The following is a 129,264-nucleotide window of genomic DNA, read 5'->3' as shown; positions in this document are numbered from 1 at the left end:
GGGATTTTTTACCAGTTGAGCCACCAGGGAAGCCCAAGAACATTGGAGTGGGTAGCCTATCCCTTCTCCACCGGATCTTCCCAACCCAGGAGTCGAACTGGGGTCTCCTTCATGGCTGAGCTACTAGGGAAGCATGACATTTGCCATTGCTTCCCACCTGTGAAATGTTCTACAATTTGCAGTCCTGGAAGCTGCTAGCTACACGAACTAGCAGCAGTCCTGGACTGCTTCCAGGACTGTAGCTTGCAGTCCTGGAAGCTGCTAGCTACAATCCTTGGGGCTATTCTTCCCCTAAACATCTTACTGGGGATTTTCTACTGAGGATCTTCGCTAGAATTGGTCTGTGCTGTTACAGAAACGTCACTTTTTCGGGGGGTAAAACATGCTGACTGTGAAACGGTAGAGAACAAGGAGGAAGGTGGGGAAAAGGTAGAATTTGGCGCCATCTTCTGTGAGCTTTTGTTTTTACAAGCCATGCATGAATTAAATTGACAAGAAATTTTGTATTCTATTCTCTGATACGCGGTCGATTTTGAAAATCTCTTGTAAGAAGAAATATGGAAAACATAAACCTAATAAAACATTAGTTAAATGCTAAGCTTCTCCCCTACTAAAACACTGATCAAATCTACTACCAGATGGAAGTTTTACTCTGCTTACTTTCCCCTCCAACCCTCCCCTCAAACACTAATGTCCTGTAGAATAGCAACGACTAGAGAAGACAGAAAGGGAAAAAGCAAAGACTGTGTAAAGCCACTGACCTGGAGAAACTGAGAACTGATTCTAGATGCAAAGCTAGCACAACTCACACTCTTAGGGGGAGGAGAGACATGTACTTCCAGCAACTTCTAAAAAACAGGTAACCACAGCAGAACGGAATCAAGGAAAGACAGGCCAGCTGCCTGCAGCAACAATCCTCAGTCGCAGCATCTTGGCTGGAGAGCCTCTCGCGCTGCTGTCCGGGGCCAGAGCTGGGATGTCCGGGGCCAGAGCTGGGATCTCCGGGTCCTTCCTTCGCCGCTGCTCTGAGCAAGTTACCTCCGCGGAGCCGGACCTCGCAGCTTCATTTCACACCGAGGAGCAGCTTCAGACAAGCTCAGGATACTTTTCTCCTTTTCCTCTCTTGAGTTTAACTGCATTCACGTTCATTTTCAACGACTTATTTGTAGGACACTGGTCATCAATGCCCCCCACCTTCCACCCCAGAAGACTAAACCTACTTTCCCAGTGATATTACTCGGTATTTGCACATTTGTTTGATGCTTTTCAAAGGCCGTCAAGGTGTCAGCTCACAGCACCCCGCGAGGTGGGCAGGAAGGTGCTGCTCTGCTCCTAATGCCGCGCAGGAGAAACCGAGGCTCCGAGAGGACGGAGTGCGTGGTCCAGATGCCGCAGAGCCATCGCCCAGGGTGCCTCGTGGGGACCCGGCGGCTTGTGCAGTGTGGAGTGGAGACGGGGCCACCCGTACCAAACCTGGGTGACCTGCTCTTACCGCCACCCTCCACCCTAGGCTGCCGGAGCCGGTGCTCCGTGGAGCGGGAGGCAGGCAGGGAGGGAGGAGACCCGGGAGAACCTGCTGAGAACACCGGAGTTAAGCGCGGGATGGATTCACCGTCACGGACTGATTCTTGAGCACCTTCCAGGAGCTGCTGCTCCCGGGAACCCGAAGCCGGGCTGGGCCCCATGCTATCCTAGGGGCTTTCGGTTACTTGGGGCACAAAATGGTTACAAATAACCATGATACAAAGCAGAAAGCCGTCATTATCGTAAGAGAAGAGGCTCCTTTTCGCTGGGAGCTGGGCCGGGTCTGGGGCGGGGGTTGGGCGGGGGGCGGCAGGGGAAGGTGGGGTCAGGGGCAGAACCAGGGATGGGGTTAACGGGGGCCTGGAAATGTGTGAAGGATGGTGTGAGATCAGACGCACACACTCAACCACACTCACATATACTCACGCGCACTGACAGAGGCACCCTCCGCGCCTGGCCCAACCAGGGGCCCAGCTCCATGTAAAACCCTATGGAGCAAGTCACAGAGGTATTGATGAGGCCGAAATTCATGAAGATTTTCTCCAAAACTGACGATGGCAAAGGCCTTTCTCGCTTCACTTTTTCACACTGTGGATCTGTTTTGGCTTTGCTGGGACCATGTGTGATGGACTGTAGTCCGGTCAGGCTTCTCTGTCCATGCGATTCTCCAGGCCAGAATACTGGAGTGGGTTGCCATTCCCTTCTCCAGGAGATTCTCCCGACCCAGGGATCCAACCCGAGTCTCTTGTGAATCCTGCATTGGCAGGCGGGTTCTTTACCATAAGGCCACCTGGGAAGCTTGCTGAGACCAGGCTGTGCAAACTGTCATTGGCTTGAGCCAATGAGGCAGCTTGGCCTCGGTTCTGGAACCAAGGGGCCTGGTGGTGAATTACAGGCCTGTGAGCTATTTCTGTTTGCTGGGGTCTCCAGAGGTTTCTGGAGATGGGATAGTGATCACTGAAATTGGTCCATGGTGGAGTGTGTGAATCTGGGCAGCAGGAACTCTCCATCAAGGGGACACCCTGCCTGTAACGTGTGTCAGCCTCACCCCTCATTCCCCTTTCCCCCTTCCCCCATGGCATGACTGCTTAAGGAGCTTGGCAGATGGGGCAGGTTCCTGAAAACGCCTGTGGCAATTCCTCCTAGGTGTTTAGAACACAGGAAGCAGGGAGGTGATTTCAGGTGTTTAAAAGTGAACGGCAGTTTCCATTTTGACGCTAAAGGCACCACCAAGATCACAGGTAGGTTCTGTCAGTGGGAGAAAGTAAAACCCTACCTTCCTTGGCCTGTAAAATTTCTACCTAATAGTATCAAGATGGCAGTGAGGTAATTCCCTGGAGGTCTGGCGATGAGGACTCTATGCATTCACCGCCAAGGGCACATGTTCAATTTCTAGTCAGAGAACTAAGTGTGCACAGGAAAAAAATTTTTCCTAATTGAAAAAAAAAAAAAAAAATTTTTATCTGGGCTTCAAGCCAGCAGCCCCTAAATAGATCATGTGGGGACCCATTGCTGCCAGTGAGTGCTGGTCCCCAAAGCGTACTTTGGGGTTTTCTTGGACTCCTCTGTGGATGTTAGTTGGAGCAGGAGGCTGGTCTCTCAATGGAGATTTTATTCTTGTTCCTCACTTCTGTTTTCAATCCATAAATTGGATCAGAGGTAGCATTCAGATTTGTTCATTCATTTGACATTTATTTAACACTTACCTGGACCATGCCTTATCTTAGGCATTAGAAATGCAATATGCATTTAGAACCTGGTCCCAGGCTTATGGGATAAGTTACATCCTAAAAGTGTATTTAACATGAATCAAGGACTCGTCAATGCCTTCTCCCTGTCTCATGTTCCACCCCTTGTGCTTAGTACAGTGTCTGAGGTTTAAGTGAGGGAGCTCAGGTAGGGTTTATTTAATGACTAATTGGCCAATGACTGAGAATCTACTTGTAACCATGGCAAAAAATCTGCTTAAGAAGAGAAATGACAATTTTAGGGTAACTAACACCTAGATAAAGGAGTGATCACTACTGCTTATTAAGAAATAAAGTAATATGAGCACAGGGGTAAAAACATTTAATTCTGCCTGGGAGAATTGGGATGTCACAAGAGAAAAACTCACTGTTTCTCTTCTACTGACCACTCTCCTGTTGATACATCTGGCTACCAAATATGAAAGGGGACGGCGCAGGAACAGCCTAAAGGAGCTACCCTGTGTCCGAGGTCAGGGGCAGCGGCCGGGAGGAGCTACCCCACACCCCTAAGCCTGAGGCCAAGGGCAGCGACGAGAGGAGTTACCCGGAGCCGTAGCTGCGCGGGCGCAGGAGGGCCTAGAAGAGCTATCCCACACTGAAGGTCAGGAAGGGCGGCGGTGAGGAGATACCCGTCGTCCAAGATAGGGAGCAATGGCTGCGCTTTGCTGGAGCAGCCGTGAAGAGATACCCCACGCCCAAGGTAAGAGAAACCCAAGTAAGACGGTAGGTGTTGCAAGAGGGCATCAGAGGGCAAACACACTGAAACCATACTCACAGAAAACTAGTCAATCTAGTCACACTAGGACCACAGCCTTGTCTAACTCAATGGAATTAAACCATGCCCGTGGGGCAACCCAAGATGGGCGGGTCATGGTGGAGAGATTTGACAGAATGTGGTCCACTGGAGAAGGGAATGGCAAACCACTTCAGTATTCTTGCCTTGAGAACCCCATGAACAGTATGAAAAGGCAAAATGATAGGATACTGAAAGAGAAACTCCCCAGGTCAGTAGGTGCCCAATATGCTACTGGAGATCAGTGGAGAAATAATTCCAGAAAGAATGAAGGGATGGAGCCAAAGCAAAAAGAATATCCAGCTGTGGATGTGACTGGTGATAGAAGCAAGGTCCGATGCTGTAAAGAGCAATATTGCATAGGAACCTGGAATGTCAGGTCCATGAATCAAGGCAAATTGGAAGTGGTCAAACAAGAGATGGCAAGAGTGAATGTCGACATTCTAGGAATCAGCGAACTCAAATGGACTGGAATGGGTGAATTTAACTCAGATGACCATTATATCTACTACTGCAGGCAGGAATCCCTCAGAAGAAATGGAGTGGCCATCATGGTCAACAAGAGAGTCTGAAATGCAGTACTTGGATGCAATCTCAAAAATGACAGAATGATCTCTGTTCATTTCCAAGGCAAACCATTCAATATCACAGTAATTCAAGTCTATGCCCCAACCAGTAACTCTGAAGAAGCTGAAGTTGAATGGTTCTATGAAGACCTACAAGACCTTTTAGAACTAACACCCAAAAAAGATGTCCTTTTCATTATAGGGGACTGGAATGCAAAAGTAGGAAGTCAAGAAACACCTGGAGTAACAGGCAAATTTGGCCTTGGAATACGGAATGAAGCAGGGCAAAGACTAATAGAGTTTTGCCAAGAAAATGCACTGGTCATAACAAACACCCTCTTCCAACAACACAAGGCAAGACTCTATACATGGACATCACCAGATGGTCAACACCGAAATCAGACTGATTATATTCTTTGCAGCCAAAGATGGAGAAGCTCTATAGAGTCAGCAAAAACAAGACCAGGAGCTGACTGTGGCTCAGACCATGAACTCCTTATTGCCATATTCAGACTTAAATTGAAGAAAGTAGGGAAAACCACTAGACCATTCAGGTATGGCCTAAATCAAATCCCTTATGGTTATACAGTGGAAGTGAGAAATAGATTTAAGGGCCTAGATCTGATACATAGAGTGCCTGAAGAACTATGGAATGAGGTTCGTGACACTGTACGGGAGACAGGGATCAAGACCATCCCCATGGAAAAGAAATGCAAAAAAGCAAAATGGCTGTCTGGGAAGGCCTTACAAATAGCTGTGAAAAGAAGAGAAGCGAAAAGCAAAGGAGAAAAGGAAGATATAAACATCTGAATGCAGAGTTCCAAAGAATAGCAAGAAGAGATAAGAAAGCCTTCTTCAGTGATCAATGCAAAGAAATAGAGGAAAACAACAGAATGGGAAAGACTAGGGATCTCTTCAAGAAAATTAGAGATACCAAAGGAACATTTCATGCAAAGATGAGCTCAGTAAAGGACAGAAATGGTATGGACCTAACAGAAGCAGAAGATATTAAGAAGAGATGGCAAGAATACACAGAAGAACTGTACAAAAAAGATCTTCACGACCCAGATAATCACGATGGTGTGATCACTGACCTACAGCCAGACATCCTGGAATGTGAAGTCAAATGGGCCTTAGAAAGCATCACTATGAACAAAGCTAGTGGAGGTGATGGAATTCCAGTTGAGCTATTCCAAATCCTGAAAGATGATGCTGTGAAAGTGCTGCACTCAATATGCCAGCAAATTTGGAAAACTCAGCAGTGGCCACAGGACTGGAAAAGGTCAGTTTTCATTCCAATCCCAAAGAAAGGCAATGCCAAAGAACGCTCAAACTACCACACGATTGCACTCATCTCACACGCTAGTAAAGTAATGCTCAAAATTCTCCAAGCCAGGCTTCAGCAATATGTGAACTGTGAACTTCCAGTTGTTCAAGCTGGTTTTAGAAAAGGCAAAGGAACCAGAGATCAAATTGCCAACATCCGCTGGATCATAGAAAAAGCAAGAGAGTTCCAGAAAAACATCTATTTCTGCTTTATTGACTATGCCAAAGCCTTTGACTGTGTGGATCACAATAAACTGTGGAAAATCCTGAAAGAGATGGGAATACCAGACCACCTGATCTGCCTCTTGAGAAAATTGTATGCAGGTCAGGAAGCAACAGTTAGAACTGGACATGGAACAACAGACTGGTTCCAAATAGGAAAAGGAGTTCGTCAAGGCTGTGTATTGTCACCCTGCTTATTTAACTTCTATGCAGAGTACATCATGAGAAACGCTGGACTGGAAGAAACACAAACTGGAATCAAGATTGCCGGAAGAAATATCAGTAACCTCAGATATGCAGATGACACCACTCTTATGGCAGAAAGTGAAGAGGAACTCAAAAGCCTCTTGATGAAAGTGAAAGAGCAGAGTGAAAAAGTTGGCTTAAAGCTCAACATTCAGAAAACAAAGATCATGGCATCTGGTCCCACCACTTCCTGGGAAATAGATGAGGAAACAGTGGAAACAGTGTCAGACTTTATTTTTCTGGGCTCCAAAATCACTACAGATGGTGACTGCAGCCATGAAATTAAAAGACGCTTACTCCTTGGAAGGAAAGTTATGACCAAGCTAGATAGCATATTCAAAAGCAGAGACATTACTTTGCCAATAAAGGTTCGCCTAGTCAAGGCTATTGTTCTTCCTGTGGTCATGTATGGATGTGAGAGTTGGACTGTGAAGAAGGCTGAGCGCTGAAGAATTGATGCTTTTGAACTGTGGTGTTGGAGAAGACTCTTGAGAGTCCCTTGGACTGCAAGGACATCCAACCAGTCCATTCTGAAGGAGATCAGCCCTGGGATTTCTTTGGAGGGAATGATGCAGAAGCTGAAACTCCAGTACTTTGGCCACCTCATGCGAAGAGTTGACTCATGGGAAAAGACTCTGATGCTGGGAGGGATTGGGGACAGGAGGAGATGGGGACAACAGAGGATGAGATGGCTGGATGGTATCACTGACTCGATGGACGTGAGTCTGAGTGGACTCCGGGAGTTGGTGATGGACAGGGAGGCCTGGAGTGCTGCGATTCATGGGGTCGCAAAGAGTTGGACATTACTGAGCAACTGATCTTCTCTACCAAATGATTCTCCAATACCTCCTGGGTGTCCTACAGTTCAACTCAATTCTGACACTATCTCCCAGAGATGGCATCAGCTCCCATGGGTTAAGGGAGTGCTCTGTCCCACGAAACTGACCTCCTGCCCTCACTTCAGACACCAACCTCAAGTCCAGGTTCTTACCCATGCTTCTGACCAACTATAAATTGAGGGTTCCCACGAACCCCTCTTTGGGTTCAATAATTTGCTAGAATGGCTGCAGAACCCAGGGAAACAGTTTGCTTACTGTTAGATTGTAGTTGTTGTTTAGTCACTAAATTGTCTCCAACTCTTTGAGACCCCCATGGACTGTAGCCTGCCCCCCAGGTTCCTCTGTCCATGGAATTTTCCAGGCAAGAATACTGGAGTGGGTTGCCATTTCCTCTGTGAGGGGATATTCTCCACTCAAGGATTGAACCTGCATCTTCTGCATTGGCAGGCAGATTCTTTGCCACTGAACCAGCAGGGAAGCCCCAGTGTTAGATTGCTGTTGTTCCATGGCTAAGTTGAGTCCAACACTTTGCAAACCCATGGGCTGCAGCAAGTCAGGCTTCCCAGTCTTTCACCATCTCCTGGAGTTAGCTCAAACTCATGTCCATTGAGTCCGTGATGCCATCCAGCCATCTTATCCTCTGTTGCCCTCTTCTCCTCCTGCCCTGATTACTGGTTTATAATTTAAAAATGCAACTCGGGAACAGCCAGAAGGAGGAGATGCACAGGGCATCTGTATAGGAGAGGAACACAGAGCTTCCATGCCCTCCCTGGGACTCCTCCCAGCATCTCACTGAATAGCAGAAAGTATCTGAATAGCATCCCTTAGGGATTTTCATAGAAGCTTCATTACATAGGCACGCTTGATAAATCACTGGGCATTTGGTGATTGATTCAACCTCCAGCCCCTCTCCTCTCCCTGGAGGTTTGGGGATTGAAATTCCAACTCTCTCATCCATCATTGGTCCCCTGGGAACAAGCACTTATCCTGAGGGACTTTCCAAAAGTCACCTTATTAACATCAACTCGTGTGTAGTTGAAAGTGTCGTCTGATAAATACAAAAGACACTTCTTTGAATTCTCTTATCAGTTCAGAAATCCTAAGATTTCAGGAGCTCCATGCCAGGAACTAGACTGGACAAAAACCAAATAGATATTTCTTATTATACACTACAGAATCACAGATGTCTTCACAGGGAAATTCCCATCTAAGCTGAGTCTTAAGGGACAAGTAGAATTCATAGAAGGTAGAAAGGCAGGTCCCAGAGAGTAAATAACTTGGGCAAAGTCCATAAAAAGTGAAAGACCATAACCCCCCATGGAGCAGATGGAAATACAGGACATGTGTGGGCAAGCAGGGAGATGATGCTGCGAATCTGGGCAAAGGAATTTATCAATCTTTCTCTTATCAGTTCAGTCTCTTAGTTCTGTCCGACTATTTGCAAACCCATGGACTATAGCACACTAGGCTTCCCTGTCCATCACCAACTCCTGGAGCTTACTCAAACTCATGTGCATCGAGTCAGTGATGCCATCCAACCATCTCATTCTCTGTCATCCCCTTCGCCTCCTACCCTCAATCTTTCCCAGTATCAGGGTCTTTTCAAATGAGTCAGTTCTTCACATCAGGTGGCCAAAATATTGGAATTTCAGCTTCAGCATCAGTACTTCCAATGAGGATTCAGGACTGATTTCCTTTAGGATTGACTGGTTTGATCTTTCTGTCCAAGGGACTCTCAAGAGTCCTCTCCAACACCACAGTTCAAAAGCATCAATTCTTTAGAGCTCAGCTTTCTTTATAGTCAAGCTCTCACATCCACACATGACTACTGGAAAAACCATAGCTTTGACTAGATGGACCTTTGTTGGCAAAGTAACTTCTCTGCTTTTTAATATGCTGTCTAGGTTGGTCATAACTTTTCTTCCAAGGAGCAAGCGTCTTTTAATTTCATGGCTGCAGTCACCATCTGCAGGGATTTTGGAGCCCCCCCGACCCCCGCCCAAAATAAAGTCTGCCACTGTTTCCATTGTTTCCCCATCTATTTCCCATGGAGTGATGGGACCAGATGCCATGATCTTCGTTTTCTGAATGTTGAGTTTTAAGCCAACTGTTTCACTCTCCTCTTTCACTTTTCTCAAGAGGCTCTTTAATTCTTCTTCGCTTTCTGCCATAAGGGTAGTGTCATCTGCATACCTGAGGTTATTGATATTTCTCCTGGCAATCTTGATTCCAGCTTGTACTTCATCCAGCCTGGCATTTCTCATGATGTACTCTGCATATAAGTTAAATAAGCAGGGTGACAATATACATCCTTGACATACTCCTTTCCTGATTTGGAACCAGTCTGTTTTTCCATGTCCAGTTCTAACTGTTGCTTCCTGACCTGCATACAGATTTCTCAGGAGGCAGGTCAGGTGGTCTGGTATTCCCATCTCTTTCAGAATTTTCCACAGTCTGTTGTGATCCACACAGTCAAAGGCTTTGGTATAGTCAATAAAGCAGAAATAGATGTTTTTCTGGAACTCTCTTGCTTTTTTGATGATCCAGCGGATGTTGGCAATTTGATCTCTGGTTCCTCTGCCTTTTCTAAATCCAGCTTGAACATCCGGAAGCTCACAGTTCACATACTATAGAAGCCTGGCTTGGAGAATTTTGAGCATTACTTTACTAGCGTGTGAGATGAGTGCAATTGTGTGGTAGTTTGAGCATTCTTTGGCATTGCCTTTCTTTGGGATTGGAATGAAAACTGACCTTTTCCAGTGCTGTGGCCACTGCTAAGTTTTCCAGATTTGCTGGCATATTGAGTGCAGCACTTTCACAGCATCATCTTTCAGGATTTGAAATAGCTCAACTGGAATTCTATCACCACCACTAGCTTTGTTCATAGCGATGCTTCCTAAGGCCCACTTGACTTTACATTCCAGGATATCTGGCTCTAGGTGAGTAATCACACCATCGTGGTTATCTGGGTCATGATGATCTTTTTTGTATAGTTCTTCTGTGTATTCTTGCCACCTCTTCTTAATATCTTCTGCTTCTGTTAGGTCCCTACAATTTCTGTCCTTTATCGAGCCCATCTTTGCACGAAATGTTCCCTTGGTATCTCTAATTGTCTTGAAGAGATCTCTAGTCTTTCCCATTCTATTGTTTTCCTCTATTTCTTTGCATTGATCACTGAGGAAGGCTTTCTTATCTCTCCTTGCTATTCTTTGGAACTCTGCATTCAAATGGGTATATCTTTCCTTTTCTCCTTTGCCTTTCACATCTTTTCTTTTCTCAGCTATTTGTAAGCCTTCCTCGGACAACCATTTTGCCTTTTTGCTTTTCTTTTTCTTGGGGATGGTCTTGATCATTGCCTCCTGTACAATGTTACATACCTCCATCCATAGTTCATCAGGCACTCTGTCTATCAGATCTAATCCCTTGAATCTTTTTGTCACTTCCACTGTATAATCGTAAGGGATTTGATTTAGGTCATATCTGAATGGTCTAGTGGTTTTTCCCTACTTTCTTCAATTTAAGTCTGAATTTTGCAATAAGGGGTTCATGACCTGAGCCACAATCAGCTCCCAGTCTTGTTTTTGCTGACTGTATAGAGCTTCTCCATCTTTGGCTGCAAAGAATATAATCAAGTAGAGTCTTCTCTTGTGTTGTTTGAAGAGGGTGTTTGCTATGACCAGTGTGTTCTCTTGGCAAAACTGTTAGCTTTTGATCTGCTTTTTTTTACTCCAAGGTCAAATTTGCCTGTTACTCCAGGTATCTCTTGACTTCCTACTTTTGCATTCCAGTCCCTTATAATGGAAAGGACACCTTTTTTGGTTGTTAGTTCTAGAAGATCTTGTAAGTCTTCATAAAACCGTTCAACTTCAGCTTCTTCAGCATTACTGGTCAGGGCATAGACTTGGATTACTGTGATATTGAATGGGTTGCCTTGGAAACGAACAGAGATCATTCTGTCTCATTTGAGATTGAAATGCAAGTACTGCATTTCAGACTCTTTTGTTGACTATGATGGCTACTCCATTTCTTCTAAGGGATTCTTGCCCACAGTAGTAGATATAATGGTCATCTGAGTTAAATTCACCCATTCCAGTTCACTGATTCCTAAAATGTTGATATTCACCCTTGCCATCTCCTGTTTGACCACTTCCAATTTGCCTTGATTCATGGACCTAACATTCCAGGTTCCTATGCAATATTCCTCTTTATAGCACTGGACTTTACTTCCATTACCCGTCACATCCACAACTGGGTGTTGTTTTTGCTTTGGCTCCAACTCTTCATTCTTTCTAGAGTTATTTTTCCACTTTCTCTTATAGGTGGTGCCAAATCATTGAAAGGTTTTAGATCTCATTAGCAATATGGTGGTGGAGGCTCGAAGCTAGAGAATTAATAGAGGGTAGCATTGGTCCATGTGAGAAATGATGCAAGCAAAAAAAAAAAAAGAAACAGCCATTCCAGGAGTTGGAAAAAAAGGATGCAGAGGAGAGACTGTTTAGGACAAGTGATCAAGGCTGGTGCAGGGTGGTGACAAAGAGCTTGAACTTTGGAATTAAACAGATCCAAGTTTCAGCCCAGCTGTCTATTAGCTCTGTGACCTTAATCAAACAATCTCTGTGTTAGTCTCCTCATGTATAAAGCACTGCTAATCAGAGTACCTACCTTGTACAATAGGTGTTTTAGAGGAAAATGTGCGGGATTAGTATAATGTCTGCCACATTATACTAATGTGCCCATTCAGTGTTGGCTGTAATTATTTCTACTGATAGGGCTTCCCTGGTAGCTCAGCAGTAAAGAACCTGCCTGCAATGCAGGAGACTGAGACTTGATCCTTGGGTCCAGAAGATCCCCTGGAGAAGGAAATGGCAACCCACTCCAGTTTTCTTGCCTGTGAAATCTCATGGACAGAGAAGCATGGTGGGCTACGTGGTTCATGGGGTTACAGAGTCAACCACAACTCAGCAACTAAACCACCAATCACCACCATTACTACTAATTAGACATGGGGGTTGAAGGAGATGAGAAGGTAGAGCTTAAAGACTCAGGTTTTGAGACAGAAAGTAGGGGAAAGACAGTGTCCAGACCCAGGTGAGGAATCCAGGTAGAAGAGCACACTTGGGGGAGGGAGTTTTGAGTTCCAGTTTTGGAAATGCTGAAGATGTCTGTGGGACATTAGCAGAAATGTCCAGCAGGCATTTGGTACAGAGATTTGGGCAGGAGTTGGAGAACTGGAGGACACACAGCACAAACGAGGCAGTTTAAGCCAGTAGAGCAGGGGTCCCCAACCTCTGGAATCTAATGTCTGATGATCTGAGGTGGAGCTGATGTGATAATAACAGAAATGAAGTGCACAATAAATGCAATTGCTTGAATCATCCTGAAACCATCTACCCCTCTCTGGGTCGTGGAAAAACTGTCTCCCACAAAACTGGCCCTGATGTCAAAAAGGTTGGGGACTGCTGCTGGACTTCTAAATGGAGTCATTTTGGAAAAGGCCTTCAAGAAGGCAGAGGAGAAAACTTGGAGGACACCAGCATGAAGAGGGGGCAGAAGAAGGGCCCTCAACAAGGATGCTGGGATAGTTGCTGATGGAAGAGGGAGGCCCCCCTAGAGGAGGTGCTGCCATCCAGTGGGTGGGTGCCTGCTTTCTGCAGGGCAGCTCACAAAGACAGACAGGACAAACACTTAGAAGAAGCTTACAAGAAGGCTCTAAGAGCCCCTCAAACGTCCCTTTAATGGTCTGTGATTCTGTTTCCTCTTTGCTTTCTTCTCTCTTCCTTATGAATAAAAAAAAAACAAAACTTCACTTGCAGTTTTTCTGCCTGTCTCTGCTTATAAGGTGGAGGCTGTGAGCCCCCATGTAGAAGGCAGAGCCTCTGAATGCATTACGTGGGTGGACCAGGGAGACCAGATGTCCCACGTCACCTTCCAGCCCCACACAGTCGGTACTTTGAGAAGTGGGTTAAATACTCTAGCCAGGAAGGAAGGAAGTGTTGGAGGTCCGTGGGAATGTAATGCAGTTGCTTTACCATCTTTGGCATTGCAGAGGACACATGCATTTCAAATTAACTTTAAAGCTTGTCTCGTTTTGTGACAATACCATGCATGTCTGGGGCAGGCAAGAGGCTATATTTATGTAATTTGATTAAGTATAACCACGTGTTCAGAGTTTGACTGAGTGGAACTAATAGATGGGAACCCTTAATATTTGTTGCCACTGTCAGCAGATTAGTGTGGAGCTCTACCTGTCCTGGGCTTCCCAGGAGACGCTAGTGGTTAAGAACTGACCTGCCCATGTAGGAGGCCTAACAGACATGGGTTTGATCCCTGAGTTGGAAAGATCCCTTGGAGGAGGTCATGGCAACCTATTCCACTATTCTTGCCTGGAGAATCTTATGCACAGAGGAGCCTTGTGGGCTACAGTGCGTGGGGTCATGAAAGAGTTGGGCACAACTGAAGTGATGGCACGCACTACCTCTGCTGCTCCATTGACTGCCAAATTCTGCCTCCCGCCATGAAAGGGTGTCTTAGTGAAAAACTGCAAAAGATGCTCCTTAAAGCTCCCTCCATGGACTAGACAACTGTGTCTCAGAATCAAAGGCAGGGGTACTTGCCCTAGGATGGCTCATGTCCCCCACTATGCTGAGTGTGCACAGACCCTCAGTATCATCTGGATGGTTATTTTGTGCAAGGAAATCTTAGGATGCCAATGAAATCCAGTTTAGTTGACTTCTAGGTCCATAGTGATGAGGATGATGGGGAAAGAATAGCAAACCCATCCCTGATGCTTAGTGGACCCAGACATTATTTATAGTATTTTACATGTAATAACTTCATCCTTGTGAAACAGGAGGGAAGGAGCAGGGCAATCCATTTCTTACCTATCTCTTTGTCTCTTACTGAATTCTTTCTGTGACCAGACACAAAGAACTCAAGCTTCATTAAGTCCTGAGACCAGGTGTGTGATTTCAGTTAAAAGACAGTGGGTTCAAGTCCCACTGACAGGGCCAACTATAAATTAAGATAATCATGTATGGCTGGGGAGGACCATTGTTGCTCCATATCCTCTCTCCACGGTTTTCAGATGGAGACAGTTGTCACTCCAAAGGGCAGATTTCACCTCTGTAGATACAATGACAGGAAGACTCTCCTATATTGTTCATGCTCATGCTCACTCAGTCATGTCCAACTCTTTGCAACCCCAAGAACTATAACTGTCCAGGATCCTCTGTCCATGGGATTTCCCAGGCAAGACTACTGGAACAGGTTGCCATTTCCTCCTCCAGGGCATCTTCCCAACCCAAGGATTGAACCCACGTCTCTTGCACCTCCTGCATTGGCAGGTGGATTTTTTTTTAAAACCACTGAGCCACCTGGGAAGCCCTGTATTGTCATGAGAGCACAAACTGGTACAATATTTTCAGAAGAGAATTTCACAGTATGCAAAAATTCGAAATGCATATGCTCTTTTCCTTAGCAACCCACTTCTGTAACCCTATGACATGGAAGTGCTAGCAAAAAAATATCTATGTAGAAGGATGCACATTGCCCCTTTGTAAGAGCAAGGGTTGAAAACAACTTCAATGCCCATCACTAAGGCTTGGTTCAATGAATGACATTCATTGAATGAATGACAGACATTGAATGAATGACATTCATTGAATGAATGACATTCATTGAATGACATTCATTATATTCCATTCCCTGGAATATAGTGAGCTAAGAAGCAACATAAAGTAGCTTTGTCTATATTAATACAGGGAAACCTACTCAATATATTGCTAAATGGAAAATCTATGTCTGGAATGATACCATTAATATTACTAATAGTATCATTAAATGATACCATTAAAGAAAGTACAGGGGGCAGAAATAGCTAGTTGTTTGCAGAATCCCTTCTTTATTTCCTTTAGTAATAGAATTCATGTCTCCTCCCACTCTTGTCCATTTTATTAGTAAGTGGGTAGCTAAAGATGATATTGGGTTTCCCTGTGGCTCAGATGGTAAAGAATCTGCCTGCAATACCAGGAGACCTGGGTTCGATCCCTGGGTTGGGAAGATCCCCTGGAGAAGGGAATGGCTACTCACTCCAGTATTCTTGCCTGGAGAATCCCATGGACAGAGGAGCCTGGTAGGCTACAGTCCAAGGGGTCTCCAGGCGTCAGACGTGACTAAGCAACTAATGCACAAAGACCACATTAGCTTAGGTGGGGGTGATGTAGCCCAATCCTACATTTAAGTGGGTGACCAAAGCTCCCTTTTAGCCAGCTTTGGCAGAGAGCCTAAATTCTGGCCAATGGGATGCGAGCAGAAGTAATTTGTGCAACCAAGTGGTCACATCCTTCTAAAGGAAGTTAGTGGTTCACTTCCTCTATCCCCTTCCTGCAGCTGCGCCCAGAGATAAGGCTTTGATGCAGACAAGGACCCCTAGTAGGGGATGAAACCTCATGGAACAGAGGCAACTACCTGCCTTCTACCACTCCTCCAAACACTTCTAGAAAGAGAAAGAAACATCTATCTTGTTTGATTTACTGTAACAGTTAACCTTATATTCTAAGTAACATGGTATGTATTTATAGTACTACCACTGCTAATAACCGTAACGAACATACATCTAGTGCTTATTACGTGCCATGCTCTACTCCAGCCACTTTACATGCAATAGCTTGTTTAATCCTCACAACAGCCCTATGAGGTGAATCCTGTAATTGTCCCCATTTTACAAATGCGAAAACTGAAACATGAGGAGATCAAGGGACTTGCCTAGGGTCTTCCAAGAAGCGTGGCAGAGTTGCACCTAGGCACTGACTCCAGAGGCCATGTTCCTAAGAGAAATCCCTAATAACCTCTAGAGTATGGGCTGCAGGCAGCGGAAAAGAGAAACTTTCTTTTGAACGTTATACAGGCTAGAATGTTTGAAGTTTTTATAATAGGCATGCACCTGTTTTCATAATTTAGAAAAGGGAAGTTTAAGTCTAGATATTTTAGTGGGAAATACACACCATGGAGAGAGGTAAAACATTAGCTTAAAATGCGGCTCAGAAAAGAAGACAGGGATTTCCCTGGTGGTCCAGTGGCTAAGACTCCATGTTCCCAATGCAGGGGGTCTGGGGTTCAATCCCTGGTCAGGGAACTAGATCCCTCATGCCACCACAAAGACCTGGCAGAGCCAAAAATATAAATTTTTTTTTTAATAGAAGACAACCCACTTCTGGGTTCTAATGGCTCCCTCAGCCTCAGAGAGAGCAGGGAAGTGGGTGGAAAGCCCTGGTACTGTAACAGGACAGTAGTAAAGGGTGGGTCGAAAGCTAAGATGAGCAGAATGAGACTGAACTGCCCCACAGGTGGGCCAGACTAGCCAGCTGGTGAGATATTGTCCAAACAACCAGTTCAACACGCTTCTCATTTTTCATCATTTGTTTTGCCATAATCTATCATTAGTATAAACCTAGAAAGCAAAAAAAAAACTGTCTCAGCTAAACACTCCTCCCCTGAGAGGATCTCAGGCGTGCTGTCTCTCTTTACATTTGTAAATATTTAGCATTCAAGTTCCTGGAAGAAGAAAAGTACTTGACTTTGCTAAACCTCCCTGGGCTGCAGGACAACCCCATGGGGCATATGTTCTGAACCAAAACGTCACACCTTATTTGGGCTGAAATGAGTGGATGGCTGATGGCTTCTGTTTCAGATCTTCTAACTCTTTCTAATGAAAACTATTAGGTCTACAGTTACCAGACATAAATAAACTGTATAAACTGTATGGGTAGTAGGTCTGTACACTCACAAAAATAAATGACCTCAGGGGTTTCTGGCCATTTATTTATCTGCAGGGTTTCAAGGCCAAGAGAAAATTCATGTGCATTACACACAACGCCATGGGAGCCCCAAGCTGGCAGACATATGTAGTTACATACACATTTCTATATTCTTTATGTGGGTCTTTCCTGGTGGCTCAGATGGTAAAGAATTGGCCTGCAATGCTGGAGATCTGGGTTCGATCCCTGGGTTGGGAAAATTCCCTGGAGAAGGGAAAGGCTACCCACTCCAGTATTCTGGCCTAGAGAATTCCATGAACTATACAGTCCATGGGGTCGCAAAGAGTTGGACACGACTAAGTGACTTTCACTTTCACTCCCTGGTGGCTCAGATGGTAAAGGATTTGCCTGCAATATAGGAGACCCAGGTTTGATCCCTGGGTTGGAAGATCCCCTGGAGAAGCAAATGGCAACCCACTCCAGTATTCTTGCCTGGAGAATCCCATGGACAGAGGAGCCTGGCAGGCTACAATCCATAGGGTCACAAAGAGTCAGACATAACTGGGCAACTAACACTTCCACTTTTCATTCTTTATGTAAAGTGTATTTTTCATAATTAACCATATGCAATTAAAAGAACTCTTCTTGATTCTGACCCTGTGTCATTCCTATATTTGAGTGTGAAATTGTCCTGTCATTTATCAAATAATGGTGTTGACAATAGAAAGTTGCTGATTCTCTCTTGAGCCCCTCAAATTTCACTTTAAATTTCATAGGTCTCAGGATTCCACAATTCTGGGAGCTAGTAAAAGAGATATTAAAAATAGGGTCCCAGCTGGCCTGGCTGCACTATGTGATGCCCTAAAACAGAGCGCACCATCTGTGTTCCCCTCCTTTTGGTACACATAGGCTGGGGGTAGGGGTGGGGTGGGTCTTTCCTTTCCCAGGAAGTGGTTCGTTTTTCCCTCCTCCAGTAAAGATCCTGAAAAACAACCACCCAAAATATCCATCCCCCTCCCATTTGTCCTTTCACCTCTAATAGGAAATCCTTTATATTTTCCCTTCATTTCCAATCTGAGAGGTTAACTGATGTTCTAGTGAGTTGTTGACTCCGCCTTAAAACAGAGGCCCTGCTCATTAGCTTGTACTGCTAACTCTGGCTCTTCCCCACAGGCCAGGAGAAGCGGCAGGCCTGGGTCAAGCCATTGCACAGACTGGAGAGAATCAGGGGAGATGACCCTGGGCAAGGACTCATAGCAGACCTTTTGTGGTTTAATTGGGAGGAGCAGAACAGAATCAGGCTCAGAAAATCAGGCAGAATTCAGACACCAGGTGGTGGCCCTTTCAGCAGCTGCTCTTCACACCCCAAACACCACAGAAGCACACATATACACAGCACACACACTCACACACATGCACACTTACATGCGTCTAACACTGACCTCACCTACCACTCCCCTCTCTCACCCTGCTCAGCCACTCTGACTGCCTCACACACCAGGCCGGTTCCTGCCTCAGGACCTTTGCACGGACAGCTCCCTCTGCCTGGAACACTCACAGCTCATTCCTTGGCTTCCTCTTAGTTTTTCCTCAGTTGACACCTTTACAGTGAGACCTTCCTTGACCACCTTATTTAAAACTCACACTCCCCTATGGCAGAAAGTAACCCAGTATTGTACAGAAACTATACTTTGATAAATAAACAAAATCCATACTTTCCTTCTATCACTACATTCCCAATACCCAGCTCATCTCTGTTTTCTTGATAGCACTTATCCTTTTTTACATATTAGATAATTTACTTATTATATTTATTTTCTGACTCTCTCAATTAGAATGTCAGTTCCATGATAGAAGGAAATGCTTTCATTCAATGCTCCATCCCCAGGGCCTAAAACCAGGGGTCAGCAAATAATAGCCACTGGCCAAATCCCACCCACCCTAGTTTTAGTAATAGTCAGTAAGCTCAGAAATATTTTTACATTTTATTATTTTACTATATTTTATTTATTTTGATGGAAAAACAGTGTAATGAAATGATTAAAAAATAAGCTTATATGAAATAATTATTGACTTAGCCAGGGATATAGAATGCCAAGACCAGTGAATTTCTAAATTGAAAGTTGAAATAAGAACTTTAAAATTTCTTTTAAGTTGTAAAAATAGCTTCCTTTTTTTTTTTTGAAGACTGACACCATTCAATATTTAGTCTCAGAATCCACAATTTAGACCATCGTTTAATTTATTAGAGAGGTCACCCACACATCTATATCATTATCTATATTTCATTTGAATATAGATTTAATATAAGTTTAATGCAGAAATTTTTTACATTTTAAAATGTTTTTTTAAAAAAACAAACCAAAACAACAACAAAAACTCACTATTTAGCCTTTTGGAGAGAAAATTATTTTAAGAGCTGAGGTTATTACCTCTTGACCCACAAAGACTAAAGTCTTTATTTACTATTTGGCCCTTTACAGAAAGCATTCACCTATCCCAGCCTAAAACAATACCCAGCACATAGCAGATGCTGAAAGAATGAACAAATGAATAAATGAACACCATTTTCCTTTTAATCAAAGAACTCAATAGAAATCAGACCTGTGGTTGCCAAGGGGAGGTATGGACTGAAACCCACCAGGCTCCTCTGTCTATGGAATTCTCCAGGCAAGAATACTGGTGGTTGCCATTTCCTACTCCAGAGGATCTTCCCGACCCAGGGATGGAACCTGGGTCTCCTGCATTGCAGGCAGATTCTTTACCATTTGAGCTACCAGGGAAGCCCAAGTTTGTTGAGATTAGCAGCTTCAAACTGTATGCATAAGATGGAGAAAAAACAAGGTCCTACTGTATAGAACAGAGAACTATATTCAATATCCTATGATAAACTATAATGGAAAAATATGAAAAGTAATGTGATAAATCAACTATCCTTCAATAAAATAAACTTCAAAAAAAAAAAAAAAAGAGCGAAGAAAGGTTGAAATGCCCCTCCTTGATCTCTTTCCATTGTCTGGGTTTAAAGTTTCTTTGTTCTTACAACTTCTTCGTTTGTGCATAAGGAATGGGTTATTTGTAATCAGAACTAAATGGAATGATGGGAATTATCTGGAATGGAGCCTGAGGACAAAGTCCAGTTCCAACAGTCAGCAGATGGTCAGGTTTGATCAATGATTCTCCATCTATCCAGCCCCTTCCTTCCCACCTTGCTGTCCCACCTACTTCCCAGACCTGGGCACACATCCAAGCTTACTGGAATACAGGGAAGGGAATTCTGACCCCACACCCCTTCTCCTTGCCTCTCACCTCTCAGCCCACCTTGCTGGGAACCACTCTTCTGGAAGACAGTGTTTTTCTGGAACCTAGTGGAGTTTCTGAAAGTTGAAGAGTGCCTAGCCAAGTGTAGAAGTCAGCACTATTTCAAAAAGCCAATGTAGCCAACTCTTGGGCAGCAGCCTCTTTGGACAAAGACCAAATGGTCACTATTGATCTGAGTTGTCCTCTTATAGCTCTTTAAAGGGAAGAGCTCTGCCTTTGAAGACCAAGCACTGCCTTTTGCTAATTGAGTGTCCCTGAGCCAAGTATTTAGTCTGAACCTCAGTTTCCTCATCTGTAAGATGAGGTTTAAAGTATTCCTGCAGAATAGATGAGATTGTAGATATACTTTGTAAACTAAAGAGTTCTCAGCCAAGATGAGATGTTGCTATAATCATTGATCTGGTAGAGTGCGAAGGCTTCCCTGGTGGCTCAGCAGTAAATACACCTGCCAATGCAGGAGACTCAGGTTCGATTCCTGAGTCAGGAAGATCCCCTGGAGGAGGAAATGGCAAACCGCTCCATTATTCTGGCCTGGGAAATCCCACGGACAGAGGAGACTGGCAGGCTACAGTCCATGGGGTTGCAAAGGGTCAGACACGACTGAGAGCCCAGGCACACACACAAAGAGAAAAAGTAAAAGGCACACGTCTCATTTCTCCAGTGTTGGCGGTGATTTTGTCCACATTCTCCCTCTCACCTCTCCCTACCCTCACTCCCAGCAGTGGCAATACATTATCGAGGACCATAAAAACATTCACATTCTTTAACCCAGTAATTCTATTTGGGGAAGAAGATGGGAAGAAATAATGCCCAGAGAGAAAGAGCAATATTCACTGCAGATGTTTTTTAATAATAGTGCCTCAAAAGGAAACACCCTAAATGTTAACAGATGGGAAATGCTCAGATTAATTAAGTGCTAATAGGTGCAATGTTTGCAAAGTAATAATTATGAAAGCTTTGTCACAACATGGACATTATCATGCTATCTAGAAAAAATTGAATATAAAGTGCTGGTGGCTCAGTGGTGAAGAAATCGCCTGCCAATGCAGGAGATGCAGGTTTGAACCCTGGGTCAGAGGGATTCTCTGGAGAGGAAATGCAACCCACTTCAGTATTCTTGCCTGGGAAATCCCATGGACAGAGAAGCCTGGCAGGCTACAGTCCACAGGGTTGCAAAAAGCCAGAGACAACTTAGTGACTAAACAACAATAATGTAACCTCTAATGGCAGCTCTGTATAGAATATTTGCATATATGAGCAGATTAGAATACAAAAAAAATACCTGTATTTCAGGAATGGTCTTCTGTTCACTCTCTCAGTCATGTCCGACTCTTTGCAACTCCATGGACTGCAGCACAGCAGGCTTCCCTGTTCATCACCAACCCCCAAATCTTGCTCAAACTCATGTCCATCGAGTTAGAAATGCCATCCAACCATCTCATCTTCTGTTGTCCCCTTCTCCTCCTGCCTTCAATCCTTCCCAGCATCAGGGTCTTTTCCAATGAGTCAGTTCTTCACATCAGGTGGCCAAAGTATTGGAGTTTCAGCTTCAGCATCAGTCCTTCCAATGAATATTCAGGCCTGATTTCCTTTAGGATGGACTGGTTGGATCTTCTTGCAGTCCAAGGGACTCTCAAGAGTCTTTTCCAACACCACAGTTCAAAAGCATCAATTCTTCGACGCTCAGCTTTCTTTATAGTCCAACTCTCACATCCACACACGACTACTGGAAAAACCATAGCTTTGACTAGGTGGACCTTTGTCAGCAAAGGAGTAGTCTTAGACTGGCTTAAAAAATGTTTACACAAACACTTGAATATCATTACAGGAGTAGAAAGAGTATCCTGCTTGCCGTTAGAAGAAGACCACATTCTTTAACCTCAGCTGTAACATTTATTAGCTATTGAGACCTTGGGCAACCATTTAAACTGGAAATGGCAATCCACTCCAGTGTTCTTGCCTGGAGAATCCCAGGGACGGGAGAGCCTGGTGGGCTGCTGTCTATGGGGTCGCACAGAGTCGGACATGACTGAAGTGACTTAGCAGTAGCAGTTTCCTCACCAGTAAAATGAAGACTATGATATCCTCTTACAAGGCTGCTGTAATAGTTAGTGCATGCTCAGTCACTCAGTTGTGTCCAGCTCTATGGGACCCTCATGGACTGTAGCCTGCCAGGCTCCTCTGTCCATGGAATTTTCCAGGCAAGAATACTGGAGAAGGTTGCCATTTCCTACACCAGGGACTCTTCCCAACCCAGGGCTTGAACCTGAGTCTCCTGTGCCTCCTGCATTGTCAGGCCAATTCTTTACCACTGGGCCACCTGGGAAGCCCTGTGATACATATGAGGTTGGTCAGAAAGTTCATTCAGATTTTCCATAAGATCGTACAGAAAAAGCTGATTGAACTTTTTGGCCAACCTGAGTACTTTGTGAATGGCACAGATGTAACCATCCTCTTTGACCACCAGGCGGTGAGTCAGCTGGTCCCCAACCTGGACCCATTTTCTTGGGCTTGAGGAGGATCAAGGGAGCAGGAGAAGGCAGGGAGGACCATCAGACTCAGTACAGGTCTCACACCTGTGACAGGAGATGGGGGAAGCGAGAGGATGGGTGGGAAGACACTCAGGCTGTGGCATGACTCTTGCCCATGTCACCCGAAGGGAGTAACTGCATCCTGCAGGAGCAGGGCTGTGCATCGAACTCAAGAAAGTGGGGCCATGGCCTGATATGGCAGTGGGTGCAGGAGGCCTGCAACCAGTGCTATCAGTCAACTGTCCTCGCTGATTCAGATCAGAGCAGCACAGCTCCATGGCTACCACAACCCCCTGTTCCTTTCTCCCCTGCTTGAGTTCATCTCCATAATGGATTGATATCTTTCCATTGTCCCAGACACTCTCATTTTCATGACATCTCTTCACTAGTTCCATTTAAAGTTTACTGATAGAGTAATCTTCTCAGAGGACAACTCCGCTTATATCACCACTCAGATACTATCAGTGGCTCCTCATTGCCTGAAAATATACCCCCATCCCTGACCTGTGTGATAAGCTGGGCCAGGCCTGCTCTTCCAGCCTCTTGACGCCCTAGACTGATCTTTCTTATCTATTGACTGATCATCATGATGTAACTGCAATGTAATTGTTCCTAGGGTTGTTATTTAACCCACAGAAAACACAAAAAGTTGGTTCTGGTTATGCAGTGAGAAATTGCACTTGGATTTTATCTTCAGGGAGCGTGGGCTTGCTTTTGCAACCCAGTAGAGTTTCAGGAGGAGTGAATGGGTGTGTAAGAGGTTTGATAAGACCCCACTTGAGGTATTCTACAACCTGGCAGCATTTCACCTGGAGAGCTGGAAAACCACCAGCAAAAATTACCTTCTGACAGCAAAGAACTCACTAGAAAAGAAGGGTACTGAAGTCAGCCAGTGGAAGTAAGTTCGAAGAGGTACATTCGGGTCAAACTCAGCAGAACCCTGAATGTCCAGAGGGACAGCTGGGAGACCTGCCTAAAGTGAGGGTTTTGACGTAGAAGTCTTCTACAAGTCAGAGCTGACTAGCACAAACACATTCCCTTTCTTAGGGAATGGCTGGCTGAGGAATCTTCTGGAATATCATTTCCTAAATCACCCCAACTGCCTCATGGAAAACCACATGGGCTGGTGGTTACTGAATTATTGTCAGGTGATGGCCAACTGTCCAAAGCCCTTACTGGGGCTCACTCAGCTCTGCCTCCTTGGCTCAATCACTATTCTTTGAACAGAGGGAGTCCATTGTTGTTCAGGAACTTGAAATCTGCAGTCCCTGGTGCCCCAGTGCAGCCGTGCCCAGACATTCAATTGGAAATCTCCTTCACCCTGCACCACTACAGCTCACTCCCTCACTTCCTCAGACCTCTACTCCAAAACAGATCCTTGAATATGGCTTCCCTGATCACCCCAAATCAAACTATCTCTCACACCCACCCATGTAAATTCTTTTTTAAAAATTGGAGCATAATTGCTTTACAATGTTGTGTTAGTTCCTGCTGTACAATGAAGTGAGTCCTCTATGTGTATACATATATCCCCTCCCTCATGGACCTCCCTCCCAAACCTCCATCCCACCCATCTAGGACATCACAAAGCACTGAGCTAGGCTTCCTGTGACTGTGGCTCAGACCATGAACTCCTTATTGCAAAATTCAGACTTAACTTGAAGAAAGTAGGGAAAACCACTAGACCGTTCAGGTATGACCTAAATCAAATCCCATACAGGTATACGTGGAAGTGACAAATAGATTCAAGTGATTAGATCTGATAGACAAAATGCCTGAAGAACTATGGACAGAGGTTCACGACATTGTACAGGAGGCAGTGGTCAAGACCATCCCCAAGAAAAAGAAATGCAAAAAGGCAAAATGGTTGTCTGAGAAAGACTTACAAATAGCTAAGAAAAGACAAGATGTGAAAGGCAAAGGAGAAAAGGAAAGATATATCCATTTGAATGTAGAGTTCCAAAGAATAGCAAGGAGAGATAAGAAAGCCTTCCTCAGTGATCAATGCAAAGAAACAGAGGAAAACAACAGAATGAGAAAGACTAGAGATCTCTTCAAGAAAATTGGAGATACCAAGGGAACATTTCATGCAAAGATGGGCACAAGAAAGGACAGACATGGTATGGACCTAACAGAAGCAGGAGATATTAAGAAGAGGTGGCAAGAATACATAGAAGAAGTATACAAAAAAGATCATCATGACCCAGATAACCACGATGGTGTGATCACTCACCTAGAGCCAGACATCCTGGAATGGGAAGTCAAGTGGGCCTTAGGAAGCATCACTGTGACCAAAGCTAGTGGTGGTGATAGAATTCCAGTTGTGCTATTTCAAATCCTGAAAGATGATGCTGTGAAAGTGCTGCACTCAATATGCCAGCAAATCTGGAAAACTCAGCAGTGGCCACAGCACTGGAAAAGGTCAGTTTTCATTCCAATCTCAAAGGCAATGCCAAAGAATGTTCAAACTACCACACAATTGTATTCATCTCATATGCAAGCAAAGTAATGCTCAAAATTCTCTAAGCCAGGCTTCAACAGAATGTGAACTGTGAACTTCCAGATGTTCAAGCTGGATTTAGAAAAGGCAGAGGAACCAGAGATCAAATTGCCAACATAGAGAAAGCAAGAGAGTTCCAGAAAAACATCTACTTCTGCATTATTGACTATGTCAAAGCCTTTGACTGTATGGATCACAACAAACTATGGAAAATTCTTATAATAGAGATGGGAATACCAGACCACCTGACCTGCCTCCTGAGAAATCTGCAGGTCAAGAAGCAACAGATAGAACTGGACATGGAACAACAGACTGGTTCCAACTTGGGAAAGGAGTATATCAATGCTGCATATTGTCACCTTGCTTATTTAACTTATATGCAGAGTACATCATGCAAAATGCCAGGCTGGATGAAACACAAGCTGGAATCAAGATTGCCGGGAGAAATATCAATAACCTCAGATATGCCACTACTGAGCCCATGTACCACAGCTACTGAAGCCCGCACGCCCTGGAGCCCATGCTCCCCAACAAGAGAGGCCACTGCGATGAGAAGCCCACACACTGCAACTAGAGAAAAGTTCACATAGCAACAAAGACACAGCACAGCCCAAAAGTCAATTTTTGTTGTTGTTCAGCTGCTAAGTCATGCCTGACTTTTTGCTACCCCATGGACTGCAGCACGCCAGGCTTCCCTGTCTTTCATTATCTCCTGGAATTTACTCAAATTCATGTCCATTGAGTTGGTGATGCTATCTATCTCATCCTCTGCTGCCCTTTTAAAAGAATATAATATATGCAAGGGTTTACATTTCCAGCTGTAGGAAAAAACTGGTGTAATCATGTAACTGTGAGTGCATATATGAGATGGTTGGATGGCATCACCAACTTGATGGACATGAGTTTGAGCAAGCTCCAGGAGTTGGTGATGGACAAGGAAGTCTGGCGTGCTGCAGAACACAGAGTCAGACACAACTGAGCAACTGAACTGAACTGAATGCTACTGCAGATATCAAATGACTCTTAAAAGTACTAGGGAATTCTGAAACTGTTGACTTTTATTAAAGGTTGCAAACAGTGTTGGGTTAGGTTCCGTGAACTTTGGAAAAGAAAAGAACACATGATCCTCACTCCAAGAAGCTTATATTGGGAAAGAAAAAACACAAAAAACAACTAGAAACATGTAGGTGTTAAAAACATAGATAATGACTACAGCAAAGTATGAAATTAAATATTCTATGATGTAGATTGTGATTACACCCTAGATGTATCTGAAACTATACATTCTAAAGTGGCTGGCACTCAGCCCATATTCTTCTAATGGGAGGCACAGCATAGATGTCACGTTCCCCCAGCCCACGAAACGTGCAGTGAGTGCAAGGCTATAAAGAGGAAATGACAGACAGTTTACAGTATACCCCAGATTTATGAAGCAAGATGATACTAATGACATTAGGGAACAGACACATATGTAAATAGGCTTCCCAGGTGGCGCTACTGGTAAAGAACCTGCCTGCCAATGCAGAAGAAGTAAGGCGTAAGAGGGTTCAGTCCCTGGGTCAGGAAGACCCTCTGGAGGAGGGCATGGCAACCCACTCCAGTATTCTTGCCTAGAGAATCCCATGGACAAAGGAACCTGGCAGGCTACACTACATAAGGTTATATAGAATTGGACACAACTGACACGACTTAGCGCACACTTAGCAAGCATACATAAATAGAGCGTGAACACTGTGTATAATAAACAAGGGATCAAATATATTTTGCAGATGGAAATTGAGGATGAAAGCTCTCCATCTACAGATAAGCAGGAAGGTGTGGTAGAAATATCAGCTTTGGTTTCAGATACACTGGGATTCAAACCCGGCTCTTCCACTAACTGTGTGAAACTGGGCATGAAGGAGTCTTTGGGGCCTAGAAAAGAAAACAACAGTTTCAAAGGCCCTCGTTGAATCATCTAACTTTGGAGAAAACAAAACAGAACTTTAGGTCCCGCCCTGATGCTCTAGGCCGGTTGCATCTATCTGAGACTTATCACCGCCTGTCCGGAAACCTTCCACCCCCTACACCTGTCCAGAAGACTTATCACCCCCTGCCCAACTACAAATGCCATCTCAACTAAAGTATACCCAAAACATCCCGCCTGATTAACGTTTCTCTTATTGATTACGCAAACCTCCCTATAAATATGGAGCCTCCCTGATCCCTCTGCGCACTCAGCCTGGTCCTTTGTGCTCAGCCTGGTCCTCTGGCCGACTGTTGCCCCTCCTTGTCTGAATAAAGGTAACCTACTTCTGTTGAGGTCGTCTTTCCTCTTTCTGCCTCGGCCTGAGCTATACCTTACAGAGCACATTAACTTTTGCAGATCTCATTTCCCCTGCATCTACTATAAAACTACTAGTTTGCACAGTTGTTTTTAGTATTAAATCTGATGCTCCATAAAGCATCTAGCAAAAGCAGGCATTCAACGAGGGGTATCTGCTGTTGCTTTCTATCTGTTAAACATCCCACGGTGTTAAACGTGTGTCTGTCTTTCCCAACAGACTATGAGCTGCTTACAAAAGGGATTATGAGTTAACAGTCTTTGTATTTAGAATTCCTAGTACAGTGTCTGACTCCAAATGGATTCTTAGTAATTGCGGAAATAATAAAAATCATGAAAAATATACATTTAGATAATGATGGCTTAATATTAACTGAGTACTTCCTTTATGCTCCAATTTGGTGCTAGGAGCATTTTGTGGATCATCTTGGGTAATTCCCATAACAATTCTTTGATTGTAGGTATGAACATTCCATGCAAATGAGAAGGATATAGAAACCTGCCCAAGTTAACAGGGATAGTAAATGGCAGAGCCTCAGACAGACTGGACTCCAAGCTACCCTGAACTGGCAGAGAGAATGGTTCTTGCTTCTGTATTAGCGAAGGAGATTTCCATGGACCAATGGGAATTTCAGAAGCTGTCTGAGTACTAAAAAGGCAGAGAATTCAGGAGAAGGGGTGAGATCATTCCAGGGGCAGGCTGAGGCTTCAGAGCCGGCAGTGATGTGAGATAAAAGGTGTGGGGAGGAGGTTTGGAAGGGGAAAATCTGAAGGGCAGGTGGGATGAGGCTGGCCGGGCACACACTGGGAAATTTGAGGCCATTCAGGTGAGCACAGAGGAGGAAGATGAGTCTCCCAGAGACCAAAAGCACCGAAATGGGTGGTGCAGCAGCTGAGGCTACTATGGATAGCATGGGATAGAGTCAGAGGGCTTCGGGGCAGGACAGAGGCTCCAGGGCACTGCATTTCTGGGAAGGAATTGAAGGAAAAGCCACTAAATTTGGGAACAGATTGCAGGCTGTGTAAATCACTCTTTAGCATCAAGGGAAACAATTGTGGCAATAATGGTTCCACTTAACGTTGTGGTTAAGAGGTCCCTGGAATTGGACCACCCTGGGTCCCCATACAGGCTTCCAGATGTGTAACTCTGGCAAAGTGATTTAAACCTCTCTGGCTCTCTCTGTCCATCTTCTGTATGTGGAGGTGCTTTCTGTCTCCTTGGGTTATTGTGATTGCAAAACAAGGGTGTATTTCATTGACTTTCCTTGTAGTTTCTACTGGTTCAGGACTCATGTTCCCTAAATATCTAAATGTGATACAGAATTCGCTGTTTATTGGGAGAATTCTCCCAGACTGGGTCCCAGGTCCTTAATTTTAGCTGGCAACAGGGCTGGTGGGGTGGGGGTGGGCGAGGGAAGGATTGATACCCTGTTGACCTCTCCAGGTTAACAAGTCTGACATCAAACAAATGGAACTCCCAAAGTCCCAGCTCCCATCCCCTGACTTCAAAAGGCAGCAGAGGTTTGCAATGCTCTAGGCAAAGAGTCAAAAACAACTGAGCGACTAAACTGAACTGAACTGAATTGAGACTCAAAACTTTCCACTCAAGTTAAACGTTTCTCCCCTCTCCCTTCCCATATCAAATTTATAATCAGATTTTATTCCTTCTTTCATTGTAATGCCTTTTAAATTCATTTTTTCCTCAACTTCCACTTGTTTTTCTCATCCTTTTTTAATTTTTCCTGTCAATGATCCTTGGATGACCCCTGCGTCTCTTCTTTCAACCCAGGGCCAAATTAATGATCAAGGGATTATTTAGGATACAATTTACACCGTTTTATCTCCCTTTGTCAAAAACTCTAAATAGTTCTTCTGTAGATGTTAGAGAGAGTTCAAATTCCTAGCTTTGGTATTAAAGGTTTTACTAGGCATAGGATTCCTTTCCTGGGGGAACGGCACCAACTCCAGCTTCTAGAACGTACCTTCTCCAGTCCCCTGGGTGAAATTTTATCTTTTCCGGAAGACCTGATTTGATTTCCATAACCCCAGAGACGCTATCCTTGACCAATTATTCCAGTCCTGATGTCCTTTATCACTTGGGGGCCTTAGCCTGCCTGAATGATGTTCTACACTCATGACTTTGACTCTGGAGGTTGGACCGGATTTTTGGCCCAACCTTCCATTACGAAGCACAGGATCCCACACTCACTGTTAAGTTGAAAGAATGGATGTTTGAGTCAATAGCCGTGGTCCTGGCCGGATCCCTTCTTGTTAATCCTCAGCATCTAGTACCCCCTCTTCCTACCAGTCTGACCATGTGAGTCCGACCTCCGGACGCCACCAAACAGCTTTGGGGTGGACTGTGTCCGAACGCGGGGTAGTTCCACGTCCCCGGATCTCTACGACTTAGCCCTGGGCCAAGGACAATGGTGCAAAGCCTGGCACTCTATTCCTACCTCCCGCAGGGGCCGTTCGGTCGGAACTGGGTTGGTTTTGGGAATCGCGGCCTCTAGCGCCCATTACCCGGCGGGGAACGAGGGCGACCGGACCCGAACGGCTGGGGGATTCGGTGTCGCCCCTCGCCCTCCCCCTCGCGGCCATTGGGCAGCCTCCGCGGACGGGGCGGGGCGGGGCAGGGCCCTCCCCATCTCCCCTCGGTTCCCCTCCCCTATTTCCCGGTGTGGGAACCTAGCGAGGCGGGAGGCGCGGAGGGGCTGCAGAGGGGCGTCCGGTTACATCTCCGCCTTCCTCACCCTCCGGCCGCAGAGCTCCTCGGTTTGTGGGACGGCGCTCCGGGAACATGTTGGCCACGGTCCGCCGGAGCGGAGCTGCGTGGACGCGGGCGCTGCTGCTGCAGCTGCTGTTAGCGGGGCCTGGGGGCTGCTTGAGCCGCCAGGAGCTCTTTCCTTTCGGCCCCGAACATGGGGACCTGGAGCTGGAGGCCGGGGACGACCTCGTCTCTCCAGCCCTGGAGCTGAGCACTGCGCTCCACTTCTTCGACAGATCCGATATCGACTCGGTCTACGTGAGTGCGACCCCGGGCGGGAGGTGGGGGCACTTGGGCGAGAGGCCGCGAGGGGCTGAGGCGGCGTCTGAAGGAAGGCCCGGGCGGGCCGGGGGCGCCCGCGGAGCGGGACTGACCGGAGCGTCGTGGGCGGGCACCCGCACCCGGTGGCCGCCGGGGCGCGGGGTGCGGCGCTCCGTCTCCAAACCCAAGTGGGCTCCCGCCTCCGCCCGGCCAGCCGACGCCTCCCCGCCGCCTGGTCACGGTCGCTCGAGGAGGGTCACTGGGTTCTGGGGAGTTCGCCCCGTCTGCGCCGCCCCGCGCGCGCAGTGCCAGGCTCCGGGACTCTGTGACCCGGGACCCCGGGACCCGGGCGGAGTTTCCTCTCCCGCGGCAGTGGGCCGGGAAGTCTGTCCGCATCTAGCCATTGTCCCCTGCTTTTGGGGGACAGGACCCGGTCCGCTTGGGACCAGGCGCCGGACGAAGGCCAGAGCTGGGTAGCGGCCGTCTCGCGGGCCCTGGGATTACTGTAGGTGCCGGGGCAGAAAAAGACCGCCAAGCCCAGCTCTCGGCCCCGGGAATGCAGTCGACAGCCCCTGCATTTGTGTGTGCGGATTCCGGATACATCTTGGCAATGATTCTGCTCTGTGTCCAGAGTTCAGGGCTGGGAAAGCAGAGTGCCTCGGTGATCCAATTTCCTGTAGCCGACCATTGTCACCATGGGGGGTGGGGAGCCAGATGGGGAGAGGGACAGGGAGGGACCTTTGGCTCTCTGGAGCGTTCTCCGGACTGGCTGGGCGCGGGGACGCTGTCAACTTGGTAAAGTCCTTTCGTGCCGCCTCCTGTCGCTGCCGCGCACCATGTGGATTTCATATAAAGCTGTGTGCATTCCAGAAGAGGGGCGGGGGAACAGCTCCAACAGCGGCTGGAGCCTGTCCTGCCCCTGAAATGGCTCTGCTGGTCTGATCCCGGCAGACTGCGCCCGGGACAACACCCACGTGGAGCTTGTCGGCTTTGCAGAAAAAGAATGAGTCCTTGAAGTCTCCACCCACAGAGGGTGTCCCGTTGCTATCCCCACCGCCCTGAACTCCTTGGGCAGTCTCCTGTAGCCTAGAAAACTCCCTCTTAGGTTTTTAAATGTGCGAGATAAAATCCATAGGATTGTCAAGGAAATCAATTCTGTTGAAATACGTGTTAAAATATTTTTTAAAAAATTGTTTGAAGTAATATATGTCATTTAAAAAAAAAGAATTATATTAAATAACAAGGTGAAGCAGTGGCTCCATTGTATGGTCAGCTAATGACTGAACTTTCAAGGTCATGGGACTGTAAACAGTATTCAGAGACACCTACTATACACCTACACCTACTATAATGACTATATAGTGATAGGAGCATATCTGTGACTTCTATTAGTGGCATAGTCATTAAGTGCTAATACAATTGTTACCTACACTTACAATGGAAGGAAATGCTAAATTTGGGTTATGGGCTACTGAAAATTAAGATGAAGTTTATTTTTCTAAGTTAACAGACCCATGAGTTCTATGGGGGGTAGGTGGTCATTGGATCCTGCTCAGAACCTCTATGTTAAATTAGGGCTCTTCTCCTCTCCTTTACTTGTGGCATCAGACTAAACACATTACATTCTGCAGACCTAGAAAATCTATTGTTGAAAAGTGATTCCTGTCAATCCACACCTTCTGAGCCTATTTGTTTGTTTATAAAAATGTTTATATATTTGGCTGCACCGGGTCTTGATTGTGGCATGCAGAGTCTTTAGTTGCAGCCTGAAGTATCTTTTGTTTTTCTTTTTAAGTTGGGGCTTTGGAACCCTTAGTTGTGGCATATGGAATCTAGTTCTCTGACCAGGGATCGAACCCTAGCTCTCTGCATTGGGAGCATGGAGTATTAGCCCCTGGACCACCAGGGAAGTCCCCTGAGACTATTTGGGGTTTTAATCTACATATCAAGGAGAAAGACTCCCAGAGCTCTCTGCACATCTTAACTTCTGTGCTACAGGTTCAGTTCCCAGGAAGGACCCTGAGATAGAGATTGTAAGTGAAAGCGTTAGTCACTTAGTCATGTTGGACTCTTTGCAACCCCATGGACTGTAGCTGGCCAGGCTCCTCTGTCCATGGGACTCTCCAGGAAGAATATTGGAGTGGGTTGCCAGTCCCTTCTCCAGGGGATCTTCCCGACCCCGTCCGTGATCAAACCCAGGTCTGCCAAATTGCATGCAGATTTTTTACTGTCTGAGCCACCAGGGAAGCCCTGAGATAGAGATTAGCAGGCAGGTTATTTCATTAGGGGGAGCTCCTCAGATCCACCCCTGTGGGTGGTGGGCAGTGAAGTAGCTGAGCTGCAATGCAGGTCAGCAAGATGCCTGCCACCCCTCTGGGAGCTCTCAAGGTGGGATAAGACTTTCAGAGCTCTCAAGTCTCCTGAGAAGGTGATCAGTGATTAGATTAGGGCTGCCCTGGAAGGAAATGGCAACCCACTCCAGTGTTCTTGCCTGGAGAATCCCAGGGATGGCGGAGCCTGGTGGGCTGCCATCTGTGGGATCGCACAGAGTTGGACACGACTGAGGCAACAGCCCTGGAAGGAGTTATGACCCTTGGGTGAGGCAGTTTTTTCCATGGAAACAAGAGGCACTATCAAAGAGGAGGACTGTGGGCTGCATTCCTGGGAGCTGAAGGGGGATCTGGTGCCATGTCACAGCGTCCACCACTATCTGTTGTGTAGATGCTCTTTTAGCTGGTGGAAACCCTTATGGGGCTCTGAATGAAAAAGTGAATTGACAGGGAGTGTGAGTATGAACTAGATGGTCTGTACTGTTCTGGGCACTAGATTAGGAAAAAGAAAGGAAAGCCATCGAAATGGAAAACAGTTACTGGGTGAGTATATTTACATGTGTCAGGGTCTAGCTAGTCTTACATTATTTAATCCTCACAGCAACTTGCCCCTCTTTTTTCAGATGAAGAAATAATAATTAGTAATTACTCAAGGCCATCAGATCAGATCAGATCAGTCGCTCAGTTGTGTCTGACTCTTTGCAACCCCATGAATTGCAGCACGCCAGGCCTCCCTGTCCAACACCAACTCCTGGAGTTCACTGAGACTCACGTCCATTGAGTCAGTGATGCCATCCAGCCATCTCATCCTCTGTCATCCCCTTCTCCTCCTGCCCCCAATCCCTCCCAGCATCAGAGTCTTTTCCAGTGAGTCAACTCTTCACATGAGGTGGCCAAAGTACTGGAGTTTCAGCTTTAGCATCATTCCTTCCAAAGAAATCCCAGGGCTGATCTCCTTCAGAATGGACTGGTTGGATCTCCTTGCAGTCCAAGGGACTCTCAAGAGTCTTCTCCAACACCACAATTCAAAAGCATCAGTTATTCGGCGCTCAGCTTTCTTCACAGTCCAACTCTCACATCCATACATGACCACAGGAAAAACCATAGCCTTGACTAGACGGACCTTTGTTGGCAAAGTAATGTCTCTGCTTTTGAATATGCTATCTAGGTTGGTCATAACTTTCCTTCCAAGGAGTAAGCATCTTTTAATTTCATGGCTGCAGTCACCATCTGCAGTGATTTTGGAGCCCAGAAAAATAAAGTCTGACACTGTTTCCACTGTTTCCCCATCTATTTCCCATGAAGTGGTGGGACCGGATGCCATGATCTTCGTTTTCTGAATGTTGAGCTTTAAGCCAACTTTTTCACTCTCCACTTTCATTTTCATCAAGAGGCTTTTGAGTTCCTCTTCACTTTCTGCCATAAGGGTGGTGTCATCTGCATAGCATCAATTAAAAATGCCCAAGCTAGGATATCAGCCCAAGTCTGTGTCTGACTCATAATGCTTTCAACATCAACCCTAAAACATGTGATGGACCAAAGGGATTGCTGTGAATTAGAGTCGTGGGGGAAGATTTTACAGAGGAGATTACATTTAAGATTTGAAAGACGAGTCCAGTTTCAGTAGACGGAGGCAGAAATGGAGAGGCCAGAAATAGAAGATACTGCTGGGGCAAGTGCATGACGGTGGAACAAGCTTGGCAGGTGCTGGGAAAGTGAGGAATATGACCCCACTGGAGCAGAGTGTTTTTGTTGGAATAGGAGGATTCTTCTGGATAGGCAGATGGGAGTCAGAAAATAAACGTATCAGCTAGCTCTTGCTGTGTAATGAACAACCACAAAACCTCAGTGGCATGTAACAATAAGCATCTGTTGCTCATGTGTCTGGAATTAGTAGATGGTGGGTTCATATAGGGTGGCTTCAGCAGGAGCAACTGGGATGATCTGGTTCTACTCTAGGCAGGGATGTGGGAAGTGTCTATCACTTAGCATAGCTGTTTTGCCTAATATGATAGCTGTTTAGCTATGTATAGCTATTTTAAATTAAATTGATTAAAATGAAATAATATTAAAATTTCAGCTTTTGAATCACAATAGCTGACATTGCTGCTGTTGAATGTATGCATTACCACTAAAAATGCTATTAGATGGTGATGTTTCAGAGGGCCAGCATGTCCTTTTTTCATGGGGATGTCAAAAATGTAAGAGAGTAAGTGGAACTGCATAGTGCTTTTTCAAGTCTTCTCTTTTGGGTCACATTTCCTAACATCTCACAGACTAAAGCAAGTCTCATGACTGAGCCATGGTGGGGTGAGGGGCCATCTTGGTTGCCCAACTTGCTCTTGTGGGCCGTTGCATGATAAGATCTTTCTCTCCCTGTGGGATAACCTCTTATTTTTGAAGTGGCAGTCCCAGTGATGAAGCCAGTCATTCTTTGGACCCTATCCTGGATAATGAGTGGGGAGTGGGCCAGTCTGTAAATCTGCTTAGCCAGCTCTGCTGCTTTGGCCAATGCTGTGAACTCCCCCAGGCAAGAGTTCTTCAAAAACACAATGCAGTTGTGCAGAACAATCAAGACATTTGCTTCTTTTGTTTGGAATCTTATTACCTCGATTTACTAAGGCTGGTTATCTCATGCTGATTGAAAGCTCTAATTGCCTGTAGGCCAATAGAAGAAATTCTAGAACGTGATTCAGTTGCATACAATATTCTTTATGTCTTGATTCATACACATGGTGAAATGAATTAGTTATTATTTAATACGTTCAGTTGGTGTGGGAAATAAAATTCTTCCTGTGATGGAAAAACAATAAAAGGATATCCTTGGAAGAAAAAAGATTGTATCCTGACTCTCCTGACTCATCTCCTCATCTTCCTTGTGTACGACTGTCTGTGTCTCTCTCACACACACACCACATCTTCCACAGATTGATTTTCATTATATCACTTACACATAGGAATCTTTCCTTAGGTAGGGTAAATTTAACTCTCCTTTTAAGACCTTCTAATATTCTTCCAACTTTTACCCTAGCTTCTATGCCAATATAGGCTGCTCATTTTCTTCAAAACTTGCTTCATTCCCACCAAGGGATTACCAAGAGATTCTTGTGTGTTGTATGGGACTGTGCAAGGCGCTGGGGCTCTAAACCATGTGAAATGCAGCTTCTGAATATGACCAGATCCGTGCCCTCAAGGAAGTCCCGGTGTCAGGAGGGAGCCACAGAGGAACAGGTGGTCCCAGTGCCCTGCACTGTGAATCATGATGAAGGAACAACACTCAACACTTGAGGAGCTCAGAGTCTCCAGACGAGCTCCACTCAACCGGGTTCAGTCCCTGACCCTAGTAGGTTTGAGCTAAGTCCTTGAAACATTGTACTGTGATCATTGCTGATCTCATCCTCTATTCTGTCTGTCCACAAACAGATGACAAAGCCCCTAAAGTTGTAGAGTGTATTTCCTTTGTTCAGTTTTTCCTTTCTTTGGGGATTGTAACCAAACTCTGTGGCTACATCTGCTTGCTCCATGGCAGCGTCTCTGGGTTGTGTTTAAAGCACTATCCTGAGGCAGTGTGCTCTAAAACTGGGCTTGCTTCTCCACTGAGAGCAGAGATCACATCTTTTTTTTTTTTTTTTAAATCCAAACCTTTCTTCTATACTTCACTCTTGGTATTAGATTTTTTAATATTTATTTTTATTTATTCATTGGACTGAGCCAGCTCTTAGTTTCTGCATGCAGGATCTTTAGTTGTGGCATGCAAATGCTTAGTTGCGGCATGTGGGATCTAGTTCCCTGACCAAGGGTCAAACTTGGGCCCCCTGCATTGGGAGTGAGGAGTCTTAGCCACTGGACCACCAAGGAAGTCTGTGGTGTTCAGTTTTTTTATGTAACTTTTGAGAAACATGTTTCACGCACAACAAACCAATGCTACTCTTTCAAAGACATCAACGAAAAGATGTCCCTTGTACACATAATATACAGAACCACAAAATAAGTCAAAGTGGAAACGCCCTGCAATTTCTTAATGTGTTAGGAAGTATAGCAAAGCAAAATAAAGCATTACAGACAAATAGTGTTTAGACATTCTGGCATATATAGTGTTCTTAGTGTAATTGGAACGAAACTTTTCTGTATATACACACTAAATATTTTAGAAGCGAGTAAAGTAAACAGAAGCACCAGTTCTGTAAATTACTCTTGATCATGCAGGCAAGTAAGTCTCTTGCATAGTTCATGGTGTTTCATCGAGGCAACACTTGTGCCCACAGAACCTACTAACTCCGTGGCCGTTGGATTTGAGATCATGACCAGCTTCATCTGGCATTTCCTTTTTTTCTATTACTTATTAAAAAAATTTTTTATTCGGGTCTAGTTGTTTTACAACATGGTTTTAGTTTCCACTGTACAGCAAAGTGAATTAGCTGTATGTATACATATATCTCTTTTTTGGATTCCCTCGCATTTAGGTCACCACAGAGCACTGAGTAGATTTCCCTGTGCCATACAGTAGGTTCTCATTGCTGCTGCTACTGCTAAGTCGCTTCAGTCGTGTCAGACTCTGTGTGACCCCATAGACGGCAGCCCACCAGGCTCCCCCGTCCCTGGGATTCTCCAGGCAAGAACACTGGAGTGGGTTGCCATTGCCTTCTCCAATGCATGAAAGTGAAAAGGGAAAGTGAAGTCGCTCAGTTGTGTCCGACTCTTCGAGACCCCATGGACTGCAGCCCACCAGGCTCCTCCATCCGTGGGATTTTCCAGGCAAGAGTACTGGAGTGGGGTGCCATCGCCTTCTCCGAGGTACTCATTAGTTATCTGTTTATCAGTAGTGTCATCTGCCATTCCCTGAAGCAACATACCCCCTTGGTTTTGTGGTGGTGTTAGGGTGTGGGACTCCTCATTGTGTCTTCCTTTTGTTGTGTTTGAACCTTCAGCATTTCCAGTTGGTGTTCTCATGTACCTATCATGGCAAAATCTTTTCAAGGTTCATATTCCTTAGTGTAGCATCTACAGACCCAACCAGCAGCTGTGAACTTTGTCACTTTGCTGGTAGTTTGAACTTCCCGCTGCCGCAGCAGAAAGCCCAGTGTTCCTGCTCAAGAAATTAATTGCTTGCTTGTATACCTACGGCTGATTCATGTTGATGTATGGCAGAAACCAACACAGTACTGTAAAGCAATTATCCTTCGATTAAAAATAAATAGCAAAAAAGAAATTAATTGTTTGGCTCTTCTGGTGGATTGCATTTTCAGCGTGTGTTCTTGTAACTTCTGGATTGCTCTTCTGAATTGGTTTTTTAATCTTGGCCTTTCCAACCTTTTATAATTTCTCATATGTCTTGGCACTCTGATTAAGTTCTTTTTTAGCAGACTGCAAGCTGAATAGATGTTTCTCCATATTCAACATGTTCCCATGACTTTTTTGGGGGAGGCTAGAGTCTGGGTTGGATGGGAGGTTGCCTGCAACTGTCCTAGTTGTGAGTGGCTTGCAGGCCAGCCTGGCTCCGTGAGGTTGTTGTATGCCTCTTGCCATCACTCATGGACCTGCCGCACTTACTGGCACAAAGGAAGTTTATGGTTACGTCCAAGACCACCACCCATGGTTATGCAAGTGGTTTGCAGCACAGGGCTCTGGCTGAGAGGACAGACTGGCTAAAGTCCAGCCCACAGGCCACTCACCAAGCCCTGAACCTCAGCATGGGCCTTTCCATTCAGAGAAAAGGGTGCCTGCTTCTGTTTTGCCTAAAGGCCTCCTACGGTCTAACAGTGGCCCTGGCTGGGTCACAGAATACTTAATAGAGTATTAATTTCCATCAGAAGTGAAAAGGAAATTGATGAATCATGTTGATTAACTGATTTATAATTGAGGTCCAGTCACTTCATATATCACCCGTTTACTATTCCAGACCTCTTTTTATTATTAAATGAAGAGATTTGACAAGATTATCTCTAAGGTTCATTTTATCATGGATCTTTGATGTTCTCTGATCAAGTGACCAGATGTTGAATAGGTACCTTCACTCACTCAATAGCATCTGACTCTGAGACCCCCGTGGACTGTAGCCCGCCAGGCTCCTCTGTCCATGAAATTTTCCAGGCAAGAATACTGGAGTGGGTTACCATTTCCTACTCCAGGGGATCTTCTTGACCCAAAGATCAAACCTGTGTCTCTTGAGTCTCCTGCGTTGGCAGGTGGGTTCTTTACCACTGCACCACCTAGGAAGCCCTATTTCAGGACACTGGCTGTTTCTTATAAAATGCAGTGCAGTGTTGAAATACATCGTCTAGTCATTCAACAAATATTTACTCTGTTTCCTAACATGCCAGGACCAGTGCTAAGCTTTGGAGCTAGAGATTGAACCCAGACCAGTGTTGTTTTTGCTCTTCATAGTCTAGTGAGGAAGACAGACATTAAATCAGTAATGATACAGATCATTGACCAATTGCCGCTACGATAAGTGCTATGAAGAAGAAGTTAATGTATTGTGGTGAAACTGAGGTAGGTGGAGGGTCAGGAGGATCTTCTCAACCTGAAACTGAAGCCTGGAAAAAGGGGGTTAGCCATGTGAAAAAGGGAAAGGTCAGGATGGTGGCTCACTACTGAGTGTAAGACCAGGAGCATGTAGAGAGGAAGAGCTTGGCGTGTCTTTGGGATGGGATGAGAGCCGATGTGAGTGAGAGTGGCGGGGCAAGAACTGGAGGAGCTACGTCAGACTTGGACACACCAGCTCAAAGCCCTCCGAGCATTTCCTTTTGCACTTGATATCCAGCTTCTCACCACGTGTCTGCAACTTACATGGTACAGCCGTGCTGGCTATCTGCCCTCATCCTATTACCCCACTCTTCTCTCATGCCAGACTGATGCCTCACCAGCCACTTTTTCTTCCTTGAGTACAGCCAGCTTGTCCCACGCTGGTGTAGGCTCTTCTCTCTCCTCTGATCTCCATGTGTCTGCACCTTCCCGTCACGCAGGTCTCTGCTCACACGCAGAGCCCCGTGTGTGATGTTTTGTTGCATTGTCTTAATTTCATCCCAGCATGTATAGCCACTTAAAACTAGTTTATTTGTTCACTTGTTTGTTACTCGTCTTTTTTCATTAGACTGTGAGCCCTTTGAAGGAGGCGTAGTCTGACCTGCCTTATTCACCGCTCTCTGCCTGATACCAGGAGTAGTGTCTGGGGGACAGCAGGGCCTTTGTTATGGTTTGTTGAATGAATGAAGGAAGGAATGACTTCTAGGTATTTCTTTATTCTATAAAGCAGTGGGATGCCACTAGAGATTCTGAGTTGATGAGTGACTTGATTTAAAAAATTTTTTATTTTATATTGGAGTATGTGTGTGTGTTAATTGCTCAGTCGTGTTAACTCTTTGCGACCCCATGGACTGTGGCCTGCCAGGTTCCTCAGTCCATGGAATTCTCTGGCAAGAGTACTGGAGTGTGTTGCCATTTCCTTCTCCAATATTGGAGTATGCTGCTGCTGCTGTTGCTAAGTCACTTCAGTCGTGTCCGACTCTGTTCGACCCCATAGATGGCAGCCCACCAGGCTCCCCTGTCCCTGGGATTCTCCAGGCAAGAACACTGGAGTGGGTTGCCATTTCCTTCTCCAATGCATGAAAGTGAAAAGTGAAAGTGAAGTCGCTCAGTCGTGTCCGACTCTATCGACCCCATGGACTGCAGCCTACCAGGCTCCTCCGTCCATGGGATTTTAATTGATTTACAATGTTGCATTAATTTCAGGTATTCAAAGTGATTCAGTTATACATAATTACTGCATATATTTATTTTTCAAATTATTTTCCCATTTAGGTTATTATAGAATATTGAATAGACTTCCCTGTGTTATACAGTATCCTTGTTGGTTATCAACAACAATATCCTTGTTGGTTATCTGTTTTAAATATAGCAGTGTGTAATGTCAATCCCACGATCCTAATTTATCCCCATCCCTTCCTGACATGATTTATTTTAAAAGATTTCCATTTCCTCAACAAGAAAATGGTGTTAGAGAAAAAGGAGGGACAACTGCCTAGATTAAAAGGGTTTTAGAAACAAGTTAGTCACATGCAAAGTGAAGACTTTGTTGAATCCTGATGGAGACAAAGTGGCCGGAAAAGACATTTTTGAGACAAACTGCTTTTCTAGAAGAGCTACGTATGGAGTTATTGATGGGTGAAATAATCTGATGCCTTGGATTTCATTTAAAATACTTCAAAAGAGGGAAAAAAAAACAAATAATGCACATATGTGGAAAAAATAGATAAAATGAGAACTAGAGCGTGTGGATACTTTTGGTGATTCTTCATTGTGTGTTTGAAATTTTTCCCTTATAAGTAATCTTATCATAAGAAGCTTTCAAAAAATTAGGCTGCCTCTGGATAGAGGATTTTGGGGGGAAGTGTGGAGGAGGAAGAGTAAAGTCCACAGCTAGAGACCTGTTGCCAGCGTCCAGGGGAGGGTGTGACAGTGTCTGGACAGGGGTTGTGTGTGTAAGGAGGCTTGCTCGAGTGTTATCACATCTGAGACATACAGCCGCCTTGTGAGGTCATTCGGGCAGCTGCTAGGACCAGCCCCATGTTATAGAGAGGAAAACTGACCCCTGCAGCTTGTCAAATACCTTGTCAAAATATACTCAGCTAGTGCTGAGGTGGACCTTGAACTCAGATCTTACCATTCCGAGTTCCGTGGTCTTTGTACTGTGCCACCTTGGACGCTGATTTCTTCCCTTCCTTCACTGGTTTATTCGTTTCACAGTGTCTGATCAGCACTGTGGTGTACAGATTTGGGGGCCAGGTGTGTGTGGCTACATCAGATGATGGGTGACACCTCATCTGGTTCCTGCTGCCGTGGAACTCACTACTGACACACCACTCACACTGCATCCCAACATACACACATCACAACACTCACCATTGCATTGCTTGTGAAAAAAGTTGGTTCTTAGTCCTTAAGGAGCAGGCTTATTGACTGCTTTTCCTCAGGTGAGTTTTTTCTTTTTTTTTTTTTTCTGGCTGTGGCACGGGGCGTATGGGATCTTAGTTTCCCAGCCAGTGGTTGAACCAGTGCCCCATGCAGTGGAAGTGCTGCTTGACTGCTAGGGAAGTCCCTTTAATTTTTACTCAGAAGTGTTTTCACACGCATACAAAGAAGGGGAGAAATTAGTATCACGAACACCCATAGACACATTACATAAATGTAACCATTGTTAGCATTTTCCCTGTTTAATTAATTCTTCTTTACTCATGTATCCAAAATAAATTAAAGTCAGTATGACATTTATATGCTTTCCTAAAACAATAAGAGCATTTCCCTAACTAACCAGCATACTTTTATCACACTAAACAAAATCAACGTGTGTGTGTTAGTCACTCAGTCGTGTCTGACTCCTTGTGATCCCATAGAGTGTAGCCTGCCAGACTTATCTGTCCATGGAATTCTCCAGGCAAGAATATTGGAGTGGGTTGCCATTTTCTCCTCCAGGGTATCTTCCCGACCCAGGGATCAAACCCAGGTCTCCTGCATTGCAGGCAGATTCTTTACTGCCTGAGCCACCAGGGAAGCCCTAACAAAATCAATAATGACAAAAACAAAATCAATAATAATTTCCTATTTTCAATTTATGCCTTGTCCATATCCAATCTCTGATATCCCCAAAGCTGTCTTTACAAGCTAGAATTATTCGGACTGGGGACCGAAGAATGGCAAGCGCTGCATTTGACTCTTAAGTCTCTTTTAATTTTACTGATCCTCTCCCCACTTTTGATTTATCAGGTTATTTAAGGGTCACTGCTTATTGTCCTATATAATGTCCTATTTTCTGCATTTGACTTTTTTTGTAATGTAATCTAGCCTGTAATTGCATCTCTATAATTTCTGAAAACTGGTAATTTGGAAATATTCAGGTTAAACATTGTTTTTGTTAGAAAACGTAGAATTTTATTTTAAAATTAACTTGGGAAATAGTAAGACAGTGCAAATGGGTTAAAAAAAAAACTCGCCAAAACAGTGCTAAGTTTTCTTACTAGCCTGGCCTTCAGCCCCATTGTTCTCTCCCCAGAGAATATTACTATTCATGAATTTTTTATCTCCTTGCAGAGAGATTCTCAAATGTACAAACATGTGTATGTGCACATTCCCTCTTGTTTTGTACACTTCCTTGATTTTCTAAATCACAGCTTTATGAGATATAATTTACGTACTATAAAATTTACCCCTTTACACTGTACAATTCAATGATTTTGTATATCCCAGGGAATTGTGCAACCATCATCATGGTCTGGTGGGCTGCCGTCTGTGGTAGAGGTCGCACAGAGTCGGACACGACTGAAGTGACTTAGCAGCAGCAGCAGCATGGTCTAACTCTGGAATATTTTGCTCACACCTCACCCCACCCCAGCCCACCCCTGCCCAAACAAACCCAGTAACCTTTAGCAATCATTCCCATCTCTCCCCACCTCCCCCAGCCCCTGGAAACCACTTATCTACTGCCCGTCTCTATGGATGTGTCTGTGCTGGACTTTTCACATAAATAGAATCATACAACATGTGATCCCTTGTGACGGGCTCCTTTCACCCAGCATAACATTTTCAAGGCTCGTCCACTTTGCTGTACATATCAGTTCCCGGTTCTATGACTGAATAATATTCTGTTGTTGACTTTGTCCATCCGTAAGCTCATGGATATTCAGCTTGTTTCTCCTTTCTGGCTGTTAGGAATAATGCTGTCGTGTCCAGGTTTTGTGTGGACATCTGCTTTCAGGTCTGTTAGATATACCTAGGAGTGGAATTGCTAGATCTTAGGGTAACTCTATGTTTAACATTTTGACGAACTGTCAAACCAGCTTTCAAAGAAGCTGTACCATTTAACATTCCCATCAGCAACGTATGAGGGGTCCAGTTTCTGCACATCATCCTCAACACTTGTTGTTATCTAACTTTATGATTTTAGCCATCCTAGTGGGTGTAATGTGGTATCTCATTGTGCTTTTGATTTGCATGTCCCTGATGCTAATGATGTTGAGCATATTTTCATGTCCTTATTGGCTGTTGGATATCCCTTGCTCATTTTTAATTGGTTTCATATTTTCATTGATGAGTAGGTTAAACATTTAACAAGAATATTTCATGAATGAAGCTGTGCATGTCACACTGTATAACATCAGGAGGCAAGTGATCTCTGTTAGCTGCTTGTGTTAAGGTGATGACAGCTTAGATCATGTCTGTTGGGTTACATTTTTCCCCTTGTGAGCAGAGGGCAAGCAATGGGGTGATACTTTGACTTTACACAGCTGTCCTCTTGCCCACCAACCTTTCACTTAATGTCTCTGGCAACTATTGATACTCTTTGCCTAAATCAATTACTAAATTAAGGGTTGCAAAATGGTGTTCTACTTTGTCTTGCTGTTGGCTTGTTGCCTTTGCTGGTTGGTTTCTAGCATTCTTTCAGTTAATACATTATTAGCTGGCTTCACATGTGAAGTGAGTGAAGTGAAAGTCCTTCATCAAATGGGGCTTTGGGGCTATACTGACATGGTTCATTCTGGAAAGGCAGATGAGTGCTTAATTCTTTCCTTGTAATATTTGATGTTCAAATTAAGGGGTTGATATAATCCAAATTCAGGGAGTCTTGGTGCCCTAGTCAGCACAGGTAAATTTCTGATTTCTCCATCAGAGGTGTTAGAGAGGCAGGCTTCTCCCCAGAGACTGCCGGTTTGGATTAGGTCCTTCTCTTCCCTTCCCTGATCACCTACTGTTCTGGAATGCAGAAGGACACTTCTACCTCTTCTGTGATAGACACATCAGAAGTTAAAATTTAAAGACTCTCAACCACTTCTCAGTGTCTCAATAGTAATTCCCTGCATAAGAAATGGCTAACTGATCCAGAGCCTCTCATTAGGCATTAGCTGGATTAAGTTTAGAACATTGGCTCATCTTTTAACTATTACCCCTAGGTTGCCCCTTGTTCTTAATCTGCTAATCCTTTTGTTTCTGTTTCTAATTCAAGCCAGAGTCATTTCCCTGGATCAGTGGGGTTAAGAGAAAACATTTGCAATTTAGACTCAAGAGCTTTGTTCTGGCACTTTTGCTGTAGCCACGCGTTCTGGGAAACAAACTCACTCAGAAGGACAATGCAGATAGTGGAGTGCAGTTTATTCCACCGGCGGGCCCAAGGCAGAGTCTCCTCTTAGCCAAGGACCCTAACCAGTTTTTCTGAAAACCTTATATACCCTAAGTGTACAGGCCCAAACCCACCTCCTGAACAAAGGAAAAGAAAAATACAATCAAAGTTAACCTGTGATTCATATACCTTAAGCCTAGGTAGTTAACAGTGGACAATTATCAATAGGCCTGTGGTCATACCCCAATAAGCATAATAGCATTTGTGATTCTATTCGGTTACACAGATAATTAGGGTATTCTTTTAGGCAACAGAGAGTCTGGGTTCGAGCCCTGGGGCTCTTCCATTCAGGGGGCCTGGTTTTCCAGTTGGTATGTTGTTTCCAAAGATACTGGGCATAGGGCTCCAAGTCCATAGTCTCGCCCAAGATGGAGTCCTGCTTTCAAGATGGAGCCTGTTCTGTCTGTTTCCTCCTTCACTCCCCTCTCTTGATGCTCATAACTCATAGTATGCGCATCACTCATAGGGATATATTGCGCCCTGACTCTCTGACCTCCAGTTTGGGAGAACAACAACCTTTGGGTTACAAGTTCATAACACATTGTAAAATAAAGGGTCCACAAAGCAGAACTATCAAGGCAACTATGACAATGCTAAATATAGTTTTCCACTAATCATCCTTCACCCAGATAGGACCGAAGTCCAAAAAGAAAGATTATCATCAGACATAACTTTTACCTGACCTTTCATGTCATCTGCTGCTGCTGCTACTGCTGTCACTTCAGTCGTGTCCGACTCACGTCATCTAGGGTGGTTGATATATAGCCGGATAAATCAGGAATATATACACAACATTCAACTTTAATTAAAGCACAGGTCCCTCTTTCTACTGAAACTATGGTTAGTCTCAAGATGATACCAGCAAGTCCTTGTAGCAGCAGTTGATTGTAGAGCTTCACCTCTTGTTCTTCTTTAAGATGACCTTGGTTTCACAGGGGTCAGTGGGGTCCTGTTGTGTAGTCCGCTCGGCCTCATCCGGGTCTGCGTGGTATGCTCTCTTCACCCTCATGTGGTGGATCCAGGGAGTGACACCTGCAACTTTAACTGCCGTAGGGCTGGTTAGAGCAACAGTGTATGGACCCTTCCAATGTGGGGCCAAGGAGTCGTGTTTCCAGTCCTTGATCACACCTGATCCCCGGGCACAAATTCGTGAATCCGTTCCCCAAGGGGGAATGGCACCCTTTCTTGTACAAACTTAGTTACCTGATTTATTACCTTACCCAGTTGTTGCATCTGCTATGAAATCTCATCTCCCCTTACCTGAGGCAAATTTGTTGACACCTGTTTTATTATGGGAGAGGGCCTCCCATACACAATTTTGTACGGAGAAGAGCCATGGGACTGTGGGGTCATCATGAGTCTGAGCAGAACCATCAGAAACAAGTCCACCCAGGAACCGTCAGTCTCTAAGATCCACTTGGAGACTGTCTCTTTAAGTGTCCAGTTGGTTCCTTCCACCATCCCAGAACTCTGGGACCTATATGCTGTATGTAATTTCCACTTGATATTTAAAGTTTTGCTTACTCGTTATACTAAATCAGCTACGAAAGCCGGGCCATTGTCTGATCCAATGCTGGTAGGAAATCCAAATCTGGGAACTATCTCCCTGAGCAGGCACCAGGCTACTCGTGATGCTCTTTCAGTCCGGGTAGGAAAAGCTTCTACTCATCCCAAGAACGTACATACTATGACCAGCAGGTAATGGTGGTGTCGGTGAGGTTTCATTTCAGTGAAGTCCACTTCCAGGTATTCAAAGGGCAGCGAGTCTCTTACCTGAATTCCTGGAGGTTTCTGTCTGTGCAGAGAGGCAGCATTGACCTGTGAGCAGGCAAGGCAATTTTGAGATTCTGTCCTGCCTAGGGAAGAGAGGCGCGAAACCAAGAAATATTTTCAGATTAGCTCTTCCAGTTTATCATGGCCTAGATGGGTTGCTTGGTGCGTTTGGCTTACAGAGTGGGTGCCAGCTCCTCCGGTACTAATAATTTGCCACTTGGCAGTTTTCACCATCCCTTTTCAGTCTTGATGGCCCCTCTGCCTTGGCTAGTTGGTTTTGGGCTCCAGTGTATTTTGGAGAGTCTAACGTTAGCTCAGGTAGCTCCGCCAATATGAGAGCTTTAACAGGGGCTTCACTTGTCACCCCCAAGCCCTCAGCCGCTTGTTTAGCGGTCTTATCTGCCAGTCTGTTCCCTGAGCCCGGGGGGTATCCTCCTTGTGACATCCTCAGCAGTGTATGACTGCAACCCTTTGTGGTTCCCAAGCAGCATCTGCTGCTGCTGCTGCTAAGTCACTTCAGTTGTGTCCGACTCTGTGACCCCATAGACGGCAGCCCACCAGTCTCCCCCATCCCTGGGATTCTCCAGGCAAGAACACTAATAGAGTCTTAATTTCTTCCTTATTTTTAATATCTTTTTCACTAGCTATCAGAGGCCTCTCTCCTTATACAGAGCCCTGTAATGTGGCAAAAGCATACCTGGAGTCTGCATAAATGTTTGTCTTCTTACCTTTTGACAGCTGGAGGGCCTGGGTTAGAGCATATAGTTCGGCCTGTTGAGCGGACCAGTGTGATGGCAGAGAGCTAGCCCCAACGATGGTTTCTTCCATGACTACTGCATATCCCAACAGTCTACTGTCTAGACTGCTTCCACTATTTGTAAGTTCGTGGTGTTCTCTGGTGGCCATCCTACTCCCGTCGGGGGCCATTCGACCTCACAGAGCATGTGGAAGCAGTTAGGCTTCATCTTCACCCCATAGTCTCCTCCTAATCCCTTCTTTAAATGTTTAATCATGCGCTCCAATACAGTTGCCTTAGATTCACTTCCCCCCCTCTTGCTTACCTTCTCGGACCTTCTTCTACTTTTCCTTTTTGTTCTGTCTACGAAGTTCTCAGTACCCTATGTACTTCTGATATTTCCACTCAATGACACTTAAATTGCCATTCTGCCTCCTTCCTAATTGGGGTGAGAAGAGCCTTACCTGCCAGATCCCAGAGGGAGAAGGGGGATCTGTGTGTCTTCACCTGCCGGTCAGCACAGCCGAACCAGAACACCACGTGGTCCAAGACTGTGTCTCCCTTAACTTTTAAAGTCCATTCTGCCTTGGTGGGCTTGATCAGATGCGGATGAAAATACAGATGGGTTAAATATCCCATGTCCCAAGCCGTCTCTGGAAAAGCCAATTCATACTCACTTATGTATCCCCCTTCTTCTAGCCTGACAATTCCGAGGGGGTCAAGAATTTCATAGCAGATGGGACACCTCCTTGGGGAGAGCAGAATACGAATACACAAAAACCAAATTTCTTCTCCTAAAAATCCCCTGGCAATGGCTTGGTAATAATTTTCCCCTAGACGGCGTGGACACCACCTCCTAAATGACCTTCACAAATTTCCTTCCTAAGCCTTAACACACTCGTCAGCGTGTTGCCACCTGCCAATTCCAGGCTCCTGTGGGTCCCCGCTCCTTCTAGTCCCTCCCAGAGGGGTGATCAGGCCCTCTCTTCCATCCTACCGGGTGGGTTCCTTCTCACCTGAGCGCTCAGTTCCCCTGCTGCCGTCCACTATCTGCTAACATGAAGGGTCTGGGCATTGAGAAGCAGAATCCTTCCAGAAGGGTGAGGCGCCATCCCTCCTCTAGAAGATTCGAGCCGCAAGGCCTCAGAGTAGTCCCAGATGGGACTTGTCTTCTCAAAGTGAGGTGTTTCCCGGCCCATGCACCAAATGTTGTAGCCACGTGTTCTGGGAAACAAACTCACTCAGAAGGACAATGCAGATAGTGGAGTGCAGTTTATTCCACCGGCGGGCCCAAGGCAGAGTCTCCTCTTAGCCAAGGACCCTAACTAGTTTTTCTGAAAACCTTATATACCCTAAGTGCATGTGCCCAAACCCACCTCCCCAAATTCCCTGAAACTGGTCTGAACAAAGGAAAAGAAAGATGCAATCAAAGTTAGCCTGGATCCATATGCCTTAAGCCTAGGTAGTTAACAGTGCACAATTATCAACAGGCCTGTGGTCATACCCCGGTAAGCATAATAGAATTTATGATTCTATTCGGTTACACAGATAATTAGGGTATTCTTTTAGGCAACAGAGAGTCTAGGTACGAGCCCTGGGGCTCTTCCATTCAGGGGGCCTGGTTTTCCAGTTGGTATGTTGTTTCCATAAATACTGGGCATATAGTTCAAAGTCCACAGTCCAGCCCAAGATAGGGTCCTGTTTTCAAGATGGAGCCTGTTCTGTCTGTTTCCTCTTTCACTTTTAGTGTATGATGTTAGGCAAGTCTTATAAACGGAAATTCATTTTTTTCTCAAAGGAAGGATGAATATGATACTGAATCTGCCTGCCAATGCAGTGAGACATGAGAGACGCAGATTTAATCCCTGGGTTGGGAAGATCCCCTGGAGTAGGAAATGACAACGCACTCCAGTATTCTTGCTGGGAAAATTCCATGGACAGAGGAGCCTGGCAGGCTACAGTCCATGCAGCCACAAAGAGTTGGACACGACTGAGCAACTGAGCACTTTGACTGTGATAGCTGGAGTAAAAATGCTTTGTAAACTGTCAAATACAACAAAAGTGGGTCAGGGGTTTCCTGGTGGTCCAGTGGCTAAGACTCCAAGTTCCCAGCACAGGGGGCCTGGGTTCAATCCCTAGTAAGGGAACTAGATCCCACATGCTGCAGCCAAATTACAAAAAAAAGTGGGGCAGGCCCCAGGTCCCGCTTCGGGCTCTAAGCTGGAATCAGTCGATCTCCACCACCTTGACTGTTACTAGTTCAGGCTATTTCAGGGGCTTCTTCCTCAAGTTTTTGTTTTCTTAGGCCCTTTTTGTTTTCCAGATTTTCCTAGCTACCCGACCTCTAAGCATGAAGCCACCCCATGAAGCTTTGCAACTTCCAGGACTTTTGCTCCCAATTTCTCTAAACTACATGGCTGAATATAACAGAAAGAGCGCAGGTCATGGACCCGACCAGGTGTGGGTTCAAATCTTGGTCCCATCTCTTGCGGACTGTGTGACTGGAAGCTGAATTAAGTCTTGTCGTTTCTTTATCTGTTTCATATACCTGAAAAGCAGGTGGTGGTATTAAACTTTTAAAAGTGTGAACAGCTTTAGTAAAAGGCCTCAAACTTAGCAGGAAGCATTTGCTGCCTTTTCCTTCTTGGCCCCAAATTACTTTACCTTAGGTTCCTGCTTCCTCCCACCCTTGGAGTTTGCTTTTGCAACTCCTACCAATTTCATTGTCTTCCCAGTACAGCTATTTGCATTTCTAAAAGGGGCCCATTTGTTTCTTATTTGTGCCTACCTCAAGTATTCTTAACCACATCTGTTCTAAAGAAGGCTTTCCCCTCAGTGTTGCAGGCTGCTTTCTGCCCTGAGGTTCTGCTACTAGGCTCATTGGAGCCAAAAAATGGATGTTATTTCATTGCCTCAGTGTGCACTTAAATGTGAGAAATCTAACACATAATTTTAATGTTTGGAGTATCTGCCTTTGACTTTCTCCTTCACGTGTCTTCACGTGTCTCTGAGTTCACTTTAAAGATGCATGGAGATTGGAAGTGCTTTTTAAAATAGGGACCACTCCTCCATTGTGAGTTTGTGCTCCGTCCCACGTCTTCTTACTGTCAACAGAGTTGAAAGGATTGTAAGTGGATCCAGCTGTTAGCTGTGTGGGGCTTGCATTTTCACCAGAGGCATTTTGTGATGTAATTGATGGTGCAGCTGGATGAAGAGCCTGGTGTTTGGTGTGTTCCTTGGGGTGAATGAATAGGTGTGTTTTGTACAGGGGTGTTAAGTTGTGCTAGTAAAATGTTAGGCTGAACATTACCTTTGCTGAAGGAACTTCTTTTTTCTCAGTGTAAACTGTCAGCAAGATTCAATGTGCTGTATGTGGCTGTTTTTCAATAAAGAAGCAAGGTATTATTTACTCTACCAAAAACCTCAGCTAGGCAGTATTTGGTGAGAGTTACCCTAAGACAATAATATTATTACTACTTTAGCCTTCAATGATCCAGACAGACTTTCTCAGCAATGCATTCAGTTCAGAAGAGTTTTGGAAATTCCCTGGCAGTGCACTGGTTAGGACTCTGAGCTTCCACTGCAAGGGACACAGGTTCAATCTCTGGTCAGGGAACTAAGGTTCCACAAGCCACATGGCACAGCACCCCCCTCCCCTCCACCAAATTCACAAGAGTTTTGCCATGTAACAGCTACCAAGTCCAAGTTCATACTGCTTGCCTCATGACAAGCCAATAAATGAGAGTGGTTGGGGCAAGGAATAGTGGCTTTTTCAGAAAGTCAGCAGACCAAGGAGATGGTGGATTTGTGTCCCAAAAAACCGTCTTTCCTGAGTTACGAGTCAGGTTGTTTTTTATACCAAACAGGAAGGGGTGTTGGTTGCTGCAAACTTTTTGGTGTGAGAATCCTTTGCTCTTACAACAGTCCTCCATGTAGGTTTGGTGACAATGTCCCTATAAACTTCAACAAGACAAATGTTATTCTCTGTTCTGCAACTTTTTATCTCTAGTGAATGGAAAGTGTTATACCTTTAAAGGTCAGAGCCTTGAAAATGCCTGTATATTTCAGGCCCTAGGCAACATTCTTGTAGCAAAAGCAATAGGATACAAAGGATAAAGGAAAAGAAAGATCCAATATGGAGTCAGATTTGCTCTTCCCTATTACATAATCTTGATGAAATATTAATGATGATTATTAATATATATTATATTAAAATTAATTAATTTAATATATAAATAATATATGTGTTAATATAATATAATACATAATCTTGATGAAATATCACATAATCTTGATGAAAGTGAAAGTGGAGAGTGAAAAAGTTGGCTTAAAGCTCAGCATTCAGAAAACGAAGATCATGGCATCCGGTCCCATCACTTCATGGGAAATAGATGGGGAAACAGTGGAAACAGTGTCAGACTATTTTTCTGGGCTCCAAAATCACTACAGATGGTGACTGCAGCCATGAAATTAAAAGATGCTTACTCCTTGGAAGGAAAGTTATGACCAACCTAGATAGCATATTGAAAAGCAGAGACATTACTTTGCCAACAAAGGTTTGTCTAGTCAAGGCTATGGTTTTTCCTATGGTCATGTATGGATGTGAGAGTTGGACTGTGAAGAAGGCTGAGCGCCAAAGAATTGATGCTTTTGAACTGTGGTGTTGGAGAAGACTCTTGAGAGTCCCTTGGACTGCAAGGAGATCCAACCAGTCCATTCTGAAGGAGATCAGCCCTGGGATTTCTTTGGAAGGAATGATGCTAAAGCTGAAACTCCAGTACTTTGGCCACCTCATGTGAAGAGTTGACTCATTGGAAAAGACTCTGATGCTGGGAGGGATTGGGGGCAATAGGAGAAAGGGACGCCAGAGGATGAGGTGGCTGGATGGCATCACTGACTCGATGGATGTGAGTCTCAGTGAACTCCGGGAGTTGGTGATGGACAGGGAGGCCTGGCGTGCTGCAATTCATGGGGTCGCAAGGAGCCAGACACGACTAAGCGACTGATCTGATCTGATCTGATCTGATTACATAATCTACAGCAAGGAATGTGCTGGTGCCATCGCAACTCAGGGAACCTGAATCAGGATTCCAAGGTGCTAATTTGCAAACTGTTAAAAGATAAACTGAGGCATATATTTTAAAAAATTAAGAGTTTATTTGAGCAAAAATTGATTTGAATTGGGCAGCATCCTATCTAGCAAATAAAAAGGAGCTCTGAGGAGCTGTATGAAATGAAAGACTTTATTAGGCAGAAGGGAGTGGAAAGAGGAAAGTTATCTGGCAAAAGAAAAAAGTAGGTTGTATTATTGCAAAGTTATTTTTCTTTAAGGTAGCAGGGGTCTACTCAGCAGATTACTTCACTACTGCTAATCAGATGGTTCCTGCATATAGTGGAAACTATAATTAAGCCTTGATTTGGTGATGTGGGGCTTAGCATAAGTGACTCCATTTTGGGCATGTTGTCTTTTTGTTTGTTTTTTCCTTTTTTGTTATTGTTGTTTGCTCCTTTTTTTTTTTCTGTTGTTTTTTAACTAAAGAGAGAGAGGTGCAGATGTATGGGAGCTGGTGGTAAACCCTACTTGGAGAGGGCAGGAGGGCTTCACAGGAGAAATGGGACTTTGCCAAGGATGAAAGCTAAGCAAGGATCTCTGAGGCCAAGGGAAACATAGATGCAAAACCTTTTATGCAGTTAAGTAGGTGAAACACCATGGTGAGTTTGGAGAAGTGTAAGCAATTAAACAAATTTTCCTAGCACATGTATTTCTACTTTAGCCTTCTCCTTACCACCCATTTCTCCTCACCCCTTTCCACCCCCGCTCTGCCATCCTGCCCCTCTAGGTTGTCACAGAGCACCAGGCTGGGCTCCCTATGTTATGTAGCAGCTTCCCACTAGTTATCTGTTTTACAGATGGTGGTGCATATATGTCAATAGTACTTTCTCAATTTGTCACATCCTCTACATCCCCTGCTGTGTCCACAAGTCCATTCTCCACATCTGTGTCTTCATTCCTTCCCTGCAAATAGGTTCATCCATATCATTTTTCTAGATTCCATATATATGCATTAATATACAATATTTGCTTTTCTTTTTCTGTCTTACTTCACTCTGTATTAATAGGCTCTAGGTTCATACACTTCACTACAACTTACTCAAATTTGTTCTTTTTTATGGCCGAGTAATGTTGCTTTGTATATATGTAAAGTAACTTCTTATCCATTCATCTGTTGAAGGACATTTAGGTTGCTTTCATGTCCTGGCTATTGTAAATAGTGTTGCAATGAATATCGGGGTGCTGCTGCTGCTGCTAAGCTGCTTCAGTCATGTCTGACTCTTTGAAACCCCATGGACTGTGGCCCACCAGACTCCTCTGTCCATGGGATTCTCCAGGCAAGAATACTGTAGTGGGTTACCATTTCCTTCTCCAGAGGATCTTCCCAACCCAGGGACCAAACCTGATTCTCTACATCTCCTGTATTGGCAGGCAGGTTCTTTACCACTAGTGGGAAGCCTGAAGGTACCCAAGGGGTACATGTGTCTTTTAGAATTGTGGTTTTCTCAGGGTATATGGCCGGTAGTGGGATTACTGAGTCATATGGTAGCTTTAGTCCTAGTTTTTTCAAGAATCTCCATAGCAGCTGTATCAGTTTACATTCCCACCAGCAGTGCAAGAAGGTTTCCTTTTCTCCACATCCTCTCCAGCATTTATAGTTTGTAGATTTTTTGATGATAGCCATTCTGACTGGTGTGATGTGGTACCTCATTGTAGTTTTGACTTGCATTTCTCTAATAATGAGCAGTATTGAGCATCTTTTCATATGTTTATTGGCCATCTGTGTGTCTTCTTTGGAGAACTGTCTACTTAGGTCTTCTGCCCATTTTTTTAATTGGATTGCTTGTTTTTCTAATATTGAATTGCATGAGCTGCTTATACATTTTGGAAATTAATCCTTTGTTGATTGTTTCATTTGCAATTATTTTTTCCTGTTCTAAGAGTTGTCTTTTCTTCTTGTTTATAGTTTCCTTTGCTGTGCAAAAGCTTGTAAATTTAATTATATCCCATTTGTTTATTTTTGTTTTTATTTCCATTGAGCTTGGAGGTGGGTCAAAGAGGATCTTTCTTTGATTTACGTCAGAGTGTTCTACCTGTGTTTTCCTCTAAGAGTTTTATGGTTTCTGGCCTTACATTTAAGTTTTTAATCCATTTTGAATTCATATTTGTGTATTGTGTTAGAAAGTGTCTAATTCATTCTTTTATATGTCACCGTCCAGTTGTCCTAACACCACTTATTGAAGAGGCTGTCTTTTCTCCATTGTATATTCTTTCCTCCTTTGTGAAAGATAAGGTACCCATTGGTGCATGGTTTATCTCTAGGCTTTCTATTTTGTTCCGTTGGTCTAGATGTCTGTTTTTTTGTGCCAGTACCATACTCTCCTGATGACTGTGACTTTGTAGTATAGTCTGAAGTCGAGGAGATTGATTCCACCAGTTCCATTTTTCTTTCCCAAGATTGCTTTGGCTACTCAGGGTCTTTTGTGTTTCCATACAAATTGTGAAATTTTTTGGCCTAGTTCTTTTGAAAGATACCTAGGAATAAACCTACCTAAAGGGATTAAAGACCTGTATGCAGAACATTATGAAGATCATGGCATCTGGTCCCATCACTTCATGGGAAATAGATGGGGAAACAGTGGAAACAGTGTCAGACTTTATTTTTGGGGGCTCCAAAATCACTGCAGATGGTGACTGCAGCCATGAAATTAAAAGACGCTTACTTCTTTGAAGGAGAGTTATGACCAACCTAGACAGCATATTGAAAAGCAGAGACATTACTTTGCCAACAAAGGTCCGTCTAGTCAAGGCTCTGGTTTTTCCAGTGGTCATGTATGGATGTGAGAGTTGGACTGTGAAGAAAGCTGAGGGCTGAAGAATTGATGCTTTTGAACTGTGGTGCTGGAGAAGACTCTTGAGAGTCCCTTGGACTGCAAGGAGATCCAACTAGTCCATTCTGAAGGAGATCAGCCCTGGGATTTCTTTGGAAGGAATGATGCTAAAGCTGAAACTCCAGTACTTTGGCCACCTCATGTGAAGAGTTGACTCACTGGAAAAGACTCTGATGCTGGGAGGGATTGGGAGCAGGAGGAGAAGGGGACGACAGAGGATGAGATGGCTGGATGGCATCACCAACTCGATTGACGTGAGTTTGAGTGAACTCTGGAAGATGGTGATGGACAGGGAGGCCTGGCATGCTGCGATTCATGGGGTCGCAAAGAGTTGGACACGACTAAGTGAGTGAACTGAACTGAACTGATGAAAGAAATCAAAGATGACACAAACAGATGGAGAGATATACCATGTTCTTGGAAGAATCAGTATTGTGAAAATGACTATACTACCCAAAGAAATCTCAGAAGGTGTTATTTCAGTGGCGCCCTGGAAGATGTGAGAAATAGCCCATTATGTGGATGCAAGAGGTGGGGAAGAGGGTGCTGGTGGTCTCAGGGATGGAGAAAGTGCTGTATACTTCAGAGACAGGACACACAGAACATGGGATGAGAAAGAGGAAGGAATCAAGGCTGAATGCCAGGTCTCCTGGCTTAAGCAGCTGGGTCAATCAGTGGCTGTTATGGGCACAGCCCTGGGCAGCTGGACAGGGGGACTGCATGACTCTCTGTGGTCTGCAGTCTCGTCCCCTTGGAGAAGCTGTTACGCACCTGGTTCTTGGACTCTTTAATCAATAGAAATTGATAAGAAGCCAGACAAGAAACTCAGGCAAGGCTCTATGGGGACTCATGCTGTAGCACGAGGGAGCAAAAACAAGAAACAGGTGCCCTTGCTCGCTCTCCTAGAGAGAAGTGAACTGGTCCCCTAAACGGGGTGAGGGTGGGGGCAGATTGGCGAGCTGGGCCGAAGAGGAGGCCTATGTGGTCTGCCTGCCCCCTTGGTGGTGCTGTATGCAGGGATCATGTGCAGTTACCTGCTTTTGCTCCAGGCTCCTCAGAAGTGGCCCTTGGTTTGTGGCCCTTTTGTATCTTATTGTTCTCAATGTGTCTCAACTGCCCATGCGTGTGGTTATTTTTAGTACTTTATAGTTTCTTTATATTCTGTTGCTGGGGGAGGCATTTGTCCAGGTCCAAGTGCAGGCGCTCGAAGCCTGTCTCAGTTGTACTCAGTCTCTCCTCCTGGTCCACTAGGGGCCTTTTAGGCCCTTCTTTCTGTGCGCCTGCCCTTCTATTGAATTGCTCAACTTTAAAAAGGTTGAGAAAAGGAACCAGTCCAGTAGGAGCATTACAAGCTGGATGGATTTGTGAGATGAGACTGGCACCCAAATGTAAGAGAACGTTGTTCATCAGCTCTGCCATTAACTGTTACATCTGGAGGAAACAAAAACAAAATCAAAAGTGTTTACAGAGACGTTTAAGAATCAAAACTTCGGGATGTTCTGTATATGACATCTTTTTTTCATTATCACAGAGAAGTGAGTTGAATGTGCCATAAAACTGGCTGAAAAGTAATTTTCCTAATAGTGCTAATATTAATGAGGGTTATCTGGTCTTTGTCCAAAGTATTTGCAGGCAGGGATTCATGATACTTGTCTAAAACCTCAATTCCTAAAGCATTTCTTGTGAAAATAGGAACATTCCTGTGCCCAGATCCTCAATAATAAAAGACACCAGGAGCGTTTTCAAAACTGTTGGCCTGATTTAAATTTCACTGGAAAACAGCTTTTTAAAACCAAGTTGTCTGTATGGGGCCTCCGTGTGATCACTTCCCACTGGCAGCTGGTAACTGCCAACTTTTGGTGGCTTGAGAAAGTGAGCTGTTTCCCACGCTCCCACATGGCAACCCAATCAGGATGTTTGTGCTGGGAGATGTTTGGATGGGGTTGGGGCAAAAAGGGCGGGAGACCAGCTGGACAAGCTCCTTCCCCAACTCCCTTTTCTACAGCCTGTCCATGCATTCCAGACAATCATTGCTGGTGCCAGGTGGTGATGGAAATTATGTCACCTGAACACTTAACAGCCCATGAACTTGGTAAAATGGGAGGGTTTTGCTAAGTCTACAGTAACTCCCAAACCTGTTGCTCTTCTCCCTTCCCAGGGCCCAAATTGGCTCCATCAACGCTGAACCTTTTTATCTGGTTCTTGGCATGTTGTAGGGTTTCTTGTCTGCCCCTGCCCCCTCCTCTAGGAATGAGGTCTGAAGTGACTGAATGATGAGGCCATGGGAAGTGGAGGGAGGGAAGGAAGTCACCTGGAAAACTCACAGGACTTCTAATCAACTGAACAGCTGCAACTCCCTTCCATGCATTCCTGTTCTTCCAGTCTGTAGCTTCTTGAAGTGCAAACTAGGCGACCATATGCAAAGTCACTCCCATTGCAGTCAGGATTTTTTTAAAAATTCATGGACTCCAGAAGTAAAAAGACCACTTGTGTGGTGTTCTTTGCCCCCAGCGGACTATGCATTAAGAAGGATGCTGCCAAGTCGCTTCAGTCGTGTCCGACTCTGTGCGACCCCATAGACGGCGGCCCACCAGGTTCCCCCGTCCCTGGGATTCTCCAGGCAAGAACACTGGAGTGGGTTGCTATTTCCTTCTCCAATGCATGAAAGGGAAAAGTGAAAGTGAAGTCGCTCAGTCGTGTCCGACTCTTCGCAACCCCATGGACTGCAGCCTACCAGGCTCCTCCGTCCATGGGATTTTCCAGGCAAGAGTACTGGAGTGGGGTGCCATTGCCTTCTCCAATTAAGAAGGATATGTGTGTGTTAATCACTCAGTCGTGTCCGACTGTTTGTGATCCCTTGAACTGTAGCCTACCAGGTTCCTCTGTCCTTGGAATTCTCCAGGCCAGAATACTGGAGTGGGTTGCCATTTTCTTCTCCAGGGGATCTTCCTGACCCTGGATCTCCTACATTGCGGGCAGATTCTTTACCACTGAGTCACCAGGGAAGCCCTGGAAGGATATAGGAGGGACTCAAAGCCTCATCCTAAGCCCGGTTTTGCAAGGAGGCCCAAGCATGCCCACCACCAGGGGTCTATGGACACTTCCCCATTTTCCCAGGGAATGTGGATTTTACTTGGGTAAGAACACAGCAATATTTTCATAGGCTTTAGACTGCTTTCAAGAAGTGTTAACTGGACTTCCCTGGTGGTCCAGTGGTTAAGAATCTGCCTGCCAATGCAGGAGACGTGCGTTTGATCCCTGGTCCTGGAGGATCCCACATGCCATGGGGCAACTGATCCCATATGCCACAACTACTGAGCCTGAACTCTAGAGCCCCATGCTCTGCAACAAGAAAAGCCACCACAGTGAGAAACCCAAGCATTGCAACCAGAAAGTAGCCTTGCTTGCCGCAACTAGAGGAAGCCCTCGTACAGCAACAAAGATCCAGTGCAGACAAAAAAGAAAAAACATGATGACTGATTTCAAGAAGTGGTAACTGATAACTGGTTTCAAGAAGGCTGAATTAAGTGATTAAGTGAACACAGTGAACTAAGTGAATTAAGTGAACATAGTGATTAAGAAGGGTCGATGTGGAGTTGGTCTCCCTGGGTTCAAATCCTGGTGCTGCCACTTATTGGTAACTTTGGACAAATTGATTCACTTATTAATACCTTATTTTCCACTTCAGAAAAATGTGGATAATACCAATGGCTTTTCTTGGGTCCTTCCTACATGACAAACAGCAAAAGTTCTATTTGACAACTTCATTGGCAAAAGACAGGTTTAATCTAGGTTTGATTCATTGTCATACTCATTTTTCCTATTTTAGAAGAAATTCAAATGCACACATCTTTGGGATCCCAGATAGCAGGGCTGTTAAAAACACTCTCAGCTGAGAGTAGCACCTTATTGCTTTTCTTGGCACCTTTTGATAACTGGTGAGGTTGAAATGGAACATGTTCTTCTTATTGGTCTTTCTTCTTGAAAACTGTTTGAAATACCCTTTGGCCTGCTTCCCATTGGAATCTTAATGTTCTTTTATTTACATATGAACTTTGTTTTCTGATCATGCACATAATACGTGTATCTTGAAAATTTGGGGGAAAAAGCAAATTTACTGGAATAAAAATGACCCTCAGAATTTTAAAAAATAGTACTAGCTCTTCTTATGGGTTCTTTTGAGGATTCAGTAGTAATAAGAGGTCTGGAACATGGTAAGCATCCAATACAGTTAGCTATTGATGTAGGGCATTAATCTGTTCACAGTAGTGACAGTCTCGTGGCGCAGTCACATCTACTTCTTAACTCTCATTTACTTATTGTCCCGTCGTCTTTTGCGTTAGTCCTCCACATCCTCTGGATGGCGGGCGCCTTGAAAGCAGAGTCTGGGTGGTGCCCATTTGTGGACCCACAGCTCTAGCGCAGCCCTGGTTTGTCACGATTAGTTCATCTGTTGAGTAAATTAAGCCAGGCTTTGGTGATGACTTATGTTTGAATGGTGCTTTTTGTGCCACAAAGCACACACATAGGAAGTCTGAGACTTGAAGTTTAGGACCCTTGCCCAAGTCATATGCCAGAGTCAGGTCTTGTGATTCTTTTATTTATGTATTTATTTAGCTGGGTCAGGTCTTAATTGCAGCTCCTGGGCTCTCTAGTTGCTGTGTTAGGGCTTGGTTGCTCTAAGGCATGTGGGATCTTAGTTCCCCAACTGAATCAAACCTGTGTCACCTGCATTGCAAGGCAGATTCTTAACCACTGGATTACCAGGGAAGGCCCAAGGTCTATGATTCTTGCCCTTGCTCCTTCCAGTAGGCTGTCCTCTCTAGGAAGAGAATGCTGAGTTTTATAATTCCAGATCATGTCTTTTGCCAATTCTGTTGTATCTGAACCTCATATGAGTGAAATTATGTAGCATATACTATGGTTGTGTCTGGATCCTTTTGCTCGGCTTAATACGTATAAGATTCACTCATGTTGTTTTGTGTATTTTTAAAAATCACTGTATAGTATTCCACTGTATGCTAAGACCAGAATTTATTTACCTGTTCTCTTGTTGATGGGTATCTGGGTGGTTCCCAATATTTGGTTGGGCTTCCCAGGTGGCTCAATGATAAAGAATCCCCCTGCCAGTGCAGGAGATGCAGGAGATGTGGGTTCAATCCCTGGGTCAGGAAATGGCAACCTGCTCCAGTATTCTTGCCTGGAGAATCCCATGGACAGAGGAGCCTGGTGGGCTACAGTCCCATAGGGTCATAAAGAGCTGGACATGACTGAGCATGCACAAAATTTGGTTCTAAGTCTCTGCACTCCTTTTAATGATGCTTATTTTTTTACAGGTCACCACCAATGGTATCATTGCCATGAGTGAACCCCCAGCCAAAGAAACCCACCCTGGGCCCTTCCCACCAACCTTTGGAGCAGTCGCCCCTTTCCTGGCGGACTTGGACACAACAGATGGCCTGGGGAAGGTCTACTATCGGGAAGACTTGTCTCCCTCTGTCACTCAGCTGGCAGCAGAGTGTGTCCAGAGAGGGTTCCCAGAAGTCTCTTTCAAGCCCAGCAGTGCGGTGGTTGTCACTTGGGAATCCGTGGCTCCCTACCAAGGGCCTAGCAAGGACCCCACCCTGGAAGGCAAGGTAAGCACCCGTCCAGGCACAGGGGCAAGGAGTCTAATACATTGGCTTTGCGCACTTTGGTCTTCTGGTTTGTGCTACTCTGATGTACACCACGTCCATGTGATTGATAAAGATAGGACATCCAAAGCAAAATCTAATAAGCTATTTATTGCAGATCTGAAATGTCCAAAATCTTATCTGCAGGCTACCTAAATCTGTGTTGTAATGATGATCAGATGTAAAGAAAGCCAAGATCCCTGAGATGACGAGCCACATGGCAAGAACAGAGTCGATAAATTACAGCCCTAGCTGCTCTTACTTTGGGAGGTGGTCTCTAGATAGAGAATTTATTGCAAGTTTATGAATATGCAGTGATAAATTAAAATAATAAAGCAGTCCCAAGGGATGTGAAGAACTAAAGATAAGACCCATGTTCTAGTTGGGGGAACAACCCACCCATCATCTATTTGTACCATGTGAATGGTTCAGGACACGGGTTTCTTCATAAGCAGGGCTGTGGTTTTTTTAGATTCAGCGGTTGGGAAAGATGTTAGGATGTGTAGAGCTTGGACCTGTGCTTAGAAGGGGAATTTTTTTTTTTTTCCCGATTCTTTTTTTTTTTTTTAATTTTTTTTTATTTTTAAACTTTACAAATTGTATTAGTTTTGCCAAATATCAAAATGAATCTGCCACAGGTATACATGTGTTCCCCATCCTGAACCCTCCTCCCTCCTCCCTCCCCATACCATCCCTCTGGGTCGTCCCAGTGCACTAGCCCCAAGCATCCAGTATCGTGCATCGAACCTGGACTGGCAACTCATTTCATACATGATATTATACATGTTTCAATGCCATTCTCCCAAATCTTCCCACCCTCTCCCTCTGCAACAGAGTCCATAAGACTGTTCTATACATCAGTGTCTCTTTTACTGTCTTGTACACAGGGTTATTGTTAGCATCTTTCTAAATTCCATATATATGCGTTAGTATACTGTATTGGCGTTTTTCTTTCTGGCTTACTTCACTCTGTATAATAGGCTCCAGTTTCATCCACCTCATTAGAACTGTGGCTGAGTAATACTCCATTGTGTATATGTACCACAGCTTTCTTATCCATTCATCTGCTGATGGACATCTAGGTTGCTTCCATGTCCTGGCTATTATAAACAGTGCTGCGATGAACACTGGGGTACACGTGTCTCTTTCCCAAGAAGGGGAATTTTTGAGCAGGTCAAGAAGCCCATCTGTAGATCTGAAGTGAGATTTTAGGACATGCTTCAGTTTCTCCTTGGAAAAATAATTTCACTCCACCATTATTTAAGTGTTATAGCATGACAGGGTAGAGTACAACTTGAAAGGTCCAAAAGCATCTTTAAATGGAGGAAATGGTCCAGGCTGGTGGTTCCCAAAGTGTGTACCACAGAATACTAGTCTTACAGAGAGTCCTTGAGGAAAAAGACTCCTTGGGCCAAATGAGTTTGGGAAATGCTAACACTATAGGTTCCTCTTGGTGTCTCACTCTGGAAAGCCCTACAATACAGAAACCTGCTTAACTTAGTTTAGTTTAGTCATCCCTAAACCTCTTGGCTATACCGTTTTCCCTCCCAAATAAGACACATTGCATCCCATAGAGCACACTTTGGAGAAATCTGACACGTTTTGCTTTGCCACCTGTACCCGCCTGAGTGGCATGCTTGAAAACTGTTTAAAACCTTCAATTTCATGGGACTTCCGTGGTGGTCCAGTGGTTAAGACACCAGATTCCTTCCCTGGTGGGGGAACTAAGATCCCACATGCCAGATGGCATGGCAAAAAAATAAATCAATAAAATAAAACCTTAAATTTCTCAAGTGTGCATCCTCTTTACTTGAGTAATAACTGCCCGACCCATTGTACAGAGCTCCTGCCTGCCTCGTGGGCCCAGTCTCCTCTCATCCTGCCTTCACTCCCCACTGTAGCAGCTGGACCAGATTATTTGCAATTCCCTGATGAGGCTTTGTGCTTGTTTGTTTTAGCCACTATCTCATGCACTAGTTGTGCTCTGCTTGCGATGGCCTCTCCCTGACCCTCACTGCTCGTGTTAAGCGCCTGCTTGTTCACTCAGCCTCCTCTGCCCCCGCCCCTTCCAGCCCTGGGCACTTTGCCTGCACGCAGCTTGGTTACAGAATCCATTCTTTAGTTTGGGAATGTTTTGTTCAGATGTCAGTCTTCCCACCTAAACTGAAAATTCTCAGGTGCCAGGATCATGTATTATCCTTCGTCTTCACAGTGTTTGGGGCGATGTCTGGTGCACAGGAAAGGAATACATTCTAACGTGAAGGAATACATTCTCTGCCCGATTCTCATATGCTGGCTCACATAGTCCTCCTAACATTTCTGTGCAGTAGATGATTTTCTTTCCATTTTACAGATTCAAAAATCAAGGTTCAGAGAGGTTAGGTAACATGCCCAAGGTCACTCAGCCAGTGATGAGGGCAAGGAGTTGGATCCAGATCTGTTTTCTTCCAAAGCTCATGTTCTTTCTTACTGAACAGTGCTAGGGCTTAATAAACTAAATAATAAATGTGGTTGAATATGTTTAATGGCTGTGGAAACAAATTCTAGGGATAAGAATTTGCAAATTTGCTTGAGAGATAGAGGTAACATCTCTATAATTTTTGGTTAACCTTAAGGTCACAGTTATGCAGAAGGTATTCATTGACTAATTAGAAAATTTCATGTTGACATAGCCTTAGAGATATTTAAGTGGAATTATCCCGGAATACTGTCCTTGCTACAAAAATATTTCTTTAGAATAAGGTGCAAATAGTGCCATCTCTGTATTTTTTATATGTAGTCTGGTGAATAGCACAGTTTAAGATCCCGAGTAACTGAATCTTAACTCATCTTCACAGAGAAACACATTCCAGTCCATTCTGGCCTCCTCTGATTCCAGCACCTACGCCATATTCCTTTATCCTGAGGATGGTCTGCAGTTCTACACGACGTTCTCAAAGAAGGAGGAGAACCAGGTTCCTGCGGTGGTTGCTTTCAGCCAAGGTTTAGTAGGATTAATATGGAAGAGTGACGGAGCTTATAATATATTTGCTAATGACAAAGAATCAATTGGAAATCTGGCCAAGTATGCTTTTTTATTCTTCAATAGATTCTCCCTTTAATAAGATTCTCATCTGACTGTTTTATAAGAATAATGTAATGGGCTTTATAGAATATTACCTAAAAATGTGGATTTAAATCCTGTAGGGGACTTTCCTGGCAGTACAATAGTTAGGACTCTGCACTCCCACTGCCGACAGCCCAGGTTCAATCCCTGGTTGGGGAATTAAAATCCTTTAAGCTGTGCAGTGTGACCAAAAACAAATAAAAATTTTTAATTTTGTATATAGTTTTTATATTATATAGTACTTTTTTCCTGATGAACTCAGGGAATATACTCTTAGAATGAAAGGCATCCAAGTTTTTAGATATCATTTTCATTTGAAACAGTTTTATCATCTCTTCTATAAAGTTAGAAATACAAATTATTCAAAACTATCTCTTGCTATGAACCCATGGCTGAGAGGGTTTTCCCTACACTGACTGGGGGTGGGGAATGTTGTTATAATAGAAACAGTGCTTTCTTGGTCTATTTTGTAGAATTTGGCAAAAGCGGGAAAAGCTCAGACTTTTTTTTCTAATAATTAAACTTAATTATCCTTTAAAAAATGAAGCACCTCCTCCTCCCAATTTCACTTTGTCAATGGAGTCTAAAACTCCTCGACAGTGTACTGGTAAATATTTAACAACTGACTTTGTGCAGGTTGGGGAAGCCCTCACTCATTTATAGGATTTGCCTATTTCCATGGTATAAACACTTCTACCATGTCCAGTTTTCAGCTGTTACATCATGTCACTCACCCGGAGGTTGAGAAAAGGTGAACCGTTATACAGTATTCTCACCCTAGAGGTGTAGTAGATTCAGATAACTTCAAGAACATAGCCAATAGGAACATAATGCATATGGGATGAGTTTGGAGCATTTATTGACTCTGCTTTTAATATAGTTAAATTGTAAGTTTATATAATTTGATTTTTTATAAGCTGGTTCAGGCAAGCTCCTGTACATCACTGCCTTTACTCAAGTCCCAGGTAGACAGACCGATTAGACGTCCGATTTCTGCAGGACTTTTCTTGATTTCTCATTCCCTGTCCCAGCCCAGTCTTTTGCTCAGTGTTCTCCACTGGATAGTGTATGTCCCTTCTTTCTATCGTATAATCTGGTCACTTTATACAATTTCTGATAGTAAAACAGTATCAGAACAGTAAAAATGGTAGGGCAAGAAGTAGAGATTGGGGTTATTCTGTTGTGTTTTATAACTATAAGGTGCCTTTAGATTCTGAATATCCTTTGCATTTTACTATACCCTCAGCATAAAAAGGTAAACTGAGACCTATCCACGGTTCCACAGCTAACAGTGTTAGGATTTCTAGGAAACCAAGTCTGTCCTGTTTTCACTGATAACGTTTGACACCAAATACATGGGGTTTTTTTTCCCTCTTACCAACTAATTCTTCAACTCTCCAGATACCAACTGGGTATCCTATAATTCAGTTCTGACACTAACTGCTTGGAATCAGCACAGACCTCATAGCGTAAGGGCTCAGTCCTCCAAGGCTGCCCCCCTTCAGACATCCCTCCAAAGTCCTAAGCTGCTGCCTACACTTCCTGTCAACCAGCTATAAATTGCGGGCTCCATGACTCCCTGCTCAGGTTTGATAATTTGCTAGAATGGCTCACAGAATCCAGGAAAGTACTTTACTGACTATTACTAGTTTATTATAAAGGATGCAACTCAGGAATAGCCAAATAGAAGAGATACATAGGGCAGGGGGCCCTGTTTGAGGGGAGGAGGAGGTGAGGGGCTTCCATGCCCTCTCTGGGCACACCACCCTCCTAGCACACCTCAACTGTGTCCACCAGTCCAAAAGCTCTGTCAGCCGGATAACTTAGGAATTTTTATTACATAGGCATGATTGATTAAATCATTGGCCATTGGTGATTAACTAATCTCCAACCCCACTTCCCCACCCCCTTCCTGGAAGTCAGGGTGTGGGGCTGAAAATTCCAACCCTATACTCATGCCTTGGTCTTCCTAGTGACCAACCGCCCTTCTGAAGCTACCCAGGGTCCCCAGCCACTAGCCATCTCATTAGCATACAAAAAGGCATTCTTATCACTGCAGAGATTACAAGGATTTTAGGGGTTATATGCCAGAACCAGAGACAAAGACCAAATACTATCATATCACAGCATGTCTCCAGAAAGAGCATAATGGAAAAAAATGCACACAGATCCAGTCAACATGTTGCTAATACTGACCAGTGATTCGTATAAACACATTTTAAGGTCTGAAAATATCCCTGAGCATGCCTCTGGAATGGCTGAGAAGAAGCCTTTGCTAGGGTTGTGCCCACTGGATACATCTCCACCATATCCTGCTGGGTGGTCTCAGCTCTGTGAGGACCAGACAGGACCACATCTGCTCTCCTATCCTGCACCGAGGCTGTGGGCAGTAGCAGGCCATGGGGTTTTTAAGTGACATGGATCTCCAGGGCTCCTTCTGCTTGGTTGGTGGGGGCTGTTTGTAAGTTGCTGGCCTGTTTCCAAGAAGCCTGTCCTTCCCTCTAGGAGCAGCAACTCTGGGCTACAGGGCATCTGGGTGTTTGAGATCGGGAGTCCGGCCACGGCCAGCGGCGTGGTCCCCGCAGACGTGAACCTGGGACTGGACGACGGAACAGAGTATGACGACGAGGATTATGACTCAGTGACGCGTGTGGGCCTGGAAGACGCGGTTACTACATCCTTCCCCTATGAGGCCCCAGGAAGGGGAGACAGTGGCACATACAACACGCCCAGTGACCTCTCCCCCCGCCGCATGGCTACTGAGAGACCCCTCACACCTCCCACGGAGAAGACCAGATCTTTCCAGCTGCCCGGGGAGAGGTTTCCCCAGCAGCAGCCCCAAGTCATAGATGTGGATGAAGTTGAGGAAACAGAAATTGGTAAGGCCATTTGTGTGGCATGTGGTATGTTGTTGGATACTTGGATTTCCACACAGGGGAGCCTTACTGGGGGCTGCACACAGCTGTGTGCATTATTTGGAGGTTTGTAAGGATGAGAGTGGAGAAGGAGGGGTGGAACTTACAGCGACAGAGCATGGGTGAAGTGAAAAGTGAAAGTGTTAGCTGCTCAGTCGTGCCCGACTCTGAGACCCCATGGGCTGTCGCCTGCCAGGCTCCTCTGCCCATGGAATTCTCCAGGCAAGAGTGCTGAAGTGCGTAGCCATATCCTTCTCTAGGGGATCCTCCTGACCCAGGGACTGAACCCAGGTCTCACACGTTGAAGGCATATTCTTTACCATCGGAGCCACCAGAGCATGGGGTGGACGGACCCAAAGGCTGCAAAGACACCAAGGGGTCCAAGATTAGGGCTGGGGTTAGGGAGACTGTAGAATATGTCCTCTTTCAAGTTTCCTGTTCTTCTTTTTGTGTGTGTTTTAAAGAGAAAAGTGCTTTAGAATTATTTTGAAAGTCAGATGTCCTTATTTCTGATTTCTGAGATCAGCAATATATTCACCCACCTGAAAAAACATTTTCGAAGTTCCTCTGTTGACACGGTTTATCTTTGACATTTATTTCCTCTTGGTTTATGGAAGGAGGATGGTTGATTATTTTTCCTCCAGGCTCCAGTCAGTTTCAGAGTTAGTTTGTGAACATTAGAAATACAAAATAACCAGATCCACTTTTCAAGGATGGTTTTAAAGTATAACATCTGTTTTTTCCATAATATGTTATGGAAAAACCCAAATGAACTTAACTTTTTGGCCAAATCAATATATCAGACCATCACTTCATGGCAAATAGATGGGGAAACAATTGAAACAGTGACACACTTTATTTTCTTTGGCTCCAAAATCACTTCAGATGGTGACTGCAGCCATGAAATTAAAAGAAGCTTGCTCCTTGGAAGAAAAGCTATGACAAACCTAGACAGCATACTAAAAAGCAGAGACATTACTTTACCAACAAAGGTCCGTCTAGTCAAAGCTATGGTTTTTCCAGTAGTCATGTGTGGATGTGAGAGTTGGAATATAAAGAAAGCTGAGCGCTAAAGAATTGATGCTTTTGAACTGTGGTGTTGGAGAAGACTCTTGAGAGTCCTTTGGACAACAAGCAGATCCAACCGGTCCATCCTAAAGGAAATCAGTCCTGAATATTCACTGGAAGGACTGACGCTAAAGCTGAAGCTCCAATACTTTGGCCACCTGATGCAAAGAACTGACTCATTTGAAAAGACCCTGATGCTGAGAAAGATTGAAGGCAGGAGGAGAAGGGGATGACAGAGGATGAGATGGTTGGATGGCATCAGTGACTCAATGGACATGAGTCTGAGCAAGCTCCGGGAGTTGGTGATAGACAGGGAAGCCTGGCATGTTGCAGTCCACGGGGTTGCAAAGAGTGGGACAGGACTGAGATACTGAACTGAACTGAAAGGAATGTATCAGATTTTTGCTAGTTTCAGAGGAAAATGTAGCATTTTCAAGTATACCATTTGAATCCCATCATGCTTTGAATTGTCTTATAAAAGACATTGGAACTAGACTGTGTTCTTTTTTTTTTTTTTTGCCCTTCAGGTTGGCCAGTAATATTCCTGTCAAGGGGATGGCCCAAGCCTTTAAATGATAATTACTATGATTGTTTCTACTATGAAGTTATCATAAGGCCCTCAAAAAATCTACTCCCCCCCCCAAAAAAAAGAGTTTAAGATAAACAAAGTCACATTTCCCACACTTGAAAACCTTGAAGAAATATAGTAGAAGCTAATAATAAACAAATAATCACACTCAAAAAAAGAAAAATCTATCCCATTCCACGTTATTTACCCATTTTTATTTCTCCTTACTTGCTGTGGTTTGTCTCATAGCAATAATCATAAATGTTTGTTCTTATCGAGTATCCCAAAGCATGGACAGGATCTGGTGGCCAGGGAAGTGTTCTTACTTACTTCTGAGGCACAGAGATGGAGAGGTGACATTTAGTGACATCATGCAGACATGGGTTCATGTCTCAGGGCTCCCCTTACACACATGGCACCCTGGATTTCCTGGGGTGATGCTGACATCTAGCATGTGGCACTCTGCTCTTACAGCTGGGTCTCAGAGTGATCTCCCCAAGGTAGGTCATGGGCATGTTTGTTTGCATATGTTGAGTTCTGAGGGCTTCCCACGTGGTGCTAGTGGTAAAGAAAGTGTTAGTCGCTCAGTCGTGTCCTACTCTTTGTGACCCCATGGGCTACAGGCCACCAGGCTCCTCTGTCCATGAAGTTCTCCAGGCAAGAAGACTGGAGTCGGTTGCCATGCCCTCCTCCAGGATATCTTCCCAACCCAGGTTGAACCCAGGTTTCCTGCATTGCAGACAGACTCTTTACTGTCAGATCCACCAGGGAAACCTCTTAGTGGTAAAGAACTCACCTGCCATTGCAGAAGATGTAAAAGAGACAGGTTTGATCCCTGGGTTGAGAAGATACCCTGGAAGAGGGCATGGCAACCCACTCCAGTATTCTTGTCTAGAGAATTCCATGGACAGAGCCTGGCGAGCTATGGTCAGAGTCAGCAAAAAATAAGACACAACTGAAGTGACTTAGCATGCCTCCATGCATGTTGAGTTTTGAGTCTCATCCTGTTTTCACCTCACATAGGTGTCTCTGAAATTCTCATTTGTGAAGCCATCACTTTGAAATGAGAGCATAGCTAGTCCCAACAACTCATGGTAATATATTACTTGGTACTGATAACAACAACAACAAAAAGCCTAGATCTGAACCCCAACTGTGTTTAAAAGAGATCTTTCTCTGCCCTTGATCCGAGTTATTTCACTGTTTTTATTAGAAAGGTCAGTCTTCTGTAGCCAGCAGTGCATTCCTGGTGTTATTTGAATAGTCATCCACAGATACATCAGCTATAACAGACCCACTGGGAGCTGAGCTTAAGCAATCAGTAGCATCACATGCGTTCAGCTCAGGGCCCAAATGTTCTTGGCTTCAAATGCCATTTATACATCCCGGAAATTCCCTTCTGGGTGTGTAGAACTCCTGGAATCTACCTGGGGTCAAACTTTACTTTTATTTTCACTCATACCAATTATAAATTGGGTCATTATCCCCTCCAAAAGTTCATCCCTCCTTGTGCTTTTGAATTCATTCCAAATTAGTGTGCTCTGCATTTTTAAGTTTAATGAGCTGGCTCATCATTCTAATAAAATCAACCTGGGAGGGAGAACCATTTGCACTAGGGAGAAATTCATGTTTCTTGGGCCAAAGGCTGTTAGAGCAGGTATGACTGAGGAATTATTTCTAACCAGCTTTTAACTCTAAGAGCTTCTGATTTATCCCCTGGTGAGAAGAATGGGGCCAAAAAGTTTAAAATACTTTAAGCTCATTAAAATGGCACATTTTATGTTGTATGTATTTTTACCACGATAAAATATAATTTTAAAATATTTTAACATCTGCACCCAAATTTGATGCTGTTTTTTTTTAGAAAGGTTGGTCTGATGCATATCTGATGATGTTTGATGGATGCCATATTAAGACTGACATTGGACAGCTATCACCCAATATTGATTCATTGATACTAAGGACATTGGATTATAGCATTTTTAAAAAATTCACCCTTGCGACTTCCCCGGCAGTCCAGTGGTTAAGACCCCATACTTCCATCGCAAGGGGAGCAGGTTCAGTCCCTGGTCAGGGAACTAAAATCCCACATCCCTCATGGCACAGCCCAAAAGTAAAAATTAAAATAGTAATAATTCACCCATGTGATTTCTCAAACTCCTTTTAGACCTACATGCCTCAGTGATTTGAGTGATGGAACCACTGTACTAGTTAAGTGGCCACAGATAGAGAGGCCTGTGTCTGAACGGCCTGAGCAGACGTCCAGTCTTGCACAGCTGAGGGTGCAGTGTTCTAAAGGCTCCTCGTCCGGAGCCGGTGAAGTGCTTACTGGTGTGCTGTGTTCTCTCCGAGCAGTTTTCAGATACAACACGGATTCCCGGCAGACATGCGCCAACAACAGGCACCAGTGCTCTGTGCACGCAGAGTGCAGGGACTTTGCCACCGGCTTCTGTTGCCGCTGTGTTGCTGGCTACACGGGAAACGGCCGGCAGTGTGTTGCAGAAGGTACTGTGTCTTTGATCCTTTTTAAGGGGGAGAAAAGGGAGGAGTGGTTTTGTTTTGGTGCTTGTTTTGAAATCTTGCCTTTACCCAGATCTCTAAAGGTAGGTGGTGTTTTCAGCTGGGCAGTGATATTTCATCTCTCATTCCTCATTCTTGCCTGTATTTCTCTATGGGGGTGAGGGGGAAGAGGTCCTAGGGAATGCCCTTTTTACTAATAAGGGGAGGCCTCTTTCTTTCCTGTGGTGTTTCTCCATCTCTGAAATGATGGCCATTGAGAACCCATCTTCAGGCTGAAATGTTGAAATTATGCAATTGTCAGGCCCCCTTGTTTTCCTGTTTCTTTCAAACCTCTTCTTTTGGCATCACTCAGACTATGCTGATGGTGGTTCAACTCCAGCAGGGCCATGGTGGGCTGGTGAAGACCAAAATGTTGGGTTGGCCCAAAAGTTTGTTCAATAAGTACTTTGTTCAGTAAAGGTCTTGGTGAAAATGAAAAATGTGTCTTTTATTTGTACTTAAAACCAAACCAACTTTCTGGCCAATGCAATATGTAGGGGGTAAGGACTATTCCAGTCCCCCTACTCTCTGGTATTCCTGTCCTTGTGTTCCCGGAACCCCAGCATGGTGATGGAGGAGCAGAAGGGGCGCATCACAGCTAACTTTGGAGACCAGGCCCATTGTGCTGTCAACTCCAAAACATATTTGGCTGTGGGCTGGCATCAGTCCTGAGCTCTGCACCCCCAAAAAAGGATCAACCAGTCTTGATGTTCTCAGATGTTCTGAAAAATCTCTGCAAAAGTCTAGAGGGTCCGGATAACAGTTTACTTAGAGAGGGAGACTTATGGGAACCCAAGACCATAAATTAGAATGAAAGCAAAAATAAAGCAAACCATACTGAACCTGTCTCTGCAGATGCCAGATCACTCCACTTGTCACCCGTCATTTTCCTCATATGTTTACGGAGGAACCTCAGTTGCTTGGCAAAATATGACTAAATAAAACTCAGTTGGAGGAATGCTTTTCTGTTTTTCAGATTTCCTGCCATAGCTAAAGTTAAATCAGTTCTTTTAATTTGCTTAAAAAAAAGAAAGGTTCAAAAAAAAAAAGTTCCTTCTAGGTTTTGTTAAATATTGTCTTTAGCAAGGTCAGAAAATTCTGTATGCTTTGCATATTGATTTGGGGGGATGTTTTTCACATCTATAAATGTGTTATCTCTTTTCTTGCCCGTTGCCCCAGGAATGACATGCTTTTGCTGCTTTGTTTTAGGCTTGGCTTTTATATTTTGCTTGCCCTGGGAAGAACTTCCACAATTTACAATGAACCCTTCTTCTCAAAGATCGATCTCATGAGCTCTTTCCATGCCAAATGTCAGAGCTGGAAATGCTGACAGGTTGCATTTGGCAACAAGCTTGGATATGAAAGATTGCTCAGCTACATTTTTTGATGTTCTAAACACGCCCTGTCATAGTTTTGTGGTTTAAATATTTGTTGGAATCTTACTACTTTTGAAATATTTTTCTAGCTCCAAGTTTGACGGAAAAAATGTGGTTTTCTTCCCTTGGCTTTCCTGCTTGTTTCTGTAATTGTTTGGGGGAGGCATTTTTTTGATATTAGTCTTCTAACTCCATAGCATTCCCCCAGTGTAATGACACCGTTTATGTGCAGAAATACTCTGTGTGTCGAATCTGCCTTGGCTTGTCAGTGACCTTGTTTTGGGGGGTTTTGTTGCTTTGGGGGCCATACTGTGTGGCATGAGGGCCCAACCAGGGATTGAACCCATGCCCCCTCCAGTTCAAGTGTGGAATCTTAACTGCTGGACTGCCAGGGAAGGCCCTCAGTGACCCTGTTTAGCAGCTGTGCTGTGCTTAGTTGCTCAATCGTGTCTGACTCTTTGTGACCCCATGGACTGTAACTCACCAGGCTCCTCTGTCCTGGGGGTTCAGCAGACAAGAATACTGGAGTGGGTTGCCATGTCCTCCTCCAGGGGATCTCCCCAATGCAGGGATCGAACTCAGGTCTCCCACATTGCAGGCGGATTCTTTACTGTCTGAGCCACCAGGGAAGCCCTAGGATATATTAAACACAGCAGAAAGTCGTCAGAACACAGACGACAGTGCTCAGGTGAGAGCTCATTTGTCTGAGGTTAGTCTATAAGCTTTACTGTAGAACTTACCATGTACAGAAAACTCTGCTACGACGGAACCAGGGAGTTGGGTGTGAAGGTCCTGTCTCTAGTCATTTACAGTCTAGGAAGAGAAACATGATATGTACAATCAATAAGTGGTGGAATTTAATTCTACATCAAACCTGATGTACTTACCTCTTCCTTCAGCTTTTGTTTTTTAAGATGTCAGTAACACAATCAAAGTATACCATTTGGTGGTTTTTAGTATATTCACTAAGTTATTCAACTGTTACCTCTAATTTTAGAGCATTTTCATCATGCCAGAAGCAAACCTGGATCTTTTAGCTGCCACCCTGAATTCATCCTCATTCCCAGGCTCTGTCAACACCTAATCTGCTGTCTGTCCATGTGGGTTTTCCTGTTCTGGACATTCCATATAAATGGAATCATATATCATGGGACCTTCATGTTTGGCTTCTTTTACTTAGCATAATGTTTTCAGGGTGTATCCATGTTTAGGATGTACCAGTACCTTATTCTTTTTTCCTAGCTAAATAATATTCTATTGTGTGGATTTTCCACATCTTATTTATCTGTGCGTCAGTTGATGGACATTTGAGTGCTTTCCCATTTTGGCTGTTAATGAATAATGCTGCTAAGAACATTCATGTACAAGTTTTCAAGTGAACATGTGTTTTCTGTTTTCTTGGGTATATACTCAGGAGTTGGAATTGCTGGTCATATGGCAACCTTCCATTTTCTTATTCAAATACAAGAACAACTTGATTTCTTGAGATTCTTTCTTTTCCTGATTAAGCAATAATAAATACATGTAAGTTATTAATATCCCAACATTATAGAGATATATAGTATAGAAAATGAAAGCTCACCACATCACCCTGAATTAACCTCTATTAGCAATTTTGTGTAGCTCTCTTCAGACATTTTTCCTCTATGAGTATGCTAGCATCTATCATTAATGCAATTTTTTTAAATGGGGTCCTACATATACTATTTGGTAATATGTGAAAAAAGCTTGTAAATATGCCATAGTAAGTTTCACATCTTTCCCAGTTATCTAAAGGAAATGACCAACAACAAACATACCCCAGCCCACAAGCTGGTTATGGGTCAGAGGGCATATTTGTGTGACCTGCAATACCCACTGTGGCTACTTCTGTCTGGCTTGGGTTAGTGAGGGTCTAGGATTCAGACTGGCCAACTTATATTTGAGCCAGAGATGCTCTTTAAGAGAAGTTCCTAAGAGTCTTAGGGACTTCCCTGGTGGCCCAGTAGGTGAGAATCCACCTGCCAGTGTAGGGGACATGGATTTGATCCCTGATCCAAGAAGGTTCCACATGCTGTGGAGCAACTAAACCCATGCACCACAACCACTGAAGCCTGGGCACCTAGAGCCTGTGCCCGGGCACCTAGAGGCTGTGCTCTGAAACAAGAGAAGCCACTGCAATGAGAATCCCGCACATCGCAGTGAAGAGTAGCTCCCCCGGCCCCTGCATACTGTGTCTAAGCAAAGCCCATGCAGAGCAACAAAGACCTAGCTCAGCCAAAAATAGTTATTTTTTTTAAGATAAGTTATAAATCAGACAACCTAATGTCCCATCCAGTTTAGCCCCATTGTCCCAGTGAAATGACTAATTCTGTCCCTGATATTCTCAAAAGTAATCAGTTATATATCACCTAGTTCTGGATCACCCATGATGCTATTCTCCTGAAATTGTGTTATTTGCCTCTGATGTTCCTTCATCATACAGTGGGTCCCACTTTTCTGCTATCCATTATCCATCAATATGGAAGAGAGGAAGAAAGTTGGAATTTCTGCAGCTCATAGCCACAGCTGCAGGGACTGCCTTCGTCTTGGGAAGAATGACTTCCTTCACTTACCCCAAAAGCCCTTTACCCCAGCACTGCTGGGCTCTTTGCTTTATGGGTACAGAGCCCACCAGACACGCTATTCTATTCTGAAGGGCTGGCTTCTTTCTTCGTTTCTCGTTCAGGTTCCCCGCAGCGAGTTAACGGCAAGGTGAAAGGGAGGATCTTTGTGGGGGACAGCCAGGTCCCCATTGTCTTTGAGAACACCGACCTCCATTCGTACGTGGTAATGAACCATGGGCGGTCCTACACAGCCATCAGCACCATTCCTGAGACTGTCGGGTACTCTCTGCTTCCTCTGGCCCCTATTGGAGGCATCATTGGATGGATGTTTGCAGTGGAGCAAGACGGATTCAAGAATGGCTTCAGCATCACAGGTAATTGACCTTAAAATTAATGGGCTGGGTTGAATGGAAAGGGAACTCTATGTGTCTGCAGATAAGTTACAAATAAGTATTTTGTGGCTCTGGAAGTAAGGTGTTAGGGTAAAATCATCAAGTTTTTCATTAGTATACAAGGAGATGAGACCAGTCAATCCTAAAGGAAATCAACCCTGAATTCATTGGGAGGACTGATGCTGAAGCTCCATTACTTTGGCCACTTAAAGCGAAGAACCGACTCATTGGAAAAGAATGTGATGCTGGAAAAGATTGAGGGCAGGAGGAGAAGGGGCGAGAGATGATGAGATGCTAGATGGCATCAGCAGACATAAGTTTGAGCAAACTCTGGGAGACAGTGAAGGACAGAGAAGCCAGGCGTGCTGCAGTTCATGGGGTCACAAAGAGTTGCACACGACTGAGCAACTGAACAGCAACAACACATTAACTAAGACTGTCTAGAATTACATTTTGATCAGGGAGCGGTTTCATATTGGTGATGCTTTGTATATGGGTCGATTTAAATTGAAGTTACGTTGTGACTTACACCAACTTCAGGGAGGCAGAGGTAATCTTTACAAATTCCCTACAACAGCAAATATTTGTTTCTACAGTGGTCCTTCTTAACTGCCCCAGAACATGTGTTATCAGCGGGATATCTGCCTGGACCTGGGGACTGTAAAGCAGGAGTTGTCAGACTTTTTCTGCAAAGAGCCAGAGAATAAATAGTTTAAGCTTTGCCTAAATATTTTGGGCTATTCGTTCTCTGTTGCAGCTATTCAGCTCTGTTTTTATCAGTTGAAACCAGGCATAGATAATACACAAATCAATGAGCATGACTGTGTTCCAATGAAATTATTCATGGGCACTGAAATGTAAATTTCATATAATTTTCACATATCATGAAATAGCTGCCAGCCATGCTATCAGGGGAGACTTCATACGTGGAAAAGGGAGGAAGCTGGAAGAAGGTGGAATGTTTTTTTCCTGCTTGTTTGGGGCTGCTGCCCTGCATAGACCAAGGGGAGTTCCTGAGCCAGCACCCATGGTATGTGCTTCTAGGATGGTATCTGGACTTGGTGATGGTTTTCCCTGAACAACTCACCCATCCTGGCTGGGGCGTAGCTGTGAACAATAGTCATCCCCTTAACTGATGTCTTAGAGCACTTGACATTTGGCAGAGCACTTTTTAACATACTTATCTAATTTCCGCAAGATAGATATTGTACACCAGTTTCATCATCAGGAAATGGAGGCTCAGTGGGTTTAAGTAACTCATTCAAGTTTACCCGACCAGTACTGAGCACAAACCCCAATACCCTGCTTTTTCCAGCACAAATCCTGAGCCCGCCTGTCTCAGATGCTAGTTTTCGGATGGGAAATGGCTTTGTTCCTTGTGCGTGACTGAGTTGGGCTGAGAGGATGGCCCTTTCCTTGACATCACTGGCCCTATTTCTACTCACCAGACTAAAGCATCTGTAGAGGAGGTGTGAACCTGTCCCCACCATGAGTCCGGGCAGGCATGAATGTGACTTCTTTGACAGCAAAGTGACAGACTGACCTTGCTTTGCAGGGGGGGAGTTCACCCGCCAGGCTGAGGTGACCTTTGTGGGGCACCGGGACAAGCTGATCATTAAGCAGCAGTTCAGCGGCATTGATGAGCACGGACACTTGACCATTGACACGGAGCTGGAGGGCCGCGTGCCGCAGATCGCCTTTGGCTCCTCGGTGCACATCGAACCCTACACGGAGCTCTACCACTACTCACGGCAGGGTGAGCCGCGTCCCGCATCCTTCAACCCAGGGCAGCGCTGCACGTGGGCTCCAGCCTGAGCTCATGCTGTCTCCTGGCCTCCAGAAAGGGAAACGCAGGGGTTACCTTACTCAGATCACCTTCCCTTAATTACAGACATTGAGCATGCTCATTGGAGAGACTTTAGCGCAGAAAAGAAAATAAGCATGACTTACAGACCTAAAACCAGGACACAATTATTAAATTAAGTGTATTTCTTTCAGCCTTTTCCTTATATACAAAATATATCCCAACGTATATATACCTCACATATATATATTTATATATCAACATGTATTCTATCCTTATATATGAAAAATCATGTACTTCTCCTTATATATAAAAATATCCCAACATATGTATATTACACATATATTCACATATATATCAACATGTATACTAGCCCAACATAAATAGCTCATCATATGATATAATTTCAGAATAAAATAATTTTATTATATATCTATATGTAGTTTTTAAACTTTTCATTTCAAATTTACAGAAAGTTGAAAATAGCACCATATCCACATATCATTTCCCCAGCTTCACCGATTGTTAACATTTTGCTACATTCTCTTAATTGTTCTCTCCCTTCCTTATATATAAGAGAGAGTAAGTTGTAGATGCTGTGATCCTGCATCTCCTAAATATTTTACAATATTTCACATGTTTTTTCTAATGACAAGAATATTCTCTCATGGTCCCAGTACAATCATCAAAATCAGGAAGTTTAACATTGATGCAATACTATTGTATACTCTACAGTCAAGTATATAGTTTTGATTTAAATTGCAATCATACCGCGTTATTGTATGTTCACTTTTCCGGTTAGGTCAAATCATGACTGCTTGATAGTTCCATTAAATAGGCTTTGCAAACACTTTCAATGAATCTATACCATTTTATTGTATGGCTGTCAATTTAAACCATTCTCTTTTCTAAAGCTTACATTATTTCCAATTTTCCTTGTCTCCATGAGTTGCAATGATCATCTTCATCATAAACCTTGACCAAATTTCTGATTCTTTTCTGACCGAATTCCTAGAAATAGAAGTGATGAGTCAAAGGAAACTCTTTAAAGTCTCTTACTAAATTGCCATCTAGAAAAGTTGTACCAGTTACCATGACTTCGTGGCCTGCTCGGGCTCTCCTGGGGAAAATGAGAGGGTGGGTAGGAGGTGGGAGGAGTATCAGGAGGACCCCACCTGCAAGTCAGGCTGTGACCAGATGGTGTTTCTGGCAGTCCAGCACATGGGAACTGGACAAGAGGCAGCTTACACCAATCTTTTATTTATCCTCTGGCTTTTATTACCAACTACAGCAGAGCACACAAATATAAAGAGCCTTTTGTACTTCTTTTTTTTTAAAATAGGAAGTCAAGATTTTTCACTGCATGGGCCAAAAGTAAACTAGCTCTCTTCTGAGTAGGGAAGACTGTCTCTCTTCTCTATTGAGATTTGCTCACAGCTCTTTAGTAATTTATAGAAATTGGCTACTGAAACCTATTAGTGTCTCATTTTTATACATCAGAGAACCGTTTAATCTAGAGTTATTTATAGCAGCCACTGTTTATTGAATCCTAAGTGAGATGACCCATAGAAAGCAGTCAGCACTCTGCTTGTCACATGGTCAGTGCTCCATAAATGGTAGTTTGTCTTGTAGAGGATTAGCCTGCTTGATTCCAGACATTCTATATATATTATCTCATCCTTACCCCAGTCCATGTTGTAAAGGAAACAGGGTAAAGAAGTTAGTAACTGGTCTGTGATCATGCTCCTTGTGAATGAAGGTCCAAGTTGTGAATTCTCGAGTATCTCTTTCCAAGCTGGTGCTCTTTCCATCAGCCCTTAGTCCCGGGGTTGACTAAGGAACTTACAGAGAAACACTTGATGAGAAAAAGCAATAAATATTCCTAATGCAAATAACAGCAATAATAGGAAATCTAGGTAGCAGAATGAATCTCAACACTGAAATAAATGGTCTTATTTATCCTGTTCCATCTGACCTCTCATCTGATCACATTATGAGCAGAGAATACTGCTGATTATTTCATTTATTTATTTTGGGTTTTGCTGGGTCTGCACTTCTGGTCAGGCTTTTCCTCTAGTTTCTGCCAGTGGGGGCTGCTCTCTAGTTGCGGGGGGCAGGCTTCTCATCGCAGTGGCCTGGTCAGGCTTTTCCTCTAGTTTCTGCCAGTGGGGGCTGCTCTCTAGTTGCGGGGGGCAGGCTTCTCATCGCAGTGGCCTGGTCAGGCTTTTCCTCTAGTTTCTGCCAGTGGGGGCTGCTCTCTAGTTGCGGGGGGCAGGCTTCTCATCGCAGTGGCTTTGCTTGTCACGGAACAACGACTCTGCGGTCCCAGGGCTTCGGCAGTTGCAGCTCCTGGGCTCTAGAGCACCGGCTCAGTAGTTTTGGTGCAGGGGTTTAGTTGCTCCACAGCATGTGGTATCTTCCCGGACCAGGGATCGAACCCATGTCCCCTGCATTGGCAGGCAGATTCTTTACCACTGAGCTACCAGGGAAGCCCTGCTGATGATTTTCATGTCCTAAGCCTCTTGCATCCTCAAGCTCTCTCCTCTGTCTCCTGCTTCCACCCATATCCAGTGATCACATCATTCTCCACCCGGGAGTACACGGTGACGGAGCCCGAGCGACATGGCACTGCCCCTTCGCACGCCCACACTTACCGGTGGCGCCAGACCATCACCTTCCGGGAGTGCCTCCACGACGACTCCCGGCCGGCCCTGCCCAGCACCCAGCAGCTCTCTGTGGACAGCGTGTTTGTCCTGTACAACCAGGAGGAGAGGATCCTGCGCTATGCTCTCAGCAACTCCATTGGTCCTGTGAGGGGTAAGAGGTGGCGGCTCGGACTGGGAGTTGTGTGTGTGTGTGTGTGTGTGTGTGTGTGTCCACCTGCGTGGCCCTCTCTGTGTTTTTGACGTGTTGTTCTTCATCTCTTGTTCTCGGTAAGAAGAAAGTCATGCTAAAATAGCTCCTGACAAAAATAAACATCTTCTCATCTATGATTCTTAGAAAACCTAAGGTAAAGAGTAGACCATTCAAGGGCTGCACCTGCCTGCAGCCGGGCATTTATTTTTATTTCTGTATTTATTTTCTACTCTTTTCCATTATGATTTATTACAGAATATTGAATATAGTTCCCTGTGCTATACAGTAGGGCCTTGTTCTTTATCCATTCTATACCATTCTATATGTAATAGTCTGTATCTGCTAATCCCAAACTCCCCAGTCCTACCCTCCCCTTCTCGCCCACCCCTGCCCCCCACACTTGACAACACGGGTCTGTTGTCTGTGGCTGTGAGCCTGTTTCTGTTTTGTAAATAAGTTCTTTGTGTCATATTTTAGGTCGCACATATAAATGATAACATAGGTATTTGTCTTTCTGACTTCTTCACTTAGTAAGGTAGTCTCTAGGTCCATCCATGTAGCTGCAAAATGACATTATTTCATTCCCTTTTCCCTTTTATGGCTGAGTAATATTCTGCTGTATATATGTACCACACCTTTATCCATTCATCTGTCAATGGGCGTTTAGGTTCTTCCCTGTCTTGGCTGCTGTGAACATAGGGACATGTATCTTTTTGTAGTTTTGTCTGGATATATGCCCAGGAGTGGGATTGCTGGATCATATTGCAACTCTGGTTTTCAGCTTTTTGAGGAACCTCCATACCATTTTCCATAGTAGCTACACAAATTTACATTCCCTCACAGTGCACGAGGGTTCCATTTTCTGCACACCCTTTCCACCATTGTTATGTGTAGACTTTTTAATGATGGCCATTCTGACTGGCGAAAGGTAGTACCCCTTGTAGTTTTTATTTGCATTTACCTGATAGTTAGTGATATTGAGCATCTTTTCATGTGCCTATTTTAAAAAACTCTGACACTCACTGTGAAAGGAATGTGTGCTCAGGGCTTGGGGAAATCCAAATCAAATCTGCTAAAAGTCAGGCCCAGAGCCTACAGCGAGCTCTCTGCCCTGGGACAGCACAGTGTGGAGCTGGGGTCTGGGCTGGGCTGCTTCTGGTTGTGGAAGAACCTGGAGCCAGTGCGATAGCCCAGCCTCAAGGCCTCACGTAGTCCAAGTCTTTAGGCCCTAGAGGTTCTGTATATTTGGTGTCTGGGTGTGGTATTTCTCTATCTCAGTTATTTTTGGTTCTCCCTCCATACTCAGGTCACTTCTCCAGCTGGTCAGATTGGCCCTTGGCTCTCCATACACCAGAAGAGGGCAGGTGTTTCTCTCCCTCCTTTGACTGCTGTAGCTCCAGGCATCAGGGGTTGGCATATTTTTTCTTAGAAGGCCAAACAGCAAATCCTGGAGGCTTTGCTCATCATGCAGTTTCTGTCATGAGTGCAGTTCTACAACTGTAGCACAAAAACAGGCATAGACCACTTTCAAGTAAATGCATGTGGCCGGTTTCCAATAAAACTTTATAAAAATAGACATGAGTCCAAAGGGATGTAGTTTGCTGATCCCACTTCAAGTGAGCAGGAGTCAGCAGGTTTCCTGGTCATCAATCCTGTCCTACTTTCTGGGGGAGGAGGTAACCTGTAAGTGTTTCTGAATCCTCACGTGGTTTCAATGTCTCTGCCTTTGCAGATGGCTCCCCTGATGCCCTTCAGAATCCTTGCTACATTGGCAGTCATGGGTGTGACTCCAATGCGGCCTGTCGCCCTGGCCCAGGGACCCAGTTCACCTGCGAGTGCTCCATCGGCTTCCGAGGAGACGGACGGACCTGCTATGGTACAGCCATTCACTCTGACGTGTGTGGGGAGGCTTGCGGGGGGCAAACAGATACTGTAAAGCAGAGAGCTGGGAGAGGCAAGGAAACACAGGGGAGATAAATACTGATGGGTGTGCCGAGTTGTTTAAGCCCCACACTTGGTGTTTCCCCACGATGGTAAGGGTCCTGGCCCCTTCATCATCTGATCAGATGCCCCGACTCTAAGCAGCAGAGCAGAATTTATAAGGCCATACACCACTTCATCTTGAGAATACACAGGTTTAAAGGAAAGAGAAAGTCAGGGCTGCTTATAACTACACATAATATGACCATATGGAGTAGGAAATGGCAACCCACTCCGTTATGCTTGTCTGGAAAATCCCAGGGACAGAGGAGCCTGGTGGGGCTACGGTCCATGGGGTCACAGAGTCTGATGTGACTCAAGTGACTTAACATGTGTCCATAACTGTTAGTAACATTGTTGTGTTAGGTGTTTCACAAACACCGTCTCATCTAATTCAGCAGCTCTGATAGATGTTTTCATTTCTGTCTTTTAAAAATCATTTTTAATTGTGGTAAAGTGCACATAATATAAAATTGATCATTCTAACCATTTTTAAGTGTACGGTTCAGTGGCATTAAGTACTTTCACGTTGTGTGACCATCACCAGCGTCCATGTCCAGATCTCTTTTCATTTGCAGAATTGAAACCCTATTGCCATTAAATAATGACTTTCCATAGCCCCCGGCCCCAGCCCCTGGCAACCACCATTCTACTTTCTACAAATTCCAGGACTCTAGGTAACTCATGTAAGTGGAATCATGTACTATCTGTCCTTTTGTGACTGGCTTATTTCACATAGCATCATATCCTCAAGGTTCATACATATTGTAGCCTGTGTCACAATTTCCTTACTTAAAAAAAAAAATTTATTGGACTATGGTTGATTTACAATGTGGTATTAGTTTCAGCTGTACAGCAAAGTGAATATGTTTTACATATATCTACTCCTTTTTAGATTCTTTGCCCTTATAGACCATTACAGAGTATTGAGTAGAGTTCCCTGTGCGAAACAGTAGGCCCTTATTAGTTATCTATTTTATATATAGTAGTGTGTTTGTGTTATCCCAATCTTCCAGTTTGTCCCTTCCCCCTTACCCCCTTCCCTCCTTTGTAAAACTGAGAAATAGTCCATGATATGCATATATTCATTTTTTTACAAAAACCATTCATTTGTCTGTGGACAGTTGGGTTGCTTTACTTCTTGGGCTCTTGTGAATATTTCTGCTGTGAACATAGGGGTACAAATATCTGTTTAAGACTCTGCTTTCAACTCTTCTGGGGATATACCCAGAAGTAGAATTGCTGGATCACATCAACTCTGTGTTTGACTTTTTTGAAGAACCGTCACGTTGTTTTCCACAGCAGCTGCATCATTTTATATCCCACCACCAGTACACAAGGGCTGCAATTTCTGCACATCCTTGCCAACACTTGTTTTGTTTTTTTGATAGCAGCCACCCTCATGGGTGGGAAGTTTACTCCTGTTTTTACAGATGGGAAACTGGAACCAAGGATATTAGAATGTTGGACCTTGAGTACCTGACTTAAGTGCCTCTATTCCACTGTCTTCATTGTATAATACTTATTACTTAAAATTTCACTTTGAATACTTTCACAAGTTTAGCTTGATATTTATGTTTGTTACTAAATTTTAATTTGCCCCCAAAAGACAGTTAGTTGACTCCTATCTTGATGAAAAATCCACACAGATGCAACTAGTGTAAGAATAGCAAATGCTAGGAATGCCCTGGTGGTCCAGTGGTTAGGACTTTGAGCTCCTACTGCAAGGGGCACAGGTTTGATCCCTGACCGGGGGACTAAGATCCCACAAGCTGAGCCTTATGGCCAAAAACCCACAATGTCGAATGCTTCCTTAACCTGCCACGGTATGCTCACCAACAAATGTAAGGAATGCTAGAGGTAAGCTTCCCTAGTGAAATGGGTAGTGTGCACATGTCTGTTTGGTTAGAATGATGAGCAGCCCCCTTGAATGACTATAGCCAAAATAATCTGTGTAGCACAGCAGAATTTGGAGTATAGGAATGATGCCTGTGGTCTGGAATCCACTGAATTGAATCCACTGAATGCCTCCAATTAATGGCAGCTTTAGTGTGCTGATTTAGTGTGAAGGTTAGCTGATCATGCTGCATTTGCTTCAGAGTGAAATTTACGAATGGTGTTCACTGGAAGGCCTGAAAGGATGAAGAACAGAAACGAGGCTTACGGGAACAGCTTGTACGATTGTTCAGCCAGCTTGCTGATATCTTTGTCTGTGTGACAGAATTCAGTCTGAGACTTGTTTCCCTTGTAACATACCACTGTGTAGGGGACATAGTTCCTACTCACCTCTGATCTTCAGAGTTTCCCAGTATTTCCCCAGAGAGCCCACCAGTCTTGAATGGCTGAATTGGCTCAGGCCGGTTTAGAGCAGCATGATCCCGTGTGTGTGTGAGCAGAGCCCTGCCAGACAACACATAGAGATGGGGCGACCCCATTTCTCTAGCAGAAGCCTCCAACTCTGTAGTCTTTATGCAGCCCAGCTTCAGCTTCCTAAGCAAATTGAACAGTAATAAAACATGGAGCCATCTTCTCCAACTGCTAAAGCCATACGTGCATGAATGCTTAGTCGCTCTAGACGTGTCCAACTCTTTGAAACCTTATGGACTGTAGCCCACCAGGCTCCTCTGTCCAAGGGAGTCTCCAGGCAGGAATACTGGAGTGGGTTGCCATGCCCGCCTTGCTGAAGCCATAACCTTGGGCTAATCCTGCTTTGGCTGGCTGCTTCATCTCCCAAGGCACAACCAGCCATGCTTTATGGATTGATGTGTTGCTGTCCTGGAAACCCTTCTTATGTCCTCGCCCACGAAGACATGTTCATGTGTACCTGGTTTTGCCCTATGGTTAGCCCTCAGCGTGGCAGATTTGCCCCATGGAATCTACACGTGGGTCTGTTCCCAGTCCTGCTACTTTTTGTTCTGAGTCACGAGAATAAGCCTCGTAGTATTAATGCATTGAGACACCAGGCTGTTGGTATGAAATTGCATTAAGCAGATCACTTCACATATTATTTTGACCTGGAAAGTGCCTCAGAAGAGAAGAATGAGGATGAGCCTTTGTCATTCAGCGTGTGTCGCATTGATATAATGATAGATGACATCCAGAACAAGGATGGGGTTGGTTGGATACTGCAAGGTGACTGTTCAGGGTAATTTGGAGAAGATTTCCAGTTGAATCAGAGCTCTGGTGCCTGGTAGGACGGCTTCCCTGTATTTCTCAGTTGGGAGGCTGTAAGAGAGAGTTTTGGACAATCTCTCATTGAGTAATTTTGAGTGCACTCAAGGCATTTAACAAATCTGTCCTGAGACGAGTCTCCTCCCAGAGCCTGGCATTTATGAGGAGGACACACTGGAGAAACTATTATTTGTTGGAGTTTTTGAAAATATGTGAAAAGTAGCCACTCAGAAAAAAAGTCAAAACGGAAGCAGTGATTACAAGAATAATTCAGGATCTTCCTGTTGGGTTAGGGAATGGTTTATTTGAGAGGAAATCTCTTCCTAGAGAAAATGTTGTCCAGATATTGACCAGTAAGAACAGTAATGAACTTCCAGGTGCTTCAGTGGTAAGGAACCCGCCTGCCAATGCAGGAGACAGAAGAGACGCAGCTTCCATTCCTGAGTCAGGAAGATCCCTGGAGTAGGAAATGGCAACCCACTCCAGTTTTCTTGCCTGGAAAATTCCATGGACAGAGGAGCCTGGAGGGCTACAGTCCACAGGGTCACAAAGAGTTGGACACAACTGAGAGCATATGCACACACACATACACACACACAAACAAGAACAATAATCTTCAAGGAAATATTGTGATATTCTATAAGGAACAGTTATCACTAGTTCATTGTTTCTACTGAAGAATGGATTAGAGTCCTAGCCTCCATTTACAGAAGAGGGTTTCAATCAGACATTCAAAGAATTTCCAAACTATAAGGACCGTGAGATATCAGCAGGGAGATTGCTAGGGTTTTGCTGTAAAAAAAAAAAAAAAAGGCATCACCCAGCTTGGCTCTTACGTGTAGACCTTCGTGGAGGTGGGAATGGTGCTGGGGAACCATTCCCTCCCTCATCCCAGGAGCCCCCAGATCCTATTTGCCAGTGGTTCTCCCAGTAGGGCCTGCCAGAGGACATCCTTCCAATCACCTAAGAAGCTTTCTTGAAACATGCAATCTCCCTTTCCATAAACCTCCCAGTGGCAGACTTCCCTGGTGATCCAGTGGATAAGACTCTGCACTCCCAGTGCAGGGAGCCTGAGTTTCATCCCTGGTCAAGGAACTAAGGTGCTCACATACTGCAACTAAAGATCCCACATGCCGCAACTAAGACCCAGCACAGCCAGATAAATAAATACTTTTTAAAAAACCTTCCGGGGGAAATGAAGCTTGGAAAATATCCCCTGGTGATTGTGTTCTGTCCCTGTGATTGAAAACTGCTGCTCTGTGCTCTGGCAGCTCAGTCTCGGCTGTGGAGCCCTGCAGTCTGCACGGGGTGTCCTCTGAGAGCTGCAGTGCAGAGGCAGTGAAGCCAGAATGACTTTTCCTCCCATGTTGCTGAGGCAGCAGCTGGTGGATAGAGCCAGGAAGCCACACTTGCTGAATATCCCTCTACCCCAGCCCAGCTCCAGCTTCTTAAAAGGGGGCTTCGGTGGGGCTTTGTTCTGCAACCTTCCAGCAGTGCTTGGACTTGTCCCTTGGTCTGACATCTTGCAGCTCTTTTTTTTTGACTGAAGTATAGTTGACTTACAGTGTTGTGCCAGTCTCTGCTCTACAGTAAAGAACTCAGTTATACACATGTATACTTTGCTTTTTAAATATTCTTTTCCATTATGGTTTATCTCAGGATATTGAATATAGTTTCCTGTGCTATACAGTAGGGCCTTGGTTTTTATCCGTTCTAAATGTAATAGTTTGCATGTACCAAACCCAGACTCCCGATCCATTCCGCCCACCCTGCCTCTTGGCAACCACAAGTCTGTTCTTTATGTCTATGCGTCAGTTTGTGTTCAGTTGTTGTTGTTCAGTTGTTAAGTCACGTCCAACTCTTTGTAACCCCATGGACTGCAGCACACCGGGTTTCCCTGTCCTTCACCATCTCCCAGAGTTTGCTCAAACCCATGTCCATTGAGTCAGTGGTGCCATCCAACCATCTCATCCTCTGTCGCCCCCTTTTCCTCCTGCCTTCAATCTGTCCCAGCATCAGGGTCTTTTTCAGTAAGTCGGCTCTTCACACCAGGTGGCCAGAGTATTGGAGCGTCAGCTTCAGCATCAGTCCTTTCAATGAATATTCAGGATTGATTTCCTTTAGGATGGACTGGTTTGATCTGTTTTGTGGGTAGGGTCATTTGTGCCATAGTTTAGATTCTACATGTAAGTGATATGAGATTTTATATCTTAAGCATGTCACAGAAATGTACGCTGCAGTATAGTTTCAAAAAGCTGAATGCCATTTGGTTTGTGTTTTGTCTGAGTGTAGGTCCAACTGTGGGGCTGAAGTGGCAAAAATGCTTGTGTTGTGTGACATTGTCTAATAAGCCAGCAGGACTTTTGCCTCATCAGGAAAGAGACTGGCTAGACAGGCCACTGGAGGTAAACGCACGAGCAAGATTCATGTTATGGAGTTGAGAAGGGGAGGTTGAGAGGGGAGGGGAGTTGTGTGGTCTCAGACATTATGAAATCTTCCTCACATGCATCTCCAAGAGTTCGAAAAATGCCAGAAGTAACTACACCCTGAGAATGAGGTTGGCACAGAGGGATCTTGTGTGACTGTGTTTATTTCAAATCATCAGTGGGCAGGTAACCAAGGAGATGACAGATCAGCTTGATTTTTTTGTCTGGGCCAACCAGCCTTACAGCAGTGGTAACTACAGACTGGCCTCCCAATGCCGTGGCCATCCAAGGTCTGTGTTCCTAGAAATGGAACAGCCTCATGCTGGTGGTATAGGTATTATACTTAATAATAGGCACATTTCTTTTATTTTTAATTTTTTTTCTTTTTTTGGCCATACCACATGACATGAGAAATCTTAGTTTTCCAACCAGGGATCAAACCCATGCCCCTGCACTGGAAGCATGAAGTCTTAACCACTGGACCACTAGGCAAGTCCCAATAGGTACATTTCTTGAGCAGGTCAGGCTTGCATCTATTTTCTGTAATCTTCAGAAGGACTTCCCAAGATAAATAGTAGTGTATGTACTTACTAACAGGGAAACTGAGGCAGAGTAGTTTGGCAGCTTCTCCAGGACCACACAAGCTAGTCACCAAAGGAGGCAGGATTTGAACCTAGCTGTGTTCAGCTCCAGTATTCTTGCCTGGAGAATTCCATGGACAGAGGAGCCTGGCGGGCTACAGTCCATGGGGTCACAGAGTCAGACACGAGTGAGCAACTAACACGTGTATATGTATGTGTGTGTTCAGCTTTGAAATGTGTATTTCTTTGTTCCCGTCATACCACTCGATGACCGCAGAATTATCCTATGAGAGAACATCACTTTTAATCTTATGAGTTAATGATTTGCCTTTTAGTGCCTTAAACTCAAGATGGTGGCACATGCGTGATCAGTCATGTCTGACTCTGGTGGAGCCCACCAGACTCCTCTGTCCATGGGATTCTCCAGGCAAAAATACATGCCTTCTTCCAGGGGATCTTCCCCACCCAAGAATCGAACCTGCGTCTCTTATGTCTCCTCCATTGAAGGCTGGTTCTTTACCACTAGCACCACCAGAGCATATTTAATTACAGTCTGTAGCTTAGGAACCTTATTCAGAGTTGGGAGACTTGTCTGCACATCTTTCTAATACAGATGTGCCCATCTGATGTTAGTGGTCCCTGGGTCAACAACTAACTCCAGGAGATGGAAGGTGGAAAGGGTTGGGGGGAGGTGGGAGAAGCACAGTTTTATTTATGAGGAGGGCCTTGGGATCACTATCTCCAGTTATGCACAGAAGAAAATATTTAGCGATACTTTTGGAATACTAAAAATGTGTTTTAAAATGGATCCATTTGCAGGCCAAAATACTTTATATTTTATTATGTATAGTGATGTTGGGAGAGGTGTTTTTTTTTAAGTCTGCACTTAAAACAAAATTTTGCTTTAGATATCGACGAATGTTCAGAGCAGCCCTCAGTGTGTGGCAATCACGCGATCTGCAATAACCACCCAGGAACCTTCCGCTGTGAGTGTGTGGAGGGCTACCAGTTTTCAGAGGCTGGAACATGTGTGGGTAAGTGCTGTGGGTGACTTTTGTTTATGTTCTTTTACCATATTCTTTTCTATTATAGTTTATCCCAGGATATTGAGTACAGCTCCTTGCATTACCCAGTAGGACCTTGCTGTTTATTCTCTACATAAGAGTTTGGATCTGCTAACCCCAAAGTCCCAATCCTTCCCTTTCCCACCTCCCTTCCCCAGGCAACCACCAGTCTGTTCTTTATGTCTGTGAGTAGATGACTTTTCAAAACGAGTGTTCATAGGATGTATGTCAGTGCCTGTGTGAATGGTATTGCCTCAGTAATTAGCCTGGCTGAGATGGAAGATTCCTGGTTTTGTTGTTGGGGAGGGCCGTTTACAAAGGTGAATCAGTCTCTGCTCCTTTCTTCTGACTACCTGGAGAGTCACAGGTACAAGGCATAAGCAGTATTATTTGTCTGCACTAGTAATACCATTCTCTTCTTATAAAACTCCTTTTAATTCTTTCCATTATTCTTTAAATAGCTACTCAAACAATTAGACATGTTTCTCCTTATAATCAGTGGCCTTGGGATTCATGTGGAGAGAACACCTTTTAGGTATTTGTGTCATTATCTGCCTTTGATTAAATTCTTCTTGGTTTGCATCTAAAACTCATTTGGGGCCTTTCTGTTTGTGGATTTCTGTTTTACAAACCACAAGTACTAGCATAACTTCATAGCCTATCAAAGTTAGAAGTTAAGGGGACTTCCTTGGCGGAAGATTAAGTGGTTAAGATTGCATCTGCCACGGCAGAGGCCCTGGGTTCAATCCCTGACTGGGGAACTAAGATCCCACGTGGTGGTGATGATGGGCCGACTACAAAGAGCCAGATTATTTAAATTTCCCCCCCTTTACCCACTGTTGCACTTTGACCTGTAGTTTCCAAGACTTTCAGGTTCAAAGATTCTTGGATATTTCTAGGTCTGGAGGGCAACATGCTGAAGGGGCATTTGAGCTCAACATTTATTCCCAATTTAAGACATATTTCTCTTTCACTGCATCAAGGAACCATCTCTTTTCCCCTTCCTTGCTGTTTACTAAACCCTAGCAGGCTTTGTGTTTGCTGTGTCTTGAAACTCATATGAGGCCGCCAAGGTCCCAGGGTGAGGTGGTGTCTTGAGGGTGGAGGGAACAGGCCGTTCTCATATTTTGAGTATGACCCAAACATCTGTGTACTGAGATACAGCCAGGTCCCTTTGCACAGAGCTGAGATTTCAGCTCTGCTAAAGTTACCTCTATCTTTTTTTTTCCCATTGAGAACAACAATTTCTTTGAATTTGGCCTTTCTTTCTCTGCTTTTTTCAATGAAGGAGATTCAAAGGTCTATTTTTGTGGCAGTACCATTTACATTACATTTCGGCTCAAACTTGGGTGGCAGATCCTTTAACCCTTGGGTGGTGACATGAACAATGCTGGGACAGACATGTGTGAGGCATGATGTCCTGGGTTTCTGTTTCCAGCTTTTCCTGGCATCCACCCTCATGGAAGGGCTAGAGCAGGGTGTAACACAGGTGGTAAGCAAATGTCTACTCCTAGGCTTTTGATTTTGAGGAGGACACTTAACTTCTCTGTCACCTGTAAAATGAGGTGATTAGACTGGACCATGGGCTTCCTGTGTCCCAAGGAGCCCTTAGAGATGCCCAGGATCTGCCAATAGGGACACAAGTAAGCCAAGGACAGAGTATTTCATTTTCCTGTATATGAAATTTCGAGTAACATTTTGTTTGAGTAATGGATCCCATTGCTTAGAAACAAGTATGAAAACCACTTGAAGATCATCGAGTTCAAGTGCTTCTCCCCCTGTCAGTAGCCTCTACGCAATTCCATTTTACTTGGCCTTTTGTCTCTTTTAATTGGCTCCTTTGAGACTTAACCACACAGAGTGATGGCTCACTGGATAAAACCAAGTCTGCCCGAAAGCAAAAAATATACTCTGGCTCATCATTGGATAATTTAGTGGTCAGTTTCACTCTCCCGGCATTCCTTGTTCAAACTGGATCCTGGGAACTGGTGGTCCAGTGGTTAAAAGACTCCCTGCTTCCACTGCAGGGGCACCGTTTCAACCCCTGGTTGGAGGAGTAAGGTACCTCAAGCCTCGCAGCTTGGCTGCCCCCCACATAATAATAAAATAAACAGAAGCATAGATGAAGGTGATGGCTAAGCAGGACCCATCCATCTAGGCTGTGGCAAGGTCCTTCCCTGTTATGACGGGTGGGGCAAAGTGAGGCAGGAGCAAACACAACCTGTGGAGTGATCACTCGCATTCTTTAAATGACAAATATTTAATGGAGGAGGACTGAGACTCCTTTGCTGGTTATTCTGTCTGAATACATTTTTTCTACCTTTGTTTGACCCCAATTCTCCAAGCGTGTCCTTTTCACATTTTGTGAGCTGAAGGAACTGGTCAAGAGAGGACCCTGGAGGAAAGAAGAACGTTAGAAATGATGGGAAGTGAGACGACGAGAGGGGTTCAAGGAAACAGAGTGTGGCCTTGGGTTGGTTCCGTGTAATCTGGTTTTCTGTTTTCCAGACAGAAATTTGGACCACTTTAGCAATTTAAAATCTAGTAACCCTCTAGCCCATAGGAGTTGCTTCAGTGATCCCTGTTCCAATCCATGGGAGTTAGTTAACATTTCAACTTCAGGAGTTTAAGCTGCTAAGTCCACAGTCTGGGCCTTCATCCACCAATACGGTACTTTGCCAACCTCTCATGGACCCGGCGGAGAAGGCAATGGCACCCCACTCCAGTACTCTTGCCTGGAAAATCCTATGGACGGAGGAGCCTGGTAGGCTGCAGTCCATGGGGTCGCTGAGGGTCAGACACGACTGAGTGACTTGACTTTCACTTTTCCCTTTCATGCATTGGAGAAGGAAATGGCAACCCACTCCAGTGTTCTTGCCTGGAGAATCCCAGGGATGGGGGAGCCTGGTGGGCTGCCGTCTATGGGGTCGCACAGAGTCGGACACGACTGAAGTGACTTAGCAGCAGCAGCAGCATGGACCCAGACCTTTGAAGAGCATCCTCTTCTTTACTTGTCCTCTGGCAGTGTTAAGAACTCTCTCTCCTGAAGCCCTTGAGGCAGGATAAATTGGAATTAATCTTGGAAAGACTCATTGAGGAAAAAGATGAGGAGTTCTCTTGTATCCAGTATAATCTAAACATTGAGGGCCTCCTTGGAGGGAAGGAAAGGTTCTATTATGACATTGTGAGGGCCACGACTCTGACCTGGGCCTTAGAACTATAAAACCAGAAGTTAAAGTACCTTATGAACCCCAGAGTATCTGAACCAGCCATCAGAAATCACCTCCTAGACCTCAGCCCTTGACTTTTTTTTAGGCTTAAATTATTGTTATTATGGATAATTTCAAACATATACAGAAGTAGAGAGAAAAACATAGTGAACCCTGCTGTACCTATTATTCAGTTTCCATTTTATAAAGCATTTTGTTCAGTTCAGTTCAGTCGCTCAGTCGTATCTGACTCTGCGACCCCATGAATCGCAGCACGCCAGGCCTCCCTGTCCATCACCACCTTCCGGAGTTCACTCAAACTCACGTCCATCAAGTCAGTGATGCCATCCAGCCATCTCATCCTCTGTCGTTCCCTTCTCCTCCTGCCCCCAATCCCTCCCAGCATCAGAGTCTTTTCCAGTGAGTCAATACTTTGCATGAGGTGGCCAAAGTACTGGAGTTTCAGCTTTAGCATCAGTCCTTCCAAAGAAATCCCAGAACTGATCTCCTTTAGAATGGACTGGTAGGATCTCCTTGCAGTCCAAGGGACTCTCAAGAGTCTTCTTCAACACCACAGTTCAAAAGCATCAATTCTTCGGCGCTCAGCTTTCTTCACAGGCCAACTCTCACATCCATACATGACCACTGGAAAAACCATAGCCTTGACTAGACGGACCTTTGTTGGCAAAGTCATGTCTCTGCTTTTGAATATGCTATCTAGGTTGGTCATAACTTTCCTTCCAAGGAGTAAGCGTCTTAATTTCATGGCTACAATCACCATCTGCAGTGATTTTGGAGCCTCCCAAAGTAAAGTCTGACACTGTTTCCACTGTTTCCCCATCTATTTCCCATGAAGTGATGGGACCAGATGCCATGATCTTAGTTTTCTGAATGTTGAGTTTTAAGCCAACTTTTTCACTCTCCTCTTTTACTTTCATCAAGAGGCTTTTGAGTTCCTCTTCACTTTCTGCCATAAGGGTGGTGTCATCTGCATTTCTGAGGTTATTGATATTTCTCCCAGCAATCTTGATTCCACCTTGTGCTTCTTCCGGCCCATCGTTTCTCATGATGTACTCTGCATAGAAGTTAAATAAGCAGGGTGACAATATACAGCCTTGACGTACTCCTTTTCCTATTTGGAACCAGTCTGTTGTTCCATGTCCAGTTCTAACTGTTGCTTCCTGACCTGCATACAGGTTTCTCAAGAGGCAGGTCAGGTGGTCTGGTATTCCCATCTCTTTCAGAATTTTCCAGTTTATTGTGATCCACACAGTCAAAGGCTTTGGCATAGTCAATAAAGCAGAAATAGATGTTTTTCTGGAACTCTCTTGCTTTTTTGATGATTCAGCGGATGTTGGCAATTTGATCTCTTGTTCCTCTGCCTTTTCTAAAACCAGCTTGAACATCTGGAAGTTCACGGTTCACATATTGCTGAAGCCTGGCTTGGAGAATTTTGAGCATTACTTTACTAGCGTGTGTGATGAGTGCAATTGTGCGGTAGTTTGAGCATTCTTTGGCATTGCCTTTCTTTGGGACTGGAATGAAAACTGACCTTTTCCAGTCCTGTGGCCACTGCTGAGTTTTCCAAATTTGCTGGCATATTGAGTGCAGCACTTTCACAGCATCATCTTTCAGGATTTGGAATAGCTCAACTGGAATTCCATCACCTCCACTAGCTTTGTTCGTAGTGATGCTTTCTAAGGCCCACTTGACTTCACATTCCAGGATGTCTGGCTCTAGGTGAGTGATCACACCATCGCGATTATCTTGGTCGTGAAGATCTTTTCCATCCCTATTACTACTACTGCTACTGCTGGGGAGGCTGGTAGTATTTTGCTGGTATATTTCAGTCTTTAAAGAAAACCCCCAATATCCTGTCATCTAACTAGAGTTACTAGTTTTTTATGCACATTATATGCATAATATATATCTGACATATAAGGGCAATTTTTTTAATACAAATACAAAGCTGTTACCATACCTAACAAAATGAACAATTTCTTAACATGATTGAATACCCAGTCCATATTCAAGTTTCCTTGATTATTTCAAGCATTTTTTATTGAGTTAGTTCATCTCAACCCTTGACTGTCATCTTGAGGCAAGAGTACAAGCTGGAGTCTGATTGTCTAGCCTCTGTGTCACATGCCTGCTTCCTGAGGCCTCATCCTAGGAGTCTTGTTATCAGGACCCTTTAGAAAATAATAAACCCATCTCCTGGACCTGTCTGTGCTTGAAAAGCTAGAAGTCATTCCTGTTCTACAGAGGAAGAAAGTGCAACTCTGGAAAGTTAGTAGGATTTATCCAAAGTCACATAGTGGACTCATATGCACCTGGTTGAAACCCAGGGCTTCCCTCCCCAGAGCCCTGCAGTCATTCCACTCTCCCTGTCTCACTTCCTGGGAGTTGATTTCTCCTTCCTTGGTGGGAAGTGGGTGACTTTGACTTTGGCATTCATAATAAATATTCCTCCCACCTAGTGAGCCAAGGGCTTCCCAGGTGGCTCAGTGGTGAAGAACCCGCCTGCCAATGCAGGAGACGTAAGAGACACAGGTTCGAGCCCTGGGTCAGGAAGACCCCCTGGAGGAGGGCATGGCTACCCACTCCAATATTCTTGCCTGGAGAATCCCATGGACAGAGGAGCCTGGTGGGCTACAGTCCACAGGGTCACAAAGAGTCGGGCGTGACTGAAGTGACTTCAGGCACGCACAGTGAGCCAAAGTCAAAAATACTGTGTGGCAGTCTCAGACCCTCAGGCCCAAACGCTCCACCAGCAGTTACACAGGAAGCGTGCCTGCCTGCAGCGGTCCACCTCCACATCCGGATGAAGCGGGAATCGGGTTCCGGGCACTGCGTGTGGAGAGTGGCCTGAGACAGAGCCCTGGGTTGAAGTTGAGGTCGGAAGCCAGGCTGTATGACCCACTGTGGGGTCAGTCTGTGCACGCTTAGCAGAGGTGGGATCAGGGGAGGAAACAAAGGAGAGCAGGGACAGCACCCCGCTGTGAGCGGGGATGAGCCTGAAGGGACGTCCGGGAGGCTGGGCCCCAGGCACAGTCTCCAGCTCATTGGACTACACTGCTTGGAAGGCCTGGGGACTGCTTAGGGGACTCACCTAAACACTGTGTGTTAACTTTCTGTCTGAAGCTGCCGTGGGCCTGCGCCCCGTCAACCACTGCGAGACTGGCCTTCACGACTGTGACATCCCCCAGCGGGCCCGGTGCATCTACATGGGCGGCTCCTCCTACACCTGCTCCTGCCTCCCAGGCTTCTCTGGGGATGGCCGAGCCTGCCAAGGTGCGTGGTTGCTCTGACTTTCCTTTCTGTGAGACCTGAAACAATTCCCCAGGTGATGCTTATCATATGCTAGTTACTCACCCACCTCTGAATCTAAGAGAATTATTCTCTCTAGGAAACAGCAACCCACTCCAGTATTCTTGCCTGGGAAATCCCATGGCCAGAGGACCCTGGCAGGCTACAGTCCATGGGGTCACAAACACAACTTAGCAACTAAACAACAACAAAATCTGTCAACTCTATTGAGTAAACAGGCTGAATTTTGTGTCTCAGGTAGTTTGAATTATGCGTTTTATTTGGGGAGCTGTGTCTTGTTGGAGAAGACACCTGTTCTCCCTGTACTATTTGTTCCATGTCACTTGCTTGTTCAGGCATAATTAAACGCCTGCTGTCTGCTAGGGACTAAGGAGATTGTTTGTCTTTCATGAAAAGACTAACAATGCTTACACACATGTAACTTAAAGTCCAGCCTTTTATTCACTAAGATATATACAGTTGTTCCGGAGAAGGCAATGGCAGCCCACTCGAGTACTCTTGCCTGGAAAATCCCATGGATGGAGGAGCCTGGAAGGGTCAGACACGACTGAGCGACTTCACTTTCACTTTTCACTTTCATGCATTGGAGAGGAAAATGGCAACCCACTCCAGTGTTCTTGCCTGGAGAATCCCAGGGACGGGGGAGCCTGGTGGGCTGCTGTCTAAGGGTGACTTAGCAGCAGCAGCAGCAGCATACAGTTGTTCATCTGGCCTCCTCTAATTTTGTGCTTCCCCAAAAATTAAGTCCCCTTTTTGACTGCAGAGGCAGAGAATAAATGACTCATAAAATTCTCTCGGATCTCAGATAGCCGATCGCTGGTGGCCAGCATGCTGTTCAAGATAGTTTGAAATAAGATAACTCTGAACAAAGTTTCCTGGTCCCTTGGTTTGCAAAATTACTTAACATTATGCCCTAGAGTATTTCTGGAAAGTCCAAGCCTTTCTAAGAGATCATGATTTCTGAAATACTTTTTCTTTGTTACTGAGAATATGAATTTTCTCTGGTCTCTGAGATTTTTCTGTCAATCAATTAATCATCTGTCTCTCAACTCTTAGACATTTTTGAAGCTCTCATTTATAAGAAGGAAATAATGAATAAAAATCCTTTCATTTTTTTCCTTTTGTATGCTTGATTTTTCATGAAAACATCAAAGTGAAATGCATTTGTAAATGCACTAGATAGAAATCGATGAATCAGTGTTTTTATAATTAATGTTTAGTGAGTTCTTAAATCGTGGTTCCCAGATCAGAAATTGGGTCCCTAAAAATGGAGAGCAAGTGGCTTATATTATTGTGTAAACTAGGAATTCTGGAAGAAATCTCAGTCTCCCTGGGCTTGGTGGCTGTCTTGCAGATGTGGATGAATGCCAGCCAAGCCGATGCCACCCCGATGCTTTCTGCTACAATACGCCAGGGTCCTTCACGTGCCGCTGCAAATCTGGTTACCAAGGAGACGGCTTCCATTGTGTGCCTGGAGGTGAGGTGTTGGGGTGTTTGGAGTAGATAGGTCTTTGCTATCTGTATCCATGAGTATATAGCTCTGGGAGAGAACAAGGTGGGTATGTGGGAGGCTCGTGGAGAGCTGAGGTGGGTGATCAGAGCGCAGCTGTGGTATTGAGCAGTACAGTTGTGTACTGCACAGTTCCAGGGGTACCACACCTAGATCAGAGGAGTAAGAATGGATCTGTATTATTCAGGGTTCTCCAGAGAAGTAGATCTAATGAACGTGTGTGTGTGTGTGTGTGTGTGTGGAGAGAGAGAGAGAGAAATGTATTTATTTACATATAAAGAGATTTATTAGAAGGAATTGACCCACACACAGTTATAGAGGTCCGTTAGTTGCAAGGACTGTAGTCAGCAGGCTGGAGACCCAGGAATAGCCAGTGTTTCTGTTCAAGTCCAAAGGCAACAAAAAGCTCATGCTCCATTCATAGGTCATCAAGAAGGGAGAATTCTTTTTTACTTGAGGAAGGGTCCACATTTGTGTTCAATTCTGGCCTTCAACTGATTGGATGAGGCCCACCCACGTAAGGGAGGGCTATCTGCTTTACCTACTTTATGGAGTGAAAGGTTAGTCTCAGGCAAAAACACCCTCACAGAAACCACCCAGAATAATGTTTGACCAAATATCTGGGCATTCTGTGGCCCAATCGAGTTGACACCTAGAATTAACCATTGCCGGTTCTGAAGAATCACGGGGAGCAGAGCTGGGGTGGGGGTGAGGAAGGTGAAGGCCCACCAGTTATGGGAACAGGCAGACTGAGGACTCTTCAGAATTGTCTCTATTACCTCTTATACCTGGACTGTGGAGCTTCTAAAGTTGCCTACTGACCTGAGACTTCTGTGATAATCTCGTTAGACCATAGGACAATGATGGCCCTAGTTCTGTACCTGGAATGATCCTGGATCTCAGCAAACACTTTTGAATGAATACATATCATTGGCTGCCTTTTGTATGGCGCCTACTGTGTGCTGGGTACTTTATCTCCCGTTTCATGTAATGTTCCTAATCATCTCTTTAAAGCAAGTAGTATTACTATTTCTATTTATATAAAGGACACTAAAACATAAAGAAATAAAAGCACAGTCAAGATCCCAGAGGCTGTAAGTGCCAGAACTAAGACTAAACTCTGCCCAATGGACTCTAACCTGAATTCACTTCCCCAAATCACGTGGTAACCTGTCATGAGATTAAGGATGCATTTGACGCCTCCGACTGGAGTTAACCAGTTGTGCTGGTATTTACTTTAATTGTTGCTACTGTTGTTGGTCAAGTATATTTATCAATGTTTCAATAAGAAATACCTGGAACTTCCCACATAACCACTTTTTTGAGTGATTAAGAACTGTTTCAATGTCTGTCTCCTCCACTAGCCTTGAGTGCTTTGAGCATAGGTGCCTGTGCATTTTATTTTCCTGTTTCCGGTGTCCAGCAGAATTACGTGGTCCATGGTAGGGCTCGTGGTTCTTTATAGTTATCAAGGAAATAAGTGACTACATTAGTTTCCATTCCTACTGTGGTATATACAAGTATTTATTTATTCATACTCTCAGCAGGACTGGTATGACTGGTTTTTAGAATAGTTGAGGATCTAAAATGAGAAAAATATTAAATTAAGTTTAAATTTTGATGCATAATACTACATATTGCTGGTCTAAATTGTTTTCTTCTGGTTAGGACAGAGGTCCGTAAACTATGACTTGCAGGTCAAATCTGGCCCACTGCCTGTGTTTTGAAAATAAAGTTTTATTGGAACACGCAGGCTCTTTAGTTTAGGAATAGTGTACAACTGCTTTCATTCCATAAAGGCAGAGGTCAGTAGTTGCGGCAGAGCCTTCAAGGCCTGCAAAACCTGAAATATTTCTTACGTGGCCCTTGACAGAAAAAATTTACCAACCCCCAGCCTAGATGAACCCAGGCAGCATCAACCTTTTGTGCCTGAAATTAATTAAGACATTCCAGCAACTATTAAAAATGACTAAGTCACTATTTCCTTAGGCTTCCTTCACATCTTTCCAGTTCAAAAGGAAGCAGATGTTTCATTTTTTTTATTTTTGCTTTTTTGACCCAACTCCTTGCCCCCTTGGCTCTGTTGACTACACAGAAACAAACCCAGACCTGTAGCCTGGGATACAAGAGCAGATAAAACCAATCAGGGTTCTTTGCTAGGATTGTTTCGGTATTTAATCCTGTTTTCTCAAGAAATTCATCATCTATTTATATGCTCGAGAGAGAATGTACTTTAGAAATATACATGTCTCCATCAAGTATTGTTTCTAAGAGAAAAGAAATCTAAGAGACTACCAACAGGAGAGGTGGACAAATGAGTTTGGGTACAATTCATACCATGAAGTAATATATAGCAGTAGTTGAAATGAGTGAACTAAAGGGAATTCCTAGTGGTCCGGGGGTTAGGACTGTGCACTTTGACTGCCGTGGACCTGGGTTCAGTCCCTGCTCAGGGAACTAGGATCCCGCAAGCCATACAGTGTGGCCCCCAAAATTAATTAATTAAATGAATGAAGTAGAGTTAATGAATAAATCTCAACAGTCTATTGGGCAAAAAATGTAGTCATAGAAAGCTCTCACTTTTCGAGATGGCCCACACTCTGTGTCTCTCTCTCTCGATAAATTTACTTCTTACCTATTAAAAAAATAGTCGCAAAAGAATATAGGCAGTGTGCTTACATTTATATAAAATATAAGTCTATATGAAAAGAAACCTGCATATGTATATACATATGCCATAAAATGATAAACTGCACACATGAGAATGAGAAGCCAAAACCTCAGGATAAAGGTTACCTTCTATGATAGGAGAGGAAACTGGGGTTAGGGAGCCTTGCTGCATTTGTATTTCTAATGTATTTCCAGTTGGAATAGGAACCCTGAGGTTTTCATCGTGTTTTTTAAAATTTTAAAAGACTACCTAATGAAATATTGACAAATGAATACCTAATGAAATATTGACAAAAAAATTAAGTATAGTATCATTCAAACTCCTATTGCCAAATGTAATGAAGTGTAGGGATTAGACATTCAGCATTTTTTGATACCTACTCTATACAGAGGGGATTGATTTTTAAATAAAAAACTAGCTTTAGAGGTTAGTCAGTTAAGGTCATGGCTATTGCAGTATCAACCAACGATAAGCAAAACAGAAAAAAATGATGACTTGTTCTCTGCTGCCCTTCTGCACGCTTTGCCCAAAATGCGTGTGTGGATTGTGAAATCAGCTTAGTGGGTTGTTATTACCATTTTCATTTGAATGGAATGGAATGAAATAGAAACCAATAATCAAGAAGATAGAGTATGCAGAGTATGTGCAGTAGGAATAAGTCTTGTCTCATGAAATGATAGTTGTATATCCTTGTCCAGTGCATGACTGAGTTGTATGCACATGTGTTTATGTGTAAATGTGTGTATGTGTATATGTCCTGAATTGCAGAGTGGAATGCATTTCTATGGATCATGGTCAGGAAGTTTGAAAACTGCCATATTAGTTATCTATGTCTCTGAAACAAATTATTCCCCAGAGTTAGCAGCTTAAAATAGTGAATGTATATTACCTCACAGTTTCTGTGGGTCAAGGATTTAGGAGCATAGCTTGTTTTTCTATCTGTAGTTCCCTCTGCCGTCCCTTTTTTATCCTTCATCTATTGAAGGACCTCCTGCCATTCTCTTTGTCCTCAATTTGAGAAAAGTCACCCCAGACTCCCTGCTGTTCCCCAGATTAGTATATCCCAAACGCTTCCTCCCTCAAGCAAATAAAGAGATGAGTAAAGAGAGGAAAGAATAAATAAAGATGAGTAAAGAGAGTAGATGAGTAAAGACTAAGGAGAATCTTGCCTCGGTTGTCATTTTATCAACCAGCAGCCAGGACGGGATATGTGTCTTTACCATCCCACCCCTGCCCCACCCATAGTGGGACCCTCCCCATGCGGGCCTGGAGGGGCCGCTGTGGGCCAGGCTGAGAAGCCATTCCCAGGAACACAGTGATATCATAAGCACAGCCTCCGTAAACACACTTGAAGTTCTGTTTCCTGAGGCACCATTGAGGTCTCCCCCCCACTGTTATGTAAGTTCAAGATATAGCACTTCACAGTTCCACTGGAAATTCTAGATCACTGGAGATTTCATGTATTGGCTCACACAGTCCTGTCAGCCACAGAAAAGAGAGGTACCCCCATTCCCTTAAAAGTTTGGTTTTGTTGACAGTATACAGAACACCAGGTGTGTTTTCTGATTGGAAAGGCAACACCAAATATAGATGCTGACAGAAGGAAAACAAGTTTGTGGGCCATGGATAATTTCGGTGAGTGTGTTAAGCCAGTGTGTATGTGTGTGTGTGTGTGTGTGAGAGAGAGAGAGAGAGAGACCACGGACAGGCCATCCTGGGCACGGGGCATGTGTGTGCAGAGGGCCCGGGGCTGGGCTGGGGATCCAGAGACCTGGATTCTAGCTTGAGCTAAAGCATTTGCTAGTGTTGTGGCCTGGGGGAGCCGATCCAAACTTCAGTTCTCTCATTTGACGTAAAAGCCATAGTTGCCTGTTGCACAGGATTATAGTGAGAATTAAGTGAACCCTGTGTGAACAGACACAGCTGGTACAGAAACTAAAACCCTGTACAAATGTAAGATACTGAGGATGTAAGCAAGCCCTACCCCTAAGAGTGAGCGGGACCAACATTTTTATTATCAACCGGATGGCTTATTTTGTATCTTTGTTTGGTTATTCCTACATCAAATACTTTTTGTTTGTTTTTCTTTTTTTTAACTGAGGTATACTGAAGGATAGGGAAGCCTGGTGTGCTGCAGTCCATGGGGTCACAAAGAGCTGGACACGACTGGGTGACTGAACAAAAACAGTTGATTTACAGTGTGTGCTAATCTCTGCTGTACAGTGAGGTGGCTCAGTTTCACACATATGGACATTCTTTTTTTTTATATTCTTTACCATTCTGATTTATCACAGAATATTGAATGTAGTTCACTATGCTGTACAGTAGGACCTTGTTTTTGGTTTTTCTATTAGCCTTTGGGACAAACGAGCAGACCCAGTTGCCCCTTGCCAGGCTCAACACACACTTTTCTGGCGGGCTTACTGCTTGTAATCAAGGGGGCGGCCACATCCAGCAGGCTGACGTGAGAACTGGCAGTGCAGACAAAGGCACTTGAAACACTCACTGGCAGCACACCCCGAATGGCGCTGCGAAGGCCTGGTGAGGATACAGTCACAGATGAACATGGAGTGCAGGGCTTAAAATTCCAGCCGTGCACATTGTCTCAGCACATTCCACTCTTGTCTCAAATAATACCAGGGGATTAGTTACTCCTGACATCACTGGTTGACCGGCATTGCTGACAAGAGCAGAAGTGGTGGCACTGAGGAACAAAAACACTTTTTAGATGTAAAATTCTATGAAATATGTAATATAGTATTATCTGTTCTATTATTACTATATATATGGTATTAACACAGTAATATATTAATACATGAGTATTTATATGAGGTTTCTCCCTAATGTAACTAGCAATGTCCTAGAGCCAGGGTTGAAAGCTACATCCCCCACAGGCCAAATGTGGCCCACCATTTGTGTCTGTTAATAAAGTTTTATTGAAACCCACATTCGTTTATATATTAAACTTGGATGCTTTCATGCCACATCCATAGAATTGAATTGTGACAGAGATCATATGGCCCACAAAACCCAAATATTTACTCTCTGCTCCTTAGCAGAAAAAGTAGAGCCCTGCCCTGGATTGTATAACCACAGTCTTCCAATAAAGATTAAAATAAAAAAGGACTCCACCACACCTTTGCTCTCCAAGCCCTACAGAGAGGATATTTTGGGAATTCCCTGATGGTCCAATGGCTAAGACTGCATAGTCTCACTGCCAAGAACTCAGGTTTGATACCTGGTTGGGGAACTAAGATTCTGCAAGCCATGTGGTGCAGCCAAGAAAAAAAAGGAAAGGATGTCTTGTGTATCTTTTGTGACATAGGCTCTCCTGTCAAGCAGTGACTCACTGGATTGTCACTCTGTGTTTGCTTGTTCCCTTCCCTCCATGAGCTCCTTGAGGGCAGGACCTGGGAGTTATTCCCATGTGCATCCCGACTCCAGCCCAGGAAGTGCTTCCCAAGTCAAGGCTAAGGGGATGTAGTCACTCACTGTCTTCTCAGAGCCTAAAATCTGCTCAGGGACACAGACAGGGAGCAGCCTCTGAGTCTCAGCATCAGAGTGACGAGAACCCAGAGCACCCTGGGAACTCTTGGAGGGCCTGAGAAGCCTTCCTGGAGGGAGCACGTGCCTGAGCTAATTCTTAAAGGGTTCACCGAAGGAGGAGGGGGAGTCACACAATAAATGAATGGATGGATGAATGGGGGAATGGAAAGGCCTGCAAAAGAAGGGCAGCTGCCATCGTTCGGTTTGGCTGAAGTGTGGCTCTCGGCTGTGCCTGGGCATCTCTACATGGAAGATGCTGCACAGGCCATGGCGACGCTGACCTGTCTGCATCTGTCTGATGCTATCGTGGCTAAGCTCTAGTCAGTGTGGAAGCGGCTTTTGTTGTTGTTGTTTGGTTGTTTAGTCATGTCTGACTCTTTGTGACCCGTGTACTGCAGCACACCAGGCTCCTCTGTCCTTCACTATCTCCTGGAGTTTGCTAAAGTTAATGTCCATTGAGTCAGTGATGCCATCCAACCATCTCATTCTCTGGTGCCCCCTTCTCCTTTTGCCTTCAGTCTTTCCCAGCATCAGGGTCTTTTCCAATGAGCTGGCTCTTCATATCAGGTAGCCAAAGTATTGGAGCTTCAGCTCAGCATCAGTTCTTCCAATGAATGTTCGGGGTTGATTTCCTTTAGGATTGACTGGTTTGATCTCCTTGCTGTCCAGGGGATTCTCAAGAGTCTTCTCCAACACCACAGTTCAAAAGCATCAATTCTTTGGCATTCAGCCTTCTTTATGGTCCAACTCTCATATTCATACATGACTACTGGAAAAACTATAGCTTTGACTATATGGATCTTTATTGGCAAAGTGATGTCTCTGCTTTTTAATATGCTCTCTAGGTTTGTCGTAGCTTTCCTTCCAAGGAGCAAGCATCTTTTAATTTCATGGCTGCAGTCACCATCCGCAGTGATTTGGGAGCTCCCCAAAATAAAATCTATCACTGCTTCCACTTTTCCCCCTTCTATGCTGTGAAGTGATGGGGATGGTGCATACTTGAGAATTGTTTATTATAGAATATAGCATCTCATCAGCAATTCCACACAGATGGAATGGTATTTCCCAGCCTCGGGATATGAGTTGCATAGTTGAAAGGCCATATTTCATGCCAAACACTAGCCCATAATTAAAAGGAAACACACGTATGCTGGTAAATGTGCCCTATGGTCACCCATATCTTTGACCTGGACTCAGTGTGGCTAATCAAGAAGCTGGTAATGACAAAAAGAACACATTTAAGAAAAATTTAAAGTTTCTTAAAACAAATGTCAGTGCTGTCCATAAAGTGATGAATAGTAAACAAAATGTGGTGTGGACATGCAATAGAATATTATTCAGCTATGAATAGAGAACTAAGCCCTGTCACATGGCCACAGTATGGATGAACCTTGAAGACAGCCTGCTGAGTGAAAGCAGCTGGACACAGAAGGTCACACATTGTAAGATTCCATTTATGAGAACAAACCAAAATAGGTAAATCCATAGAGACAGAAGCAGACTTGTGGTTGCCAGGGGCTGGGAGGAAGGAAGAAGTGGAGACAGCTAGTTAATAGATCTGGGATTTCCTTTTGAGGTAAGGAAAATGTGTTGCTACTACTAGAGGGAGGTGGTGGTCACTCAGCATTGTGACTGCACTAAATACCCCTGAATTATTCATTGTAAAACGGCTGATTATATATTATGTCAATTTTGCCTCTGTTTTTCAAAACTGAAAAAATAAATGGCCTAGAAAGGAAAAGAAAATGTAGACATACTCTTCTTGACTGTTAAGTCCACTAATTAATAATGATGTTTAAAATTTTTAATTAATAAAACATCTGGGATTAACATATAGACACTTCTATATATAAGATAATCAACAAGGGCCTACCATAGAGCACAAGGAACTCCACTCAATACACTGTAATAACCTGTATGGGAAAAGAATCTGAAGAAGAGTACATATATGTATATGTATAACGGAATCACTTAGCTGTAGACTTGAAACTAACACAACAGTGTAAATCAACTGTACTCCAATATAAAGTAAAAATTAAATTAAAAAAATTTTAAATAAGCTCTAAGGATATATTGCATGACATAGGGAATATAGAGCTTTTGAGGTGGCTCAGTGGTAAGGAATCTGCCTGCCAAGAAGGATACTCAAGTTCGATCCCTGGGTCAGGAAGATCCCCTGGAGGAGGAAATGGCAACCCACTCCAGTATTCTTGCCTGGGAAACGCCATGGACAGAGGACCCTGTCCGGCTACAGTCCATGGTGTCACAAAGAGTCAGACACGACTGAGCGACTGAACAACAATAGCAACAACATAGAGAATAAAATCAGTATTTTATAATAGGTTTAAAAGGAGTATAATCTATAAAAATTTTGAATCATTGTCATGTACCTGAAACTAATAGAATATTGTAAGCCAACATCCTTCAATAAAGGTGAACAAAAAATTTTTTTTTAATTAATAAAACAAAACGGGGCAATGACCAGGCAGCTCCCCAGGTTCCGAGTTGGGTGCAGGGGCTTGAACTGACGACCCTCTTTTTGCCCCTCTCTCTAACAGTAGTGGAGAAAACCCGATGCCAGCATGAGCGGGAGCACATCCTGGGGACGGCGGACTCCTCGCGGCCCCGGCCCCCTGGGCTCTTTGTCCCCGAATGTGATGAGCACGGGCAGTACGTGCCCACCCAGTGCCACAGCAGCACTGGCTACTGCTGGTGTGTGGACCGCGACGGCCGAGAGGTGCAGGGGACCAGGACTAGGTCTGGGATGAGGCCACCGTGTAAGTCGGAGAGCCGCGCCAGAGATGGGATGTCCGGGCATCCGCGAGCATTGTTGGGGACCTTTGCCTGGGGCACAGCTGGCGCTTTCTGCCTGCCCTGAATCCTGACCTGCTCCACTGACTCAAAGCCCGTCCCCTCCCTTCCTCTCTCCCCTCTGCAGCCCCCTTTTCCATCTCCCTGTAACTCACAGCCCTCTTCACCACCTCTCCCCACTCACCCTCTCCCTCCTCTCACCCTTTTCTTTGCCTTTTCGGGGCAAACCTGTCTTGTGCAAATGATGGGCAGGGCCTGCTGGATAAGATTGCAGTTGATAGCAGAAAGTGTGTGTGTGTGCGCTTGGGGCTTCTCTGGGTAAACCCTGCGCTGGGCAGCCTGGCCTTTCAGTGGCTCTGTGCTGGGGCATGGCAGGCATGGGAGAGACCAACCAGAGCCCCTCCTCAGCACCCTGTTACTCAGGCATGGAACTCTTAGTCACACCAGCCTCCTGCAAGGTTGTGCCTGGACCTTTAGGTGCTTGATCCATTTGTAATGATGCCAGGAACCAACAGCCACAAAGGTTTCTGCCAGCTGGCTCTGCGACAATCCGTGCTGGTAGGAAGGCGTCAAGTTGGGACTAGGGCCAGGCTGTGTGACACTGGACAGACACTTGCCTGAGTTTTGGCGCCCTTGACTTCAACATCTCACTTGAGCAAAATAATCTCTAAGATGTTTCTTGGCTCTAAAATTCAGTCCCAGATGTAGAAAAGGCTAATTGTCACAAGTTACCAAAATCGAATATAATCATTCTTGACATCTCCATTCACCAGATAGCCAATAATCATAAATTGATCCCCTACCAGATAGTTTCCCAGAGCTGCTAAGAGGCTGCTAAGAAGGGATCACTCACAAACTTCATTATCCCACCCAGCCAGCATTAACCTGGTGTGTCAGATGCCATGGTCTTGCGGGCATCTGCAGAGGGAAAGGCCCCAGTGTGGACCCTAGAACCTCAGGGGGCAGGGAAACAGAGGCAGGCTAGGGAAAGGAACCCTCAGAGAGAGGCAGACCAAGGACCACAGTGTCCCTGACCTAGGGGGTCGTGGGCTGGCCAGGGAAGGCTTTGCAGGCAATACCGCCTGACCCAAGGCCTTGACAGGACCAGAGTCACCTGCACTGGGGAAGTGGGGTTGAGGAGATCTGTGCTCCAGTGTCAGGAGCGCGTTGAGGGGCAGGAAGGAAGCCATCAGGAGTTTGTGTCCCATGCTGGGGGAGCAGAGTGGAAGTGAGGACATCAGAGGCTCTGCGCAGGGATCTGGCTTGATCCTGAGGACAGGGGAGGGGAGCCCAGGAAGGGTTTTGAGCAGGTGCTGATGTGACCAGGTTTCAGTTTTAGAAGAGCTGAGAGGAAGGAATGAGACCATGGCCATGGGGAGCCGGGGGCTGCTGCAGTATTTACAGTTAAGCCAGGTGAGAAATGGCGAGGGTTGACCTGCACCTCAGGGATAGATTCTAGAGATTTAAAGAGATCCACCAGATTGGTTTATGTCACTGAGTGGGTATAACAGGCAAGATGGACCAGAGGAAAGAACTGAAAATGAGCTTGGCCATGACCTGGTTCCGCCCTCTCACTGCAGAGGTCCATAATGTGTCCACATGGTGAGTGGCAGGACCAGGTCGGGGACCCAGGTTCCCCGACACCCTCTGTGTGTTCCTTACCCTCAGCCAGGGTGCATGTCCCCTCCTGGGAGGTTCTGCCAGGTGAACCAGAGCTCTGCGGGGCATGCAGCTCAGCGGGCAGGCAAGGCTGCGTCTAAGGGAGGATGAGCCTCCCCCCTCGTTTTGTCCTGGAAAGTCCAGAAGGACTGTGTTCCTGCTTGTGGGGCCTGAGACCCTCCTGCCCCCATGGGATGGGGTGAGCGGGCAAGTCCACTCTGACGGACTTGCCTAGACTTTCAAGTTCCCTGGGCATGAAAACACTCAGCAGCTTCCCGTGGGGGTGCGAGTTCTCTGACGGACTTGCCTAGACTTTCAAGTCCACTGGGCATGAAAATACTCAGCAGCTTCCCGTGGGGTGCGAGTTCCCTGTGGCCAGGATTTCGGGGTTTCTGCTGTCTCTTTGTTTTGGATCGCTGCCACAGCCCGGATGCCCAGCGTCCAGAGCAGGGCACCCATAGCCAGGTTAGTTCCATTGAGGGAGAGGCTGAGCCGTTTTTTCCACTTGACGTTTAATGTTATACTCAAGCCCTGTGTCATCTTCATCACAAACGCCTTCTGATTGGCTGTGGTCCTTCTGTTCCTTGTGCTCTCAGATATTAATAGGCACATGTGACTGTGCAGTTTGTGGTGCCGAGAAGGTGGCGTGACCAGGCGTGTGGGTGCACGTGTATGAGTCCGTGTGTGTGTGCCCACACACGTGTATTTGTGCATTCCTGCTGCGTTCGGGCCTTGCTCAATGCCGTCTCCCGCCACCCAGGTCTGAGTACAGTGGCTCCTCCAGTTCACTATGGACCCCCGGTCCCTACCACTGTGATCCCCCTGCCTCCTGGGACCCATCTACTCTTCGCCCAGACAGGGAAGATAGAGCGCCTTCCCCTGGAGGGAAGCACCATGACCAAGTCGGAAGCCAAGACACTGCTTCACGCCCCGGTGAGTGTTGGCTGATGGCACTTCAGTGACAATTTCTGCTTCCATGACCTGGAGCAACAAGCAGGGTGTGGTCAGACCAGGGACTGGGACTAGATCCCTGGACCTAGGGCCTCTTCATTCTGTGTGACCCTGGGTGTCTATCTCTAAATAAGACCACTTTACTTCTAAGTCCCCTCCCCTCCCTCCAGAAGATTCAAGGGTGGGAACAGAAACGGAATGCCTGCTAGAGACCACTTTGGAATCTGACCCCTAGTGGGGGGCATCACCTGTGCTTACTGTATCTTATCTGCGAGCATCTGTCAGGTTTGATCTCACCATCCCTGCTAAATTCACAAAATGACTCATCTTTTGGCAGCAACTCAACTCAAGATCTTCATGTCTGCCTGGAGGCAGTAACCAGAGCTTTTCAAAGCTTCAAAGATGTGTTTTGTGAGCTAGGGAATTTTTGTCTGTTAGATAGAGGTCAGACACTCTGAGAAGCTGTTGTTTTATCTGGGATCCTGACCTTCTGCCAGGAAATCAAACTTAAGACCTGGTGGAGGCTTCCAACTGTGGACTACAGGGGGGGTGCCAGGACACTGGTGGGCCATCAGGGTCCTCTAAGGAGGGGAGAAGTAGCAGTGAGTGGTCCATCAGGCCTTGGAGATTGGCCTTGGAGATGAACGTCCAGCAGAAATCCTCATCACCCCTCAGTGCTGGTTGCAGAGCCTTCTTGAAAATTCTGGATAAAAATGTTGCTTTCTTCTCGTCTTCCTTCCCCACTCCCCTGTCTCTGCTGCTTGCCCTATTTTCTCTTCCTGCATCAATCTCCACATCATAGGTACCACACACGGCCATACCGCTCTTCTTTTTGACCAAGGTCAAAAAAAGTCTGCAAAGTAAAAATGCTTCTTTTTTTAAATTTTATTTTCTTGAAGTATAGTTGATTTACAATGTCGTGTTAATTTCTGTTGTACAGCAAAGTGACTCCGTTATACACACACACACATATATACATGGTTTTTCACACCCTTTTCCATTATGGTTTCTCACAGGATATTGAATGTAGTTCCCTATGCTATACAGTAGGGCCTTGTTGTTTATCCATTCTCTACACAATAGTTTTTATCTGCTAATCCCAAACTCCCGTTCCTGCCCCTTCACACCCCACTGCCCTGGCGACCACAAGTCTGCTCTCTGTCTGGGTGTGTTTCTGTTTCATAGATAAGCTCACTTGTGTCATATTTTAGATTCCACATGTGAGTGATGTCGTATGGTATTCATCTTTCTGTTTCTGGCTTACTAACTTACTAGAGATGGTAATCTTTAGGTCCATCCATGGTAAAAAATGCTTTTCAAAAGCCTCTTGCAAAGCAGCCTTGATTGTTCTTCCCCAGCACAAAGCCCTCTGATGGATTCCCCTTTCACCCAGAGGGAAAAAAAATCAGTTATTTTCGTGGCCTTTGGCTACCTGTCCCAACCCCATTTCCTGCAGCTGCCCCCTCACTCACTGGCCGCAGCCCTCTGGCCTTCCAGCTGATCCTCAACTCGCCGCACACACGTGCACCTCAGGGCATTTGCATCTGCTGGCCCCTGCCTGCAGTTTTCTCGCTCTAGACCCTGGCACGGCTCACATGTACGTTGCACGGTTGACATGTACATAGACACGGCCACATGTACCTTACACAAACTTCTGCTGCATGTCACCTCTGGGAGAAGCCTGTCCTGGCTGCCCTGTTCAGACTGCAGCCTCCAGTCGCCCTTCTCTGTCTTTGAGCAAACACTCAGCACTACTCCTCAGGGTACATGTTCTGTATCTCATGTATCTCTTCCCACCAAGAATAGAGACCTGGATGGACCTAACGTCTGTCATATAGAGTGAAATAAATCAGAGAAAAACAAGCATCATACACTAAAGCATGTGTGTGGAATCTAGAAAAACGGTACAGATGAACCTATTTGCAACACAGGAATAGACACAGGCATAGGGAACAGATGAGTGGATGGGGTGGGGGTGGGGGATGGCAGGCAAGATGAACTGGGAGATTGGGATTGACATGGGCACTCCCATGTGTAAAACAGATAGCTGATAAGAACCTGCTGTCTTGCACAGGGAGCTCAGCTCAGTGCTGTGATGACCTAGAGGGGATGGGCAGGAGCTCAGCTCAGTGCTGTGATGACCTAGAGGGGATGGGCAGGGGGAGGTCCAAGAGAGAGGAGATAGCCGTATACCTATGGCTGATTCACTTTGTTGTGCAACAGAAACTAACTCAGCATTGTAAAGCAACTATACCCCAATTAAAAAAAAGACTGTAAGCACACCAAGACCAGAAGTTGTCCGTCTGTTTCATGGAGGTGTTTGTTTCAAATGCTGTTTCCAGACCCCAAACAGTGTTTGGCACTTGAGAAGTATTTACTGAAGGAATGCATAAGTGATCTTTATGATTTCCTATTACCTCACTGAAGCACAAATCCCTCAAGGGGCAATCATTGTTCTTCTCTTGTATCCACCAGCACACACTCCCAGGTAGTAGGAGTCGGGAAAGCCATTCCCCCGACACCCAGGGGAGAGGCTTAAATGTCAAATGAGGCTGTGAGAAGCAGGAAACTGAGATGTGATCCGTGGAGGGGAAGGTGCTGAAACAATGTTCACTGTGTCTTTCCTATCTATTATCTATCAATCATTTATCCATTTATGGATACATCCATCTAGCTATCTGTTTTTACCATCTAGGTATTATAGTTTAACTGTACCTAAGGCCACCGTTCAATGGCATTAAATCCCACTGTCATCACCATCCATTGTCCCAAACTGAAACTCTGGATCCATTCACTAATGCTCCCTCCTCCTCCACCAGTCTTCTGCAACCTCATTCTACTTTCTATGAATTAGCCTGTTCTAGGGAAACTCCTCTAAGTGGAATCATGCAGTGCTTGGTCTCTTGTAACTGGCTTACTTCACTTAACATAATATCTTCAGATTTCATCCATATTGTGACATGTGTCAGAATTTTCTTCCTTTTTATGACTGAGTAATATTCCATCATATGGATATTTCATATTTTGTTTATCTGTTCATCAGTGGAGAACTTGGGCTGCTTCTGCTTTTTGACTATTGTGATTAATGTTTCTATAAACATGGGTTTACAAACATCTGTTCAAGTCCTTACTTTCACTTATTTTGGAAATAAACCAGACATGAAATTACATGGTAATTCTATTTTTAACTTTTTGAGGAACTGCCATACTGTTTTCCTTAGCAACTGCACCATTTTGCATTCCCACCACCAGAGCACAAAAATTCCAAATTTCCCTGCTACTTTGCTAACACATTATTATTTTTTTTTTAATTGTAGCCATACTAATATGTGTGAAGTGGTATTTTGTGATTTTGATTTGCATTTCTCTAGTTGGTAAAGAATGCATCTGCAATGCAGGAGACCCCAGTTCAATTCCTGGATCAGGAAGATCCCCTGGAGAAAGGATAAGCTACCCATTCCAGTATTATTGGGCTTCCCTTGTAGCTCAGCTGGTAAAGAATCCTCCTGCAATGTGGGAGACCTGGGTTCGATCCCTGGGTTGGGAAGATCTCCTGGAGAAGGGAAAGGCTACCCACTCCAGGGTTCTGACCTGGAGAATTCCATGGACTATATAATCCATGGGGTCACAAAGAGTTGGACACGACTGAGTGACTTTCACTTCACATTCACAAGGATTGTGAATGAGATGTTCAGGTCAGTTCAGTTCAGTTGCTCAGTCCTGTCCGACTCTTTGCAACCCCATGGACTGCAGACGCCAGGCCTCCCTGTCCATCACCAACTCTCAGAGCTTACTCAAACTCATGTCCATTCAGTCAGTGATGCCATCCAACCATCTCATCCTCTGTCATCCCCTTCTCCTCCCACCTTCAATCTTTCCCAGCGTCAGAGTCTTTTCCAATGAGTCACTTCTTTGTATCAGGTGGTCAGAGTATTGGAGTTTCAGCTTCAGCATCAGTGCTTCCAATGAGTATTCAGGACCTATTTCCTTTAGGGTGGACTGGTTGGATCTCCTTGCAGTCCAAGGGACTCTCAAGAGTCTCCTCCAACACCACAGTTCAAAAGCATCAATTCTTTGGTGCTCAGCTTTCTTTATAGTCCAACTCTCACATCCATACATGACCACTGGAAAAACCATAGCTTTGACTAGATGGACATTTGTTAGCATCTTTTCATGTGCTTAAGGGCCACTTATATATCTTCTTTGGAAAAATATCTATTCATATCCTTTGCCCATTTTGTGGTTGGGTTATTTTGTTGTTGTTACTGAGCTGTAGGAGTTCTTCATATATTTTATCAACCCCTCATCAGATACATGACTTGCAAATATTTCCTCACCTTCCATGAGTTGGTTACCTTTTCACTTTGTTGACTGTATCTTTTACTGAACAAAAGTTTTCCATTTTGATAAGATCCAATTTATCTATTTTTTGCTTTTGATGTCATAGCCAAGAAATTATTGCCAAATCAAACACTATGAGGCTTTCAACCATGTTTTCTTCTAAGAAATTTATAGTTTTAATGGTTACATTTGGGTTTCTGATTCATCTTGAGCTTATTTTTGTATACGGTGTAAGGTGAGGGTCTCTGTGTCCTTTATGACCTGACCTCTAAAGGGGAAGTGTGTGCTGATAACTGGTTCTCTCCTAAAACATCTTCCTGGTCTTTTACTTCTGTGGTGTCCAGGGGCTTTACTTATGTTTCCATATATATTTTCGAGTGAACTTGTAAGTTTCTCCTTTATAAAAAGGAAAGAAAGAAAAGCCTTCTGGGATTTTGATATGGATAGCATTGGATCTTTGATCCATTAAACTAACATCTCTTCATTTATTTGCATCTTCTTTAATTTTGGTATGCAATGTCTTATAGTATTCAGCCTAAAATATTTTGGTTTTGTTGCTATTATAAACATTATTATCTTAAAATCCTACTTCTTGATGGTATGTTGAAATACAGTTTTATGTTGATCTTGGATTCTGAAACCTTGCTAGATTCAATTATTAATTAAAATATTAGTATAGATTCCCCAGGAGTTTCTACATAAATAATCATATTGTCTTAAAATAGAATCATTTTACTTCTTCCTTTCCAATATTTATGTGTTTTATTTCTTTTTTATGATCTTCAGTTTGTCAAAGGTTTCTTAGATAATATACAAAAAGCATTATCCATAAAAGAATAATAAATTGGACTTTACAAAAATTGAAAACTTTTGCTCCCAAAAAACATCATTTAAGAAAATGAAAAAGTGCTATTTGCTGAGAGAAACTGAAGCAGGTTGCCATGCCCTCCTCCAGGGCATCTTCCTGACCCAGGGATCAAACCCATGTGTCTTACGTCTCCTGCGTTGGCAGATGGGTTCTTTACCACCAGCGCCACCTGGGAAGCCCCATACGTATACATACTTATATGACAACGGGTTTTTATCTGAAGTTTATAAAAAACTCCTGCCACTCGATAATTTAATTTTAAAAATGGACAAAAGACTCGAAGACACTTCATTTTGAAAGGTGTCCAAATGCCTGTAAGCACATGAAAGATCCCTACTATCATGAGGCGCGAGTAGAGGGACCCTCTCACCACTGGTCTACACTTCCAGGGTAAAGTCATCATCGGACTGGCCTTCGACTGTGTGGACAAGATGGTTTACTGGACCGACATCAGTCAACCTTCCATCGGGAGAGCCAGTCTACATGGCGGAGAGCCAGCCACCATCGTTCGACAAGGTGGGCAAGCAAGCATTCTGGGTTTTGCTTTTAGTAGCCCACGTGGCTCTTGGGGGAGAGAGCAGAGTCGTGCGGTGTATGGTTGCTTGCAGGATATGGTGATTGGAGATGGGTTGGGTTCTCGGGCCCAAACATCACCCTTTCTAGCCTTCTCTGAATAGTCCAAGGACTCATCACTAAATCATGAACATCTTAGCTGGGATGTGTTGCTGAAATAAAATTAAAACAGGGTAAGTGTCCATGCCTGTCTCTGAAAGCGTATGTAGCCAGTTTTAAGGAATAATAAAGGCTAAACTCAACCATCTGGTTTGGATATATGCATCTCCCTCTGGCTGCTGAGCCTCGAGTTGATTCTCAGACTGTCTGCCCCTTGGGGTGGTCCATGAGGCAATAAACAGAAAAATCATAAAGATGGGAGGGTCACAAGCATATTGGCAAATACTGTCCCTGAGAGGTGAGTCTATTCCCAAGACAGTTTTCAATTTGAAGGGTTATCACTTCAACCTGTAACCTCATGGTGGGGTGGGTCTCCTCTATTCCATCTCACCCTCACTGGACCTTGCTCAGATTGCCAGAGGAGTACAGCAAATTAGGCTGAACTTTTACAGATATTTCTGTTTCTGTTGCATCACTAATGGTAAACCACATGACACTTTGGCACAGCCTACCCCTCAACATTTAACCTCAATTCCTTAACTTACGGGTGCCAATTTAAGCCAAGGACTCTACTATTTTAATGCCTACAGTCAACAAGTCAAGACTATTTTAAATGAGTATGTTTTATCAAAATTCAAGTCCATTATGACAAAAAGTCCAAGGACCTGTAAAAATTCTCCTCTACTGAAAAGGTCAAATATTGCACATTGTTCAGTCTGTGACTTAACCAGCTGCCTTGCAGATATTTTCAGTCAAAAAACATTGCCTTGCCAATGAGATGTGCTATGTAAAATCATCTTGTTTTCTCTGCAAAACACTCAAAGGTACATCTTTAAGGACTTCCTGGCTTGGGGGAAAAAGCAAAGATACATCTTTAAAATATTTGAGCCTCTTTGGTATTTCTTTTTACTGATGCTTGGGGCTGAGTGTTATTGTTCAGTTGCCAAGTTGTGTCTGACTCTTTGCAACCCCATGGACTGCAGCATGCCAGGCCTCCCTGTCCCTTACCATCTCCTGGAGTTTGCTCAAACTCATGTCCATTGAGTCAGTGATGCCATCCAACCATCTCATTCTCTGTCATCCCCTTCTCTTCCTGCCTTCAGTCTTTCCCAGCATCAGGGTCTTTTCCAATGAGTCTGCTTTTAGCATCAAGTGGCTTAAGTTTTGGAGCTTCAGCTTCAGCATCAGTCCTTCCAGTGAATATTCAGGTTGATGTCCTTTAGGATTGGCTGGTTTGATCTCCTTGCAGTCCAAAGAACTCTCAAGAGTCCTCTCCAGCACCACAATTCAAAAGTATCAGTTCTTTGGCACTCAGCCTTCTTTATGGTCCAACGCTCACATCTGAATATGACTCCTGGAAAAACCAAAGCCTTGACTAGACGAACCTTTGTCAGCAAAGTCATGTCTCTGTTTTTTAATACTCTGTCTAGGTTTGTCATAGCTTTTCTTCCAAGGGCTAGGTGTAGCTTTTCTAATTTAACGTCTCTCTAACAACTTTTGATAGTGTCAGAAGTGCCTGTGGAACAGCCCCTGGGATATATTTTTCCTTCCTTGGCTCCTTCATAACAGATAATATAGCAGGAATTAAGCTGAGGTTGAGTTACACAGGTCAACTATGGACACAGACCTCAAATACTTTTCTGGAAGCCAACGTGCTATTTAAATAATGTCTGCTAGTTTTCATGGCTTGCTTTAATGAATAGAATGCTTTTTGCATCTTAATGCTGAAAATGTTGTTGAAAATGTTGTTTCTATTATCTGTAATTTGACTTCAAAACCCACAGGAAGTGGGGAGTAGGTCATCGTTTGCTATTTCCTGTTGTTTTTGGAACTGATAATGATCCAAGAAAGCTTTAAGACCAGTAAGAAACATTCCAGACAAAAGCCCACTGTGAAAATACAGAATTAAATCAGAATGTGATCTTTGTAGAAGAAAGATCACTAGGAATACATTGTCCTTTTAATTTCAAAAAAGAGAAAGAAGCTTCCACTTACATTCTCATCATGGTATTTTCCTAGCGAGTGAAAATGGTAGTGGGTATCTTTTCTTTTTCTTCCTAATTTCATAATGTCTGAATCCCGGGCTTCTCTGTTTTTCCTTGAGTTAAAGTCCTAGCCAGATATCTTTAATAAGTATCATCATCTGTTTCCTTTTGATATAATCAGTGTGGAATATATAGCCCTGCAATTTTCCCATCTTGCCCTGACTCACAGTAAAGGATGAGGTTTTCCAGGCCTTTCCTTTTGGCTCCTTAGCCTTTAAAGAAGTTTTTTTCTGGTTGGGGGAGGAGTTCTGGTTGCTCTTGGGTTTGACGTCAAGACCAGGCTGTTTCTAAAAAGACAATTGGCATGGAGTTCCTTCCGGGAACTTGTAAAGATACTCTTGTTAAACAGTCTTCCCTGGTCCCACCATGTCTGAATAGCCCGTGCCTCTCAGACAGGATGTACTCGTTCCAAATATACCCTAGAATGATTTCTTCTGATTTTGTCTGAAGGTCTGAAGGGGTCTTTGGAAGTCAGTCTCATTGTCCCTTTGCCTCCAAGGATGTGGGAAATATTTTCAGTTGGTTCAGTCGCTCAGTTGTGTCCGACTCTTTGTGACCCCATGGACTGCAGCACACCAGGCTTCCCTGTCCATCACCAACTCCCGGAGCTTACCCAAACTCATGTCCATTGAGTCAGTGATGCCATCCAACCATCTTATCCTCTGTCATGCCCTTCTCCTCCCACCTTCAATCTTTCCCAGCTTCAGGGTCTTTCAAATGAGTCAGTTCTTTGCATCAGGTGGCCAAAATATTAGAGCTTCATCTTCAGCATCAGTCCTTCCAATGAATATTCAGGACCTATTTCCTTTAGGATGGACCGGTTGGATCTGCTTGCTGTCCAAAGAACTCTCAAGAGTCTTCTCCAACACCACAGTTCAAAAGCATCAGTTCTTTGGCACTCAGCTTTCTTTATAGTCCAACTCTCTCATCCATACATGACTACTGGAAAAACCATAGCTTTGACTAGATGGAGCTTTGTTAGCAAAGTAATGTCTCTGCTTTTTATTATGCTGTCTAGGTTGGTCATAGCTTTTCTTCCAAGGAGCAAGTGTCTTTTAATTTCATGGCTGCAGTCACCATCTGCAGGGATTTTGGAGCCCCACAAAATAAAGTCTGTCACTGTTTCCATTGTTTCCCCATCTACTTGCCATGAAGTGATGGGACCAGATGCCATGATCTTTGTTTTCTGAATGTTGAGTTTTAAACCAGCATTTTCACTCTCTTCTTTCATTAAGAGGCTCTTTAGTTCTTCTTCGCTTTCTGCCATAAGGGTGGTGTCATCTGCATATCTCAGGTTATTGCTATTTCTCCTGGCAATCTTGATTCCAGCCTGTGCTTCATCCAGCCCGGCATTTCTCATGATGTTCTCTGCATATATAAGTTTAAATAAACAGGGTGACAATATACATCCTTGATGTTGTCCTTTCCCCATTTGGAACCAGTTTGTTATACTTTATAAATCTTTGCTTTGGGTTGGAATAATAAAGACCTTGTTTAGAATTAGAAACAATTGTTTCTAACTCTTAATAAGCTTTCTCTGGTGGGAGTCCTTCAGGGGGGCTTGGATGTTTCCATCATTCATAGTCATGATCATCGTAGGAGTTTAGTGAAAGCTGATACGGAGGGGGCTGAGGGTTGGGACTGCTTCGCTATTGATGAAAGAACACAGTGTTGCAGGGCTGGTTTCATACCAAGTCCCTGGGGCAGGGTAGCTTCATCCTTGGCTCTTCCCCTTCCTGTTACCACTTCCAGCCATACTAAATGACCTTCACCTCCATAATCAGCAGAGGGGAAGAGTCCAAGGTGACCCCAGTAAAACCCTTTGGTTGTATTTATAGTCAGGAAACCATTGCAATCTTGAACTCCTGATTAGGTTTGGTGGGTGCTAAAGGCTCCCATTGCAGTCAGCTTATACTGTGGTAACCCCTGGCTTGAAAATCAGTTACTTAGAGCCTAGTAAAGACTTCTGGGGTGTTATTTGCAATCACTGATACCCCTTCTTTGTACTCTTAACACTTGTATGAAAGTAATAACAGCTGTGATTTCTTGCATATATTATTTCTCGGCAATGACCTATTTTCCCCCGTTAATGAATAAGATAAGTCTGTCCCATTCCCCATCTTTAGATCTTCCTGTGCCTTCCCTTTACATAAGAGATAAGCTCTAAGCTTGTTAACACATACATCCTAACTTCATCTCTGGCCACTCTCCACCCTCGGGGTCTCCAGCCACACAGAATGACATTGTATACTTCAAGCCTTATCCATTCTTCCTTTATATCAGTGTGCTGGTCTCATTACTTGGAAAACCTTGACCAGGATCTTTGCCTGAGAACGTCCTGTTGTTCCTGCAGTAGCCAGCCTTATGAGGTATTGCCTGCCCCAGGAAGTGTTCCTTGGTCTCCCCAGGCTAAGTCCAGTGTTCCTGCTCCATGCTCCCACAGAGCCTGGAACTCAGTCTGAATTGTGATTGGCCGTGGGCTCCTTGAAGGCAGGGCCACAGCTGCAGCATCCGTATGGGTTGGGTTCCCAGTATGGTACACATCCGTCCATTCGCCATATGGACGTCCATCAAGGGAATGAGTAGCACCGTAACGTTTGTCACTAAGTGTTGTTTATCTTAACAAGCATTTAACACTCCCATTGGTTTTCTCAAAGTGCAAGGGTTGGATGCCAGATGAAAAAGCGCTGAGTAATCAGAAAAACCTCATCTTACTCGTTTAAAAAAAAAATCAGTAATGTTTGGTGTTTACTTCTAGATCTTGGCAGCCCCGAAGGCATTGCTCTTGACCACCTTGGGCGCAACATCTTCTGGACGGATTCTCAACTGGATCGGATCGAAGTTGCGAAGCTAGATGGGACCCAGCGCCGGGTGCTGTTTGAGACTGACTTGGTGAATCCCAGAGGCATCGTAACAGATTCCGTGAGAGGGTGCGTGCATGCTAAGTCGCTTCAGTCGTGTCCAGCTCTGTGTGACCCTGTGGACTATAGCCCGCCAGGCTCCTCTGTCCTTGGAATTCTCCAGGCAAGGACACTGGGATGGGATCTTGCCACCAGGGAAGCCCCCGTGAAAGGGTATCTCTGTGTAAATCTGTGTGTGTGTGTCTCTTCTATTTGTATCTGCCCTTGTGCATATTCTCAAAGTTTGACTGTGACTCCAGCATTGCTGTCCTGAAATGAATGAGTTTAGGATGAATGAGGCCACAGTTGGTGGCTTCTAGATATCTGAGGTGAAGCCAGAACATTTATTATAATCCACCGGAATCATGAACTCAGTACCATGCTCCACTTTCAAATCTTCTACCGAGAGCTTTGTAAGTTGACGGCTCAGAAATTGGATATTTCCACTTGGATTGAATGTTAATCAAATATTTGAGTTGTATCAACCCCAGAAGAATATCAAGGGAGCATCAGTGTCCCCCTGGGGCTCCTTCCGGGGGCCCAACCCAGCATGAACACCTTGGAGGCCCTCCCTAGGGGTTTTGTGAGCACATTCTTTCCCTCACTGCAGGCTCTGAGTCTTACACCCTAGGCCCATGTCTCCTTGATGCTTTGACGTGAGACCACATCTCTTGTTCTGTGGCTGTTTGGCCGCCTCTCTGATTTCAGGTGCCTTGACCACTTATCCTGCCAGCATTGCTTCTGGGCTTCATCCTCTGGGTCTGCTGTGCCTTCCTGAGTGCTGACAGCATATGAGAATCCACATGTGTTTATGTCAGTTATGGTGCTCTATTTTTTAAAAACAGTTTCATTGAGATATGTCAGTTATATTTAAGGGAAGTGAAGTTGTTATTAACAGAACAATTCAAGTGAAAAACCAAATAGAAGGATCTTTACAAAGGCAATATGTCTTGGCACCTCCAGATCCTTTATAGCCATTAATTTTTATTTTATTTTTAAATTTCTTGGTTGCACTGTATGACCTGCAGGATCTTAATTCCCTGGCCAGGTATTGAACTCATGCCCCCTGCAGTGGAAATGCAAAGTTCTAACCCCTGGACTGCCAGGGAATTCCCTATCATAGGTTCTTTTTAAGTGTCTTTAAGTGAACTTTTTCTCATACATCTTCATTGTTTCTCTTGCCCTTTCACTTCCTTTTGCTCCAGGAATCTTTATTGGACGGATTGGAACAGAGATAACCCCAAAATTGAAACTTCCTACATGGATGGCACAAACCGGAGGATCCTGGTGCAGGACGACCTGGGCTTGCCCAATGGGCTGACCTTCGATGCCTACTCGTCTCAGCTCTGCTGGGTGGATGCAGGTGACAGAAAGCCCCAGGCCTGGCTCCTGGGTTTTTTACCGTTTTTTACCAAATAATCATTGTTACCCACTGTACTATCAAGAGTAGCTATTGTGGGGAATAAGGCATAAGATAACTGCTTTTTTTCTGCACAAACATCAGCTGCATATCTTTGCTCTAAAACTGTTTCCCTCAGCTTGATGTAGCCCAGGGAGTATTCTCAATCTTCCAGGTCAGGGGTCAGCAAACTACAGCCTTGGGCCAAATGATTTGGCCACCTGTTTTGGTATAACCTGGGAGCTGTAAAAGGTTTTCACATTTTTAAATGTTACATTTTAAAAGCTTATGCAAATTCTTATATAATGTCCTCGATTTCACCCCTTGGCTCACACAACCTAAAATAGTTACTATCTGGCCCTTTAAGAAAAAGTTTGCTGACCCCCAAGAGCCTGTCCTCATCCTGGTACCTATTAAGCAATTCATGACTTACATTTTTGTAGCTCCTGCTTGTCCCCAAGGAGGGCTAAGGCAGGACTTGAAGCCAAGGAAGATAAAGTAAGGCAGTCCCGATGTGTGCTCCTGCCTGGGCAGATTTGGGGTGCCCCTGATGTGGGCAGGATGCTCAGTTGGGAAAGAATGTCAATCATCCATCAAGTCTCTGTTGAGTTCCTCCTTTGTTCTAGACTCTGTGAGGTACCACGGGAGATGCAGGAAGTAAAGCAGCACAGTTAAGTGAAAACCCAAGCCTTAAGTTGGTCATAATGCAGCCACTGATGTGCGGCTGTGCGTACCTGCTCACCCAGTGGGAGCAGCTTAGCAATTCTAAGGGCTCTGAAAACAGGGAGGGGAGGTCTAGAGGAGCTTCAGGCAGGAGGGATTTGAACAGAAGCTGGAAGATGGCATCCTTCTTACTAAGCCCCTGGCTGCTCCAGAAATGGGTGAAATGGGGTGCTCTTCCTCTGCTCTGGCTCCCTTCTCCCCATCAGAACCAGGTGTGGGTACCGGATGGAGGTGGGACTGAGCAGTGAGAGGGGCGTGGGAGGATAACAGACAGCTTCCCAGTTTAGAAGAGCACATCTTGTGTTCTCTTGGATCTGAGCGTGTAACATTTGCCCTCCTTGCTTTTCGTTTTGGACACAAAGGGGCCATTTCTTGTGTGAACAATGGGCGACTTGTTCTCACCCCACACAGGCGCCCACCGGGCCGAGTGCCTGAAGCCTGGTCAGTCCAGCAGACGCAAGGTTCTTGAAGGGCTGCAGTATCCTTTCGCCGTTACGAGCTTCGGGAAGAATCTGTACTACACAGACTGGAAGACGTACGTCAGCTGCTGCAGCGCGGGGGCTGGGGGACCTGCCCTGCTGCCCTCTCTGGAGGCCACACCCTTTCCAAGCACCTTCTTGGCTTGACCTTCCCACCTCCAGAGATGCCCCCTCTGCCTCGCCCTCTGGTTGTCAGAGAGGAGGGCAAGGAAGGAGAGGGCAGTAACCCTAGGCAAGCAGGGGGTGCCATGTATCATCTAGATGCTCTTGGATGGGCAGCTTCAAGTCCATAAATGGGGACTTGCTGCGTGTGTCCCTTCTCTCCCTAGGAGAGACCGTGCCTACTCCATGCCACTATTTTATTATAATTCTTAAACTGCAGTATTCCCAAAGCTCCTTCTTGACCTTTCCTGCAGAAAAGTAGGCTTAAACCAAGCAAGCGGCTGTGGCAGGAGCTTCAATATAGAAAGTGGATTTCCCAGCTTGGGATTTAGAGCCAGAGGGCAGAGCTAGCTGACCTTTGTCCTTTCTTTAAGAAGCCAGAGAATCGCAGGCTTCAGGAAGAGGGAGGGATGGCTAGGAAGTAAGACCAGTGTATCTGTTTGGGGTTTTTTTGTGTCTGTCTGTGCTGTCTTGTCTGATTCTTTGCCACCCCACAGACTGTAGCCCACCAGGCTTCTCTGTCCATGGGATTTCCCTGGCAAGAATACTTGAGTGGGTTGCCATTTCCTCCTCCAGGGGATATTCCCAATCCAGAGATCAAACCCACGTCTCCTGTGTCTCCTGCATGGGCAGGCAGATTCTTGACTGTCTGAGCCACCTGGGAAGCCGTTTATGGCCTCCAATTTATCCCCCAAGGGCTTCCCTGGTGGCTCAGATGGTAAAGAATCCACCTGCAATGCAGGAGACCCAGGTTCAATCCCAGGGTCAGGAAGATCCCCCGGAGAAGAGAATAGCTACCCACTCCAGTGTTCTTGCCTGGAGAATCCCATGGACAGAGGAGCCTGGCAGGTTACAGTCCATGGGGTCACAAAGAGTCAGACAGGACCGAGAGACTAACGCGTTCACTTTATCCTCCAAGCGACAAAAGAGGTTGCCCTGTAGAGAAAAGTTCAAGCCATTAGATGTGTTTTTTGTTAGTATATTTTTGGGTTTTGTTTGTATGGCTATGCCGCATAGCATGAGGGAATCTTAGTTCACCCACCAGGGATCAAACCACGCCCCCTGCATTGAAAGTGAAGAGTCTTATCCACTGGACCATCAGGGAAATCCTGCTGTTAGATGCGTTTTAACTTTCCATCCTTTGTAGGAATTCTGTGGTCGCTGTAGATCTCGCTGTTTCCAAAGAGACGGATTCCTTCCACCCCCACAAGCAGACCCGGCTCTATGGCATCACTTCCGCCCTGTCTCAGTGTCCTGAAGGTAACCCACCTGTGCTCTATGTAGTCAGGGGCTGGGTTGGCCCCTGGGGCTCAGAGCCCACACTCTGGCTGCCCCCTATGTGGCCTCTGGTAGCCCTGATCACAGGGCAGGTGAGACCTAGTCCATTCCATCAAGGGTCTTCATTAATTAGTGGGTAAATCAGATGAATCAACAGAAAATGTTAGGGAATGAAGTGGATAGTGGATAAGGGTGAGGAGAAGTATTGACTCTTGGAGTGGGTCTAAAAGTATGCTGTCTTCAGGCTCCAAGGAGGAAAAGCAGTGTTAGGGTCTCTCCTGCTTTAAAAGTTCATCCATTTGGCCAGACAGCAACAACAATAATTGATAGCAATAATAATTGCAAACATGGATGTGATACTTCCTGTGAGCTGGGTACATCCCGTGTATTAAAAGTCACTACGTGCTTTGTATCCACTGGTTCACTTAATCCTCATAGCAGCCCTATGAGGTAGGTGTTATTATTTTGCCCACTTTATAAATGAGGATACTGAAACCACTTGCCCAGAGTCACACGGTCACTTCCAGTGCTTGTGGCAGCAGACATGGGGGTAAGTTAGGCAGCCTGGCTGCAGAGTCTATGCTATGGCTCCCTCCTTCCTGGCTTCCCTCTTGCCCCTTAGGGAAGCGGCCAAGCTGCATAGAAAGCATATTCTGCTTTAAAATTCCAGCTCCATGTTATGACCAGACCTGAAAAACCCCCCTGAGCTCTGCTAATAGCTTCGATGGTAAATCTGTATATCCCCCAGATCAGGAATCAAGGTTTTTGCACATTTGGCAAATCCTTAATGATGAGGAAACAGCTAGGAGATAAGCTGAGTTAAATTTTCTATACAGCTTCCTTGTTCTCCAGGACCCCCCCTAAGCTTGGCCTCCCAGAGACCAAACAGGGGGCTAGTATGGAGGTCACTCTCTCAACTGATCGAACCACTGAGCTTACTTCTGCCTTTTCCAGGTCACAACTACTGCTCAGTGAACAACGGTGGCTGCACCCACCTCTGCTTGGCCACCCCAGGAAGCAGGACCTGCCGTTGCCCTGACAACACCCTGGGAGTTGACTGTATCGAGCGGAAATGAAGAGTTCCTTGTGTGCTCTCCAAAGTATTTCACAGCAGCGCCCTTCTTGAAAGGGTCCAGACTGAAAACTGTCTGACCTGGTGGCTGAATGGCCACCAGGCCCAGGTCCAACCCAGCCTGAGCCCCAACAGCATTGCCTTCATTGTTCCCCAAAACATGCCCTCAGCTTCTGGAATGGGAAAGCCTCTTCTCCTACACAAAGTCTCCCTGACCCTAACCCTCAGACTAGCTTATACAGCCCTGAGTGAGGATTATATGCCCCATCCTTGTGCTGGAAACTGGCCCCAACCTTCATACCCCCATGGTGAGCAGAGCTTCTCATGGCCTGAGCTGCCCCCCTTCCTTGTGGCCTCACGAGCTCAGCCTCACTTTGAGTCACCCATTGTTCCATCAGCTGCTGGACACATCAAGGCTGTGAGCGAAGGAGGGAGCTTGCTTTCCCACAGTTTTTCTTGGTGCTCTGATTTCCCTGTTTATACTCATAGCATTTAACCCTTGAGTTCTATATCACCTGCATCCTGCATCCTGCCCAAGGCAGGATGTGAGAAAGCCCTGCCTTTTGGTCAAAACTCACCGTGCCCAAAAGATATATGGGTATTTGGTGGATGACACTGAGCAGCCTCTCCCAGATAAGTTATTGGCATTTCTGAAGTAGTTGTTGGTAGGCAAAGGCTTAAATCAAGTGTGTCCAGAGAAATTCAAGGTGCAGAGTCAGATGTTTGAGGATGGGGATTTTATTGATGTGCCTTAAATTATACCAAAGATTACCAAAGTATTCCTCTTTATCCAAAGTACTTGGATCCTAGCATCTGGTTCTTTGGGCAGCACAGCCCCCCTGCTGGCACCCGTGTCCAGCCTCCACGTGGAGACCCATCTGACATACAGGCTGGGACTGGGGACCCCCTGAAGTCCCTCATCTCTGCCCTCCACCCATGAGAGCCAATCTGAAATCAATCGTGAGCTCTGTGCTCTTTTGTTCATCCTCTATCCATGGCCCTTGCTCACTGTAGTCTCATCCACAGACACAATCCAGGAAGGCCAAACTGTTTGTTCCTCATTGGTGTAATTAAAAGGACCATCACCACATTTCACATTTATGTTTCTAGAGCTTGTTTAGAAAACATCTCCTGACCATATATAGATAGTGGTATTTGGAGGCGGGGTGCGGTGACTGCTTCCCAAAGTCCTAAAAAAATGGAAATTTTGAATTGAAAGCTAAGGATAAGGAATTTGAGTCAGTGAAGATCGGGTTAAGGAAGTGAGAAGACTCAATGAAAAGTGAGAAGACTCTGTGAAAAGTATCACGAAGAGATTGATCAACAGCAGAAATGGAAAACCCAAGAGGAAGGATAAAGGAGGAGATTTAACAATAGCAATAAGAAAAGCTCTTAAATAATGCCAAAGAAAAAATGATATGTTCTTTGCCAGAGGACATTTCTACACTTATGGACATGAAAGAATTTCCCTATTTTTCTCCTTAAGGAAGCTATCCCTCTTCTAATCTGCAAACCTCAGTACCCTGAACTCCCCTGTACACACACTGCTTTTCTACAGCACATAGGAGCCTGAATGGAAAGAGCCTTTCCTTGAATAATTGGAGTTTGTTTTGAGAAGCAACTATATCCCCAAGAATCACAAGGTTTGGGGAACACATGAGTCTTTTATATAGCCCAACCACATAAATTAGTTTAACTTTGCTTTTCTATTTATCATTCCATATCCAACCCTCTATATCAAATGTTTTGTCATGATTTTTGTATAATGTTTATAACTATTTTATTCATTTTGCTAGATTCATTCTAAAAATTTTTTAAACGGTAAATTCTTAAACTGTGGAAACAATTGAAGGTGCTTATTAACTGTTCCCCAGATTTGTACAAGTATTGGATAACTCCTTAAGTTTACAGCTGTATAAATTTTAGTGCAGAAAATAAACTTTTTTTGTTAAAAAAGTCTCCTTTTATCTTGTTTGAATGAAGATACTTAATCTCAGGAGGCAGATTCACAATGGAAAGACAGTCGTTTAATAATCTGCAAAACCTATTTAGCCCCTAGTGTTATAAGGGATGGTTTTTTTCTCCAAGTGAGTCCACAAACTTCAGTTCAGTTCAGTCACTCAGTCATGTCCAACTCTTTGCGACCCCATGAACCACAGCACACCAGGCCTCCCTGCCCATCACCAACTCCCAGAGTTCACCCAAACTCATGTGCCTTGAGTTGATGATGCCATCCAGCCATCTCATCGTCTGTCATCCCCTTCTCCTCCTGCCCCCAATCCATCCCAGCATCAGGGTCTTTTCCAATGAGTCAGTTCTTCGCATGAGGTGGCCAAAGTATTGGAGTTTCAGCCTCAGCATCAGTCCTTCCAATGAACACCCAGGACCAGTCTCCTTTAGGATGGACTGGTTGGATCTCCTTGCAGTCCAAGGGACTCTCAAGAGTCTTCTCCAACACCACAGTTCAAAAGCATCAATTCTTTGGCACTCAGCTTTCTTCATAGTCCAACTCTCACATCCATACATGACCACTGGAAAAACCATAGCCTTGACTAGATGGACCTTTGTTGACAAAGTAATGTCTCTGCTTTTGAATATGCTATCTAGGTTGGTCATAACTTTCCTTCCAAGGAGTAAGCGTCTTTTAATTTCATGGCTGCAGTTACCATCTGCAGGGATTTTGGAGCCCCACAAAATAAAGTCTGTCACTGTTTCCATTGTTTCCCCATCTATTTGCCATGAAGTGATGGGACCAGATGCCATGGTCTTTGTTTTCTGAATGTTGAGCTTTAAGTCAACTTTTTCACTTTCCTCTTTCACTTTCATCAAGAGGCTTTTTAGTTCCTTTTACTTTCTGCCATAAGGGTGGTGTCATCTGCATTTCTGAGGTTATTGATATTTCTCCTGGCAATCTTGATTCCAACTTGTGCTTCTTCCAGCCCAGGGTTTCTCATGATGTACTCTGCATATAAGTTAAATAAGCAGGGTGACAATATACAGCCTTGACATACTCCTTTTCCTATTTGGAACCAGTCTGTTGTTCCATGTCCAGTTCTGTTTTTTTCTGACCTGCATATAGGTTTCTCAAGAGGCAGGTCAGGTGGTCTGGTATTCCCACCTCTTTCAGAATTTTCCACAGTTTATTGTGATCCACACAGTCAAAGGCTTTGGCATAGTCAATAAAGCAGAAATAGATTTTTTTCTGGAACTCTCTTGCTTTTCCGCAAACTTAGGGGCTGATAATTGACTTTAAAATAATTCTATCATGGACTTCACCCTTTTAAACATTGCTTTATTTTTTTATAAAAATTTTAGCTACAGGCGGTAGCATTTCCTGGTTCAGTTCTGAAGATGAGCTGTGTTTTTTCCCCCTCTTCATATCCAGAAGTAACAAATTTATCTTCCTGGCATTGGCCATGGAGTGAGGCCCTTGGTCTGTTCTCAGCTGCCACCAATGCCTAGTGCTACCTTTGTTAATCCCTGAGGGGGGTGAGCATGGGCCTTTGACTTGGACAGAGTGAAGGGCGCTCAGAAATGGCAGGAATGAGGTCGCAGTCATTGTAGAGAAGGGACCTGGTGCATCAGGGCCTGCCTATAAAACGGCACCACCAATGGGATCCGTTATTAATACATCCTGCTGCTGTGGAATTACTGACGGACAACTGATATTAGGGCTAAATGCTAAGACCAGTGTTTTATTCTGGTCATAAAATCCAGATACATTAAAGTGATGTCAGGGAAGATGGTGCAGTAGGAAGCTTTAGGAATCCACCCTTCTATAAAACAATAGTTGAACTGGCAGGAGCCATCTGAATAAACTACTTTAGAACTTTGTGTCTAG

At 44.6% G+C, this 129,264-nt stretch overlaps 1 protein-coding gene across 2 annotated transcripts; it reads left to right on the top strand.

The window, feature by feature from the left end:
- Nucleotides 1-30,323: 30,323 nt before the first annotated feature.
- NID1 (nidogen 1) lies at nucleotides 30,324-126,518 on the top strand. 2 transcript variants are annotated; one of them, XM_019953832.2, is made up of 20 exons: nucleotides 30,324-30,719; nucleotides 61,011-61,310; nucleotides 64,184-64,410; nucleotides 66,958-67,331; nucleotides 71,359-71,508; nucleotides 75,646-75,897; nucleotides 77,471-77,671; nucleotides 80,291-80,536; nucleotides 82,308-82,451; nucleotides 89,642-89,767; nucleotides 96,151-96,300; nucleotides 97,691-97,813; nucleotides 106,625-106,840; nucleotides 109,294-109,466; nucleotides 115,083-115,209; nucleotides 120,169-120,340; nucleotides 121,516-121,673; nucleotides 122,844-122,967; nucleotides 124,221-124,333; nucleotides 125,306-126,518. In XM_019953832.2, exons 1-20 carry the CDS (start codon nucleotides 30,495-30,497, stop codon nucleotides 125,425-125,427), a joined length of 3,723 nt encoding a protein of 1,240 aa, XP_019809391.2. In that variant the 5' UTR covers nucleotides 30,324-30,494; the 3' UTR covers nucleotides 125,428-126,518. The 2 variants fall into 2 exon arrangements, with proteins under 2 accessions (XP_019809391.2, XP_019809390.2); XM_019953831.2 differs by having other exon boundaries at nucleotides 30,327-30,719; nucleotides 106,622-106,840.
- Nucleotides 126,519-129,264: the final 2,746 nt, after the last annotated feature.

This window comes from Bos indicus, chromosome 28, assembly GCF_029378745.1.
Source record: "Bos indicus isolate NIAB-ARS_2022 breed Sahiwal x Tharparkar chromosome 28, NIAB-ARS_B.indTharparkar_mat_pri_1.0, whole genome shotgun sequence".
Lineage (NCBI taxonomy): Eukaryota > Metazoa > Chordata > Mammalia > Artiodactyla > Bovidae > Bos > Bos indicus.
This window is presented reverse-complemented; position numbering and strand designations above follow the sequence as displayed.

Bases quoted from the DNA above. Each gene is read 5' to 3' on its own strand.
- NID1 (XM_019953831.2), top strand. From the start codon at position 30,495: ATGTTGGCCACGGTCCGCCGGAGCGGAGCTGCGTGGACGCGGGCGCTG. The intron at 77,672-80,290 runs GTGAGCCGCGTC...ACCCATATCCAG, and splicing joins CTACCACTACTCACGGCAGG to TGATCACATCATTCTCCACC. The intron at 121,674-122,843 runs GTGACAGAAAGC...CACCCCACACAG, and splicing joins GCTCTGCTGGGTGGATGCAG to GCGCCCACCGGGCCGAGTGC.